The sequence below is a fragment of the Nycticebus coucang genome, chromosome 10, assembly GCF_027406575.1.
Source record: "Nycticebus coucang isolate mNycCou1 chromosome 10, mNycCou1.pri, whole genome shotgun sequence".
Lineage (NCBI taxonomy): Eukaryota > Metazoa > Chordata > Mammalia > Primates > Lorisidae > Nycticebus > Nycticebus coucang.
This window is the reverse complement of record NC_069789.1, coordinates 122,016,979-122,149,950: the sequence shown is the minus strand read 5'-3', so window position 1 is coordinate 122,149,950 and position 132,972 is coordinate 122,016,979. Positions and strand designations below refer to the sequence as shown.

General features: G+C 51.4%; 8 protein-coding genes and 1 non-coding gene across 19 annotated transcripts; 6 read left to right on the top strand and 3 right to left on the bottom strand.

Moving 5' to 3' along the window:
* Positions 1 to 3,953: 3,953 nt before the first annotated feature.
* Positions 3,954 to 4,062, bottom strand: LOC128597868 (U6 spliceosomal RNA). Its single transcript, XR_008383423.1, has one exon. It is a non-coding gene; the product is annotated as a U6 spliceosomal RNA (small nuclear RNA).
* Positions 4,063 to 26,338: 22,276 nt separating this feature from the next.
* On the top strand, positions 26,339 to 33,300 carry LOC128596590 (carcinoembryonic antigen-related cell adhesion molecule 3-like). The gene is made up of 9 exons (XM_053606162.1): positions 26,339 to 26,500; positions 27,376 to 27,721; positions 28,280 to 28,290; positions 30,742 to 30,859; positions 31,702 to 31,827; positions 32,104 to 32,135; positions 32,224 to 32,378; positions 32,642 to 32,686; positions 33,235 to 33,300. The coding sequence occupies exons 1-9, from the start codon at positions 26,437 to 26,439 to the stop codon at positions 33,298 to 33,300; spliced, it is 963 nt and encodes a 320-aa protein (XP_053462137.1). The 5' UTR covers positions 26,339 to 26,436.
* Positions 33,301 to 38,900: 5,600 nt separating this feature from the next.
* On the top strand, positions 38,901 to 44,840 carry LOC128596589 (carcinoembryonic antigen-related cell adhesion molecule 3-like). The gene is made up of 3 exons (XM_053606161.1): positions 38,901 to 38,964; positions 40,147 to 40,503; positions 44,473 to 44,840. The coding sequence occupies exons 1-3, from the start codon at positions 38,901 to 38,903 to the stop codon at positions 44,838 to 44,840; spliced, it is 789 nt and encodes a 262-aa protein (XP_053462136.1).
* Positions 44,841 to 53,241: 8,401 nt separating this feature from the next.
* LYPD4 (LY6/PLAUR domain containing 4) lies at positions 53,242 to 55,335 on the bottom strand. The gene is made up of 4 exons (XM_053604883.1): positions 55,169 to 55,335; positions 54,832 to 54,975; positions 53,774 to 54,100; positions 53,242 to 53,510 (listed from the first exon to the last, which is right to left on the bottom strand). The coding sequence occupies exons 1-4, from the start codon at positions 55,233 to 55,235 to the stop codon at positions 53,308 to 53,310; spliced, it is 741 nt and encodes a 246-aa protein (XP_053460858.1). The 5' UTR covers positions 55,236 to 55,335; the 3' UTR covers positions 53,242 to 53,307.
* A 7,832-nt stretch (positions 55,336 to 63,167) lies between these two features.
* On the top strand, positions 63,168 to 68,208 carry DMRTC2 (DMRT like family C2). Its single transcript, XM_053604881.1, has 8 exons — positions 63,168 to 63,391; positions 63,471 to 63,628; positions 63,881 to 63,957; positions 64,229 to 64,409; positions 64,565 to 64,691; positions 66,279 to 66,339; positions 66,492 to 66,666; positions 68,069 to 68,208. Exons 1-8 carry the CDS (start codon positions 63,168 to 63,170, stop codon positions 68,179 to 68,181), a joined length of 1,116 nt encoding a protein of 371 aa, XP_053460856.1. The 3' UTR covers positions 68,182 to 68,208.
* A 4,895-nt stretch (positions 68,209 to 73,103) lies between these two features.
* RPS19 (ribosomal protein S19) lies at positions 73,104 to 81,556 on the top strand. Of its 6 annotated transcripts, none has more exons than XR_008382995.1 (7): positions 73,104 to 73,240; positions 73,708 to 73,778; positions 74,020 to 74,120; positions 79,827 to 80,010; positions 80,553 to 80,607; positions 80,767 to 80,948; positions 81,491 to 81,556. XR_008382995.1 is itself a non-coding variant. In XM_053604885.1 (7 exons), the coding sequence occupies exons 2-7, from the start codon at positions 73,708 to 73,710 to the stop codon at positions 81,515 to 81,517; spliced, it is 510 nt and encodes a 169-aa protein (XP_053460860.1). In that variant the 5' UTR covers positions 73,104 to 73,240; the 3' UTR covers positions 81,518 to 81,556. The 6 variants fall into 6 exon arrangements, 5 of the variants coding, with proteins under 5 accessions (XP_053460860.1, XP_053460863.1, XP_053460864.1 ...); XM_053604885.1 differs by lacking the exon at positions 80,767 to 80,948 and adding an exon at positions 81,330 to 81,401; XM_053604886.1 differs by lacking the exons at positions 73,104 to 73,240; positions 80,767 to 80,948 and adding exons at positions 73,262 to 73,393; positions 81,330 to 81,401.
* A 3,224-nt stretch (positions 81,557 to 84,780) lies between these two features.
* CD79A (CD79a molecule) lies at positions 84,781 to 89,132 on the top strand. Its single transcript, XM_053604882.1, has 5 exons — positions 84,781 to 85,009; positions 87,042 to 87,344; positions 87,570 to 87,688; positions 88,226 to 88,294; positions 88,416 to 89,132. Exons 1-5 carry the CDS (start codon positions 84,787 to 84,789, stop codon positions 88,527 to 88,529), a joined length of 828 nt encoding a protein of 275 aa, XP_053460857.1. The 5' UTR covers positions 84,781 to 84,786; the 3' UTR covers positions 88,530 to 89,132.
* A 939-nt stretch (positions 89,133 to 90,071) lies between these two features.
* On the top strand, positions 90,072 to 110,436 carry ARHGEF1 (Rho guanine nucleotide exchange factor 1). 6 transcript variants are annotated; one of them, XM_053604870.1, is made up of 31 exons: positions 90,072 to 90,268; positions 90,865 to 91,265; positions 94,544 to 94,586; positions 94,664 to 94,747; positions 95,261 to 95,374; positions 97,812 to 97,910; positions 98,071 to 98,113; positions 98,374 to 98,620; positions 99,001 to 99,030; positions 99,710 to 99,809; positions 99,962 to 100,058; positions 100,142 to 100,177; positions 100,421 to 100,558; positions 101,658 to 101,763; positions 103,114 to 103,281; positions 103,573 to 103,718; positions 105,499 to 105,645; positions 105,945 to 106,027; positions 106,217 to 106,342; positions 106,450 to 106,564; positions 106,683 to 106,783; positions 107,023 to 107,100; positions 107,278 to 107,353; positions 107,476 to 107,643; positions 108,213 to 108,300; positions 108,435 to 108,521; positions 108,847 to 108,914; positions 109,026 to 109,112; positions 109,531 to 109,694; positions 109,767 to 109,867; positions 110,092 to 110,436. In XM_053604870.1, exons 3-30 carry the CDS (start codon positions 94,563 to 94,565, stop codon positions 109,848 to 109,850), a joined length of 2,904 nt encoding a protein of 967 aa, XP_053460845.1. In that variant the 5' UTR covers positions 90,072 to 90,268; positions 90,865 to 91,265; positions 94,544 to 94,562; the 3' UTR covers positions 109,851 to 109,867; positions 110,092 to 110,436. The 6 variants fall into 6 exon arrangements, with proteins under 6 accessions (XP_053460845.1, XP_053460848.1, XP_053460843.1 ...); XM_053604873.1 differs by lacking the exon at positions 90,865 to 91,265 and having other exon boundaries at positions 106,686 to 106,783; XM_053604868.1 differs by lacking the exon at positions 90,865 to 91,265.
* A 128-nt stretch (positions 110,437 to 110,564) lies between these two features.
* On the bottom strand, positions 110,565 to 129,342 carry ERFL (ETS repressor factor like). Its single transcript, XM_053604879.1, has 6 exons — positions 128,958 to 129,342; positions 116,091 to 116,170; positions 113,099 to 113,333; positions 112,492 to 112,687; positions 112,269 to 112,386; positions 110,565 to 111,620 (listed from the first exon to the last, which is right to left on the bottom strand). Exons 2-6 carry the CDS (start codon positions 116,155 to 116,157, stop codon positions 111,172 to 111,174), a joined length of 1,065 nt encoding a protein of 354 aa, XP_053460854.1. The 5' UTR covers positions 116,158 to 116,170; positions 128,958 to 129,342; the 3' UTR covers positions 110,565 to 111,171.
* Between the last annotated feature and the right edge of the window lie 3,630 nt (positions 129,343 to 132,972).

The following is a 132,972-nucleotide window of genomic DNA, read 5'->3' as shown; positions in this document are numbered from 1 at the left end:
TACAGGCATCCGCTACAACGCCCAGCTATTTTTTGTTGCAGTCTGGCCGGGGCCGGGTTCTAACCCACCACCCTCAGTTTATAGAGCCGGCACCCTACCCACTGAGCCACAGGCGACACCCATTTTGGCATATTTCTTCCAGTCTCTTTCAGTGTAGCAGACTATAAACTCCTGGAATGCAAAGACTACATACATGTTTTTGCCCAGTCCTTATAGTTCTGAAAACCAGAAGTCCAAAATGGGTCTCCAGAATAAAATCAAGACACTGATTTCTTCTAGGGCTTTCAGGACAAGCCCCCTTCTCTGCCCTCTCCAGCCTCTAGAGGCCACCCGCATTCCTTGGACCATGGCCCTTTTCATCTTCAAAGCCAGTGGTGGCCAGTGGAGTCCTCACTCCACATGATTCTAAGCCCAGCTCTTCTTCCTCCCCCTTTCACTTATGAGGACCCTTCTGGGCCCACCCAGAAAATCCAGAATCATCTCTCCATCCCAAGATCCTAATTTCACCACATCTGTAAAGGCTTTTTTAGGGGGTGGGGGGTTGTTTATTTTGTTTCGTTGCCACATAAAGTAACATTAAAAGGCTCTAGGGATCAGGGACATTTTGGGAGGCCATTATCATGCCCAACACAGGTCCCTTTTATAAACTTCACCCACAACAAAAGTTTGCTTTGTCTTCCTTCTGTATCTCTCGCTTTCCTGTCCAACAACAAGCAAGAGCACGAACTTGGAGGTGAAACACACCAGCTCTGCCATGAACTGGCTGGATGGCCCTGGCCAGTCACTTCGTCTCTCTCAGCCCCATTTCTCACCTGCAGCATAAGGATGACTCTTACTCCATCAGAAACCAATGTAGTTCCTAGAAGAGTAAATTAAGACGTGCAAGGCACTGGATGCAGGGCCTGGAACCTGGTGAGCCCTCAGGGGATGTCCCTCTCGTCCCTTCCCTCCACCATCCATGTCCTGTCACCTCACCCATCTCCTCCTCTGTCACTGTTCTCTCCAGGGACTTCCTCAGTCTAACCTGCCATTGAGCACAGAAGCCACACTACCCACCCATTCTCTTGTGACTCTGCTGGAATGTTCTTGAGCATTCAAGGCAGTCCACGACATTTATAGAGAGACATCTGCTTAAAAAAAAGAAGGCCTTCTTATTTTGGACATATTTTTATTTTTATTTTTTATTTGTTTTTTTGGACATATTTTTATTGACAAGTTTTATAAGAGCATTTAGAATTGAGGGCCAATTCTTAAGTCTTACTCAGTTGCTTCAGTCATTTGTATTAAGTACACTGTTCCTTAATGTCTTAACTGTGTTGAGAAACAAGTCAAACCTGTGAAGATCCCCGTTAACATTCAATGTGTCATTATTATATATTTCTGTTTTATGGCGCAAACATTTTTCAACACTTAATTGGTACATCAACTATCTAATTTTGTCATAAGCAGCATGTTATTTTAAAATTCACAGAGGTTACCTAACTGATTAACACAGTTCATTTCAAAGACAATGTAGTTCAAGAGTGGTCCGTATGTTGCTTATGGACCACCTGGAATCCTGATTTGCCAAAATTTAAAACCCAACAGCTGATTCCAAAACGTGGACACGCGTCCTCTTCACTCACACCACGCCCGATCCCGCCCTGTTATTTCACACATGCGTTTCCTTCTTCAGTCTTTCTCTTTACACCTTAGAAAGAAGGACAGTAGAGAGGCACAAATAATGAGCCGGGCCACAAGGGGGGATTCCTCGCACAAGATGGAAGCTTTCCTTAAACAAGACGAGTGCTTTCCTTTGGCGAGACAAAACCTGTTTGCGAGGCCACCAGAGGCCTGTTCCTAGGAGGGGCTTTCAGCTAAACCATTTGACTCAAGGACACAGTCCTAGACCCCCAGGAGACAGCAACTGTGACAGGAGCCGCACCCCCTCTGGGTATCACTGCTGACCAGGAAAGGTGTTTTCACAGAACGTTGTGCGTGAGTTGCCGCTCCCAATCCTCCCACTCCTGGAAGTTAAGCCTCCCCCCTAACCATATCCACCTCCAGCTGGCCTGCCAGGGCTGGAGGACACCTCCCCGGCCTAGATGGTCAGGGCGCCCCTTCTCCCATTACTACAATAGTTCACCCTGACTCTGCACTCACGGTGTGCCAGGCACTGTCCTGTAGATTTTACTTGCAGCTCCAGTCCTCACAAAAATTCCTGTGAGCATTATCATCCCCATTTTTACAGATTAAAAAAAAAAAAACAGGGTAGAGAAATTAAGTAATGTCCCTAACATGGCCCAAGTCCATTATTTAACCTCATCCTCCACCCTATGTGGGCAGAGGAGGCCCTAAGACTTCTGAGGTCTCCTGAATGACGTCCACCTTCCACAATGATTTCTGCAGCCTTCACTTGCAGGATTGGACAAACAGCATTGTGTTTTCTGACTCAATGTTCACTGTGCACCTGTTCCCTAAGGCTCACAAGTGCTCAGCCCCTCATTAACTTTTGCCAGGTTCCCAGTCCCATAAAAAGTCACCTTTATTGAATTGCCAGCTATTTGCACAGCCATTCTCTGGCCATAAAAAGGGTGCACCAGGGAAAGAAAGTATAATGACCAGGAAGTAGGAGGGTGAGTCCCTGGAACAGTCACAAAGAACAGAAGATTTGTTAATGCAGACACAGTCATAAAACACACCCAGATGGTGTGGCCTTTCAGCAATGGCAGCCCCACCTGTCTCCTTCCATGCCTGCTGCCATCTCACTTCCTTCTCGCCTCTCCTGGCCTTGCCTGCTCAGACCAATACTACAGGCCTGGGAGCTGGGGCCAGACCAGAGCACCCAAAACTGAGCAGTGGGGGTGGAGGAGGCAGGAAAGGGAGAGGACTGTTCCCCACACCGAGGGCCTGACTCACCTGGTGCACTTCCCCTGGGTAGGGAATGGATCAGGGACGGGGCACACAGGATTTACAGCTTAATGAGTTGTACTAAGGAGTTGTAATTCCTTGACTAGGAGCAAAGGGGCAGGTGTGAAAGGCATCAGTTTTTCCCCATTTAGAAACCCACTGTCCCTCCCTTTTCCATCTTTTGGGATACATTCATCGGTCCATAGATCACTTTACTGAGTTGTGTTCCAGAAAAAAAAAATAAAAATCAGTTGAATTCCTTAAAGTCCCAAGCATTGAGTTCAGTTCAAGAATGTCTACCAGGCTGGGTGTGGGCGCTCATACCAGCAGTCCTCAAGGCTGGAGGACTGCTCAAGGGAAGGAGTTTAAGACCAGCCTGGGCAACAAAGCAAGGTCCTGTCTCTACAAAAAATATTTTAAATTAGCTGGGCACAGTAGCACACCCCTGTAGTCCCTGCTACTTGAGAGGCTGAAGCAGGAGGATCACTTTGAGCCCAGGAATTGGAGGCTGCAATGAGCTGTGATCACCTCAATGCACTACAGTCTGGGAAACAGAGTGAGACCCTGTCTCAAAAGAAAAAGAGGAGTATGTGTTATCTTAGTCATAACCAGGCACACCTATTTTTTTCATTCTTTCCTTCTTTTTCTTTTTTTTTTTTTTTTGAAGAAGTTCAGAATGGGTCAGGCACAAAAAATTTTAAAAGGCTCTGCAAGAAATAAGAGCCTTTGCACTCACAATACCTTTGTGGGGTTTTTTTTAATTTCAGATGAATATGAGGGTATAAACGATGAAGTTACAATGTTGGCATTTGTTAGGTAAAGTCCCTGTTGTAATTGTGTTCTGTACCCAGGAGGTGTGCCCTATACCCTTAGGTCGTGTCCATTAGATGGGAGCATAACCACTTCCCTCCTTCCTCCCGGCTCCCTCTCCCCATCCCCCACTTCCTCCTCCACAGCCTCCACACTCTTCCCACCTCCCTGAACTTGAATTGAGTTGTTTTTCTCTTGCATGGGCCTGTATTAATTAGTCTACTAGCTTCATATTAGTATTGAGTTCATTGGATAAAAATATGGAATGCTTCACAAATTTTCGTGTTGTCCTTGTCCAGGGGCCATGCTAATCTTCTCTGTACCTTTCTAATTTTAGTATATGTGCTGTGGAAGCGAGTGCACACCCACAACGCCTTTGTGAAGAGGAGGGAAACTGCTGCGTGCTGGGGACCTTTATGTTAGCACCTCCCCACAGCGACTGTCCTTCTATTCTTTTTTTTTTTATTATTAAATCATAACTGTATACATTGATATGATCATGGGGCATCATACACTCGCTTCATAAACCATTTGACACATTTTTATCACAGTGGTTAACATAGCCTTTCCGGCGTTATCCCAGTTACTGTGCCAAAACATTTACATTCTACATTTACCAAGTTTCACAAATACCCCTGTAAGATGCACCACAGGTGTGATCCCACCGATCCCCCTCCCTCTACCCACCTCCCCCTTCCCACTTCCCCCTATTGTTAAGTTGTAGCTGGGTTATAGCTTTCATGTGAGAGTCCCAAATTAGTTTCATAGTAGGGCTGTGTACATTGGGTACTTTTTCTTCCATTCTTGGGATACTTTACTAAGAAGAATATGTTCCAGCTCCATCCATGTAAACATGAAAGAGGTAAAGTCTCCATCTTTCTTTAAGGCTGCATAGTATTCCATGGTGTACATATACCACAATTTATTAATCCATTCGTGCATCGATGGGCACTTGGGCTTTTTCCATGACTTAGCAATTATGAATTGGGCTGTAATAAACATTCTGGTACAAATATCTTTGTTATGTTGTGATTTTTGGTCTTCTGGGTATATGCCCAGCAGCGGAATTACAGGATTGAATGGCAGATCTATTTTTAGATCTCTGAGTGTTCTCCATATATCTTTCCAAAAGGAATGTATTAATTTGCATTCCCACCAGCAGTGCAGAAGTGTTCCCTTTTCTCTGCATCCACGCCAACATCTCTGGTCTTGAGATTTTGTGATATAGGCCAGTCTCATTGGAGTTAGATGATATCTCAAAGTAGTTTTGATTTGCATTTCTCTGATGATTAAAGATGATGAGCATTTTTTCATATGTCTGAAGGCCGTGCGCCTGTCTTCTTCAGAGAAGTTTCTCTTCAAATCCCTTGCCCAGCCTGCGATGGGATCCCTTGTTTTTTTCTTGCTGATGCATTTGAGTTCTCTGTGGACTGTCCTTCTATTCTAAGACATCGGGTAACTTGGCCCTCATCTCAGAACTAGTAAAAGATCCTGAACCAGGATTCAGACCCCCCTATTCTGTATCTAAAGCTCCTGTTTCATTCCACACCATTCATTGCACCTTCCAGAATGCAGAGAAAGGAAACGTTTCTGATTCTAACAGAAATAGTTATACGAGGCTTCAAGGAAGACGCGGGATCTGAAATGGGCCTCAGGAGGAAGAACAATTCAGCAGGCTGAGTGGGAAGGCGAGAAGGGTGTTATTGGAAGAAGGAAAAGAATGAGAGTAAGTTCAGACGTGAGAAAGTGAAATGTGTGTCATCAGGTCCTTCTAGGTAGATGGAGGGAACAGTCTGGGGCCTCACTATGGGGGCCTTGAAGGGCAGCCTAAAGAACGTGAACTTTATCCCATACATGATAGGAGCCACTGGAAAGCTTTTGAGAAGGTCAGATACATGACAGAAAGCATTTCCAGGAAGATTACTCTAACAATATTAGGCAAGATAACTTAGGGAAGTGGTCTGCAACTGTGGCAACTCACTAGAAATACTTGGAAGATTTCTTTCCTTTTTTTTTTTTTGAAATTTTATTTTGTAATAATAATTTCAGACTTTTAAAACTGTACTAAAAATACTCACAGTCATCATATACTTTTCACTCCGTTCCCCCAAATACTAACATTTTAGATAATCCAGTACAATTGTGAAAACCAAGAACTTATCGTTGGCATCGCTCAATGGATTACTTTATAGACCTTATTCAAATTCCAAGCGTCTTCCCACTAAGGTCCTGTCTCTGCACCAGGAGCCGATGGAGGATCACACGTCTGATGCATTTAATTGTTCATCTCTTTTGTATCCTTTAATCTGGGACAGTTCCTCAGAATTTTTTTTTTATGACCTTAACAGTTTTGAAGCATATTACACAGTTATTTTGTAGAATGACCCTGAGTCTGGACTTAACTAATACTTTCCTCATGATTAAACTCAGGTTACACAGTTTCGGCAAGAATCCCGCAGAGGTGACGCTGCACCTGCTCGGTGCATCACGTGAGGAGGCCCAGGATGTCGAGGTCTCTGAATACTGGGGATGGTGACTCTGAGCACTAAGCCCCACTGTGCATCCTTAACCTACCAATGCCTGGGCCACACCATAGACCAATCACACCAGACGCTTAGGGTAAGGCACAGGCGTTGACCGGTTTTAAGGACCCTCAGTAGCAGAGAGGCGAGTAGTGGCTTGTGCCTGTAATCCCAGCACTTTTGGAAGCTAAGGCAGGAGGATCACCTGAGCCCACAAATTCAAGATCAGCAAGACCCCTGTCTCTACAAAAAATAGAAAAAAACTTAGCTGGTGCATGCCCATAATCCCAGCTAATGGAGAGGCTGAAGCAGGAGGATCACTTGAGCCCAGGACTCCGAGGCAGCAGTGAGCTAGCTGTGATCATGCCACTGCCCTGTAGGTGGCAGCATGAAAACCCATCTCAAAAAACAAAAAATGTCCTATGGGCAATTCTAATCAGCACCTAGGATTTGACAATAAAGGTAAGAATTCCAGGAATCAACTGAAGCTATCCAGTTCCAGACACAGGTAAATACATCTGGACTTTGTCATGGACTCATGGCAGGAGAATGGAGAGGACAAAAATCCCCTGATTGAGAAAGTGAAGGGTGAGTAGACTGCTGTCCAATAATAAGAGAGGCAGGACACTAAAGAGACTGTCCAGCCCTCCTGGCCTACGTTCTCTCCAGACCTTAGAGAAACCTTTGCTGCAGTGAAAGTACATTTAATCTTACCACCGTAAGCCAGACATGAGCTCCTAATTGCCCCTGGCCGAGAGGGAATTATGAACCATGTGATATGAACAGACGACCACATATGCAAACATGCACACTTCCGGGGACGCTGAATGAACAATTCACAGAATCCAGGTCAAAGGTACACGACCTCCCTTAAACTGCTCTGTCCTCCCCACCTGGGCTTTTGTCCTTAATCTCTTCTGAAGAAAGCAAAGATCCTGGGGAAAATTTTGTGAAACAGGAACGTGTACACATCTCCTGCTACCACACTGCTGAAGCAACAACACCCTGTGCTCAGCTTCCTTACAGTTATTTTCCTGGGGTTTCCATAGGCAATTTCATCAATCCCTCCCTTAGAAGGGCTGTCTGATAACAGGTGAGAGGAAACACCAATTTCACCAAAATCCAGAGGCAGGAAGGACCCTGACAAGATCAATCCCCGTGGTGTTCACAAGACCACTGGGGTCCAGGCGGCTGGTGCAGGAGGAACTGCTGCTGGGCACTAGCTGAGAAAAAGAGAAGGGCTCTCCAGCACTCGGGGAGCACGGAGAGAAGAATTCACTCAGTCACCCCTGGATTATCACACAGCCAGTATCCTCCACGCCTCTCCAGGGTCTCACTTTGAGGCCTGGCACACAGCTAAACGCTAACGGCTGGGTGAGATAATTTATGGAAGGGTGGGATCAGAGTTTCCAGGAAAGAGGCAGAATTCAGGGCAGGCCATGTGTGGTTAAGCCTAAGGGAGGCAGAGACAAGGAGAAATATGAGCCCAGGGAGCAAGTGTCAGGCACCACTGCAGATCCTGGGTTTTTATTTTTGAGACAGAGTCTCACTTTTTCCCCCACCCCCCGCTTGGACTCAAGTGATTTTCTTGCCTCAGCCTGCTGAGTAGCTGGTACTACAGATGCCCATCACAACACCGGGCTAGTTTTTTAGAAACAGGATCTCGCTCTATCTCAGGTTGATCTTGAACTTATGAACTCAGGTGATCCTCCCGCCTCAGCCTCCCAGAGTGCCGGCATTACAGGTATGAGCCACCTAGATGCTGGTTTTGAAGAGGTGCTCAGGAAGGCGGGTGGATTTGCATATGTCTTTTTTTTTTTTTTTTTTTTTGAGACATAGTCTCAAGCTGTCACCCTGGGTAGAGTGCTATGGCATTACAGCTCACAGTAACCTCAAACTCTTGGGCTTAAGCGATTCTCTTGCCTCAGCCTCCCAAGTACCTGGGACTATAGGCACCTGCTACAAGGCCTGGCTATTTTTTTGTTGCAGTTGTCATTGTTGTTTAGCCGGCCGGGGCTGGGTTCGAACCCACCAGCCTCAGTGTATGTGGCTGACACCCTACCCACTGAGCTAAGGGCACCACCTGCATATGACATTTTATTCATTCCTCCCGACCACCACATGGGGTTATTTCAGAGGGGATGCTGATCCTCAGAAAGGTAAAGGAAAATGCCAAGGCTGATGGTGGGTCTGGGATTGGTAACTGAGTCTGTCTAGCCCCAGAGCCCACGTCATCACCACCACCACCAAGAGAGAACTGAACACAGCTCCTTTGGGGGATAGGAAGGAGGCGGGAGAGAAAGATACAGTAGAAAGAGATGATTAAAAAACAGGAAAGTGAGGTAAGCTTCTAAAGGGGGCCGTATGCTGTTGAGCCATGAACACTGGACAGCAACATTAGAACTTGATCTTATGATTACAGAAGGTTTGAGTAAGGAAATAACCAAAGTGACACCTTGAGCAATACCAGGGGGTGGTGAAAATGGGGTTCTGCGTTCCTGAGCTAAGAGATGCCGCTCAAACAGTACAGGCGGCCACGGTATGTAGTGAAGCAAGAACTGGAGGAAGAGGCCAAAGCTCTGGCTTTAAATGCAAAAGAAGGTCACTGCTCTGTTAGGCAAGTTATATTCTCTCCCTGGTCTTCGGTCTTGCTTCATCCATGAACAGCTGCAGGCAGAATTAACCCAAATGACCCTGAAGTCTTGCGACCCAAAGTGTGGTCTCCAGGCAGCAGCAAAGGGCATTGAGCAAATGCTCATTTAGAAACGCGGAATCTCAGGCCCGCCAGAAGAATCAGAATCTGCATTTAAGCAAGATTTGAGTGATCCATGAGCACCTTCAACTTTGTGAAGCGCTTTTCTAAAGTGTCTTCCAGTTCTTCTATTTCACACTCAAAATAAAGGTTTACTGTGCGCCTCCTTTGCCCTTTTTTCCACCCCTATCAGGCGCGCTCAGACTCGCCCACACCCAGGTGGCGTTTTAGGAAACAACAGTGGGGCGCTGCTGCCACCGTGTGACCATGATCGGTAAATGCACGTAACACTCGCTCTCCCCAGGGAAATCCCAAGAGGGGCTGGGGTCAAAGACGCGCCAGTCTCAGCTAGACAAGGGAGTCTCACCGCCCACCGTGTTGGAAGAAGTTGGAAGAAGCTGTCAGTGAGAGCTCACCTGCACCATGCAGCAGTGTCACGTTTCAAAGGACAGTTTTTATAAGGCTTCATATGTGGGGTCAGAGCCAAGCTCTGCCTTTGCAACCTTAAACATCACTCTGACGGTTATTTTCAGACGTCCAGCCCCTGCCTGAACTCTGCCCTAAACCTGTAATTTTCTAAGAACACTTTACTGTGACAGTTCTTTCATCCTGAGCCCATGTGTGTCCAACACATGCTCACCAATCCTGGTCCTGCCCTCAGTAGGCTGAACTGAGTCCAGTCAGTACCCTCTCATACAAGCAATCTTCAAATCTTATTATTTAAACCAATATATCCAAAATATCAGCCTCTCAACCAGTAATCAATATTTAAAAATTGTAATTAGATATTTCACATTCCTGTTTCTGACAAAGTCTTCAAAATCTTGGTAAACAACCACCACCTACTGCCAGCCCCGTCTTTCCTCAGCGCCCCCCACATGGCGTCCTCTGAATCCCCCACATTCTCAGGTCACTTTCTCATGGGCAAGTGAAATGCAGCAACCACAGCGACACTCCGAATTCTAGAGGTGTCCCACTGGAGCAGCAGAGCCACAGGACCTCCCCCCAGCATCTGGCACCACACCTCTATTTAGAAAGCCAAACCCCACACCCTGGCCTGGGACACTGGCTTTTCCTGCTTGCGCATCTGCTCAGCCATCCCACACCCACCCAGGTGTAGACATTTTATTCAGTTTTATTTTCTAAGAAATGTTTCTCGGAGCCTGCTGCATACTGTGTGCTAGAGAGACAGGGATGACCTGTCCCTGCTCTCCCAGAGCTCCAGGCCACGGAGGGACCCCTAGAGCCAGACCAAAACTGCTCAGCGAGAAACACCACAAGACAAACACAGGCTCTTTTGGCCCATCTCACCAGTGCCCTGTGAGGAATCTTCCACTCTTGGTTTCTGGACTCAATGCTCCTCCTTTCTAGTTCAAAGTGCGAGAAGGAGAATGCAAATGTCCCCCACGGCCCTTTGCACAGTCACAGTTGGACCAGGGGTTTCCTTCAGGCTAATCCAGGGTATTCAGGGCTCCGAGCTCATTCTGAATGTTCTCTCTTGGATCGAAGCTGTCCACACCTGCACAGGCAGCAGCCAGGTCGCTGCACACTAAGAGAAAATCCAGCAAGTCAGGAACTTGTCCTACCCCTGTGGCTGTCAGGCACCTGACTGTATGATGTTGAATTGATCCCGAGACTTCCCTGCACTTTCATTGTCACTTCTGTAAACTCGGGCAGGTGGATCAGGTCCCCATGGGTCTGTGTGTATAGCGAGGGCTCCTCAGAGACAGCAGCACCACCACCACCCCTGTCTTCTCAGTGTCCACCATTGAGCAGATACAGGCACACATTAGGCGCTCAAATGTTCACTGAACATGTGTGAATAAATGACTATGATTAGAGCAACATAAATCATGGAATCAATGAACAAATCTTTTCAAATGTCCACCAAACTGTAGAATGGGGAGGCCAAACATAAGCACTGAGGCAGAATGGCGTTTTCTCCCTACCTCGCCCTCACCTCCTTCCTGGGGGAGGCCTTCACCTCAGAGAGACTCTGTTGACATAAGTTCCTTCCTCCCATCTCCTCCCCTTGTTTTTCGGATCTCCATTGGCTCCCCTAGGGCAGAGTCTGGAATGTGGGGAGAGCATTCTCCTAGCCCAAGAATGCATCATATATGCAAGGGGCTTTGAAGAGAGGGAAGGAAGAAGTATCCTCAAGGTCAAGTTGCTGCTTTTCGTCATTGAATTGCAGTTCTTTATATATTCTGTGTATAAATCTCTTATCAGATATATAGTATTTGCAAATGTTTTTTTTCTTTTTTTTGGTTTTTGGCCAGGGCTAGGTTTGAACCCGCCACCTCCGGCATATGGGACCAGCACCCTACTCCTTGAGCCACAGGCGCCGCCCAGTATTTGCAAATGTTTTGGTGGGTTGCCTTTTTAGTCATCTTGATCAGTCCTTTGGGACACAGAAATTATCATATTTTGTTTTTCTTTTTTTAATTGTTTTATTTTATTTCAAATGACTAAGGGGGTACAAATGTTTTTGTTTCATGCATACCTTATATTAAGCTTAAGTTGGGGTTTTTAGTGGGCCATCACCAGAACAGTATTCAGACATATAGTACCTGATAGGTAAGTTTTGATGCCTCGCCTCTTCCCACCCTCCCCCCTTCTTGAACTCCAATGACCTTTACATGTCCTTGTGCCATATGTGCCCATCGTTTAGCTCCCAATTACTAGAGAGTACATGTAGTGTCAGAATTTCCATCCCTGGGATCCTATTTTAGGATAATGGTCTCCAGTTCCATCCAAGTTGCTGTGAAGGATGTTCTCCGTGCAGCATCATTCCCACCTTTTTTATCCACTCGAGTTGATGAGCATTTAGCTTGAACCATGTCCTTGCAATTGTAAATTGTAAATTGTGTCAATTGTGTCACTCAGGTGACAGTGTCCTTTTTATAAAATGACTTCTCTTCACTTGGGTAGATCCCCAGTAGTGGGATTGATGGACAAATGCTAAGTCTGCATTTATTTCTTTGATTTCATCTTCTTTCATTTATTTATTTATTTTATTTCCATGCTGTTTTCCACAGAGATTGCACTAACCTATAGTCCCACCTTCCTCCCTGCGTCCACACCAGCATCTATTTTTTTTTTTTTTTTTACTTTTTAATAATAGCCATTTATCTCATTGTGGGTTTGTTTCTAGCTATCTGACTCTCTGGTGATACAAGGGCTGTTTTTCTCAATAATTCCCTTGAATAGATTTTCCATGCCCTTTACTATTTCTTTTCTTTTTTTTTTTTTTCCAGGTTTCACTGATTGTATTTGTTAGGTAAAGACCCTCTTACAATCAAGTCTTGGCCCCAAAAGGTGTGGCACACACCAAGACCCCATCCCCTCCCTCCTTCACACTCTATGCTTTTCCTTTCCCCACCCCTCCCTCCTTCTCTCTCTGCTCTCCCCTTCCCCCACCCCCACCATGTCCTTAATTATCATAAATTGTCCTCATATCAAAATTGAGTACATAGGATTCATGCTTCTCCATTCTTGTGATGCTTTACTAAGAATAATGTCTTCCACTTCCATCCAGGTTAATACAAAGTATGTAAAGTCTCCATTTTTTTAATGGCTGAATAGTATTCCATGGTGTACATATACCACAGCTTGTTAATCCATTCCTGGGTTGTGGGGCACTTAGGCTGTTTCCACATTTTAGCGATTGTAAATTAAGCTGCAATAAATAGTCTAATGCAAGTCTCCTTATGATAAAAGGATTTTTTTCCTTCTGGCTACATAGATGCCCAGTAATGGGATTGCAGGATCAAATGGGAGGTCTAGCCTGAGTTCTTTGAGGGTTCTCCATACTGCCTTCCCAAAAGGTTGTACTAGTTTGCAGTTCCACCAGCAGTGTAAAAGTGTTCCCTTCTCTCCACATCTGCAGTTTTGAGATTTTGTGATGTGGGCCATTCTCGCTGGGGTTAGATGGTATCTCAGGGTGGTTTTGATTTGCATTTCTCTAATAATTAGGGATGATGACAATTCTTTCATACATTTGTTAGCCATTCATCGGTCTTCTTTAGAGAAGGCTCTATTCATGTCTCTTGCCCATTGATATATGGGATTGTTGGTTTTTTCATGTGGATTAATTTGAGTTCTCTATAGATCCTAGTTATCAAGCTTTTGTATGATTCAAAATATGCAAATATCCTTTCCCATTGTGTAGGTTGTCTACTTGCTTTGGTTGTTGTCTCCTTAGCTGTACAGAAGCTTTTCAGTTTAATTAAATCCCATTTTTTAATTTTTGTTGTTGTTGCAATTGCCATGGCAGTCTTCTTCATGAAGTCTTTCCCCAGGCCGATATCTTCCAGTGTTTTTCCTATGCTTTCCTTGAGGATTTTTATTGTTTCATGCCTTAAATTTAAGGCTTTATCCATCTTGAATCAATTTTTGTGAGTGGGGAAAGGTGTGGGTCCAGTTTCAGTCTTTTACATGTGAATATCCAGTTCTCCCAACACCATTTATTGAATGGGGAGCTTTCCCCTAAGGTATGTTCTTATTTGGTTTATTGAAGATTAGGTGGTTGTAAGATGTTAGTTTCATTTCCTGGTTTTCTATTCGATTCCAAATGTCTGTCTCTATTTTTGTGCCAATATCATGCTGTCTTGACCACATGACTTTGTAGTACAACCTAAAATCCAGTATGGTGATGCCCCCAGCTTTATTTTTATTACTAAGAACTGCCTTAGCTATACGGGTTTTTTTCTGGTTCCATACAAAATGCAGAATCATTTTTTCCAAATCTTGAAAGTACGATGTTGGTGTCTTAATAGGGATGGCATTGAATAGGTAGATTGCTTTGGGAAGTATAGACATTTTAACAATGTTGATTCTTCCCAGCCATGAGCATGGTATGTTTTTCCATTTGTTAATATCCTCTGCTATTTCCTTTCTGAGGATTTCATAGTTTTCTCTATAGAGGTCCTTCACCTCCTTCGTTAGGTATACTCCTAGGTATTTCATTTTCTTTGAAGCTATGGTGAAGGGAGTTGTGTCCTTAATTAGCTTCTCATCTTGACTGTTATTGGCATATACAAAGGCTACTGACTTGTGGACATTGATTTTATATTCTGATACATTACTGTATTTTTTTATGACTTCAGGAGTCTTGCGGTTGAGTCTTTGGATTTTTCTAAGTATGAGATCATATCGTCAGCAAAGAGGGAGAGTTTGACTTCCTCTGCTCCCATTTGGATTCCCTTTATTTCCTTATTTGCCTAATTGTATTGGCTAGAACTTCCAGTGCTATGTTGAATAGTAATGGTGACAGAGGACAACCTTGTCTGGTTCCAGTTCTAAGAGGAAAAGCTTTCAGTTTTACTCCATTCAGCAAAATACTAGCTGTGGGTTTATCATAGATAGCTTCGATCAGTTTCAGAAATGTGCCACCTATGCCTATACTCTTCAGTGTTTTAATTAGAAAAGGATGCTGGATTTTATTGAATGCTTTTTCTGCATCTATTGAGAGGATCATATGGTCTTTGTTTTTGCTTATATTAATACAGTGGATAACGTTTATGGATTTGTGTGTGTTTTAAACCAGCCTTGCATCCCTGGGATGAAACCTACTTGATCATGATGTATGACTTTTTTCATGATAAGCTATAATCTATTGGCTAGGATTTTGTTGAGAATTTTTGCATCTATATTCATTAGTGAAATTGGTCTAAAATTCTCCTTTTTGGTTGGGTCTTTTCCTGGTTTTGGTATCAGGGTGGTGTTTGCTTCGGGAAAGATTCCTTCCTCCTCAATTTTTTGGAATAATTTCTGCAGTATGGGAATAAGCTCTTCCTTAAAGGTTTGATAGAATTCTGGTGTGAAGCCATCTGGACCAGGGCATTTTTTTGTTGGAAGATTTTTTATTGTTTCTTTAATCTCAGTGCTTGAAATTGGTCTGTTCAGGAGCTCTATTTCTACCTGGCTAAGTCGAGGGAGAGGATGTGATTCCAAATATTGATCCATTTCCTTCACATTGTCAAATTTCTGGGCATAGAGTTTCTGGTAGTATTCAGAGATGATCTCTTGTGTCTCTGTAGCATCAGTTGTAATTTCCCCTTTATCATTTCTGATTGAGGTTACTAGAGATTTTACTTTTCTGTTTCTAGTTAGTCTGGCCAAAGATTTATCTATTTTATTTGTTTTTGCAAAAAACCCAACTCCTTGTTTCATTAATTTTCTTTTCTTTTTTTTTTTTTGAGACAGAGCGTCAAGCTGTCGCCCTGGGTAGAGTGCCATGGCATTACAGCTCACAGCAACCTCCAACTCCTGGGTTCAAGCGATTCTTCTGCCTCTGCCTCCCAAGTAGCTGGGACTACATGCACCCACCACAATGCCCAGCTATTTTTTTTTTTTGGTTGCAGCCATCATTGTTGTTTGGCAGGCCCAGGCTGGATTTGAACCCGCCAGCTCTGGTGTATGTGGCTGGTGCCTTAGGTGCTTGAGCCACAGGAACCAAGCCTCATTAATTTTCTGAATGATTCTTTTGTTTTTAATTTCATTGATCTCTGATTTGATTTTGGATAATTCTTTTCTTCTGCTAGGTTTAGGCTTAGATAGTTCTTCTTTTTCCAATTCCATAAGATGGCTTGTGAGTTTGTTGATGCACTCTCTTTCTGTTTTTTGAATGTAGTCATCTAAAGCATTAAATTTTCCTCTCAAAACTGCTCTTGCAGTATCCCACAGGTTTTGGTAGCTTGTATCTTCATTGTTGTTATGCTCAAGGAAGTTAACAATTTCCTGTTTTATTTCTTCCTGCACCCAATTGTCATTCAACAAAAGGTTGTTTAATTTCCATGCCTTTGTGTGGGGTTGAATGTTTTTCTTGGAGTTGAGTTCCACCTTTAGTGCCTTATGGTCTGAGAAGATACAAGGTAAAATTTCAAATCTTTTGATTCTTTTGAGGTTTGTTTTGTGGCCTAGGATATGATCAATTTTGGAGAATGTTCCATGGGGTGATGAGAAGAATGTATATTCTTTATCTTTGGGATGGAGTGCTCTATATGCGTCTATCAAGCATAGTTGTTCTAGGGTCTCATTTAAGTCCTTTATACCTTTGTTTAATTTCTGTTTAGAGGATCTGTCCAGCTCTGTAAGAGGAGTGTTAAAGTCCCCTGTTATTATGGTGTTATAGGAGATCATATTGCTCAGACTGAGTAAGGTCTGTTTCAAGAATCTGGGAGCATTTAAATTGGGTGCATAAATATTTAGAATTGAACCATCTTCTTGTTGTATTTTTCCCTTGACCAATATAAAGTGACCATCTTTGTCTTTTTTGACTTTAGTTGCTTTAAATCCACATGTATCTAAAAATAAGAGGGTGGCTCCTCTTTTCTTCTGAATTCTGTTTGCCTGAAAAATTGTCTTCTAACCCTTACCTTGGAGTTTTAATTTGTCTTTTGAAGCTAGGTGTGTTTCCTGCAGACAACAAATGGATGGCTTGTGTTTTTTAATCCAGTCAGCCAATCTATGCCTCTTCAGTTGGGAATTCAAGCCATTAACATTTATCAAGATAATTGATAAGTGTGGTAGTGTTCTATTCATCTTACTTTGTGAGAGTCCATTGCTTAGTTTTAGCATCAGTGTGGAAGTTACGTTCTGTCCTTTAATTTCTGAGTTCTTACTTTGCTGTTGATCCATTGTGATGGTCAGTGTGTAGAGGAGGTTGAAGTATTTCTTGCAGAACTGGTCTTATTGAGGCAAATTTCCTCAGTGTTTGTATATCAGTAAATGATTTGATCTCTCCATCAATTTTAAAGCTTAGCTTAGCAGGATATAGAATTCTGGGCTGGAAATCGTTCTGTTTAAGTAGATTAAAGGTAGATGACCATTGTCTTCTTGCTTGGAAAGCTTCATTAGAGAAGTCTGCAGTCACCCTGATAGATTTTCCTCTATAGGTCAACTTGCATTTACTCCTGGCAGCTTGAAGAATCTTTTCTTTTGTCTTGACTTTGGACAGGTTAATCACCATGTGTCTTGGAGAAGTTTGGTTAGAGTTGAGGTGACCTGGGGTCCAATATCCCTCTGAAAGGAGTGTGTCAGAATCTTTGGTGATATTTGGGAAATTTTCATTTATAATATTCTCTAGTATGGCTTCCATTCCTCTGGGGCATTCTTCTTCCCCTTCTGGGTTACCTATAACTCGTATGTTTGAATGCTTCATGAAGTCCCATAATTCTGTCAGTGAACGTTCTGCTTTCTCTCTCTTCTTTTCTGCCTCTTTAACTACCTGAATTATCTCAAGAGCTTTGTCCTCTACCTCTGAAATTCTTTCTTATGCATGGTCTAATCTGTTGTTGATACTTTCTATTGCATCTTTAAGTTTCCTAAATGACTGCTTCAGTTCCTTCAACTCTGCTATATTCTTTCTATATTCTTCATATCATTCATCTCTTGATTCTGTTTTTGGATTTCCTTTTGGTTATTTTCCACTTCATCAGCAGTTTCCTTCATTGTTTCCATCATTTCCTTCACTGTTTTCATCACCTGTATTCTAAATTCCCTTTCTGACATTTCTAACATTTCTTTATATGTGGAATCTTCTGCAGTAGCAACCTCATGGTTCCTTCAGGAGGGTGCTCTGGACTGGTTTTTCATGTTGCCCGAAGTTTTCTGCTGATTCTTCTTCATGAGCGATTTCTTTTATCTGTTTCCTTGCCCTAATTTTCCTTTCACTTCCTCTTGATCTTTAAGTTGCTGTGCCTCTGGACTAGAGTTTTGATGAGTCCTTTTGGTATAAGACCAGAAGGATGAGAAGATTGAAGAGCAAGAAGGGAAAAAAGAAAGAAAAAAGAAGGAGAGGGGGTGGGTAAAAGGGAATATTGACAAAAAGAACAGAGGCACAGAAAGAGGGAGACAGGAGCAATATAGGTGTAGAGTAGGGTACTTTGACCCAACCTTAAAAACCTCCAACCTCGGGCAGCAGCTGTGGCTCAAGGAGTAGGGCGCCAGTCCCATATGCCGGAGGTGGCAGGTTCAAACCTAGCCCCTGCCAAAAACTACAAAAAAAAAAAAAAAAACCTCCAACCTCTGGTGGTGCCAGGTTGGGTGGTTTCCTGGAGGTCAGCAGCTCTTTGCTAGGCTGTTTGGACACAGTACCCCACCTCCATCAAATAGAAAGGAAAGGCAAAAATGCTATAAATCAAACCAAAACAAGCAAACAGAAAACTTTACAGGATAAAATTGGGGGAAAAAACAAATAATAGGGGTAGAAACACTAGCAAAAGTAAAGTTCTAATTGTTGAAAAAGGCAACAATGGAAAATTGTATTTAAACTAGAAAAATGAAGAAAGAAAAGAAAAATCTATAGGGAAAATGTTGAAATTTAAAAAATGAAAAAACAAAAAAGCCAGAAACAAAACCAAAACAAAGCAGTATATATATCTTGCTGGATATTGTCTGGGCAAAATACTTTCATACTTCTGGGGTATGAAATGTTAATCATGATGCTAGTACAGCTGTACAAGATGGAGACTGGAGGCCTCTGATGATTTCTCAAACCCCACAGGGTAGAGAGCCTAAATCTCTCCTCAGCCTACTTAAAAGTTACTTTAAACTGCTAACCTTGGCTAAGCAGAAGCTCTCCCAGGAAAGCACTTGTCATTGGAATCACTCCTGAAGTGGCTATCCACCTACCGAGTGTGCCAAAACTAGTCTCACTCTATGCCCCTGAGGGCTAAGGCTGTAAGGTGGTTCAGTCCCCACCTTTAGGCTGCTCAGTCACTAGATTACTTGCTCCAGCCGGATCCTTGCTCTGCGACCCTGAGGGCAGAGCTTGCCGGGGCACTTCTCCCACAACAGCTCTGCACAACCCACAGCCGAACACTATTAGCTCCAACTGGCTCAGCGACTCAGCCTGGGGCCCTAAACAATACTTAAAGTCCTCTGCACTCTTGCTCAAACTTTCCCAAGGTAGTTCAACTGAGTGCCAAGTCCAAAAAAAACAAAACAGCTCGCAGGTAAGGCCTTTCCAGTTTGCATTCTCAATGCTGCTATACTTACAACTGCCAGCGGGATTAAACCAAATGAACACACACAAACACTTGCCAGTTCTCCACTGCTTTTGTCCTCTTTGTGGGGTCCAGAAGTCTCATGCTGACTCCCTGTGTCCCCAAGGGGATGTTTCTGGGCAGATCCCACCAGCCAGAGATGCCTAGAGTCTTCTCTCCCCAGACTCACCGTGCCCAGTTGCAGGGAAGCTGTTACTCGGCCACTATCTTGCTCCTCCCCCTACTATTTCTTTTTCTCCCTCTGAGATACCTAGAATTTGTACATTGGCCTTCTTTGAATAGTTCTGTACTTTCTGAGTCATTGTTCATTCTTCTTTATTCTTCTTTTCTGCATCTTTGACTGAGTAGGTTAGTTCAAAAGCTTTGTCTTCTTCGGCTTGGTGCCTATAGCTCAGTGGTTAGGGCACCGGCCACATACACCAAGGCTAGAGGATTTGAGCCCAGCCTGAGCCTGCTAAACAATGACATCTGCAACCAAAAAATAGCAAGGCGTTGTGGCAGGCACCTGTAATCCCAGCTACTTGGGAGGCTGAGGCAAGAGAATCACTTAAGCCCAAAAGTTTGAGGTTGCTGTGAGCTGTGACACCACGGCACTCTACCGAGGGTGACATAGTGAGACTCTTTCTCAAAAAAAAAAAAGCTTTGTCTTCAAGCCCTGAAATTCTCTCTCCTCCTTGCTCTAGCCTGGTATTCAGGCTTTCTGCTATATTTTGAAATTCCCTAAATGACTCTTTTGTTTCCTAAACTTCATTTATGTCTTTTCTCATGTTGTTTGTCTCTTTAGTGAGCTCTTCATTTTTCTTTTCTTTTTTTCACATGCTGAAACATTTTGGGGGCTTCTTTGTGTTGGTTTTCAACTTTCTCTTTCTCTTTCTCTTTAATGCCTTCATATGTTTACCATCCATAGTCTGAATCCCACCTCTGACATTTGGACAACTACCTGTAGGTGGGGGGTCCATTGCTTAAGATCTACCAGGATCCTTTGGGGGTATCAAAACAACTTGTTTTTTCATGTTGCCTGAGGTCTGATTCTGGATGCTTCTCACATGAAATCACTTCTCTCAGCTCAAGACAGGTATGTGTGCAGGGCACCTGTTCCCCCTTCTGGGAGCTCTCCTCCTTAGTGCAAAGAAGAAGAGGAAGAACAAGTGATCCCATCTCAGGGTGGGCAAGGGACTTGAAGAGAAACTTCTCTGAAGAAGACAGGCACACAGCCTACAGACGCATGAAAAAATGCTCATCATCCTTAATCATCAGAGAAATGCCTATCAAAACCACTTTGAGATATCATCTAACCCCAGTAAGATTAGCCCACATCACAAAATCCCAAAACCAGAGATGTTGGTGTGGATCTGGAGAAAAGGGAACACTTCTGCACTGCTGGTGAGAATGCAAATTAATACGTTCCTTTTGGAAAGATGTTTGGAGACCACTTAGGGATCTAAAAGTAAACCTGCCATTCGATCCTTCAATTCCTCTACTAGTTATATATCCAGAAGACCAAAAATCACTTTATAACAAAGATATTTACACCAGAATGTTTATTGCAGCCCAATTCATAATTGCTAAGTCATGGAAGAAGCCCAAGTGCCCACTGACCCATGAATGGCTCAATAAATTGTGGTATATACACCATGGAATATTATGCAGCCTTGAAAAAGATGGAGACTTTACCTCTTTCATGTTTACATGGATGGAGCTGGAACATATTCTTCTTAGCAAAGTATCTCAAGAGTGGAAGAAGAGGTATCCAATGTACTCAGCCCTACTATGAAACCAAGTTATAGCTTTCATATGACAGTTATCACCAACTATAGCCCAAGAAGAAGAGGAAAGAGGAGGGGGGGAGAGAAGGGGGGAGGATGGGTGGAGGGAGGGCAATTGGTGAGACCATACCTATGGTGCATATTACAAGGATACATGTGAAATTTGCTAAGTGTAGAGTATAAATGTCTGAACATAATAACTAAGAAAACGAGGTGAAGGTTATGTTAACCAGTTTGATGAAAATATTTCAAATGGTATGTAAAAGCAGCGCATTGTACCCCATGATTGCATTAATGTACACTGCTGTGATTTAATAAAAAACAAAAAGAAGAAGAAGAAGAGGAGGAGGCCCCGGGATGGCGCACTTGTGTCACACTCTGGAGGACCGGCCTGGCCCAAGATGGGTGGATGTAATGTGAAGGTTTAAGGCTATTGCTCTCCTGCATCTCCTGACTCACCATTCCCCTGTGGTTGTCACTGGCAGTCCCCACATTGCAGAATGAGTGAATGTCCCACCTAGTTCTGTTAGCAGTGGCGGTTGACAGGCTGAGCCAGCCTGAGGGCTGCCTGCTCAGATCCACATACAGCCGTATTTGTTGGCCAGGTGCTGGCTTGAGCCCAGCCCCGCCCCCATCGACAGGTGGCGGTCATTATCAGACCACCCAGGTTCCCCAGCCGCAGTGAGGGTACCTGGCACCTGCTCACAGGACTCACAAGAGCCCTGGCATCCCTGCTCCCATTCCTTTCTCAGATTGGCAGGGGCAAAGGGAGGCAGCAGCAACGACTCAGACACGTGGGAGGAGGCAGTGCTCTGGGTCTAGGGTTTTAATATGGCACAGCCACAGTGTCTGGGTTTGCAAGCCAGTGAATCACTGCTATGCCCTCTCTCCAGAGCAATGCCTCTGCACAGTTTCCAGATGGCTCCCTGTGTCAGTCCTGTGACCCTGTGCAGTGCAGGGCTCCTCCCACAGGTTGGACAGCAGTGATCACAGGGGAGCGGGAAGCCTTGATATTCCCCCCATGTCTTCCCCATGTGTGCGCTCATCTTTACCGTGTGCATCCGAAGCATAGCACAGGTGGCCTTTCTTCCCCCTGCTTCACTGAGGGTACCTCCTGGCCCCTGTCTTTTGATTCACAGCGTGATCCGAAGGTGGATATGTGCTCACCTCTCCATGAGAGCCTCCCCGCGAGAGCCACATGTGCAGGCTGCTTCTAGTCTGCCATATTGACCCCAAGCCCAGAGATTTTTTATTTCGATGCAGTCCAGTTTTCTATTTATCTGCACTCTTAGCATCACAGCCAAGAAATTGTTGCCATATCCAATGTCATGAAGTTTTTGCCCTGTTTCTTTGAGAGTTTCACAGTAAGACCTAATCTTACTTATAGGCCTATGGGCCATTTTGAGTTCATTCTTCTGTGAGGTAAGGGCTCAACTTCATCCATGTGCATGTGGATATCAAGTTTTCTTAGCACCATTTGTTCAATAGACTGTCCTTTGGCCAATGAATGATCTTGGCAACCTTATCACAAATCATTTGAACAGGCGTGGCGGCTCACACCGGTAATCCCAGGGCTCTGGGAGGCTGAGGGAAGTAGATTGCTTGAGCTCAGGATTTCCAGACCAATCTGAGCAAAAGCAAGACCCCATCTCTACCAAAAATGGAAAAACTAACTGGGCGTAGTGGCAGGTGCCTGTCATCTCAGCTACTTGGGAGATTGAGGCAGGAGGATCGCTGGAGCCCAGCGGTTTGAGGTTGCTGTGGGCTACAAAGATGCCATGGTACTCCACCCAGGGTGACAGTGAGACTCCATCTTAAAAAAGAAAGAAAATAACTTGAACATATGCACAAGTGTTTATTTCTGGGCTCTCTATTCTATTCCATTGGTCTATGTCTGTCTTTATGCCTGTAGTATTTACTAGGTTTTGAAATCTGGAATTGAGTCTCCCAACTGCTCTTTTTCAAGATTATTTTGGTTATTTGAGGTCTGTTAAAATTCCATCTGAATTTTTTCATTATTCTCTTTCTACAGAAATGTATCATCAGAATTCTGACAGGTATTGCGCTGAATTTGGAGATCTCTTTGAGTAGCCCTGTCATCTTAAACAATAGTAGCTCTTCCAACCCATGAATATGAAATGTCTTTCCATTAAACGTTTCTTCTTACATTTCAGCAACATTTTACATACTTCAAGGTACAAGCCTTTAGCTTATCTGCTAAAGTTTATTTCTAAACATTGTCTTTTTTTCAGAAGTAAATTACTTCTTTATTAAAAACACTTTATGATAAAACTGTTTAAGCTGGGCGGCGCCTGTGGCTCAAGGAGTAGGGCGCCGGTCCCATATGCCAGAGGTGGCAGGTTCAAACCCAGCCCCGGCCAAAAACAAAACAAAACAAAAAAAACTGTTTAAGCTTAACCATTGGTGAAATACCTATTTTAAAATTAAAAAATTAAAGAATACTGTAATCCAGCACTCTGGGAGGCTGAGGAGGGGGGATTGTTTGAGCTCAGGAGTTCAAGACCAGCCTGAGCAAGAGCAAGACCCATCTCTAACAAATAGCCGGGCGTTGTGGCGGGCGCCTGTAGTCCCAGAGTGGGGAGGCTGAGACAAGAGAATTGCCTAAGCCCAGGAGTTGGAGGTTGCTGTGAGCCGTGTGACACCACAGCACTCTACAGAGGGCGATAAAGTGAGACACTGTCTCTTCAAAAAAAAAAAAAGTAGGGCAGCGCCTGTGGCTCAGTGAGTAGGGTGCTGGCCCCAAAATACTGAGGATGGCGGGTTCAAACCCAGCCCCGGCCAAACTGCAACAAAAAAATAGCCAGGTGTTGTGGCGGGTGCCTGTAGTCCCATCTGCTCAGGAGGCTGAGGGAAGAGAATCGCGTAAGCCCAGGAGTTGGAGGTTGCTGTGAGCCGTGTGACGTCATGGCACCCTATCTGAGGGCGGTACAGTGAGATTCTGTACAAAAAAAAAAAAAAAAGTAAAAAGTTGAATGTGAATTAAAAAAAAAATTAAAGGATAAAGTTTCAGAGAGGCTTATCTATTACCACTATTTTTTTTCATTGTCTTCTTTTTGGTGCCATTGCAAAGAGAATTGTTTTCTTAATTTCCTTTTTGGATAGTTCATTGTTAGTACATAGAAATGTAATTGCTTTTTGCGCGTTGATTTTGTATTCTGCAAATTTGCTATATTCATTAATGAGTTCTAACAATTTTTTGATAAAATCTTTAAGGTTTTCTACATCTAAGTTCACATGATTTGCAAACAGAGATAATTTTACTTGTCATCTAGTTTGGACACGTTCCGTTTCTTTTTCTTGCCTAGTTTCTCTGCGTAGGACTTCCAGTACGACATTGAACAGATGTGTCAAAAGCCAACATCAGTGTCCACTTCCTGACCTTGGAGAAAAAGCTTTCAGTCTTCACCACCGATCTGTTCAATTAAATAAGCAGGAGGCCCTTGGCCTGAGGCTGGCTCTGTACTTTGAGTTCCTACATAACAAACTGCAACTTAACTTTAGACACATAATAATAAAACTTAGCTTAGGAGCATATTTTTTGTAACAGATAGCCAGTTTCAGCCAATCACAAGCCAAATCCTTTAAGGAATTCTATTCAAAATAACTTAGATAAATGAGCATAGGGATGAGGTTTTTACCCTTACAGCATCAGGGGTGAGGACAAGAAGCTGTTGACAGTAAGGGGCAGACCAAATACTAACATTCTTTCTCCATCTCAAACTTGCGAACAATGTCACATCTACAAAGAGGGCCTGGACCAGCAACCTATGTCCTACTTCTCACAAGAACACCTGAACTGGCACAAACTCTGAATATTCAATCCCAGGGAGATTTTCCACCAGAAGAAGACAGAGTCCCACTTGACCACAAGGAAGTGAGGAGGTGACTCCCCAGTCTCCAGGATCCCTGCTGTGTGGGGACGCCTGGTTCTGGGTTCCTTGCAGACATCTCCCCAGCACAGGAGTCCTAGGGAAGAAGGGGACTGTCCCATGCAAGACAGGACAGGAGAACCCAGGATCTGCCTTTGCCCCACCTCAGAGAGGCTGAGGGTGTACAAGGCCTCTCCTCTCCTAACACAGGAGCCCGGGGCTCTCCTGACCCAAGTGCAGCTGCCTGACTCTGTGGGGAGCTTGCAGCAGATGACAGGCAGAGCAACAGATGACTTTGAGGCCCCATCCCCAGTGCTGGGATGGGGGAAAACAAAGTACATTCTGGGGACCGCCTCCCAGCCCAGCGTCCTCTCCAGGGGCCTCAAGAGGCATCTCCTGAGACCCCACCTGTGAAGCCCCACGGACAGGCTCCTTCTGAGACCACCCTTGTCCCTGGTGGACAGTTCTCCTGACACTGGACCAGCAGTGCCCTGGACAACTCCCGTCCATCCCCTGGAGTCCCCCATGCACTGGCTGGAGTCAGGTGGCCTAGGGACCCGCAGTGAATAGGACTCCAGGGGATCTGACCCTACATCCTGACACAGGGGTCAGCATCCATCTCCACCCAGGGGTCAAGGCCAGCTCTGTCCTGTGGAGATCAGTCAGCCTCCCTAGGGCAGCCTCTGACACTGGCCTCAGGTCTCCTTGTTCCCTCCAGGGGGCGATATCAGGACAGAGAAAATACTAAGGAAATGAAAATTTTCAAATCTGAACCCGGCTTTGGCTGAGGAGGTGGAGATGCAGCCTGATTTCCATATATTGCCCCAAGAGACCTTTCTGGACCCTCCCACAGGCCTGCTGTGTCCTACCAGATCCTTGCAGGGGACTCCGAGGGCCCTGCTCTCCCAGGGGGCTGCCCTGTGCAGCTCCCCACTCCCTCCTGGAACCATCCATGGGGAAGATGGGGTGACCACAGGAGGGTCAGCGAGGTGGAGGGCAGCGGCCAGCCCAACTGGTGAGAAAGAACAGGGACGGGCCTTGAGCCACAGCTCAGCTACCAGACGCAAAGAGGGAGGGTCCCCCTGAAGACTTCCCTGAGGACAATGGAGCCCAGAGCCCCCCTGACCTCCCTGTCTCCCTCCACCACAGTCCTCTCTTCCCAGGACAGAGGACAATACTCCCTCCACACACAGGAGCTGCAGCTCCTCCTTTGACCCTTGGGTCAAAAATCAGGCTGGTGACTCCAAGATACAGGGTGGGTCCCAGAGCCATCACTCCCAGCCATCACAAAGCTGCCCATTTCAGGACCTCAGAGACATTCCTGCCACCTGCCTGCCAGGTGTCTGCCTTCTCCCCAGAGCTATGGACAACTTAGGAAGACCTAGGACCCAGCTCAGTCACAAAGGGAAGGATTCCCCAGTTTGGGAGCCCCCAGGCCTCACTGTGCGGTGCTGACAGACCCAACAGGGTCAGCGATGGAGGGTCAGGTCATCCTTTCAGGGCACAGGGGCCCCAGCAACCCTGCTTCTCACAGTGAAGCTTAGAAACTGAAGTGCAGACAGACGGAAAGGGGAAGGAAGGACAAGGAGGCAGGACTGAAAGGGGAGGGGACAAGGTGTCCTGGGCACAGCCCCCCACCCCGTCACACGTGACCAGACAAAGCTCTGGGCCCCAAGGAGGAGGCCCAGCACAGCGGGAGGAAGGACAGAGCTGACCCGTCAGAGCAGCTGTGCCTGCGAACGTTCCTGGAGCCGAAGCTCTTCTGCACAGAGGAGGACAGAGTAGGCAGCAGGGACCATGGAGCCCCCCTCAGGCCGTCCCTGCAGCAGGCGCGTCCCCTGGCAGGGGCTCCTGCTCATAGGTGAGAGCAAGATGCCCTGGGGATGGGTGGGAGGAGGGAGCACACCCCACGGCGGGGGCCTCCTGGGGAGGATGGGGCTCTGAGAGGGACAGGCTGGAGCCTGAAGAGGGTGGAGCGGGGCTCAGCAACAAAAGTCCTCACCCAGCTAGAATTGCTGAGGGGCAGGAAGAGCTCAGTTTTCTGTTCTCCAAGTTAATCATTGCTGGTTACTATGTATTTAAAATGATAATAATAATCAAATCAGGTGACACTCCAAAGAAAAGCAAAACTGGGGGCAGTAAACATTGCTCTTACCCACCATATCACAGATTATCCTTTCGCCAAATAAACACCAGGACGTGGAGGGCCCTGGGAACACTCACTAATGCACCCACAGGTGTCTGCAGCCTGTCCCAGGCTCTGGGGGACAACACAGGCCAGACTACTCCCTGTCCTCACAGAGCTCACGCTCTAGTGGGAGGAGGACAGAGGAGCAGAGAGATCTCCAATGTGAGGTCGGGTGTGGACAAGAGCCAGGGAGGGAGCAGGCAGGGAAAGGTCACAAGGGGAAGGCCCAGGGTCTCAGGAGGCGGTGGCCAGGGAAGGGGCAAGGACGTCCCTGAATGTGAGCAGGGGTCTGAGGGCAGTGGGGGGTGAGCCATGCAGACACCTGGGAAGAAGATTCCAAACAGGGACCCGACCAGTCCAGGGGTGCTGAAGTGATGGGGTCATGCTGCTGACCTTGACCCAGAGGACACATGCACACTCTCACACAGTCACACTCACACTCACCTCCCAAGGCTGAGAGTGGAGAGACCTGCTCAGGACACAGGGCCCCCTTTTCCATCCCAACACAAAGTTCCTAATGAGGATCGATTCTCTCTCCTCCCTCCTAGCCTCACTTCTCACCTCCTGGAACCCGCCCACCACGGCCCAGCTCACTGTTGAATCCGTGCCATCCAGTGCTGCAGAGGGGACAGATGTCCTTCTACTCGTCCACAGTCTGACAGAGAGTCCTTTGAGCTACTACTGGCACAAGGGGGACAGGGTGGCCAGCACCAATCGAATTCTATTGTATGTAGTAGCCACTGGAGCAATTACCCCAGGGCCTGCACACAGCGGTCGAGAGACAATATACCCCAATGGGTCCCTGCTGCTTCAGAATGTCACCCAGAATGACACAGGATACTACACCATACAAGTCTTATCGCAAACTCTTCAGAGTGAAGAAGCAACTGGACAGTCACGCGTGTACCGTGAGTGATTCGGTGACGTCTGGGTGCTGGGGGGTTGGTTCACTTCACACACACGGGTTGTCAGGCCTGGGCGGCTCCTGCCTCCCCCTCTGCGTCCCGTCCCATGTTGGGGTTTGGGCATCAAGTGCAGGACACACACTGTGGGACAGACTTCAGAGATCAGAATCCTTTCCTGCATCCAGACCCTGCAGACATTCCCTGGAGAAGGACCAGTCTGAGGGGGCAACTCAGCAAGGGGCATCAGTCTCAGACCAGCACCCCAGGCCCTCCCCATGGACATGACCCTGAGAAGGAGCCTGTGGGACTCGGTCAGGGCCTGGTCTGAGGGGCCCCCTGGATCCTCCCAGAGAAGTTCAGGCCTGGGGCTCCTGAGTCCAGGCAACCCTGGGGAGCCCGTGGCCAGGGCTGGGCTTTGGCCTCCTGGGCAGGGCTCCTGCCTATGACAATTTACCAGATGTCTGAGGGCCGAGGCTTCTGGGGTTGGTCACCAGCCAGGGCCAGACCCCAAGCCTGGGTAATTACAATGCCCAGTTAGTGACCTGAGGTTCCATGTGGGTGGCCCAGACCAACAGTCTCCTCAGGCCATCAGCGCACTGCCCTGGGGACCTAAGAGACTTCAGGGAAGGAACAGAGGAGAGAGGAAGCTCCTGGAGGTGGCTGTCCACAGGGATCAGGCCCAGCAGCTCCTTCATGGGCTCCCGCAATAATCGATGCTGTTTATTTGGGTGGCTCCTCTACACGAAGCTCTAGGGCAGGCAACTGGGAATATCTAGGGTTAACTCACAGTCATGATAAGCCAGAGACCCCCTGATCATTTATCATATTTTACTGAGGAGAAACGGAGGCACAGGGCCGTACAGTCCTTGGATTAGGGTCACACAGAGCATGACTGGAAGACCAGAGCCCGGGAGGCCTGTCTGCAGCCACAGCCTCCACCTCTCCTCAGCGCCAGGCCTTTACTAGGCATCCGGGGGCCCAGGGCCAGTCCGTGGTTCAGCTGCTTTCTGCTCAGGCGTCTGTAGCTCAGAGGGGGAAATTGCAGTCTGGGAGTAAGATCAGACGGAGAATCAGTCAGTTGACGCCAGACCTAGACCTCCTGCCTCAGCAAGCAGAGTCAGTGCCAGGAATACCCAGGCCTCCCCCTCGGCGCCCCCTTCCCACTGGGCTTGAATCCATGTTCTTCCTGGTGTGTCCGAGTCACTCCCGCTGAGGACACAGGGCAGGACTTGGCTTTCCCTCTCCCCACTCACACCCTGCACCAGCAGAGGCCCCCGCGTGTGACACTCTCGGTAGTTCTCTGACGAAGGAGGGAGGGAATGAATGAGTGAGGGAATGAATGAGTGAGGGAATGAATGATCTACACCCTCTTCAGAGACTGGATGCCAGGTGCAGAATCCCAGGAGGTTCTGACCAGGCCTGTTCCCTCCCCTCAAGGCCTGAGACCCACACTCCATCCCTCTGACCCCTGCCCTGACAGCCACCACGAATCTCCTCTCATGTGACCCGGGGGCTTCCGGGCTGTGGGTGGGTTTGGGGGCTCCCTGGTCTGGTTCTGGGGTCTCCGAAGCCCCTGGAAGCCCTGTGCTGGCTGCTGTGGTGTGTCTGGCTCTCCTTGCTCCTCCGTGTCCCTCATCTTCCTGCTCCCTCTGTTCCAGCAGGGACTACTCCTGCCCTGCATGGCTTCCTCTACCTTTAAACCTTCCCCAGATACTCTTGCTAACAATGGCTGCCTGTCTCGGTCCCTTAACGCTGTGGCCGGACTCCCCTCCCAGGCAATAGTAAAAGCACGGAAATAAGTCAGAGTAGCTGCCCCTGCCAGGCTCTGTCATGACCCACGGTCCCCAGATCACCTGGAGAATGAGCTCCCACAGTGTCAGAAATATTAAGAGGTTAAAAAATTCAGTTTGTGGAGACAGAGAGGGCAACACGAGTCTCAGACAAGGTAGGGATGTTGGAATTATCAGAGCCCAAATTTAAAACAAATCTGATTAATATGCTGAGGCTTATAATGGGGAAAAGTAGACGGTGTGGAAGAGCCTGGCTGAGGTGAGCAGAGAGATGGACATTCCATGTGAGAACCAAAGGAAATGCGCGAGTCAAATCCACCATGACACCAGGAGTCGGGGTTGTCCTGAGAATGTTTATTAGGAAATGAATGTGCTCAAAGGGGTAGGGCGCCGGCCCCATGTGCCGCAGGTGGCGGGTTCAAACCCAGTCCTGGCCAAAAACCTCAAAAAAGAAAAAAAAGGGAAATGAATGAAGGGCAGCACCTGTGGCTCAAAGGAGTAGGGCACCAGCCCCATATACGGGAGGTGGTGGGTTCAAACCCGCCCGAGCCAAAAAAAAAAAAAAAGGAAATGAATGAGATTAAAGCCCTTAGCACAGAGTGGTACCCAGAGCAAGGGCTCAGTCAATTAGTATTACTATTTTGATGAACACCGCTATGAGCGTAAAAATCAAGCAAGATTCAGTTAAAATTTCATTGTGTCACCAATTCTGTGACCTTCCTTGATTTACTGAAGCAATTTAGGGCTCAGATTCTGAATTAGCAGAAAGGGGATGACACTTCCTCTCCCTCAAGTGGATGAGAGGATCAGACAAGGTGTGGGTAAGTTTCTTCCCCTGTGCCTGGCACACGGAAGGCATCTGGAAACAGCCAACGACCATCATTACCTCAAATAGCACTGACCTGACTGCTCAGGGCCCTCCTAACACCCACACATGAGGGAGAAGAGGAGAAGGGAGGCAGCAGCAGTGGGAGGGAAGGGGCGCTCACGGGCACCTGGGCAGGACAAGGTGCAGGCTCCGTGTAGAGAAGGTGAGAGTCAGGGCAAGTCCAAGGTTTCAGAATGAGGCAATCTGGGAGAGCAGGGAGTCTGTTCTGATGACAACACAACAAACAGCACAGGACGGTGGCATTTGCTTTCTCCCTAACCACATCCCTTCCTGCAAGGCCCTTGTGGTTTCCCCTGGAGCAGACTTGGGCTCTCCTATTTCTTCTTTCAGCAAAAGACAACAGCCCAGGCCTCCCCGTGGGGGCCATTGCTGGCATAGTGACTGGGGTCCTGGCCGGGGTGACTCTGGCCACTGTGGTGTGTGTCGTATTCCTCACAGGGATTGGAAGGTACCAGAGGTTCCCCCCCATCCTCATCCTGTCCCCAACTAATGCAGGCCAGGACCAAGGAGACCCATCCTGTGTTCTGGGCCTGACTCTCCTCGGCCACCCTACTCCCCACAATCCTTCCCTCTCACTCCATCCAGCCCCTCCTGACCAGCTGCTAGCCTTGGGCTTTTTCCCCAGCAGTGTCCTCCTCTTGGATTAGACACAACTAAGGACAGGACCTGAGTGTGTCCTGGTTCCCTCACAGCAAACCCACAGCTCTGCCTCTATAAATGGCACCTCTGGATGTTCATTTCAATCCACCCACCCGGGTGGGGGGGCAACTTGCAGCCTCAGGGGCTGAGGGGGTCCTGGCCACAGTCACACAGTAGAGACTGGGACAGCCTGGACAGGCCGGTGGCCCCTGATGGAGCACCTGGGCCCCACCAAGATGTCACATTCTGCAGCGTCCTTTATGTCTCTTGCCCAGGCCTGTGGAGAGAGAGGACAAGCCATGGACACATTTCAGTGACCTGAGCCAAAGTTCTGGCCACAGCAGGGAGGACCCAGGAGTCCCACATCTCCCCCAGTGTCCTGCCCATGCGACTGGCAGGACTTTCTCTGTGGGTCCTAGACCCTCCTGCTTAGTCCAGCCCTGGTCTGGGCCCACATCTTCCCCCTGGGCCAGGACACATGTGGATCTCAGGCCTTTCCTCAGCTCCACCTCCTGCCCCCAGCACAAGACTGATGGAGGAAGGTGATCATGCCCCTGCTTGGAAATGGGGCCCCCTCTTAATCCCCTGCTCTAACTCCAAAACTGTGATTTTTAACCTTGTGCCCTCAAAATTAAGCCTGACCTTTCCTAGGGCCAGTGGCCGGTGTGACCTCAGGGAACAGCGACCCGGAAAGTCTGTGGTGAGTGCCCCTTCTGTCTGGGTGTGGCTGGACCCAGAGGCCTGCCCCTACAATGTCCGCTCCTGCCAGACACCCCCGTGGGGGCTCTGACTCTTCCCTGGGGGTCCAAGGAGGAGTCTCATGAACATCAACATAGGGGACCCTCACTAGCCACATCAACCCCAATCTGAGGGCTCTAGGTCACAGGTCACCTCCTCAGCTTCACTTGCTCACATGGCCCCTACAGTGGTGGGAGGTTCTCCACAGAAGATTTCCCCTCCCCCCATTCTCTGGGAGCTGAGGGCCCCCCATGCCCTCCTGGAGGAGAGGCCCAGCTCTCCATGCCTGGTGCTAACTACAGTCTGTGCCCCCAGGTCCTGCCCCCTCCGCCAGCTCCACCTCTTCGGTAAGGCCAGCCCCTTCCCAAGTGGGTCTCAGCTGTGCAGGCTCAGGGCAGGGGGACTGTCCACCACCAGCACAGACCCCCTCCCCAGGACAAGATCAACCCCACCCTGGCCAGGAGCTGGGGCTCTCCTCAGGACCAGGACCCCCACACCCAGTCCTGACCCACTGTAAGGAGACCCCAGGAATCCAACAGATGCAGGGTGGGTTCTCAGAGCACCAATCAGGGTCCCGGGTTAACCAGGATGTGCGGCAAGGACAGGATGGGTACTGGGGTGCTGTGGCCAGGCCCAGAGGCTGATCTCTGGAGGTAGAGCTGGTCACTCCTGAGGGAAAATGACCCAAGGTAGACCCAGGAACGCAAGTCCTGGCTGTCTGATCAGAGAAAAGAACCCTCCAGACTCAGCCTTGGCCTCCGTGATGTTCCCTCCCTGTCCTATGATCCCCTCTCCATCCCCTGACTCTTGGCTTCCATGACCCTCTTTCCTGTCCCCTCTCTCTTCCCCTTAGCCCTCCCCCCCACCTGATCCCAGGGCCACTAACCCTGTATATGAGGTGAGTGTGGGCCCTCGGTGATCTGGTCCCATGGGCCCCAGCATCTGTCCCCAGCCCCCCACCTGGCTGAGCTTTGAGACTCATAAAATGGCAGGGAAGGGCGGCGCCTGTGGCTCAGTCAGTAGGGCGCTGGCCCCATATACCGAGGGTGGCGGGTTCAAACCCGGCCCCGGCCAAACTGCAACCAAAAAATACCTGGACGTTGTGGCGGGCGCCTGTAGTCCCAGCTACTCGGGAGGCTGAGGCAAGAGAATCGCTTAAGCCCAGGAGTTGGAGGTTGCTGTGAGCTGTGTGATGCCACGGCACTCTACCGAGGGCCATAAAGTGAGACTCTGTCTCTACAAGAAAAAAAAAAAAAAATGGCAGTGAAAATGGGAATGGGGGTGGCAAGCAGAGGAGGGAGGGACCCTGGAGCAGGGACCCCCTGAGCACAGCCAGGCTTAGCACAGAGCAACCCCAGTGGGCTCAGAGCCTAGGAAACTCTGCTGAGAGTACCCCCTCTGCTGAGAAGCCTGCAGGGGTCAGAGGGCTCTTCCTTCTTCTTACAGGAATTGCTACACCCTGACGCGAACATGTACTGCAGGATCAACCACAGACCAGATGTGGCCCCTTAGTTTCCTCTAGGAACCGCTTCTCTGGCTGATGGAGGGTCCCCTAAGATGCCAGCCCTGGGGAAGGGGCAGGACATGAGGCCTGAGGCAGAGAGTCAGTTGAGTCCTTTTAGACTCTGGGTCCTGGGTCCCTCCTGGATGTCTGGAGACTGGGACAGGTTTCCCGGGCTCTGGGAGGGCCAGGAGAAGGCCTTCTGTCACCACAGGAAGTGGTGTCCCTGCTCCCAGGGACAGTGAATGGGCCTATGGCCCACAAAGGATCCCCTAGAGAAGACTGTATAAAGAGGACCTTCCCCCCCGTTGGCTCTCTTTCTGCTTGTGAGAACTTAGCAGAAGTTCCCCCACTACCTGAGACAGGGAGCTGGGGGCTTTCCATGCACCTAGGACCTTCCAGCCTCTCCTTGGTGATATTTGAGAGCAGAAGTTACCAAAAAATCACATCTCACCAGCCCTGCAATAGTGCATGGTCATCTCCAGGAACCATCACCTCCTCCCTTTGGTCATCAGCACCTCAGACGGTGACTGGGGGACACCCCCTCCCTTCACAGGCAGGGAGGGACTGTAGGCCAGGCTGCCCTTTCTCTTCTACATGAGAAAGACACCACAAACAAGACAGCTATTGCAGAGATAATCTGATTCTTCACTAATTCATAAATCATGAAAGCTTTACATGTGCCTGGACATGAGTGTTATTGGCACATCCATTGCAACTCCTGTGGGACTGATTGTTGCAACCAGAGTGTGTGCTCTTGGGGAGCCTGCATGCCCACAGTGGCCTCAGTGTGAGTCTCCCTGGCCCTGAGACTCAGGACATTGTCTCTGCCTACAACATGGTGGGAACCTTCCGTGATTAATTTCTCACACACACACACACCCTAGTGGCTGACCTTGGAACCACACCCATCACCCAGCCCAGAGCACCCACTAGTGTGCACCCTGTCCTCATCTCCAGGTGAGGCCTGGACAGATGGGCTGAGTTGATCCCCTGAGGTTCTCTGCCAGCTCCTCCAGGCTGCCAGATGTCAGAGACCTTTGCCATCTGTCTTGCCACAGAGCAAAAGATCCTTAGGAAGGACAAGTGAAGTCTGTCACCAGGGTGGGGCCCAATGTCCCCAGGGGGTGAAAATAATCAGGCTCACAGTCACACTCATCTTCTTCATTCTCAAAACACCCCACCCAGAGGCAATTCCTTTACAGACACGGCCCTGCCCTTCCAGGGGCACAGGTCCAGCCAGCCCAGTGTCCCTACAGGTCACACCCTCACACCACCCAGGATGCCCAGTGTAAGGGTCACCAAGATATCCCAGGGGCTTCCATGCCTTGTATGGGAACAGACTCCTCCTTACATCCTGCATCTAAGCAAGCGCCAGGGTCCTCTCGGCCCTGTCCTCGCCCACACTCACTGTCTCTGCCCTGGGTCAGTCTCCTCATCTCTCCTGGACACAGCCATATCTGTGACAGGGGGATTCAGGCTCTCTCTCTTAGGACTCCTCCCCACTCTGACCACTTGAACTTGCCCAGCCCCATCTGCCTCTCTGTGTCCCTGGACACCTGTGTGCACATCATGCAAACTTCAGAACAATGACAACCACCCAGTCCTGACACTCCCACCCAAGGCAAGTGTCTGGTGAGAGTCACCAGGTGAGACACCTGTGGCTCCACACACCTGAGGCTCCCTGCAGGGGTCACCTGGGCTCAGGAGTGTCACCTGTTGGAACCAGAATTCCCAGAGAGACCAGCAGAGGGAGCTGCTCAGGGCACCTCTGGTTCTAGGTCGCAGTGAGCTATGATGAGGCACTTGCACATGGTTGACAGAACAAGACCCTGTCTCTACAGAAACAAAGTTTTTTAAAAGAAAGACTGTGAAAGAAAAGATACGGAATGTGACATAGTATTGCAATTTTGTTTAGACACATGAAAAATGCTGAAAGAATGATTTTTTTTTTGTAGTTTTTTTTTTTTTTTTTTTTGGCCAGAGCTGGGTTTGAACCCACCACCTCTGGCATATGGGGCAGGCACCCTACTCCTTTTAGACACAGGTGCCACCCTACTGAAAGAATGATTTTTTAAAATAAAAACTGCTTGTCATCCTTTTCCTTCTACATTTTTCTCACCATACACCTCAGAGTAGCAAAGTCACCCCCAGCCTAGAGCCTCCTGGGGCCTGACTTCCCTTAGCACCACCCACAGCAACCAGCTTAACTCTCATTATCTTTATTTTGTGTCTCTGCCATTGAACGATCAGTCTCATGTCCCTAAATCCTTAGATATTTCTATAGAAAATGTCGAGGGATCTCCAAGTGAGTTTAACCAGGACCATCTGACCAGGGTGGGTGTGTTTTATATGGTGGATTTTTTATATCAAGACTTTTTAAATTGTGGTAAAATATATCAAACATAAAACATACCCTTTTAACCAAATTAAATGAAATTAACTATAATCACAATGTTATGTAACCATCGCCACTATTTTTTCCAAAAAATTTTCATCGCCCCAAACAGAAACTCTGTATCCATTAAACAATAATTCCCCATCCCTCCTGCCCCCAGACCCTGATAACCTCTAATCTATGTTCCGTCTTTATGAAGTTACCTGTTTTTGATATTTCATGTAAATAGAATCATACAGCATAAGTCACCATGTGTCTGGCTTATGTCACTTAGCATATTGTCTCCAAGGTCCCCCCAGCTCACAGCATCTGTCAGGGCTTCCCTCCTTTTCATGGCAGATTAACCTTCTGTGGCTGTATGTACCGTGTTGATGGGCACTTGGGTTGTTTCCACATCTTACTTACTGTGGAGAACAATGCAGAGAATATTCCCATGCAAGTATCTCTTTTCATCCCTGTTTTCAATTCTTTGGGTATATATCTAGCAGTGAAATTGCTGTTTGTTTGTTTGTTTTAAACAAAGTCTCACTGTTGCTCCAGGCTAGAGTTCCATGGTGTCAGCCTAACTCACAGGAAGTTTGAACTGCGGTTCCGGTGATCCTCCTGTCTCGGCCTCCTGAGTAGCTGGGGCTACAGGTGCCCACCACAACATCTGGTTAATTTTCTCTCTGTTTAGTAGAGATGGGGTCTTGCTCTTGCTCAGGCTGGTCTCAAACTCCTGAGCTCAGGGGATCCTCCTGTCTCAGTCTCCCGAAGTGCTAGCATTACAGGAGTGAGCCACAGCGCCTAGCCAGAATTGCTAATTCTATGTTTAGCTTTTGCAAGAACAGCCAAAGTGTTCCCCATTTTGGATGCTCCATTTTATATTGCCATCAGCAATGTATGAAGATTTGAAATTCTCAACATAATGCCAACATTTGTCACGTGACATTTTAAGAGAAGGAGAGCCATTATTGTAGGTGTGATGTGGCATCTCGCTGTGATTTTGTTTGCATTTCTCTAATGATTAATGACGTTGAGTGTCTTTTCATGTGCCTCTTGACTATTTGCTTATCTTCTTTGGAGAAATGTCTATTTCAGTCCTTTGCCCATTGTTTAAGTGGGTTGATTGTCTTTTTGTTGTTGAGTTGCAGCAGTTCTCTGTATAGTCTAAACATGAAAGCTTTATGATGTCTCTGAGTTGCGAATTTTTTCTCCCATTCTGTGATTGTTCTTCTCTTTCTTGATAATGTCCTTTGATGTTTAAAGGGCTTTCGTCCTGATAAAGTCCAATTTACCTGTTTTTCCTTTTGTTGTTCGTGCTTCTGTGTCATAGCTAAGAATCCATTGCCACATCTGAGGTCATGAAGATTGACCCTTGTGTTTTTTCTCTGAGAGTTTTTATGGCTTCAGCTCATATTTAACTCACTGAAATGTTTTGAGTTAATATGGTGAGACGTAGAGTTCCAAAACTTCATTCTTTTGCAAGTGGTTGTCCAGATGTTGCAGGACCATTTACTTGAAAAGACTATTCTCCCTTCTTTAAATTAGCGCCTGTTTAGCGTTCTCCAGAGAGACAGAAACAATAAGATAAAAATATAATTACACATATAGAAATAGGTATATATGCGAGAGGGGATTTATTAGGGGAATCTGCTTACATAAATATGGAGGGAAGAAGACCCAGGAGAAGCTGGCTGCAGGCTGAAGAACTGGGGAGAAGCCTGGCTCAGTCCAAGTCCCAAAGACTCAGAGGCAGTGAAGGTGGTGGTGTGACTCTTGGTCTGAGGCCGAAAGCCTGAGAACCTGGAGTTCTAATATCCAAGGGTGGAAGAAAAGTGTCCCAGCTCCCGGATATACAGACAGAGAGAGAGAATTCATTTTCCTTCTGCCTTTTACTCTATCCAGGCCCTCAGCTAAGTGGACGTTGCCTCCCACAACCCTGCACACTGGATGGAGTCTGGCTGCCTGGAGACCCGCAGTGAACAGGACCCAGGCTGACCTGACCCTGCACTCTGACCCAGGGCTCAGCACCTGCCTCTGCCCAGAGGTCAGAGCAAACTCACACCCCCTGGAGCCTGGTCAGCCTCCCTGGGGCCGCCCTGACCTTGGCCGCAGGTCTCCTTGTTCCCTCCAGGGGGAGACCTTGGGACATAGACAACTCTAAGGAAATTACATCCCCCAGATGTGAACCTGGCTGTAGCTGAAGAGGTGGAGATGCAGCCTGATTTCCATCCCTTGTTCCGACAGACCCTTCTGGACCCTCCCACAAGCCTGCTGTGTCCTGCCTGATCCTTCCGCAGGCCTCTGAGGGCCCTGCTCTGCCAAGGATCCTCATGCAGTTCCCCACTCCTTACGGGCGCCCCACCTGGGGAAAGCAGGGTGACCACAGGGGGGTAAGCCAGTCAGAGGGCAGAGCCACCAGGACAGTCAGGAAGAACATGGATGGGCCCTGAGCTACACCTCAGCCACAAGATATGGAGAGGAAGAATCTCCCTGAAACCTTCCCCTGAGGATAGCAGAGTTCAGAGCCCCTGACCTCTCTGCACCACAGTCCTCTCTTCCCAAGGCATAGGACACTGCTCTTCCACACCCAGGAGCTGCAGCTCCTCCTGAGACCTCAGGGCCTGGGGCCTGGGTCTCTGTCCCTGGGTCAGAGGCCAGGCTGGTGACTCTGGAGAGACAGGGCAGGTCCCCTCAGTCATTACTCAACTACCCCTTTCAGGACTCCGGAACAGTCCCTACCACCTGCCTGCTGGGTATCACTCTCCTCCCCAGGACACTGGAGAACAGAGGAAATTCCAGGGCTCAGCTGAGCTTCTGTGCAATAAACAGAAATAAACACCAGGGACTCTCTGTGTAGTGGTGAAAGACCCAAGTCCAGGACACAGCAGAGGTCAGCACTGGGGAGGGCAGGTCATCTGTTATGGGAAAGAGGATCCCATCACCCTTGCTTCCTAAAGTATGGTCTGGAAAGACAAAACGCAGACAGAAAAGAAAGGGATGGAGGGACCAGGAGGCAGGACTGAGAGGGGAGGAGCAGGGAGGCATCCTGGGCACAGACCCCGCCCCTTGTACACATGACCAGATATGTACAAAGCTCTGGGCCCAGGGAGGAGGCTCAGCACAGCGGGAAGAAGGACAGAGCTGACCTGTCAGAGCAGCTGTGCCAAGGACCATTGCTGGAGCTGAAGCTCTTTTGCACAGAGGAGGACAGAGCAAGTAGCAGGGACCATGGGGCCTTCCTCAGTCCCTCCCTGCAGAGGGTGCACCTCCTGGCAGGGGCTCCTGCTCACAGGTGAGAGGGATGATGCCCTGGGCGTGGACAGGAGAAGGGAGCACAGACATTGGCTGGGGTCTCTTGGGGAGGACGAGGCTCTGAGAGGGACAGGGAGCTTCTGCTGTAGCCTGAAGAGGGTGGAGGGGGGCTCAGCAAAAAAAGTCCTCACCGAACAAGAGTTGTTAAGGGGCAGGAAGATCTCAGGTGTTCTGTTCTCCAAGTTAATCATCACTGCTCACTACGTATTTAGAAATGATAAGAATAATAACCAGGCTGGGCACAGTGGCTCACACCTGTCATCCTAGCACTCTGGGAGACCAAAGTAGTAGGATTCCCTGAGCAAGGGAGAAACCTTCTATAAAAAATTTAAAAATTAGCCGGGCATGGTGGCTTGTGCCTATACTCAGCCCCAGCTACTCCAGAGGCTGAGGCAGGAGGATCACTGGAGCGCAGGAGTTTAGTTGCTATGAGGTACAATGACACCTCTGCACTCTAGCTGGGGCAACAGAGTGAGACTCTGTCTCCAAAAAAGAAAGGAAAAAATGAATAATAACCAAATCAGGGTGATTCTCCAAAAGAAAGCATAACCAGGGGCACTAAACATCATCCTTACCCACCAACATCACAAATTACCTTTATGTTTTTGGCAAATAAACACCAGGACATGCAGGGCCCTGGGAACACTCACTAATGCACCCACAGGTGTCTGCAGCCTGTCCCAGGCTCTAGGGGACAACACAGGCCAGACAAGTCCCTGTCCTCACAGAGCTCATGTTCTAGTGGGAGGAGGACAGACGAGCAGAGAGATCTCCAATGTGAGGTCAGGTGTGGACAAGAGTCAGGAAGGGAGCAGGCAGGGAAAGGTCACAAGGGGAAGGCCCAGGGTCTCAGGAGGAGGTGGCCAGGGAAGGGGCAAGGACATCCCTGAATGTGAGCAGGGGTCTGAGTGCCGTGGGGGGTGAGCCGTGCAGACACCTGGGAAGAAGATTCCAAACAGGGACCCGACCAGTCCAGGGGTGCTGAAGTGAGGGGTCATGCTGCTGACCTTGACCCAGAGGACACAGACACACTCTCACACAGTCACACTCACGCTCACCCCCCAAGGTTGAGGGTGACGACACCTGCTCAGGACCCAGGGCCCCCTTTTCCATCCCAATACAAAGTTCCTAATGAGGATCGATTCTCTCTCCTCCCTCCTAGCCTCACTTCTCACCTGGAACCTGCCCACCACAGCCCACATCACTGTTGAATCCGTGCCGCCCAGTGCTCCAGAGGGGGCAGATATCCTTCTACTCGTCCACAATATGCCACTGGATTGTTATGGCTACATCTGGTACAGAGGGGACGTGGTGGCCCATTACCATCTAATTCTATCATATGTAGTAGCCACTCAAGCAGTCACCCCAGGGCCTGAATACAATGGTCGTGAGATAATATACCCCAATGCATCCCTGCTGTTGCAGAACGTCAACCAGGACGACTCAGGATACTACACTGTACAAGTCTTCTCGCAAAATCTTCAGAGTCAAGAAGCAACCGGAGTGTTATACGTGTACCGTGAGTGATTCGGTGACGTCTGGGTGCTGGGGGGTTGGTTCTATTTCACACACACGGGTTGTCAGGCCTGGGCGGCTCCTGCCTCCCCCTCTGTGTCCCGTCCCATGTTGGGGTTTGGGCATCAAATGCAGGACACACACTGTGGGACAGACTTCAGAGATCAGAATCCTTTCCTGCATCCAGACCCTGCAGACATTCCCTGGAGAAGGACCAGTCTGACGGGGCAACTCAGCAGGGGGACATCAGTCTCAGACCAGCACCCCAGGCCCTCCCCATGGACATGACCCTGAGAAGGAGCCTGTGGGACTCAGTCAGGGCCTGGTCTGAGGGGCCCCCTGGATCCTCCCAGAGAAGTTCAGGCCTGGGGCTCCTGAGTCCAGGCAACCCTGGGGAGCACATGGCCAGGGCTGGGCTTTGGCCTCCTGGGCAGGGCTCCTGCCTATGACAATTTACCAGCTAACTGAGGACCAAAGCTCCTGGGGTTGGTCACCAGCCAGGGCCAGACCCCAAGCCTGGGTAATTACAATGCTCAGTTAGTGACCTGAGGCTCTGTGTGGGTGGCCCAGACTGACAGTCTCCTCAGGCCATCAGCGCATTGTCTTGGGGACCTAAGAGACTTCAGGGAAGGAACAGAGGAGAGAGGAAGCTCCTGGAGGCGGCTGTCCACAGGGATCAGGCCCAGCAGCTCCTTTATGGGCTCCCGCAATAATCCATGCTGTTTATTCAGGCGGCTTCTCTACACAAAGCTCTAGGGCAGGCAACTGGGAATATCTAGGGTTAACTCACAGTCATGATAAGCCAGAGACCCCTGATCATTTATCCTATTTTACTGAGGAGAAACGGAGGCACAGGGCCATACAGTCCTTGGATTAGGGTCACACAGAGCATGACTGGAAGACCAGAGCCCAGGAGGCCCGTCTGCAGCCACAGCCTCCACCTCTCCTCAGCGCCGGGCCCTTACTAGGCATCCAGGGGCCCAGGGCCAGTCCGTGGTTCAGCTGCTTTCTGCTCAGGGGTCTGCAGCTCAGAGCGGGAAATTGCAGTCTGGGAGTAAGATCAGACGGAGAATCAGTCAGTTGACTCCAAACCTAGACCTCCTGCCTCAGCAAGCAGAGTCAGTGCCAGGAATACCCAGGCCTCCCCCTCGGCGCCCCCTTCCCACTGGGCTTGAATCCATGTTCTTCCTGGTGTGTCCGAGTCACTCCCGCTGAGGACACAGGGCAGGACTTGGCTTTCCCTCTCCCCACTCACACCCTGCACCAGCAGAGGCCCCCGCGTGTGACACTCTCGGTAGTTCTCTGACAAAGAAGGGCGGGAATGAATGAGTGAGGGAATGAATGAGTGAGGGAATGAATGATCCACGACCTCTTCAGAGACGGATCCCGGGTGCAGAATCCCAGGAGGTTCTGACCAGGCCTGTTGCCTTCCCTCAGGGCCTGAGACGCTCAGGCCTTTACTCTCTTCTAGAATAATATTCCTCCCAGAAATCAGTATCAGACACTGGGTATTGATAATTTTCTCGGAAAGTTTAGCTGTTGCTCAAATTCCTATCCCCACCTGCCCAATGGACAAGGTCCATGAGGGCCAGATTTCCAGCATGGTCATGCTCTCCTCCTTCCACAAGTCAGTTTTGCATTTGTGAATGTCTACATGTGTTTCTGGAAAGATCCACATGGTCCTCACCTGTCCCTGCAGGGGGAGAAAGGACATTAAGGGCCAAGGACAGAAACATGGTTCTGCTCCAAAGCCACCTGCTCCTCCCTGACCCCTCACTCTTTCCAGATCATTCCTGGGAGCTCCTCACATTTATTAGGTTACTCACCAAGTCAGTCACTGTGCCTTGAGCAGAACTGCCCACCTCCAGCCCCTGGAGACCTGAGAACTCTGGTGACCCCCATACCTGCTCCCAAACACCCAGGACCCACCATCACCTCAGAGAAAATGCCCCACAGCTGGGCATGTAGGACTGTGCAGCTGGAAGGAACTCAGCACCCACATGTCCTGAGGACACTCAGGCAGTCAGAGCTCAGGAAAGGGACACAAGAGCACCAGGGAATCTCTGACTCCTGGTCCTGTGTCTGTCCACAACCCAAGCCTGGGGCTTAATTCACACTTGAGAAAGTCTGTGCATCTCCCAGACAGAGCAGGCAGCCTCACTTTCTCGGACCCTCAGACTGTCATATGTCATGTCATATGTCTGTCTTGTGACATACACACCTGTCTTGGTCTTTAAGGACTGAGCTTGGCTATAGGTGACAGATAGGAATCATAGGCACCACAGAGGGCAACCTTCTATCTGTTATCTCCACAGCAGTTACCCAGACCCTCTGTCACAAGGAACCATTCCAACCTCTGGATTCAGTAACCTGTGAACCAGAGACTCAGGACACGACCTACCTGGGCTAGATAGGCGGTCAGAGCCTGCTAGTCAGTCCCAGCCTGAGGCTGTGTGATGTCAACAGGACTCTCACTTTACTGAGTGTCACAGGGACCCTGGACCCTGTGAGTGTGGAACTGAGAACCCAGTGTGTGCCCATCACAGTGACCTTGTCACCGTGAATGTGCTCTGTGAGGTTTTCTGTTCCTTTGTGGCCCATAGTATTTCATTTTGTTGCCCAGGCTGCCAGCCCAAATCAAAAGAGCCAGAGGCCACTCAGTCCTTCTCAGGTCCAAGTACACAGATCCTCACCTCTGCATACTCAGTCTAGTCATGACCACCTCTCCCAGGAAAACCCAGGCAGGCCCAGTCTTGATGAAGAATAGGAGGGAGGGGCTGATCCTGTCCTGGGAGGCTCAGTGTCAACAACCTGTAATGGGAGAAACAGGTGAATGCCTCAGTGACCACAGGGGATATTGCTATGACCTTTCTATACAAGACATGGTGTTTCGTTTTGTTGCCCAGGATGGTTTAACTCCTGCCCTCAAGTGATTCTCTTGCTTCAGTCTCAGGGGCAAAGATCTCAGGTGTTCTGTTCTCCAAGTTAAACATCACTGCTCACTACGTATTTAGGAATGATAAGAATAATAACCAGGCTGGGCACAGTGGCGCACACCTGTCATCCTAGCACTCTGGGAGACCAAAGTAGTAGGATTCCCTGAGCAAGGGAGAGACCCTCCATAAAAAATTTAAAAATTAGCCGGGCATGGTGGCTTGTGCCTATACTCAGCCCCAGCTACTCCAGAGGCTGATGCAGAAGGATTACTGGAGCACAGGAGTTTAGTTGCTATGAGGTACAATGACACCTCTGCATTCTAGCTGGGGCAACAGAGTGAGACTCTGTCTCCAAAAAAGAAAGGAAAAAAATGAAACCAAATCAGGGTGACACTCCAAAAGAAAGCATAACCAGGGGCACTAAACATCGTCCTTACCCACGAACATCACGAATTACCTTTATGTTTTTGGCAAATAAACACCAGGACGTTCAGGGCCCTGGGAATACTCACTAATGCACCCACAGGTGTCTGCAACCTGTCCCAGGCTCTAGGGGACAACACAGGCCAGACAAGTCCCTGTCCTCAGAGCTCACATTCTAGTGGGAGGAGGACAGACGAGCAGAGAGATCTCGAATGTGAGGTCAGGTGTGGACAAGAGCCAGGGAGGGAGCAGGCAGGGAAAGGTCACAAGGGGAAGGCCCAGGGTCTCAGGAGGAGGTGGCCAGGGAAGGGGCAAGGACGTCCCTGAATGCGAGCAGGGGTCTGAGAGCACTGGAGGGTGAGCCGTGAAGACACCTGGGAAGAAGATTCCAAACAGGGACCTGATCAGTCCAGGGGTGCTGAAGTGATGGGGTCATGCTGCTGACCTTGACCCAGAGGATACAGACACACTCTCACACAGTCACACTAACACACACTCACACTCACCCCCCCTCCAAGGTTGAGGGTGATGACACCTGCTCAGGACCCAGGGTCCCCTTTTCCATCCCAATACAAAGTTCCTAATGAGGATCGATTCTCTCTCCTCCCTCCTAGCCTCACTTCTCACCTCCTGGAACCCGCCCACCACAGCCCAGCTCACTGTTGAATCCGTGCCGCCCGGTGCTGCAGAGGGGACAGATGTCCTTCTACTCGCCCACAATACGCCACTGGATTGTTATGGCTACACCTGGTACAAAGGGAACAAGGCGGCCCATAGCCATCTACTTCTATCATATGTAGTAGCCACTCAAGCAAGTACCCCAGGGCCTGAATACAGTGGTCGAGAAACAATATACCCCGATGGGTCCCTGCTGTTGCAGAACGTCAACCAGGACGACTCAGGATACTACACTGTACACGTCTTCTCGCAAACTCTTCAGAGTGAAGAAGCAACTGGACAGTTACGCGTGTACCGTGAGTGATTCGGTGACGTCTGGGTGCTGGGGGGTTGGTTCACTTCACACACACGGGTTGTCAGGCCTGGGCGGCTCCTGCCTCCCCCTCTGCGTCCCGTCCCATGTTGGGGGTTGGGCATCAAGTGCAGGACACACACTGTGGGACAGACTTCAGAGATCAGAATCCTTTCCTGCATCCAGACCCTGCAGACATTCCCTGGAGAAGGACCAATCTGAGGGGGCAACTCAGCAGGGGACATCAGTCTCAGACCAGCACCCCAGGCCCTCCCCATGGACATGACCCTGAGAAGGAGGCTGTGGGACTCGGTCAGGGCCTGGTCTGAGGGGCCCCCTGGGATCCTCCCAGAGAAGTTCAGGCCTGGGGCTCCTGAGGCCAGGTGACCCTGGGGAGCCCATGGCCAGGGCTGGGCTTTGGCCTCCTGGGCAGGGCTCCTGGCTATGACAGTTTACCAGCTGACTGAGGCCCGAGGCTCCTGGGGCTGGTCACCAGCCAGGGCCAGACCCCAAGCCTGGGTAATTACAATGCCCAGTTAGTGACCTGAGGCTCCGTGTGGGTGGCACAGACTGACAGTCTTCTCAGGCCATCAGCACACTGCCCTGGGAACCTAAGAGACTTCAGGGAAGGAACAGAGGAGAGAGGAAGTTCCTGGAGGCGGCTGTCCACAGGGATCAGGCCCAGCAGCTCCTTCATGGGCTCCCGCAATAATCGATGCTGTTTATTCGGGTGGCTTCTCTACACAAAGCTCTAGGGCAGGCAACTGGGAATATCTAGGGTTAACTCACAGTCATGATAAGCCAGAGACCCCTGATCATTTATCCTATTTTACTGAGGAGAAACGGAGGCACAGGGCCATACAGTCCTTGGATTAGGGTCACACAGAGCATGACTGGAAGACCAGAGCCCGGGAGGCCCGTCTGCAGCCACAGCCTCCACCTCTCCTCAGCGCCGGGCCCTTACTAGGCATCCGGGGGCCCAGGGCCAGTCCGTGGTTCAGCTGCTTTCCGCTCAGGCGTCTGTAGCTCAGAGGGGGAAATTGCAGTCTGGGAGTAAGATCAGACGGAGAATCAGTCAGTTGACTCCAGACCTAGACCTCCTGCCTCAGCAAGCAGAGTCAGTGCCAGGAATACCCAGGCCTCCCCCTCGGCTCCCGCTTCCCACTGGCCTTGAATCCATGTTCTTCCTGGTGTGTCCGTGTCACTCCTGCAGAGCCTCTTGTCACCGTGCCTGAGACATTTTAAAACAAGCCAGGCAGTGCTGTGGCTCAGTGAGTAGGGCGCCAGCCTCATATACCGAGGTTGGCAAGTTCGAACACAGCCCCAGCCAAACTGCAACAAAAAATAGCCGGGCGTTGTGGCAGGTGCCTGTAGTCCCAGCTACTCGGGAGGCTGAGGCAAGAGAATCGCCTAAGCCCAAGAGCTGGAGGTTGCTGTGAGCTGTGACGCCCCGGCACTCTACCAAGGGCAACAAAGTGAGACTCTGTCTCTTAAAAAAATAAAATAGGGCAGCGCCTGTGGCTCAGTTGGTAAGGCGCCGGCCCCATATACCGAGGGTGGCAGGTTCAAACCCAGCCCGGGCCAAAATGCAACCAAAAAATAGCCAGGCATTGTGGCGGGCGCCTGTAGTCCCAGCTGCTCGGGAGACTGAGGCAAGAGAATCACTTAAGCCCAGGAGTTGGAGGTTGCTGTGAGCTGTGTGATGCCATGGCACTCTACCGAGGGCCATAAAGTGAGACTCTGTCTCTACAAAAAAAAAAATAGCCAGGCATTGTTTCTGGCGCCTGTAGTCCCAGCTACTTGGGAGGCTGAGGCAAGGGAAGCTCCTAAGCCCAGGAGTTGGACATTGCTGTGAGCTGTGTGAGGCCACGGCACTCTACAGAGGGTCATAAAGTGAGACTCTGTCTCCACAAAAAAAAAATAAATAAATAAAATAAAATAAACAATAAATAGAAATGAAAGAAGACAGGGCTGGACGTGGTGGCTCACACATATAATCCTAGAACTCTGGGAGGCCAAGGCTGAACTGTAGAAATACCCTATATATTCTGGTTATTAACCCTTATAAAATGTATGATTCACAAACATTTTTCCCATTCTGTAAGTTGCCTCTGTTGATTTTGTCCTTTGCTAAATAGAATGTTTTAATTTGGGAGCAATCCAGTTCATCTGTGTTTACATTTGTTGCCTGTGCTTTTGGTGTCATATTCAGAAGTCATTGCCAAACCCAGCATCTTAAGCTTTCCTCCCAGCCTGAGCAAGAGCAAGAACCCATCTCTACTAAAAATAAAAAACTAGCTGGGCTTTGTGGCGGGCACCTGTAGTCCCAGCTTCTCAGGAGGCTGAAGCAACAGGATCAATTAAGCCCAAGAGTTTGAGGTTGCTGTGAGCTATGATTCCATGGCACTCAACCCAGGTGACAAAGAGACTGTCTCCAAAAAAAAAAAAAGCTTTCCTCATACATTTTTTGTTCTCAGTTTTCTAATTTTAGATATAATGTTGAGGCCGTTGGTCCTTTCTGAGTTAGTGTTCGTATACAGCGTAAAGCAAGAGACTACAGTTTTTTAACATGTGGATATCCAGAGTTCCCAGCACCATTCATTGAAAAGACTGTCCTTTCCCATTGGATGATCTTGACAATTTCGTCAAAAATCCTTTCACAATCTAGTGAGCCTTTTTCTCTGCACTCTCTAATCTATTCCATTGGTCTATATGACTTTTTATGCCAGAACTTATTATTAATTTATTAATTACACCAGGAGCTCTGTAGTAAGTATGAAATCTGAAAGTGTGAGAACTCTAGTTTTGTTTGTTTTTAAGATGTTTTTTGGCATCCAAGTCCCTTGGCATTCCATAGGAATTTTAAGATGGATTTTCAATTTCTGCAAAAACTGTCATTGAGACATTTATAGGAATTCTATTGAATCTGTATATAGCTGTGGAGAGTTTTGGCATCTTAAAAATATTAACTTGCCTTTTGGCTCTCTGAGCAATACCATGGCAGTTAGCAAGAACAAGAGCCTCACAAACGATGGCAAAAAGGGAGCCAGGAAGAAAGTGGTTGATCCATTTTCCAAGAAAGGTATGATATAAAGGCACCTGCTATGTTCAATATAAGAAATATTGAAAAAACACTAGTCACCAGGGCTCAAGGAACCAAAATTGCATCCAATGGACTCAAGGGTCATGTGTTTGAAATGAGTCTTGCTGGTCTACCAAATGATGAAGTTGCATTTAGAAAATTCTAGCTCGTTATTGAAGATGTTCAGGACGAAGACTAGCTAACTTCTGCAGCCTGGATCTTACCCATGACAAAATGTGTCCCATGATTAAAAAATAGCAGACCAGGTTTGGTGCCCATAGCACAGTGGTTACAGCGTCAGCCACATACACTGAGGCTGGTGGGTTTGAAACTGGCCAGGGCCAGCTAAAACAACAATGTCAAGTGCAACAAAAAATAGCCAGGCATTGTGGCAAGCACCTATAGTCCTAGCCACTGGGAGGATGAGGCAAGAGAATCACAAGAGTTAGAGGTTTCTGTGAGCTGTGACACCACGGTACTCTACTAAGGGTGACATAATGAGACTGTCTCAAAAAAAAAAAAAAATGGCAGACTGTGGTTGAATGTCATGTTGATGCCAAAACTACTGACAGTTATTTGCTTCATCTGTTCTGGGTTGATTTTACTAAAAAAAACAACAATCAGATATGGAAGACCTCTTGTGCCCAGTACCAACAGGTTCGCCAAATTCAGAAGAAGATGATAGAAATCATGACCAAAGAGGCACAGACAAATGACTTGAAAGTAGTCAGAGTATTGATTCCAGAAAGCCCTGGAAAAGACACAGGAAAGCATTGGAAGAGACATTGGCAATCTATTTATCCTCTCTAGGATAGCTTCACTAGAAAAGTAAAAATGCTGAAGAGGCCCAAGTTTGAATTGGGAAAACTCATGGAGCTTCATGGGGAAGGTCACAGTGCTGGAAAAGCTACTGGGAACAAGACAGGTGATAAAGGTGAACGAGCTGATGGGTATGAACCATAATCCAAACATCTATTTAAAATTCAGACTTTTTTTTTTTGAGACAGAGTCTCACTATGTTGCTCTCAATAGAGTGCCATAGTGTCACAGCTCATAGCAACCTCAAATTCTTGGGCTTAAGTGACTCTCTTGCCTCAGCCTCCCAAGTAGCTGGAACTATAGGTGCCTGCCACAATGCCCGGCTATTTTTTTTTTTTTGCAGTTGTCATTGTTGTTTAGCAGGCCTGGGCTGGGCTGGTACCTGCCAGTCTCAGTGTATGTGGCTGGCGCCCTATTCACTGAGCTATGGGCACTGAGCCTAAAATTCAGACTTTTAATAATGACAAATAAAAAATCCTATTTGTGAAAAATAAATAAGTAAAAATATTAACTCTTCCAATTCATGAACACAGGATGTCTTCATATTTATCTGCTTCTTCTTTAATTGGTTTCTGCAGCATTTATAGTTTTCAGCATAAAGCCTTTCATCTGCTTGATTAATTTTATTAACTTTATGTTTGTTTTTCTTTCTGATGCTATCATAATTGTTTTATTCATTTCCTTTTTTCTCACTGTTCGTAGTTAGTATATGAAACACAACTGCTTTGTTCCTATTAATTTTATATCTTGCAACTTTGTAAATTTTATTAGTTCTAGCAGTTTTGTGGCGTGTGTGGACTGTTAGGGTTGGCTACATAATTTTTCTTCTTCCTCATAAATTTGGATGCCTTCCCCTCTTTTTCAGGCCTATTGGTTACAGGCAGGACTTCAAGTACTATGCTGTGACATACTTGGCTGGCCCAAGTGCAGTGGTTTTTATACCCAATTGATCATAACCAGTTAGATTTCTTTGTTCTTATCCCAGTCCACTGCTTCACTGGACTAGTCAAACAAAAAAATCAAACATAAAAACACTATCCTTGTCTTTTTCCTCATTTTAAAGGAAGAGTTTTCACGTTTCTCCTCAGGTTGGATGTTAACTGCAGACCTTTCCTGTATGGTTCTTATTATGTTGAGGTACATTCCTTCTATTCCTAGGAGTGCCAGTCTTTTCTCAAAACCACTAACACAGGGCAGTGCCTGTGGTTAAGTGGGTAGGGCGCCAACCCCATATACCAAGGGTGGCGGGTTCAAACCCAGCACCAGCCAAACTGCAACAAAAAATAGCCGGGCGTTGTGGCGGGCACCTGTAGTCCCAGCTGCTCGGGAGGCTGAGGCAAGAGAATCACTTGAGCCCAGGACCTGGAGGTTGCTGTGAGCTGTGTGATGCCACAGCACTCTACTGAGGGTGATAAAGTGAGACTCTGTCTCCACAAAAAAAAACAACAACCTGTGAACACTTATCTCTAAAGATGTCCTTCACAGTGATATTCAATATGCAGACCAGGAAGTAAAAATTCTCTTAGATTGAGAAATCCTTTAGGCTGGAACCTCTCCGGATCCTAAGATCATAAAGATTGGGTTGGGGTGTCTTTGTTCCGTAATAAACCATCCCACGAAATGTAAACAACCTCCTTATTTCCTGTAAAGCTGTCCCGGTCAGAAGATGAATACAGCTGGCAAGAACACCTTCCCCAACATACCCAGAAGTTCGAAGGAGGAGTGAGGTCTGTTCCCTATGCAGTCAGAGGCAGTGCTAGGAAAGGGTCATGCCCAACTCAAGGGAGAAACATTCCAGCTGGTGGTAAGGAGGGTGGACACACAGGCCCCAAAGAGCGTTCTACTGCAAACACAATGGCGATGTCCAGGGAAGCAACTGGGGGCCAGTCTGGAGTGATCTAGGGTCAGAGGGTCAGAGGGGAGGTGCTGCCCTCTCCTTAAACATCATCTCCTGAATAAAGACACCCAACCTTTTGCAGAGGGCCAGGGCCTTTGCTCTCTGTGCCAAGCTGATCTGAGCTCTGAAAAAGGAGCATGTTCCCAGGCCCCAGGCCCCAGGCCATGCTCAGCTGGTCACCTCCTTTGTTTGTCTACAGGGTCAGCAGCTCAGCCCTCTGAGCCAGCAGCACCACAGTCACAGAAGAGAGAAACCTCTGCTACTGACCTGCCTGAGGAAGGACACCAGATCCTCCTTCCTGTGGACTTTCAATAGCCAGGCTCCGTGGATCACACGGAGGATGGAGCTGTCCTGGGCCTACACTGTGCTCAGCAAGGACCCCATCAGGAGGCAGGGTGCCGGGGGGGTATCAGTGTAAGGTCTCCACCCCTGTCAGTCACAGCAAAGTGACCCTCTCGGCTGACTGTGAAATGTGATCATCTGCGCTCCTTACTATCAGTTAGTAAACTCTAAGTTGATGTTGTTCCTGTCAAAGGATCATTATGATATGCACTTAATTTATAGCGCTGTAGTGAATAATCAATGGGATGAGGGTGGAAAGTTCTCGAAAGATTTGCGTTCAGTCAATAAATGCTCAGCACTGAGAGCTGCCGTTGTCATTACTGTTGGCTTAAGGTCCCCTTCAACACCAGAGCACGCCACTTGTCCCATCTCAGTTGTGTCATCTCCACAGTGAGGGTTACACCATGTTTGCCCTGGGCAAAGACCCAACAAGACACAGACACAGGCAACAATGTCCTCTCTCCCCCATGAGTTTTCACCATCACCCAGAAAAGATGCTCCTGAGCACCCCATGTCTCATGGGAGACACAAGCCCAGGCTGACTCTCACTAGAGGTGACCCCCAAAACTCTGGACACCTCTGGCCTCCATGCTCATGCCAGCACTGCAGGACTCATCCTCCTGGACCTGCCCCCTCAGTTCTCAGGCTAAAGAAAGTGGCCTTCACCCCCAAAGTCCCAAGAAATTCTTGGAAACACTAACATCCTTGTAGAGAGAACCCACAGGGTGTCCACAAGGGGTCTGGCCTTGGTCCTCCCCTCAAGGTCCCCAAAGCTCAGTGGCTCTCCCTCCAAGATCTCCTTCTCCCCACAGGATGTGAGGACTGTGCACCCCTGAGCTACATCTTTGCTCTCCCTAACCCCACAGCTGGACACTGTGGGTATGGAGCACTGTGGGTACCGAGATGCACAACTCCAAAGGGCACCCTTCCTAGAGTACCAAACCTGGTGCTGTAGGGGTGTCCCTTGTGGTCCTGGCCAGTAGTGCTGGCCTTCTTTCTACTGCACAGACCATGGCTCCTTTGACCACTCAGCCTTCCTGGGGCACTCCATCTCCCCCACACACACATACACACACAGCTCTCCCCTGGGAGCTCTCAGTGTCCCCGACCTGACCACAGGGGCCAGGGCGATGGCCCACAGAACCAGCCTGCCAGGGCCCACCCAGGGAAGGGACAGGACTGGAAACCCAGAAGAGAAGCCCCCTCCCACAGCCCCTGGGTAGGTGACTGGCCAATGACAGTATCATGTCTCAAAAAAAAAATATTCATAGCAGCAACTGTAATTGCATCTAAAAACTGGAGAAGAAATCCAAACATAACTGAACAGAATAGATAGATCCATGTAACAGCACGCTAGGATGTCTGTTACACGTCAGTAAAAATGAAAGAACTGGAACATGGGTGAATATTTGAAACACAATGATGCGTTTTTTGTTTTGTTTTGTTTTTGAGACAGTCTCATTATGTCGCCCTCGGTGGAGTGCTATGGCATCACAGCTCACAGCAACCTCAAACTCTTGGGCTCAAGAGATTCTCTTGCCTCAGCCTTCCAAGTAGCTGGAACTACAGGTGCCTGCCACAATGCCTGGCTATTTTTTTGTTGCTGCAGTTGGCATTGTTTAGCAGGCCGGGGCCGGGTTTGAACCCACCTGCCTTGGGGTATGTGGCCAGCACCCTAATCACTGAGCTATAGGTGCCAAGCCTAATGATGCATTTTTTAAAAGCACTTTCCAGGCTCGGCACCTATAGCTCAGTGTTTAGGGTGCCAGCCACATACACAGGGGCTGGCAGGTTCAAACGCAGCCCAGGCCACATAAACAACAATAACAACTACAACAAAATAGCCAGGTGTTGGGGTGGGCACCTGTAGTCTCGGCTACTTGGGAGGCTGAGGCAAGAGAATCACTTAAGCCCAAGAATTTGAGGTTGCTGTGAGCTGTGATGCCACATCACTCTATCCAGGTTGACATACTGAGACTCTGTCTCAAAAAATAATAAAAGCACTTTCCAGAAAACTACACGGAATATGGTACCATTTAAAAAGAAAAGAACAGAAATTTAGCCAGGATCTCATAAGTCTAGAATGAACCCAGGCTAGACTCAGGCCCCCAAAGGAAGGAAAAGGAGAAAATGAATACTTGATTTCCCCCCGTTGCTGGGCCTGGCACTGTCACTTTGCTGGCTCCCCTTTCTCTGAGCTCTCCCCCCACCTCTTTGGACATGCCCGGCCTTCCTCACACCTTCCACACTCTCATGGACCACAGGACAAAGCAGAAAGGTAACTCTGTGACTTTATTTGGTTATACAAAGAGATCTGAGTGTTGGGTCCAGCTAGATGGTCAGTCTCTGAAGGCAAGTAGGAGGCCTAAGAGGATGCCCCAAGCAGGGCACTGCCTGGAGGACGCTGCACTAATAATCTGGGACTTCTCCAAGATGTTGAGGACCTCAGTCACTCTGATGCTCCCAATATGCTGAAAATCTGCTAAAAGCTGGTGATGTTCACGAGCACAGCCCATGAGGAGGAAGGTGGTATTGAGAAGCCCTTCAAGGAAGAGAGAGAGAAATCAGGAACACTTTCAAAACTCAGAGCCCTGCCTTCTTCCCAGGCCTCTCACAAGCCAGGACACCTGTTCTCCCACCAGAGACTTGGGTACCAGCTGCCTTACCCCTTGCTCTTTGGAATTCATGTACCTGGCCCCCTGCAACCCCAATCCCATCTCCAGATCCCACCAGCCTCTCTCAAAGATGTGAATACATTAGTAACTGGCATAAAGTAGGCATCTGACAAAGTTCCTCTCCTCTCACCTGTCTGAAATTTTAAGGTGGAACTGTAACATACAGGTGCCATGTAGGGGCAAGCATCAGTGGTGACGAAATTTGGGAGGCAAGTCTTAGTGTGCTCGCCCACACAGGTTGGGCATGTACGCGTAGAAGATGCCATAGGCTTAGGACCTTTGGCCTTTAGTTTCACAAACGGCTCCAAACTGGTGAGGTTGTTGCAGAGGAAAGTCCGGCAGACTCGGCTATAGGAGGCAATGGACACTCCAGGTGGGGAAACGAGGTAGGAGACTTGCGGTGGGTAAGACGAGACTGAGGTGCAGCCTTTAAAACCCACAACTCCTCTTCTGGACCCTGAGGAGCAGAGGATTAAAGAACTCTGATCTGGGTCATTGGCCTCACTCAGAGCCCCTTGCCCTTTTTTTTTTTTTTTTTAGACAGCTTCTCACTATGTCGCCCTCAGTAAAGTGCTGTGGTGCCACAGCTCACAGCAACCTCAAACTCTTGGGTTTAAGTGCTTCTCTTGCCTCGGCCTCCCAAGTAGCCAGGACTACAGGTGCCCACCACAACGCCCAGCTATTCTTGTTGTTGTCATCATTGTTGTTTAGCAGGCCCGGGCTGGGTCAAACCCACCAGCCCCCCGGTGCATGCGGCTGGTGCCCTAACCGCTGAGCATGGACACCAAACCCCCTTGCTCTTCTTGTACCCTCCCTGCCCCATCACCAGCTTTGCTTCTGCTCCCATGTCCACTCCCAGCAGCCTCACAGGGCTCAGATTTGGAGTATCCATCTATATCTCCTATTCTTCTTCCCACAGGGGCCCCACTCTTCTCCCCCTGTACCCCATCCTTTTCTCCTCCCCCAGACACCCTCCTCCTGCAGGTATCTGCTTACCTCCATCCTGCCCTCTTATCTGGCCCACACCACAACCAGCTGGATCCTGCCCCTCTCCTACCAGTCCCCTGACATTATTCCAAACATCTAATGAAGTATCAGGAACTCTATTCCAGAGTCCCTGGGTGCTGGGACTGGAGCTGGAGCTTAGAAAAGCAAGAAGAGAAATGTGTCAGACCCACTCCAATTTACCTGCCTCAATGAACACTAGCGTCTCTTCACAGCCTTCTCTCTGCTTACACACCATACTCCTCATCAGAAGCCACTCCCAGTTGTGGAAAGAAACAGCTCTGAAGGCTGAGGCTGTTGCTTCATAGCACAAAAGAGCTCCAGCCCCTAAAAGGAGAATGCACTTCCAGTCATCAGCCCCTCACATCACATTCTCAGCCCTTGAACTGCCAACCGAGAGCTCAACCTCCACAAGGCCTGTCCCAGGAGGGACCTAGACAGCCAGCCCTCCTCCCTCAGTGATGTGAATCCAGCCTCCCACCTTCTAGGTTCTTATAGCATCCAGCCCCATGGGACATACGAGGCAGAGTGGAGATGGCCCCTATGAGGCAGAGCAGCTGCATGGGTCTCAAATGCTGGGGTCCCATGATCTTGGTCTGGGTCTTGGATGCTGACCCAGTTTCAATCTGGGTCCCAAGCTCAGTTCCTGTCAGTCCCTGAATTCTTTGTCCACCTGCCTCTGGGTCACTGTATCTGGAGCAAAAAGTTGATTGGGTCAGTTTCTGGGACATAGGTTCCCTGAGACTTTCAGGGACACAGGTCCTCCTAACTCCATTGTCTGCCCTCCAACCTAAACCATACTCACCATATTAGCTTTTCAAAGCACAACTCTCCCCTCCCACTTAGGTCCTCCCATTGGACTTTGTGCTGAGCAGAGGATGCTGGCTCATCCAGACAATCATTATTATACCTGGCTGTTCTCCAGCCAGAAGCAATGAGACCAATACAACAAATGGGCACCAAAACTCCTGTGTGTGTGTGTGTGTGTGTGTGTGTGTTTTAAGTATCCACATATTATTAAATAGACTTTGGTTCAACACAAAAGTTTAAAAAGTATTTAGAAAGGGAAAAAAATACATATCATACATATATACAGAGACACACACACACCTGCATGTGAAATCTGTTAAAAAACCAAATAAGGTCTGTGGTCTTGTTAAGTGTATTGTACGAATTATCAATTTCATGTGGTTACATTGTGGTTATATAAGGTGTCTCCATGGAGAAACTGGAGGAAGGGACTCTATGCACTATTTTTGCAACTCCCTGGGAGCCAATAACCTTTGCAAATATCAAAAGTTGTTGTTGTTTTTTTAAACTACATGTCACACCAAGTGTGGTGGGTCACGCCTATAATCCTAGCACTTTGGAAGGTCAAGGCAGATGGACTGCTTGAGCTCAGGAGTTCGAAACCAGCCTAAGCAAGAGTGAGACCCTGTCTCTATTAAAAACAGAAAAACTGGGCAGCGCCTGTGGCTCAAAGGAGTCAGGTGCTGGCCCCATATGCCAGAGATGGTGGGTTCAAACCCAGCCCTAGACAAAAACTGCAAAAAAAAAAAAAACAGAAAAACTAGCTGGGCATTGTGGCAGGAACCTGTAGTCCCAGCTACTTGGGAGGCTAAGGCAAGAGGACTGCTTGAACCCAGGAGTTTGAGGTTGCTATGAGCTACAATGTTGCCATAGCACTCTAGCCTGGGCAACAGAGTGAGACCAAGTCTCAAAAAAAAAAGCCTAAAAAATTAATAAAAATTAAAATTAAAAACCTGGGGAAAAACAATGTAGTTTTGTAGTCTCAAAACTACGAATCAAAATTTGGGACATGGCTAAAGCAGTATTTATAAGTAAATTTATACTTTTAAATACAGTTATCAGAAAATAAAGAGATTTAGCTGGGTGCAGTGGCTCATGCCTGTAATCTTAGCACTCTGGGGGGCCGAGGCAGGTGGATTGCTGTGCTCACAGGTTCGAGCTCAGCCTGAGCAAGAGCAAGGCTGAGTTTCTAAAAAATAGCTGGGACTCTGTGCCTATAGCTCAGCAGCTAGGGTGCCAGCCACATATACCAGAGCTGGCGGGTTCGAATCTAGCCCAGGCCTGCCAAACGACAATGACAACAACAATCAAAAATAGCCAGGCATTGTGGCGGGAGCCTATATTCCCAGCTACTTGGGAGGCTGAGGCAAGAGAATCGCTTAAGCCTAAGAGTTTGAGGTCGCTGTGAGTTGTGATGCCATGGCACTCTACCCAGGGCAACAGCTTGAGACTCTGTCTCAAAAAAACAAAAAAATAAAAATAAAAATAGCTGGGCATTGTGGAGGGTGCCTGTAGTCCCGGCTACTCGTGAGGCTGTGACAGAAGAATCACTTGAGACCAAGAGTTTGAGGTTGCTGTGAGCTGTGATACCCCTCTTGTCTACCAAGAGTGACAAGTGAGACTGTCTCAAAAAAAAAAGAAAAAGATTTAAAAATAAATGTATTCATGATTAGCTGAAGTTGTACAAGGGACAACAAGGAAAATCCTTCTCCACAAAAAAAAGAAGGAAAAGAAGGATGATAGCAGAAATCATTTAAATAACAACAAAATTATTACCAAAAAGAATCATTATTTGACTACATTAATGAGGTCTTTGGCAAATCTGATCAAAAGAGAAAATACAAATAAAATGCAGAATGAAAAATGGTAAGTAACAGACAGCAGATATTTCATAAACAATGAAAGTATCATTGGTCAGGCACAGTGGCTCACGCCTGTAATCCCAGCATTTCAGGAAACCATTGTGGAAAGATCACTTGAGGCAAAGAGTTTGAGACCAGCCTAGACAACATAGCAAGACCCTATCTATCTCTACAAAAAATAAAAAACAAATTAGCCAGGTCTGGTGACACACACCTATAGTCCCAACTACTCAAGAGGCTGAAGCAGAAGAATCACTTGAGCCCTGAAGTTTGAAGCTGTCGTGAGCTACAATCACACCACCGCACAGCAGCTGGGTGACAGAGCGAAACCCTGTCTCAAAAAAACATTAATTAATTAATTAATTAAAGTAACATTAACAACTCTACATTTATAAATTTGAAAACCTAGATGGAGATAAATTTCTAAAATAAGATTAAATAGTGCTCCAGTGGCACAATTGGTTAGCACATGGTACTAACAGAGTAAAACAAGATTAAATGCCAAAATTGGCACAAGAATATATGCAATGCCTTAAGCCAACAAGAAAAATCAAGCGAGCAGCGCCTGTGGCTCAAAGGGGTAGGGCGCCGGCCCCATATGCTGGAGGTGGCAGGTTCAAAAACTGCAGAAAAAAAAAAAAAGAACAGTCAAGGATCTCCTGCAAATAGACAAGAAAAAGGGAACAACGCTAATAGGCAAATAGGCCAAGCATATACAAAGAGAAAATCTTCAGGGAAGCACACCAGATAGGCTAACAAACATGTAAAGAGACTCTGGAACCCAACAAAAATCAGGGAAATACAATCTATACAACTGTTCATCTATCAGACTGGTAAAGATCAGTAAGCTGGAAAAAAGGTAAGTGTTGGCAGGAATGTGCAGATACAGGAATCCTTGAGGCTGGGCACAGTGGCTCACACTGTGCTATAATCCTAGCACTCTTGGGAGGCAAGGAGAAAGGATTGCTTGAGGCCAGGAATCCAAGACCAACCTGAGCAAGAGCGAGATTCATTTCTACAAAAAAAAAAAAGAAAAGAAAAGAAAAGAAAAACTAGCCAGACGTCATGGCGGGTGCCTGTAGTACCAGCTACTCAGAAAGTTGAGGCAAGAGAATCACTTGAGCCTATGACTTTGAGGTTGCTGTGAGCTATGAGCCATGGCACTCTACCAAGGGCCTCAAAGAGAGCCTCTGTCTCAAAGAAAGAAAAAAAAAAAGGAATCCTTGGGCACTGCTGCTCATGGGTAGTTTGGGGAGAAAGAGATAGGATCCTCTTCTAGCCCCAGAGGAACAGAGGAGTTCTGATCAGTGTCTCAAGCCCAAAGCTGCAGTACAGGGAGAAGTCTGACAATATTTAGTCAAATTAGGTTTGTAAATACCCACTACTGGGATGCCCCAGGTACCTAAAACCAAAATTTCCCCCTTTATCTACAAAGGAACATGGACAAGGATGAAGCATTTTTGTGGTGATGGTGAGTTGAGGGAACAGGAAAGCTTTCCTCACTGAGACCAAGGGAATACACAACACAGAGGGGCCCCACACCACAGAGCATCAAGCAGCAGACAGAAGTAACAGATTTCACCTACACATGTGTACATGGAGGGTAAAAGCACAGTGCTGATTATTTCAAACAGTAAAGAACATAAACTCATTTGCATAAATTAAAAACTCACCAACATAAGACACTACACATCTTGGGAGAACACACACAAACCAAGAGAACACACACTAACCACCATAGAATTGACTGTCTATGGGAAGGTTCAAGAATGAAAATGGAGGCTCGGCGCCCATAGCTCAGTGAGTAGGGCGCCAGCCACATACACCGAGGCTGAAATCAATTACTTCTATCTGCTGCTTGATGTTCTGTGGTGTGGAGCCCCTCTGTGTTGTGTATTCCCTTGGTCTCACCAAGGAAAGCTTTCCTGTTCCCTCAACTCACCGAGGCTGGCGAGTTCAAACCCAGCCTGGGCCTACTAAACAACGATGGCTGCAACAAAAAAATAGCCGGTGTTGTGGAGGGCGCCTGTAGTCCCAGCTACTTGGAAGGCTGAGGCAAGAGAATCTCTTAAGCCCAAGAGTTTGAGGTTGCTGTGAGCTGTGATGCCACAGCACTCTATCGAGGGCAACATAGTGAGACCTTGTCTCAAAAAAAAAAAAAATGAAAATGGAGACTGGGGATTCGTGAAAATAACTAAAAAAATATATGGAAGAGCTCATAGGTTTATAGGCTTCAGATTCCAAAATAGACCAAGGTTGGAATCTGTATCCCTTACTCACTATTAATAGCTGTGTGATCTTTGCAATGTGTTGAACTGAGTCTGCCTCATTTATGAAATGGACTAATAATCCATCTCATGGGATCACTGTGAAGATTAACAAAGTTCCAGGCTACTGTGGATCTCTCCATAAATGTTTGTTCTCCTGTGTGTCTCTTTCTTGTTCCCTTTGCTTCTCGGTAGGTTTCTGTTTTGTAGGGGTGGCAGGTGGCATCCCCTCTGACTGCCATTATCTACAGGGTCAAATTCAACCTCCTGAGCCAGCATTCAAGCCTGACTCAGTCCAGCCCAGACTGGCCCCAAACAGCCTTTCTAATTTTATCTAGCACCACTTCCCCCACACAGCAGTACAGCTGTGGGGGGGCACTTCTGCCTGGACCGCCACACACAGACACCCTCCGTAATCCCCAAATCTGTGATGAACAAAGTGCTAAGACCCACAGAAAAGACAGAACACGACAAGAAGAAGGGGAAGCTACAGAGGATTCACAGAGGGGTTGGGGCCCATCAGAGAAGATGGCACACACCAGCCTGGGATGCAGAAAGACAGGACCCAACAATCTGAGCACAAGTGGGGACACAATCACAACAGATTGGAATGAAATCCTCCAAAATAAGAATAAATAAAATAAAATAAGGCCAGGAGCAGTGGCTCATACCTGCAATCCTAGCACTCTGGGAGGCTGAGGTGGGTGAATTGCTTGAGCTCAGGAGTTCGAGACCAGCCTGAGCAAGAGTGAGACCCCATCTCTACTAAAATAGAAAAACTAGCCAGGAGTTGGGCAGGGGCCTATAGTCCCAGCTACCCGGGGAGGAAGAGGCAGGAGGATTGCTGAAGCCCAGGAGGTTGAGGTTGCTGTGAGCTATGACGCCACCACAGCACTCTATCCAAGATGACAGAGTGAGACTCTGTCTCAAAAGGGGAGGGGAGGGGCAGTCAGAGGGGATGTCACCTGCCACCCCTACAAAACAGAAACCTACAGAGAAGCAGGTGCAACTGACCTCGGACCCGACAAGGAGGCAGAGGAGGACCAGCAGAGACAAGAGGAGGGGTGGGAAATGAGGCACAGGCACAGAGATGGGACTGGGGGCGGCAGGTCAACCCCAGAAAATGAAAAAAGAGAAAGGGGGCGGCGCCTGTGGCTCAATGGAGTAGGGCGCCAGCCCCAAATGCCGGAGGTGGCGGGTTCAAACCCAGCCCCGGCCAAAAACTGCAAAAAAAAAAAAAAAAGAGAGAGAGAGAGAAAGAGACAGGGAGGGACGCACAGGGAAAAGAGGACAACGGAGAGAATGAGGAGAGAAAGCGTGAATTGCTCTACTAGGAATACACCGAGAAGGCAACGGGGGAGCCCCAAGAAAGGGGGAAATGCAAGACGGGGACGCGCGCTCGGGGCTCAGAGGGACAGAAAAACTAGAGCCGTCTGAGAAAGCCAAGAAAGGGGAAAGGCGACCAGGCTATTAGGGAATGAAGCAGCAGGACTGGCAGGCGGAGAGAGTCCGAGAGAAAGTGAAAATCGAGGTTAGCAAAATCAGAAGCGACAACCTGAGGTCAGAGCCCCAGAAGGCCGCATAAAAGGACAAGGGAGAAGGAAATCTCAGGCACCAGGTGAGGAATGAGAGGAAACACGAGAACCCACGCAGCGAGCACAAGCCACCGGAGCAAACGCAAGCCACAAAAAAATAAAAAAAAAAAAAAAAGGAAAGAAAAGAAAGAAAAAGCTGCGCATGCGCACACCCCACAAGTGGCGCTGGGAGGGCCGTTCCTGGTGGGCGGGACCAGCCTCCATCCCAGAGGCAGTACTCGACGCCCCATTGGCCACCTCCCCCCAGGAGGAGAAGAAAGTCCACGCGGGGGGAGGGGCACGAGGCGCGAGACTCAACTCGAGGCATGATTGGCTGGCCTGATAGTCAGGGGCATGAAAAAGCAGCGGAGAAGGAAGGGGTGGGTCGTCAGGTCAGGATCTTGAAGCACATTGGTCGTCCGCCTCGGGTCGTGGGAGGCAGCACTTGAAGTTCATTGGTCCTCGTGAGAAGGGGCGGGAAAACCAGCGCGAGCTTGGCAGTTCCGCTGTACCCTTTCTGGCCTGATACCTTGCCCTCCTTCTGATTGAGTGTGACACTGCTCGAAGTTGTGGTAACCACAGGGCCGGCTGTGCGAACACGGCTCCTCCCCTCCTTGCCACCTCTTCTCTCTCTTTCTGACGCTGGACTCCCCCTCCGCTTCCCCCTCGCATCCCTTCCTCGCGCACCGCTTCTCCCCTCCCCCACGCCGCGGGCCCCTCGGCGCGTTCCCAGTGCCCCGCCCCCTCCCTGGGACCCTGGAGGCGGGTGGCCGCAGCTTGGCGTTTGAGTGGGAAGGGTGCAGGGCGGGGGGCGGGGGGAGCATGAGATAAATTGTCAAAGCGGGCACAAGAGCGTGAAGCGCTGGGTGCAGTGACTACACGGGTTTGCATGGAAACCTGGACCCTGCGGTACAGGAGACAAGTTCAAGCCTTGGTAGAAGGCCTTTGCCCTAGATCCGGGCGTGGTACATGGCAGGGGCTCAGCAAACATTTGTGAAATGAGTGGGAGTGAATGAAAATTACTACCGAAAGTGGGGCAGGGAATCTCGAGAAGAATGTAATTATTGGGAAGTGGGGGCGCAAGAGGATTCTGATGTCAAAGGGTGCAGGAACAAAATGAGACTAAAGGAAAGGGAGGAAGGAGATGAAGGAGGATAGAATGCGGGGTGTAAAAATATCTGTAGGAATCGGATAAAAAAGCACAAAGGTAGGATAAGGATGGTTGACAATGGTGCCAGGAAAGACCAATGGATGGCACACAATATGGTGGAAAAGTGAGTGTAGGAATCGTTTAAGGAAATGTGAGGGGCTTGAGGATGCCTGAAACTGGGATTGATGTATATGGGAAACATGCCGGTGAGAAAAGAAAATACTGTTTGGGTTGAAAGAACACAGAAGAAAGAGGAGGCCAGTGAGGCGGCTCAAGCCTGTAATACTAGCACTCCGGAGGCCAAGGTGGGTGGATTGGTGGGTGGATTGGTTGAGGTCAGGAGTTTGGGCCCAACCTGACCCAGAGCAAGACCCCATCTCTACTAAAAACAGAAAAACCAGCTGGGCATTGTGGCAGGTGCCTGTGGTCCCAGCACTCTGGGAGGCTGAGGTGGCGGATCTCTTGAGCTCATGAGTTCGAGACCAGCCTCAGCCGGAGCAAGACCTGGTCTCTAAAAATATTTGGGTGTTGTGGCAGGTGCCTGTAGTCCCAGCTACCCAGGAGGCTGAGGCAAGAGGAGCTTGAGCTGAAGAGTTTGAGGTTGCTGTGAACTTTGACACCACAGCACTCTACCCACAGTGGCAGAGTGAGACTGTCTAAAAAAAAAAGAAAGAAAGGAAAAAGGAGAGGGGTTTTTCTTAGGAAGGAGGATACCTATGAAAGGTCTTGGGAAGCAAAGGGGAGAAGCTGAAGTGAAGGCGGAGTCCAGAAGTGGGCAGGGGGAAAGCCTACAGGCCAGGAGGGCTGGGTGGGGGGCCTTCACTGGTCCTGACCCTGTGTTCCTGCTTCTAGATCCATGGAACCCAATGAGATGCCTGCTGACCACCACTGCCCCTCTGACTCAACCCCAGCGGCTGAGACCAGACCCACCCAGGGCATGGAACTTATCCCCAGGAGAGCCATCAGCCGCTCTCCAACCTGCGCTCGCTGCCGCAACCATGGTGTCACTGCTCACCTCAAAGGCCACAAGCGCCTCTGCCTCTTTCAGGCTTGCGAGTGTCACAAATGCGTCCTCATCCTGTGAGCATGAGGTCCAGGAGGGGAGGAGGATGGACCACCTCCTAAGGGCAGCTGATGGGCCAACCCTTCCCTCTTTTAGGGAGCGCCGGAGGGTCATGGCTGCCCAGGTGGCCCTGCGAAGACAGCAGGAGGCCCAGCTAAAGAGGCACTTGGCCCAGGGACTGATGAGGAGAGGGGCGGCCCCTCCCAAAGCTCCCAGCCGTGTCAAGAAGGGAACCAGTCGACCAGGTGTCCCCTGTGAGTGTCTCTGGCCAGGGATGGGGTAGAGATTTGGGCAGAGAAAGCAGAAGTGGGGAAGAGAATCCCAGTCCTGCCACTGAAGTGGTGTATGATTTTAAGCAGTGTGTTTCTACTCTCTTGGGCCTCAGACAGTGCCAGGAAGACACAGTGAGATCTGCTGGTAGAAAGTGACCAGAGGAAGATAAGGATTCAGTTTAGGGTTGGGGTCAGGACAAAGGGCTCACTAGACCTCTTCCTGGTCCTTCACAGCTGGAAAGGAGAACATAGCACCCCAGCCTTTGACCCCTCATGGGACAGTCCCACTGGCGCTGACACCCCCTGGGAAGGTAAGGAGACCCAAGGCCCTAGGCAGTGGTTCCCACCCTGACTTCTCCCCAGAGCTCTTCCTCTTTGCCCTCAATACCTGGCTTCTAGCCCTAGCACTGACTTGCTATGTACTTGTGGACAAATCACTTATTTTCTGTAGGCAAAATGAGAGAGTGGGACCTTAAGGCCCTCCTGGCTCTAAAGTTTTGGAGTTCTACCCCTATGCCAGAACATGTCCACTCCTTTAGCCTTGTACCCAACTCCAACCTTTGCCCTCTACCCCTGCAGGAGAACTCCCGGGGTCCTCTGCTACTCAGCCGCCCCCCAGAAGCCTTGCCTTTGCCTTGGACTCCAGTGCCTCCAGGCCCTTGGGCCCCTGGACACTGGCTGTCCCCAGGCTTTTCTATGCCACCCCCAGTGGTATGCCACTTGCTATGCCAAGAACCTGCTGTCCCTCTGCATCCCTTCCCTGGTAAGATGATAATTCAACATTTATTCAAGAGATATTTGAGTGCTGATTTGCCATGTGTCAGAAAGGGAGGAGGAAGAGGACACTGGTGGGGAGAGGGTGGACAGAAACCATAACCTTTGACCCCTATACACTCTGCATTCTCTTACCCTTCTTAGGCTTTGACCCTGGCACCTCCCTCCGGCTGCCTACTCATGGGCCCCTCACCACTTGCCCTGGATCTCGCCCGGTATTGACAGCTCCTCTTTCTGGAGAGCCTCAGGGGCCCTCTAGCCTACCCCACACGTAAGTACAGAGAGAAGAATGTATGTCATGAGACTAAGCCTGTGCTGATGATAAGAAAAGATCTCAGATTAATAGACAAAGCAGAGCTTTCCTAGTGCCATCATTTCCTAGCTGTGAATCTTTGGACAAATATCTTTACTTCTTTGAGTCTGTTTTGCTAACTCTTGAGTTGTCATATGAATTACCAATAATGTATGGAATACAGCTAGCACAGGCTCTGGCTATTAAATTCTGCTTAAAGAGATTTGGTGGGGTAGGACTGCCTGCTGAAATGTGGGGCAGTGATGGTGAGAGTCTCAGAGGCCTAGGCGAGAAGCTAGAGGCCATTAGGGAAAGTTTCCTAAAGGTGAAGCAGGTTATCCTTCAAGTTCCATGGGGATTAGGAAACTGGGGGGGAGAGGAATCAGACTCTAGTAGGGCACCCTCTAGGTGTTTTTTTTCAGGTTTTTTTTTTTTTTTAATTAAAAACTGATGCCAGACATGGTGGCTCACACATGTAATTCTAGTGCTTTAAGAGGCTGAAGTGGAAGGATCACTTGATGCCAGGAGTTTGAGACCAGCCTGGACAACATAGTAAGACCCCATCTCTAAAAATATATATTTTTTGATACAGAGTCTTACTTTGTCGCTCTTGGTAGAGTGCCATTGCATCACAGCTCACAGCAACCTCAAACTCTTGGGCTCAAATGATTCTCTTGCATCAGCCTCCCAAGTAGCTGGGACTATAGATGCCTGCCACAATGCCTGGCTATTTTTTAAGAGATAAGGTCTTGCTCTGGCTTAAGCTGGTCTCGAACTTGTGAGCTCAGTCAGTCCACCCACGTCGGCCTCCCAGAATGCTAGGATTACAGGCGTTGAGCCACTGTGCCCAGCCCCTAAAAATATTTTTCTTAATTAGCTAGACATGGTGGGGTATACCTGTAGTCCTGACTACTCAGGAAGCTGAAATATGAGGATCACTCTAACCTGGGAGGTGAAGGTTGCAGTGAGCTATGTTTGTGCCACTGCTTTCCAGGCTGGAAGACAAAGCAAAACTCCATCTTATAATTAAAAAAAGAAAATTACTGACACCAATGATTTTCTGTACTCCTTATAGTAGCCCTGGGGGAAAGCTGGTAGAAATTTTCACCTTAGGGAGGTGCCTGTGGCTCAGTGAGTAGGACACCTGCCCTATATACCAAGGGTGGCAGGTTCAAACCTGGCCTCGGCCAAACTGCAACAAAAAAAACAATAGCCAGGCATTGTGGCGGGTGCCTATAGTCCCAGCTACTTGGGAGGCTGAGGCAAGAGAATCACCGAAGCCCAGGAGTTGGAGGTTGCCGTGAGCTGTGACGCCATGGCACTCTACCAAAGGCAGCAAAGTGAGACTCTGTCTCTAAAAAAAAAAAAAAGAAAGACATTTTCACCTTACAGAAGACAAAGCAGGCCAAGACAGGGAGCAGGATTTGTCCAATCTCACAAACCCTAATGACCTAGCAGGCTCTTGGATTCCTGTATCAGCATATAGCAAAATCCTGCCCCTCTTTCCATGTGTTCATATCTGTCCGTGTGTTTAACCATCATGATATTTTCTCTCCTTGATTCTAGGTGCTCAACTCTGATACTCCAGTCATGTGGCACCTCAGACCCTCTTCTGCTACAGCCACAGGTCCTGGAAAGGAAGTGGGATCCAGAACCCTGGGAGGAAGTTGAACCTGGGGAAGGGAAGAGCAGGAAACCATGAAGGAACTAGGCACTGAGGCAACAGAGGATGAACAGAAGTAGGAGTTCCCAGTCTGCTTCTCCCCCTTTCCTTTGCAGGCCCCTGGAGCCTCTCGCCTGACCTGGACATCTGCCCCCTCAGAAAGACAGCTGCAGCAGGAAGCAGCTGAGGCCCTTGTGGGCCTGAAAGATTCATCCCAGGCTCCCCGCCTGACCCCTTCTGTACCCCCCAACCCTGCCTGGATCTCCCTGCTTCACCCCTGTGGCCCACCAGGTAACCATAGCCTGTTCCCTATCTGAAAGGAGAGGATGGGATAGGGATGATTGGGAAGTGGAGGTCACTGAAGAAAGCAGAGACTAATCAAGGAGATTAGGGATCAACAAGTTCAACATCCTCAGGGCCAGGAGCCTGGGGGCCTGGCCCTGTGATTGTAATGGTTTTATTTGGTGGATCTGTTTTATCAGTTTTGCATTCAACAGCAAATATCCAGTTCCTTGACGTCAAGGAAAGTGAGGTCCTGAGAGAGGCAGGGACTTACTCAAGGGCATATAGTGAGAGAGAAGCAGACCCTGATCTCTTTTTTTTCTTAAGAGTGTCACTCTGTCCCCCTCGGTAAAGTGCTGTAGTGTCACAGCTCACAGCAACCTCCAGCTCTTGAGCTTAGACAATTCTCTTGCCTCAGCCTCCCAAGTATCTGGGACTTCAGGCGTCCACCCCAATGCCCAGCTATTTTTTGTTGTTGTTGCAGTTTGGCTGGGGTTGGGTTCCTGCCACCCTTGGTATATGGGACTGGTGCCCTACTCACTGAGCCACAGGTGCCACCTGAGACCCTGGTCTCTTGACTCCAGCCCAAAGCTCTCTCTAGACCACTGGTTCTCAACCTTTGTAATGCCATGACCCTTTAATACAGTTCTTCATGTTATAGCGATCCCCAACCATAAAATTATTTTCATTGCTACTTCATAATTGTAATTTTGCTACTGTTATGAATTGTAATGAAAATATCTGATACGAAGGATGTATTTTCATTGTTACAAACTCCCCACGAAGGGGTTGCGACCCACAGGTTGAGAGCTGCTGCTCTAGACCCAACTTGTCTGCTGAAGTCCAGAGAGGGGCTGAAGAGGTAACGAGGGTCTGTCGTGGAAGGAAGTCTGATAACTGCCTTCAAGGAGCTTCCATTCTGGTTGAGGAACCAGGATGTCTTTACAAGGCTCAGCCAAAAACCTGGAGGAAGCTTGAAGAGAGAGAAACACCTAGGGTGACAGAGAGGAAAGCTAAGAATTCCCCTGTCCAAATAACGGGTGGGGAAAGCTGGGCTGGTGAAACTGCTGGAACAGAGGGAGATGAGGCTGGAGAGGCTTCCAAACATGGAGATCTGGCATGCCAGGCTTAGGAGGCTCGACCAGCAACTGTATGTGAAGGGAGTTAGGGAATGTTTCTGAGCTAAAGCAGCAACAAATTCAGAGACCCTGGGATTTAGAAAAACAAGTATTGTGGCTTTGATAGGGATTGAAGGAGGCAAGACTGGAGGTGGGAAAATCAGCGAGGAGGTCTGCATAGAGATCAGGTGAACACAGATAGGGTATGAATTGGATGGAGTAAAAAGGCGGGCAGTTGGGAGGGGAGAGGATGTGACCTGGTCCTGCCCCTTTCCTTCCTACCTACATAACAGCTCCTGCTGGAGGAAGAGGATTCCAGCCTGTTGGCCCACCTCTCCGACCCAGCCCAGCCCCTGCCGTTGCTCTGCATATTGGGCGTCTGGGGTCCATCTCTCTCCTGAGCTAGAAGTGGAAGCTGCCTTGCTGGGGCAGGGAGTGGATAGCCTGCATGTTTAGTGGGTGTATCCATGTAATTTAATGCACTACAAGCTTTAGGCTTTTTTTTTTTAAAGCTTTCAGGTGCTTCATTAGCTTTCAGTTCCTTTTGTAGTGTGGGCATTTCCTTGGCAAAAGGTGGGTATTCTCAGACCCCTTCTTCGGTCCTGGGAACTTTTAAAACTTCCCAAAAAGAGAGTTGTGCAGTTTAAGCTGCCCAGTATCTAAATATGTTTTTCTATGAGTTCATGTTCCAGGGCTCCATGATTCTTTACATACATATGCTCTCCTGTCTGTCTCTGTGCATGGAAAACAGGAGAGCATTTCCATTCTGTGCCCAGGTGTGTGTCAGTAAGCAAGAAATAAACCTTTGTTGTTTTAAGCCACTGAGACTCGGGGATTGTTTATTACCACAGCCTAACCTAGTTTATCCTAACAAAGGATTTGTTTAATTCACTTCTCAAAGTGAAAATCAGTTACTCAATAACTACCATATATAAACACAAACTTGGATTTCTTATATTGGCCAGATAAGAAATAGTGGGGGATTCACCGATTCTGTAATTGAGTGCTCTGTGCCAGGTTTAGACAGTTTCTAACTGTCTAGAGCAGTTGTCCCCACCTTTTGTTGTCCCCCACCTTTTTTGGCACTAGCAACTGGTTTCATGGAAGACACTTTTTTAACGGACAGGCACATGGGAGCATTAAATTCTCATAAGTTGGCTTGGTGCCCGTAACTCAGTGAGTAGGGTGCCTGCCACATACACCGAAGATGGTGGGTTCAAGCCCAGCCTGGGCCTCCTAAACAACAATGATAACTGCAACCAAAAAATAGCCAGGCGTGATGGGTGCCTGTAGTCCCAGCTACTCAGGAGGCTGAGGCAAGAGAATTACTTAAGCCCAAGAATTGGAGGTTGCTGTGAGCTGTGATGCCATAGCACTCTACTAAGGGTGACATAGGGAAACTCTGTCTGAAAAAAAAAAAAAAAAATCTCTGTTTATAGGGTTTTGTTTTTTTTGAGACAGTCTCATTTTGTTGCCCTTGGTAGAGTGCTGTGGTATCACAGCTCACAGAAACCTCAAACTTCTGGGCTCAAGTGATCCTCTTGCCTCAGCCTCCTGAGTGGCTAGGACTGTTTACAGGCGCCCACTAGAATGCCCAGTTAGTTTTTTTTTTTTTTTTTTTTACAGACAGGTCTCTCTCTTGCTCGGGCTGGTCTTGAACTCATGAGCTCAAGCAATCCACCCATCTTAGACATTAAGACAGACATTAGCCACCACACCTGGCCTTATTTATAAGTTTATCAAATTGACCAGTCAGTGGCACCTCTGGCTCAGTGGGTAGGGTGCCAGCCCCATATACCAAGGGTGGCGGGTTCAAACCTGGCCCCGGCCAAACTGCAACAAAAAAATAGCCGGGCATTGTGGCAGGCGCCTGTAGTTCCAGCTACTCAGGAGACTGAGGCAAGAGAATCAGCTAAGCCCAGGAGTTGGAGATTGCTGTAATATCACAGCACTCTACCCAGGGCATCAGCTTGAGGCTCTGCCTCAAATAATAATAATTATAATAATAAATTATAGACTGTGACAAGTTTGTTCTTTAAAAGCACAGCAGGGCAGCGTCTGTGGCTCAAAGGAGTAGGGCACCAGCCCCATATGCCAGAAGTGGCGGGTTCAAACCCAGCCCAGGCCAAAAACTGCAAAAATAAATAAATAAATAAAAGCACAGCAATAGTGAGAATCTCACTCTTACCTGGAAGGTCTAAGTCACTTTGACACAGAGAAGCAGTCATGATTTCCAACCAAGGTGATAGCATCAGAGAGGTTTTTGGAGACATTGCACATTTATCTTAACCTTGTAAAGGAAACAGGATTCTGGGCCTGCTCCTAGTCCAGGCATGATCTAACTCCTTTGCCTTGACTCTATCAAGATTCTGCTTATTGTAAATTTTACCTAGGTTTCACCCTCCTAAAATCCTATATTCACGCTGTCTCTTCCTTTGATGAAACATTCCATAGCTCCTTTGGAGAATTCTCTTTTTTAAAAAAAGAAATATTTAGTGAATTGACTCACTCATGAATTAAGTGTAAATGACTCAGAACTAACATTATAAAAAGTGAATATAAATTATCTAAGTATATGGTGGTTTCCAGTTAAGCATGCATAACAAATACATGGTCAAACACATATATATTGGTTCTGAAAAAAAAATAAATGAGATAATAAAATTATTCTCAAGGGTTTTTTTGTTTGTTTTGTTTTTTTGTCTTTTTTTTGAGACAGAGCCTCAAGCTTTCGCCCTGGGTAGAGTGCTGTGGCATCACAGCTCACAGCAACCTCCAACTTCTGGGCTTAAGTGATTCTCTTGCCTCAGCCTCCCAAGTAGCTGGGACTACAGGCACCTGTCACAGCACCCAGCTGTTTTTTGGTTGTAGTTGTCATTGTTGTTTGGCAGGCCCAGGCTGGATTCGAACTCACCAGCTCTGGTATATGTGGCTGGCACCTTAGCTGCTTGAGCTACAGGTGCCCAGCCTATTCTCAAGTTTTAATAAGACTGTGAAATGGATTTTGTTAACTTAAATAATAAGTGGCAGAAAGGCTGGGTGCCGTGGCTCACACCTGTCATCCTAGCACTCTGGGAGGCTGAGGCGTGTGGATCCCTTGACCTCAGACCAGCCTGAGCAAGACAAGACCTGTCTCTACTAAAAACAGAAAAACTAGCTGAGCATTGTGGCAAGTGCCTGTAGTCCCATCTACTCTGGAGGCTGAGACAAGAGGATCATTTGAGCCCAGGAGTTTAAGGTTGCTGTGAGCTATGATGACACAGCAGGCTAGTCTGGGCAACAGAGTGAGACTCTCTCTCATAAATAAATAGTACCAGGCACGATAGGTCACAACTATAATCCCAGCACTCTAGGAGGCCGAGGTAGGCAAATCACCTTAGCTCACGAGTTCAAGACCATCCTGAGGCCAGGGGTGGTGGCTCACACCTGTAATCCCAGCACTTGGGAGGCTGAAGTGGGTGGATTGCATGAGCTCATAGGTTCGAGACCAGCCTGAGCCAGAGTGAGACCCCATCTCTAAAAAATAGCTGGGTGTTGTGGCAGGCGCCTGTAATCCCGCTACTTGGGAGGCAGAGGCAGGAGAATCGCTTGAGCCCAGGAGTTGGAGGTTGCTGTGAGCTGCGATGCCATAGTACTCTACCCAGGGTGACAGCTTGTGGCTCTGTCTCAAAAAAATAAAAGAATTAAATGAGATCATGAATGAACTACTACAGGACTAGTCGCAGGATAAACTTGCCTGGCACAGAGCAGTCACTAAAAAAAACACACATTGCTGGAATACGTGACACACCGTTAGTATGTGAACTACCCTGATTCCCCGAAAATAAGACAGTGTCTTATTTTAAGATGTGCTCCCAAAGATGCGCTAGGTCTTATTTTCAGGGGACATCTTATCTTTCCTGTAGTAGGTCTTCTTTTCGGAGGATGTCTTATTTTCGGGGAAACAGGGTAGTTTATGTGGGTTTTGAGAGAAATCTCTTCAGATAAAGACTGAGGACAGAAAGAAAAGTTTATTTTACTGGGAAAAGGCCAGCACAGAGGAGAAAGAGGGAGTGTGCTGGGCTAGAAAATCAGCTATTCAATCAGTCTTTTTATTTAGGAGGTGAAGAAGATTTATAGCTGTAGCCAAATTAACAGGATAATGTGAACTGCTGCATCTCCCCTTCTCTCAGGGGCAAGCTGATTACAGAAGCAGGCTGCCTTCCCTTTGGAGTCAGACTTATCACTGATGGTTGCCTTCTTGTCACTGATTCTGCCTCGGGAGCAGGAACCGAGGTCTGTAGCTCGCTCCCTGCCCCCTGCTGTTTGTTCTTGTCCGCCCAAGAACTCCTCAAGACTGTAAAACCACATTTCTAAGAGGCAGGTTTTACTCAGTAAGTTTAGCGACTGTAAAAATATTCATGTTTTCTTTTCTGTCTTCTCTGCTCTCTTTAGATATTGTGAAAACAGAACTAAGGGAGGTATCTGTCGGCAAAAGAGCTGATCTTAGCCCTTATTGAGAAACTATGTGTAAATATTCTTTCTGTTGTTCCGCTAGCAAGCAAGGCTGTCCTTTCAGAACCATATACAGGAGCAGTCACATAAAATGGGAAATGATAAGGATCTCAGTATCTTTTTTTTTTTTAATAGTGAGCCTGAGCCCTGAAAGAGAAAACAGAGTGCCTAATGCTACACAGGTTAGCGGGGCAAACAAATCCAAATAGTCTGAGCTCACACATACAGACACCAGAACGCAAACCTTAACTTCTCCAAAGATCCCGCCTTTGCCTTTCGGTCCCTGCCCTCATCTCCTCCCCACCTTCAGCGCCTCAGTCCTATTCCGGCCGAGCCGTCCTGAAGCAACTTCCGCCCTAAAAGGGGTGGGGCTTCCGTCTTCAGCTCTCGCGACTACTCAGAAGATGGTGGCCACATTTCTTTCTTGCCCTTTCCTTCTGTTCCCCATGAGAGTTCCGCCCTTACTACTCCCACTTCCGCCCAGGCAAAATCCATTTCCACACTTCTGGAGGCGCTGTCTGTGGCCTGGCCTCTTTCTATCAGATTCCTCTGTACTTCCGCCATCATGGTTCTTTGCAGCCACCAACGACGCAAAACGAAGCTAAGCTACCTCGGTTCAGAACAGAGGTGCTCGTGACTGTGTCCACGAGCACCTCTTTATTACGCTGTGGAAAAAGGGCAGAGAAGAAACAGACCTTTTCCATTGCCTCTCCATCCTTCATCTTTATTACGCTGTGGAAAAAAGAAGGGTAGAGAAGAAACAGACCTTTTCCTTTGCCTCTCCATCCTTCACTACACACCCTCCCCTCGGGCGGAAACGAAGCCACATTTGCCCTGAGAAAGGAGGAGCCGCCTGACACTAATCCCGCTCTCGCGAGCACTGAAACTATCGCGAGATCTGACGCCCGACTTGTGCGCCCGGGAAACCCCGTCGTTCCCTTTCCCCTGGCTGGCAGCGCGGAGGCCGCACGGTAAGTGAGTGCTGCCGATTGAACTGGGCGCGAGGCTTCTAGGCCGGACCCTCAGACCCGGCAGTGCGTCCCTGAGGGCCCCGAGGCACAGCCGAGGCCGTCCCGCCCCCTGGAAACGCGGCCACGTGCGAGCGGCAGGCCCGGACATGCCCGGTCAGCGCGATTCAGGAACCGAGGGTGGGCCTGGTGGGCAGCAGCGGGATGCGTGGGTAGCTCAGAGTCTGGGGCCTGAGGGGTGGGTAGCGTAAGATCTTAACAAACGGAGACCCGATTGTGTTCGTGCGACCCATAGAGATCCTGGGTGGGTGAACGCTGTCTCAGCCTCCGGAGCTGGGGCCCGAAGTTGAAAGGCCTTGGGAAGTAACGGGGTGCCGCGGTTAAGGATTTGTTCGGGCGAAAATAGTGGGTGGGTCTTGTCAGTGGTCTCCACGAAGCCTTGCGTTCACATGCTTGACCTTACCCCGTAGATGCCTGGAGTTACTGTAAAAGACGTTAACCAGCAGGAGTTCGTCAGAGCTCTGGCAGCCTTCCTCAAAAAGTGAGTTTGGGGGCTGAGTTTCCTAGTGGATGGCGGCTGTCGCTTTTACATGTTCCTGAACTCCAGTGTTTCTCTGCTCTTTCTGCGTAAGGCGTGGATTGTGTCTTGGTTTTCAGCCTTTTTATTTGTATCCTAGGACACATCAGGTTCTTGTGAATCTACAGTCGTTTTGGGGGTAGGAGGGTGTTAGGGTAGTTGTAGAGGTTCCGGAATTGTGCCTATCTCCTTGTCTTGGTCCCAGGTCCGGGAAGCTGAAAGTACCCGAATGGGTGGACACAGTCAAGCTGGCTAAGCATAAGGAGCTTGCTCCCTACGATGAGAACTGGTTCTACACACGAGCTGGTAAGGAACTTGGCCCTTTAGCTAGAGAGTGGAAGCTGAACCAGCCCTCCCCTAGTAGTACAGACTTGTCCCCTGTGGGAACTCTTTCCTTGCTCCCAAGGTTGCAGTAGGAGGAGAACCCTTTTGTGTCACCGGGCTTTGAGTGATTTAATGTTCAGTAACCTCTTGTTCCAAACTGTTCTTCCATTCTAATAGCCTTATAAGAGGACCTGGTTTTGAGTGAGCCTCAAGGGAAGCCCAGGGACGAACATGTTCATATTCTGCTTAGGTGTTACTCATTTCACAGAGGCAACATCATTTCTGTATCTGCAGAGTCAGGCTTCCTGAGTTAAAATCCGTCTCCACCACTTAACTAGCTGTGTGATCTTAGGGTAGTTAACTTGCCTGTGCCTCTGTTTCTTCATCCCTAAAGTGGGGCTGATGACCCTACCCATACAGGATTATTGTGAGGAATTAATTAAGTTCAAAGTGCTTAGAAATATGACTATCCTATACTAAGCCATTTCAAGTCACTTGTCTTGTTGCTCAGACTATCATGCTAGCCTCTTCCTAACAAAGTGTTTTTCTCACTAAGTGGTTGGTAATATGGCCAGGTCATTTTTTTGTTCTATAAATCTTGGCATGATTCCCAAGTGCTCAAAATAAAGCTTGCTGACTTTATGGTGACTTTACGACCCTGTGACCTCATGCCCACTCCCTCTCTTATCCTTTCAATTTTCTGGTAATGGTTTAGTTTCTGACTACACAGTGCTGGCTCTTAACCTGTCTTGACATTTCATGGTTCAGTAACCTGTCACACTCATGGAGTGACAGAGTGAGAATGTCAGTGCAAGTGGCTTTGCTTTCTTCAATCTTAAAACTTTCCCTGTGAAGTAGAGGCTCCATCTAGGAAATAGGTGGAAAGAGTTTGGGAATTGGCAAAACTCCAGAAGAGCTGACCTTGGTACAAGATGCTCAGAACTTCAGAACATGAAGCGCTTTGTAGATTGTTGGTGCATTCAGGCATCAAATGGCCTTGAGACCCTCTGTTTAGCCCTTGAACTGGGCAACATGATTCAGCCATAGCCTCTGACCCAAGTGTTAGGGGCAGTGCCTGTGGGTCAGAGGAGTAGGGCCCTGGCCCCATATGCTGGAGGTGGTGGGTTCAAGCCCACCCCCAGCCAAAAACTGCAAAAAAAAAAGAAAGAATTTAATGGCCTTTTTCATTTGGTGGGATGCATGCACGTTCTGCATTATCTGCACATAATCAAAAACCTCCAAAATAGGACTGGTTGTGTCTGTTCCACAGTATCGGTATTCACAGATATCAGTCAGAAAGGTAGAGAAACAGGACCAGTGTTGTCAGCTAGTGATGCCATAATCCACCCACACTTGACAGCACTTGGAGAGGACTTCAGCTTGTCTTTGCTTGGCAGGATTTTTCAGACTTTTTAAGGTGGGGACAGATTTAAGAAAGGGGATCAAATCTGAGATAAGAAACCTAGGCACTTATGTCGGTCATTTTTACAGTTGCTGTGACTCCTTCCTGTCATCTCACTTGGGATATGCCCCTCCACCTGACTGCTAGTCTCCCTTACTTGAGGTTCCCAAAGGTCCCTTTTTGACCTCACTTCTCATCTGCCGCAGAGGCACCAAGTGTTTGGGTTCTAGTCCAGAGGCTTGTTACTCATGTGTGCATGTGCACAAGGGCAGAGTTGTGGCAGAGCCTGTCACCTGTAGACCCTAGAATACTTAAAAACTATCTGAATCTTTACAGGAGAAGTTCAGTGGCATTTTTTTTTTTTTTTCCCCAGAATTTAACGCTCACGCCTAGTTTGGCAGTTAGTGTACAAGTTGTAGTCATAGTAGCAGTCCGTTTTACTGAAGAGAAAGCTGAAATACAGAGGGGGGCTTCCCAGGCTGACTGTGTAAAACTAGGTAATCTTCTGTGTTGCCTTTTTCTTCTGAGAATCATGGGGGCACGTAGAAACCAGTGTAAAGTTGATGGGTCTTGATCTTAGGGTGTGAGGATAAAGGGGGGCCCACAGCAGAAGACCAAGCCCTCCTGAGCATGGTCTGAATGGGGCAGAGCCATAGGAGTAAGAAGTCCCAAGGCAGTGGTGTAAGGGTTAGAGCTAGGGCTAAGGTAGAGATAGAAAGAAGATGTGTCAGGAAAGTGGAGGCTCAGTTGTTGCTCAAGGAAGGTGGGGAAGTATGGTGCAGTGGAGCACTGAATGAGTCTGTTGACCTCGATTCTCAGTATCTTCTGAAGAGAGTCCAGTGTGGTGTCTTTTTTTTTTTTTTTTTTTTTGTAGAGACAGAGTCTCACTTTATGGCCCTCGGTAGAGTGCCGTGGCCTCACACAGCTCACAGCAACCTCCAACTCCTGGACTTAAGCGATTCTCTTGCCTCAGCCTCCCGAGTAGCTGGGACTACAGGCGCCCGCCACAATACCCGGCTATTTTTTTGTTGTTGCAGTTTGGCCGGGGCTGGGCTTGAACCCGCCACCCTCGGCATATGGGGCCGGCGCCCTACTCACTGAGCCACAGGCGCCGCCCCCAGTGTGGTGTCTTGATGGGCATCTGTCTGACTGGGAGAAACTGAATAGGGGTGTCTTGAAGCATTTTTTGTAGGGTCTTGGCAGGTCCATCTCTGCTGCACAATGCTGGACGCTCACTTGGGAAGTCTGTCGGTAGAAGGCATGAGGGTATCTCAGGAGTGCATTAAGGAATAAATTGGGGTCAGGGTAGTGTTTCTCATATGTCTGTCAGAGTATGTGGGAGGGTTTCTTCCTCTTCTTTTTGACTCAGTAGGTCAGGATGAGGCCACCAATCTGAACTTGGAATAAATTGCTGGAATACTGAGCTACGGTAACTCTTGAGAAGTCTTGCTTGTTCTTCTTACTTGGTCAACTCATGTGCTCAAGTGCAGAGCTGACCTTCTGCCCTGGCCTGGTAGGAACACAGAGCTGTTCCCTTTGACTATGGACTGAACAGGAGAGTAGATGGGGGTGGCCTGCATGGCCCCTGCTTTGCGATTCTGGATGGGGTTTCCTGAAGAGAAGTGGGTTGCCTTCCTGGGGACATGGCAGGAGGAGCTGTTTGTGACAGCACCTGGCTTGCTGTCATACTATCTAAGGTGACCTCAATGACATTAAGAAAAAGTTTAAGCCCCCATTGAAGAAGCGAATAGATTTTATTGGTGCTTATTCTCAGCCAATTCCTGTCCTCAAGGTTAAATAATTCATCTCTTTTGGCACCGCTGCACGATCTGCCTGAAGGATGGCTTGGTTTCATGGTATTGCCGATGAGGGGTGCTAGGATTCAAACCACTATCTGCCTGGAAGCTCAGAGCATGGCTACATCTTCCCAAAGTCCAGGCCAAGACTAGGCTGAGCTCTGAGCACCCAGCCCACCTCAGCATCAGACAGTTGAGCTAGTCTTTAAAGGATAGGTTTCCAGTAATGTCCCTGTCACTCTCCTGGCAGATTGTGGGAGATGGTTTATAACAAGTCAGTATCTTGGTCCTGGCAGGGATGAGGAGACTTAATGCCTGGTCCAGGGGTAGGGCCGTGGGAATGAAAAGTCCCAAGGCAATAGAGGAGGAGGTAAACCCTTGGGTAAAGTGGATATGGAAAGAACTAAGGGGGGTGAGGTGTTTTGGGTTTGGTTTCTTGTTTTTTTTGTTTGTTTTTTGTTTTTTTTGAGGCAGAGTCTCACTCTATTGCCCTCAGTAGAGTGCCATGGTGGTGGCACAGCTCACAGCAACCTCAAATTCTTGGGCTTAAGTGATTCTCTTGCCTTACCCTCCCAAGTAGCTGGGACTACAGGCACCTGCCACAACACCCGGTTATTTTTGTGTTATAGCTGTCATTGTTGTTTAGCTGGCGCAGTCTGGGTTCGAACCTACCAGCCTAGGTGTGACCAGCGCCATAACCACTTTGCTACAGGCACCAAGCCAGGGGGGTGGTTTTTAAGTTAGCAGAGGGCAGAGGCAGTAAAACCGTGATAGGGCTGCACTTCCCACCCCTAGCAGAGCATGGTTGTATTGTCCTTCAGTATCAGTGGGGAGACTGATTCCAGGGTGACCCTTGGTACTGAAATCCTCAGAATGTTTATTCTTATATCAAAATTGTGTGGTATTTGCATGAAACCTATGCACATCCTCTTGGGTACTCTTCTAGGTTACTTTTAATAACTAATATAATGTAAATGCTATGTGGTTTTGGTTGTTTTCCCCTGGATATATTTGAGCTAGGATTGGTGGAATATGCCCTACAGAGGGCTGACTGTATCTGGAGATGATCTCAGGGCAGGAGGGGGCTAGGAACAAGTGTGCAGGGACAGCTCAACTCACATGGTCAGTCCCATCCTAGCACATACTCATGGCACTGTCTGGCACCTGGCTGTTTGTGGTTTCTGGGCAAGTAGATCCCTAGTTCCCTGACTGGATCTTCAAGAACTGGAGGAGAGAGGTCACTTGAGCAGAGACAGGCCACTTGCTGGTCTTTGGTCCACAGGGATAAACCAGAATCCCTGCCCTGTGCTCCCCAGTCAGGCAGGACCATGTGATGGCTGAAATGTGGGTATTTCCCATATCGTGGTGCCTTCAAACACGGTGCCAGAGCCAGGGTGTCCCTCCAGAGCTGAGTGATGGGTAGCTAGCAAGTATCCTCTGGAGCTTCAGATTTTCTTTGTAAAGGAGAGTAGCACATGACACATACCTATTCAGTCCTCAAAGTAACTGAGGGACAAAGGACTGTTACTCCTAGTCCTCAAGTGAGGTTAGGTGGCTTGTCTAAGGCCACACAATCACTAGCTCCTGAGGCCACCTCATTACATAAGGAGAATATGTGGGAAGCATTTGGCATAGGGCCCAGCAGACATGAGTGTTACTGAGGGGCTAGCATCTTCAGCTGGGTCTTACTGGAACCTGCCTTACAGGCAGGGAAGCTGCCCAGTGTACACCAGGGACTCACTCAAGCCAGTCGAGGGACAGTAACCCCATTTCCATGGGGAGTGACATATACTCCAAGGTGGGAGCTCATACTGCAGAGGATTTCTGTCCTGCCTCTGGTGTTACCCTGAGCCCTCCAGCAAGCAGAGACCCATAGAGCTACACTCTGGCAATAGATCCCTTCTGAAGGAGTAAACCAGAGTCCCTTCCTGAACATAGGCTTCACCTCATGTTCAACCTCACAGCAGCCCTGCTAAGGCTATAACACCATTGACCAGTCTTGGAGGAGGGGTGCCCGTCCAGAGCATAGGGCCATGGGAGAGCCAGCTAGGAATTGGCAGGAAGAGGGACCTATCAGGTACTGGGTCTTGTGTGTTTTCTGATTCTCTCCTTTTAAGATGGTGAGAATTGCCTCTATGCCTATAGCTCAGCGGCTAGGGTGCCAGCCATATACACCAGAACTGGTGGGTTCAAACCCAGCCCAAGCCTGCCAAACAACGACAACTACAACAACAAAAATAGCCAGGCATTGTGGTGGGCACCTGTAGTCCCAGCTACTTGGGAGGCTGAGGCAAGTGAATTGCTTAAGCCCAAGAGTTGGAGGTTGCTGTGAACTGTGATGCCACATCACTCTACTGAGGGTAAGATGGTGAGAATTAACTGTTTATACACACATGTGGAATTATGTGTGACCTTGAACAAGCCCTCAGCTATGGAAAGCAGACTTCTCTGCCTGGAAAGCAGCCTCAAGTCTCCCTTTCATTTCCCCAGCTTCCACAGCACGGCACCTGTACCTCCGGGGCGGTGCTGGGGTTGGCTCCATGACCAAGATCTATGGGGGGCGTCAGAGAAATGGCGTCATGCCCAGCCACTTCAGCCGCGGCTCCAAGAGTGTGGCCCGCCGGGTCCTCCAAGCCCTGGAGGGGCTGAAAATGGTAGAAAAGGACCAAGATGGGTAAGCAGGGTAGGAAGGCCTGGATTGATGGAGGGGCCTTGGGGCCAGATTGTTGGTACCCATGGGTTACCTGTAACAGTTACTGGGTACCAACCACCCCTGTCCTCCATGAGTAGAGGTGCTGGTGCAGTCTGTCCTGCATAGTCAGCTCCTGCCCATCAGACCTCTCAGGCAGGGGATTCTGCAGAAAAGCGAACAGCGGAGGGCCTCACCCGGACCTCTGGCTGACTACTCTAGGCTCCAGGAAGGTAATTTAGTGACTGTCCACTTTGATTAGCCTGCTCGTTAACTTTTCCCAATTGATTTTTCGGGGCTTTGATCTAATGCTTGCACAAACAACACCCCCATCAGCTCTCAGGGGGACTCCCACTCCTGCCCCAAGCTCCTTAGAATGCAGTCAGCTCGGGCCCTCAGTGGGGACTTGGCTGACATCGTGTAGTTCCATAGCTAGGTGCCTTCTTGGGAAGCCTGGCTTATGACCAGGGGATAAGGAGCTGAAAACCTGAGTTCACAGGGGATTACATGATCCTTCCCTCCTGCAGGGGCCGCAAATTGACACCTCAGGGACAGAGAGATCTGGACAGAATTGCCGGACAGGTAAGGGCTATGTGTGGGCCAGGGCTGGCTCCCTTAGTCACTGTGCCTTTCCAAACCCTGTGCTTTGTCTTGGAGGCACAGCCCAGGAGGGTAGGGTTCAGAGGACGGCTTCCTGGGGGGCAGGAGAAAGAACATTTCTGACTGGCTTTCCTGTTGAAGCTGCTTGAACATCTGGGTGCTGCACTAGAAGGAACCCAGGCCCAGGGCACCACCTGGCATCTGCATTGTACATAGCTGCACCCGCACACGTGACTGCCTCTTCCCTGATCAGGCTACTTACAGATTCTGGCTGCAGTGCTCCTTCTGGCTTATGCTTCATGCTTACTGAGCATCAGACAGAGGCAGGTTGGGAGAGATGGAGATAGGGGAGGCAGCCTAGTTTAGGCCCCAGAATCCACATCTCCATCCGGATTCTGGCTATCTGACACCTTGAGGAAAAGTGGCTTTGCCTCTGCAGCCATGGGATCCCTGTCTGTAGAGACCCACTCTGCCCAGTTCAGGTGGTAGTTGAGAAGTCAGCTGCAGTACAGCGGGAGCTCCCAGGGCCTGGCATGAGCTTGACACTGGTTTTGTTTCTGTGTCATTTGACATAGGCCTCTTAGGAGGCATGGATGATGTCAGCCTGTGGGAGTTGGGGATGACCTGGAAGGAGAAAGATCGTCCAGGCACACTGAGGCCTGGCACAGACATCAGTCCTAATGGTTGGCCTTCCCCTCACAGAGGGCTGTGGGCAGGAATTGGACTTGACTCATCACTCTTCTCTGGAGTCCCAGTTTACTAGTCAGGATGCTCAGGTCCTGCTGGGTGGGTAGTGGGTAGCTGTTAACACATGTCTCCCCAGAGACCTCATAGCTGTTCTTAATTCTTGTATATTTTCCCACAGGTGGCAGCTGCCAACAAGAAGCATTAGAACAAATGATGCTGGGTTAATAAATTGCCTCATTCGTAATCCTGGTCTGGGTCTCTTGATTGGCTGCTCTTTGGAGGTGTGAGGAAGAAGCACTTCCTCCATTTCCATTCCCTTGGGGGTACAGGGATCCCTGGATGGCTGTGTGCACAGCAGCTGCTAGCGCCTTCCCAGTTGCTCCCCAGATGGGCAAGATAGGAGGACTCCAGGGCCCTTGTGCCTCTTGAACATCTGTCTTTGCAATTCTCAGAAAGTAAGAAAAAAGGAGTGGCTTAAGAGTGGTCACTGCCAGGGTGGATTGTCCTGGAATAAAAAAAGAGGTGCAGAGAGGCAGACAGCTCACCTCTGGTAGTCTCTTATGGTCACCTTGTTTCTTTGACGTACATGAGCAGCGTGGGCCTGCTTGAGCCTTCACCTTTTGAGACCAGAATGGCCTTAAGCCCACCCAAGAGTGGTGGAGGGAGAAGGCTCTTGCACAGTTAGCTCTTGGTGCAGGTGGGGCAAGACCTTGGCCTGTCATTGGGCCTCTTGCAGCAGGGGATCGAAATGCTTTAAGTCCCCTTTTCCCTCCGCACAAGTTATTACTGAGATCTGACCTACTTCCAAACTTGGGTTCAGATTCTAGCTCTGCCCCTAGTCCTGTGAGATCCTGTATACTTTACTCCGCCTCTGACCCTCATGTACAAGATACCATGGTAAACTTTGGCTCAGAGTGGCACTCCCAGTAGACAACCAGTTGCCATAAACAAGGATTAAAACCAAAATGTTAGTAAAATGGAAAGTATCAAGACCAGCAGGCCCTACACCCACTGGGGAATGAAGCCACCCCTCTCAGCTTGGAAGTTGTGAGGGCTGACAGATTTGTAGCAAAAAGCCAGGCTCCTTACAAGTGCCATTTTACACCCTGCAATCGTGAAGGTGCCCCAGGGCACCCACATATTAGAGACAGGGAAAATAAGTCAGGATGGATGATAACCTTGTCCCATGGCTATTGGGTGGCAGGGCCATCATTTGGAACTAAGCAAGTGTGTGATAGCCCTGATCCTAAACGCTACAGATCTCTGCCTCAAGTGTGGGAAACGCCCAAAGGGTTATTCCCCACACATACACACTGTAGTGGGCCAGTTTGCCCCTTTGACCACTGAAGATGAAAATAATTGCCAAAGTTGACAGAACTTAAGACCAAGCGTCTAGTTTGTGTGGGGCCAGGCTCAGTGAAGATGCCTGGGTGGACATCTGTCGGGCCTGCAATCTGGCAGCCACTGGGGGGCAGCCGAGGGCCTAGAAACAGACTCAGTTGCTGCACGATGCCAAAGAAGGTGAAGTCTTGGGGCTTCCAGGTCTGGAGCCAGGCTTATTCCTGGAGGGAATCAGGAGGAACTGAAGCACAGAGTTTGAGGACCTGTCACCCAGCCCAATGGGTGGGACAATGGTCTCCAGGACCAGAGAAGGGAAACTGTTTCTGAGGTCCCACAATAGGCCACTTCAGAATATCCTCACCTCATCTCTAAGTGGGGGAATTATACCCATGTTACAGGAGAAGAAACAGGCTCAGACAACCTGTCAGCCGGGCAGAGCTGAGATGTAAACCCAGGAACCTAGAACCCTTGAAGCCCATGCTCTTCTGTGTGGATGACAGTTGCACTTTTTTAAAATAATGAAATATTTCAGGCATGCAAAACAGTACTCACAATAGTATAAGAAAAACCTATGAACCCACCACCCAGTTTAAAAAGCAACAGGAAATAAAACCAAAATACACAAAAGCCCTCTGTGCCCTTTACCAGCCCCAGTCCTTGTCACTCCCCAATGTGTCCCTAAGCAGCACATGGTGCTGTTTTGTCTTGAAAATAAGGCAGCCATCTCATGCTATAGTATTTTTTCCTTCATGTTTATATTGTTTCTGAGATGCAACCAGATGGACACTTTCCCTACACGATAGTATTCTGTTGGCTGCCTCTGCCACAATTTATGCATGTGTTCTGTAAATGAGAGTTTTTGCTACCAAAATATCCACTGCAGTGAACTTTTTTTTTTTTTTTTTTTTTGAAACAGAGTCTCACTATGTCGCCCTTGGTAGAGTGTCACGGCATCACAGCTCACAGCAACCTCAAACTCTAGGGCTTAAGCGATTCTCTTGCCTCAGCCTCCCAGGTAGCTGGGACTACAGGTGCCCGCCACAACACCTGGCTATTTTTTGTTACAGTTGTCATTGCTGTTTAGTTGGCCCAGGCTGGGTTTGAACCTGCCAGCCTCGGTGTTTTATGTGGCTGGCGCCGTAACCACTATGCTACAGGCGCCAAGCCTGCAATGAACTTTTGTTCACGTGTCTTGTGTGCATGTGTGTGAAGGTCCCCCAACTGCTCACAAATATCTCCACAACCCCACCCTCCCCACTTCCCTCCTACCTGGCCTCAAATGACAGGCTCAAAGGAACCTGGGAGTCACACAAAGGTGACTGGATCCCTGCTTGGCACTGGGCAAGTGACAGCCTTCCCTCTCTGGGCCTCAGTTTCTTGCTTTGTTAAATGCTGTAAAAAAAAACCAATATTTATAATCCTAGCACTCTGGAAGGCTGAGGCAGGTGGATCGCCTGGCTCGGGAGTTCCAGACCAGCCTTCCAGAGCAAGAGTGAGACCCATCTCTACTAAAAATAGAAAAACTAGCCAGATGTCCTGGCAGGCGTCTGTAGACCCAGCTACTCTGGAGGCTGAGGCAAGATTACTTAAACCCAGGAATTTGAGGTTGCTGTGAGCTATGATGACGCCATGGCACTCTAGCTTGGGCAACAGAGTGAGACTCTGTCTCTAAATTAATTAATTAAAAAATAAATAAAAATAACAATACCAAGACTGGGAGGAGGGAAATGACCACCTGGTAGCCTGCTTATAGTATATTCCTTGTGATCATAGACAGTGACAAACATTTACCGAGCACCCGCTGAGGGCCTTGCCCTGTGGTCAGTGCTGTGCATGCAACAACTCCTTTGCATCTTTGTTTCCAACCCCAAGAATCAAGGAAACCAGAGGGTCAGAGAGGGGACAAGTTTTGCCCAAGCCAGAGGTGGGTAGAGGTCAAACGCAGAACCACCACCCTGCCTGCAGCAGACACCTAAAACTCTGGCTCCCTCAGGGTTCCTTCCGGAAACTCATCAGTGACAGAGCCAGGCCTTGACCCAGCCTCTCCCCCACCCCCACACAGCCACCTCTCAGGGGAATTGTGGCCACTGCAGGTGCAGGGAACAGTTCTTCAGTGCTCACAGGCTGAAGCATATGGCAGGTGCTGCCCCCAGGCCTGACAGCCAAAAGGCCAGTGGAGCCCATCTCCGGCAGGGCTGGGCAGGAAGTGGGGCGGGGTCTAGGGTGGGATCTTTACCCCAGGACTGCTGCAACCCAGACAAACCAACCCACCGGGAGAAGATGGCTGGGGATCCGGGCGTCCTCCAAGGTCTGCAGGCCACCATCTTCCTCTTCTTGCTGTCTGCTGCCTGCCTGGGTATGTGGCCAAAGGGCAAATGCTTGAGGGACGTGGCTGGAAACTGGAGAGGCTGGAGAGAGGGCACAGATAGAGGAAGGGTGCCACTCAAGTGGGGGAGGCAAGGCAGAAAGAGGGGGTACTTGTGTAAGGCCCCTGTAGAAATCCCATCTGTCCCAAGCTGGACCAAGATGCTCCTGAAAGGAGCTAGGGATGGTGAGGTGTCCCCAGCTCTAGGGTGGAAGGCAGGACTGAAAGATGCCTCCCCCACTTCTCATCCTCACAGGTCAAAAAAGGAACTAAAGGTTCCTCTTGACTGAACACAAGAGCTGGGGGCAGAAAGAGGACTTGGGGGTGGCTTTCTCTTTCTCTGCTGGGTTCTTTTTTTTTTTTTTTTTTTTTGAGACAGAGTCTCACTTTGTGGCCCTTGGTAGAGTGCTATGACGTCATAGCTCACAGCAACCTCGAACTCTTGGGCTTAAGTGATTCTCTTGCCTCAGCCTACCAAATAGCTAGGACTACAGGCATCTGCCACAACACCCAGATATTTTTTGGTTGTAGTTGACATTGTTGTTTGAGAGGCCTGGGCTGGATTCAAGCCCTCCAGCTCTGGTGTATGTGTCTGGTGCCCTAGCTGATGAGCTACGGGCGCTTGTTTTTTGAGACAAAGTCTCACTTTGTCGTCCTCTGTAGAGCGCTCTGGTGTCAAAGCTAACAGCAACCTCAAACTCTTGGGCTCAAGTAGTTCCCTTGCCTCAGTCTCCTGAGTAGCTGGGACGATGGGTGCTTACCACAACACCCAGCTATTTTTAGAGACAGGGTCTCGCTGTAGCTCAGGCTGGTCTCCAACTCCTGAATCGAACAATCCACCCACTTAGGTCTCCCAGAGTGCTAGGATTACAGGCCTAAGCCACGGAGAAGTCCCTCCCTCTCTGCCTTAAATCTCAGTCACTCCCTATCCCTTCTCAGCATGGGAGAGGGGATGCTTCCTGTGTGCTCCCCCTCACCCGCCCAAGGCAGGGGATGACCACACTGAGTTCAAAGAAGCCTGTTTGGCTACATGCGGTACACTAGGAGCAGGGGTTGGAGCTCTAGACTGGCTGGCTGAATCTTAAGCCCATGACCATGATGTTGCTCATCCACTTTCCCTACCTTTACCTCCTTCTCTCTTCCTCCTCCCACCTCCAGAAGAGGGGGAGCCAGCCACATGGGCTGGCCTGCAGAGGCTGAGAGCTGGGACTTCCCAGAGGAACCAACCTGTGCCACTTTTCCCTTTCTCAGACATCCCTGTCCCCACCCTGCTGGGCCTCTCCCCAGCCCCTAGCCCAACCCAAGAGCTGAACTCACCCCTGACCCTAGGTTGATACATACAAGCTGCAGAGAATAAGGGACAGGCCCACGGTCACAGGCTTAAAGATTTGCTCCTGAGTACCAAGCAGAAAGAAGCCCAGGGAGCCAGGAGTGTAAACCTAGTACTCCTCCTGAGTGCCCGGTGACACTGGGCAACCCACCTTCCTGGGCCTCAGCCATTCCCCCTGTAAAACCTGGTAGGGTTTTGTGATAACACAAGATAAAGTGCCAGGTGCAGGGCCTAGCTGAGGCTGGGGTGGGAAAATGAAGCAAGAAGGCCTTCAGGAGGAGGGGCTGCCTGAACTGATTCTATACAGAGCTATCTGGTAAGGGCACTTCCAATGCCAGGGAACCAAACACCAAAAGCCAGAGAGTTCAAAGGGACCACAACACAAAGTGGGTCTGCAGAAGGATGGCAAGTGATGGCACGGGAGTGGTGAGAAGGGTCCCTGGGGTGTCTCTCTGTCCCAGGGAATCTTACTCTCCTCCCCCAGGAGTATCCTCTCCCCTTCCCTGGGGGCCTCTTCACTCTCTATCTCCCCAAGGTGTGTCAGCCCCTGCCAGGGGTGTCTCCTCCCCCACCAGGAGTGTCCTCACCCTCCTCCTTCCCTCCAGACCCAGCAGTACTGGAGCCCCAGGGTCTGGGGCTGGGGGCCTGTGCATTAGTCCTGTCCTTAGTCTGGACTATTCCCGCCCTCTGCAGGTCCTGGGTGCCAGGCCCTGTGGGTGGACAGGGGCCCACCATCGGTGACGGTGAGCGTAGGGGATAAGGTCCACCTCCCTTGCCAGTACACTGACAACAAAACCAAAGTCAATGTCACATGGTGGCGCATCATCCAAGGCAACCATATGTGGCCCCCTGAGTACATAGGTTCTGCCAACGACTCCAATAGTGAGCTGACCATCGAGAATGTGAACAAGAGTCATGGGGGCATGTACAGGTGCCAGGTCCAGGAACAAGGCAAACCACACCGGTACTCCTGTGGCACCTACCTCCGCGTCCGTGGTGAGTAACCAGGGCCTCTAGCTCCCACTCTCCAGGCAGGGACACTCGATTTACTCATCTGTGAAGTGGGAATAGCACCAGTACCTTCATCTTGGGCTCAGAACCAGCTGGGACACAGTGACTTATGTTCTCATCTGTAGAGTTGGGGCTTCAGGGGTCTCAGGCCTTGCTTGGGGCAGGGGGGACTAAGAGGCCAGAGCTCTGAGCAACACCCCTTTCCCACAGAGCCGCCCCCTAGACCTTTCCTGGACATGGGGGAGGGCACCAAGAACCGCATCATCACAGCGGAGGGCATCATCCTTCTGTTCTGCGCAGTGGTGCCTGGGACATTGCTTCTGTTCAGGGTGAGCCACAGAGGGACCCCCGAGTCAGCTGGGTGAAGGCCTGGGCTGCATGACTCCCAGTGCCCAGCTGGCCTTCTTGAGTCTGAGGTTCCCCATCCAAAAACTTGGGAGAATGAGAGCACCCCCCTGACAGCAGCTATGGAAATAAAATAAGAGGTGGTCCTCACTCAGCTTCCCCTTCAGGATTTTCCTCACCATCCACACCCTGCAAGGTGTCTTATTCTTCCTCCAGGGGTGTCCTCACTGCCCCTCTCTAGGGGTGTCTCACTGTCCTTCTGTCCCCACCTAAGAGTGTGGTTATCCCATAGATGTAGCCCAGACCTGCATCAGCCTTTCCCCAGGCCACAGGGCAACTATTACTATTTACTATTACTGAGATCCCTGGGGCAGTGGAGACAGCCCAAAGGACTCTAGCTCTGGACTAAGAGAAAGCTGTCACATATCTGATGTATGGCCTTGGGCATACCTCGTACCCCTTCTGGAAAAAGATATTCACCTCCCGCACTCATTGAGGCACCCACCCTGCCCACCCCACAGAAACGATGGCAGAACGAGAAGTTCGGGGTAGATGCCCAGGATGATTATGAAGATGAAAATCTCTATGAGGTGAGGATGGGGTAGGGGCAAGTGTGCTGGGGGCCTGTGCTGGTTCCTCCCTCTCGCTGGGGTAACCCCTGGAGGCGCCGTGTGTACCAACACTCACACCCACTGCTACTGTCCACCCTAGGGCCTGAACTTGGACGACTGCTCCATGTATGAGGACATCTCCAGGGGCCTCCAAGGCACCTACCAGGATGTGGGCAGCCTCCACGTTGGAGATGTCCAGCTGGAGAAGCCGTGACACCCCCACTCCCACCAGACTGCCCCTGCCTGCTGCACACCAAATCCAGGTCTCTCCTCACTGTGCAGTCTTCTTTCATTTTCCACCCTGGGGTATCCTCTCTCTCTTTTTTTTTTTTTTTGGAGACAGAGTCTCAAGCTGTTGCCCTGGGTAGAGTGCGGTGGTGTCATAGCTCACAGCAACCTACAACTCTTGGGCTTAAGCAATCCTCTTGCCTCAGTTTTTCTATTCTTAGTAGAGACAGGGTCCTGCTTTTGCTCAGGCTGGTCTCGAATTTGTAAGCTCAAGCAATCCACCCGCCTCGGCCTCCCAGAGTGTTGGGATTCCAGGCCTGAAGCCCACCCAGGTACCCTCTCTGTTCTCCCCTCCAAACCTCCTCGGACTCCTCTGAGGTGTCCTACTCTTCTCCCTCTAGACTGTCCCATCCTCCCCACCCCCAAATGCAGTTCTCCCCCTGCTGCCTTTCCCAGGCTCCCTCCCCTGCGGGTAATGAGCCTTAATAGCTGCCTCTGGGGGAGCTGATTATAACAGCCTCGTTAGTGTCACCCCCTCCTCCCTGATCTGTCATGGCCACTTAGTGATAATAAATCCTTCCCAACTGCAGACCTTGGCAGGAGTCATGGATCTCATGGAGGCCGCACCCCATTTCCTGCGACCCAGGAGTGGGGGCCCATCATCTTCCTCCCTGGGACCCAGGATTCTGGGCCCAAACATCTACTCACTCCCCACACCTGGGCCGCCCCTGAGAGAAACAGGAAATCCTTGGGGAGGACTCCACCCCAATTTAAGGACCGGTTTGGCCTCCGTCTAGGGCCTCAGCCCAGAGCAAGGAGTGGGGTGTGTCAACTGAATTATTTATGCATATATAAGCCCTGGAAACACAGGGGACTATCTCAGGGAGGTTAGTATGGAAATCAGACTGCAGCCACATCTCCTCCGCGGCTAGACTTGCAGAGGGGCATTTGGAGAGTCTGTGGCCCTAGGTTGGGGATGCTGAGTCCACCAGGGGCAATGGCACAGAGTTACTGAGACACGGGGAATCTGAGAGAGACAGAGCTCTAGACACAGACACGGGGCAAAGGAGGGATTAGACAGACGGCATGGAAGAGACAGAGGAGAGAGGGGCGCTGAACGGAAACACGGAGAGGCTGGGGAAAGCAACCGCAGGAGAAACGACAGGAGCTCTGGGAGAGATGCAGAGGAGAGGCAAAGGCTTCGAGGGAGAAAGTGAGCGAGAAGAGACAGCGGGAGGAGAAACTAACGAGGGAGTTTAGAGACCGGGAGTGAGACAGAAAGAGAAAGAGGGGACACAGACGGAAACACACCCGAGAAGTGAAGACCGAAGGAAGATGAAGGGAAACGCAGAGCGGGGAAGCTCAGGCTGGGGCGGACGGGGCGCGGGACTCGCCCCCGGTCCTGCCAGCGAGGTGACGGCCACGCCCGGCCGGGAGAAGAGACCCGGCAACCGGCGCGGCGGAGCGGCCGCGGGTGGGGCGGGGCCGGGCGGAGCGCGGAAGGGAGGGCGCGGGAGGGCGGCAGAAGGGGAAGGAAGCCGAGGTGCCGGGCGGGCGCGGGGCGCCGGCAGGAAGCGGGGAGGGGTGGCGGGGCGGGGGCCTCCGGAAAAACGCCCCAACTTCCTGCCCCGCCAGAGCCAGGAAGCGGGAGCCGGGACTCTGGGCCCGGGATCACCGAGCCCGACCTCGGGCGCCCCGCCGGTCACCTCCCCGCGCGGACACCAGGTACGCCGGCCCTGGCCCCGCCCGGCCTCCCTCCCCTCGGCTGCTAGGGGAAGTGGGAGGAGAAGGAGGGAGCGGTTGGGGCGCTGCCCTCAGCTGAGGGGCCTCCTGGGGCCTCAGTTTTCCCATCTGTCAAAAGGGTCAAAGAGGGGACAGCTAACACTTGCTGAGTGCCCCGTACGGGGGGACGAGCGGTGCGAGGCTGGGGTCAAGGCTCCTAAACTGCTCAGTGGAGGACGGGTGATTACTCCCGTTGTACGGGTGGGAAAACGGAGACCCAGGGAGCGGAACAGACTTGTCCCAGGGAGCACACTTCGTGAGACCATTACGGATTTGAACTGCCAGGTGTTGAGCGCGCTCCTCCAACTCCGCATACTTAAGCCCACCCTAAAAAGAAAAAACCCGACAATAACAACGCCAGTGGGCCACTGTAAAAGTGCAAGTTGCAGAGAGCATGTTTGAACACGTTTTCGGAAAGCTCATTTCTGGGTCATTTATTATTCCCTGGGAGATGAGTGTAAGGGAGAGAGCTGGAGACCTTCCCCCATTGTACAGATGGGAAGACTGAGGCCTGAGGAGACGTCATTACTTCTTTGCAGGTTACGCTGCTTGTCAGAGGGGAAAGTAGGCTCATATCCAAGAGTTTTGCATTCCAGTTCCAGTGGAAGGGAGAGTGGGGGCGCGGAAGGAATTGATGTACAAGCATTGGAAATTCAGCTGGTCTTCCATCTGGGAAGGAAAATAGGGCGGGGGGAGCCCCAGTCCGAGGTGCGGGTGCTCAGCGCCCTAGCGGCTCGGATCTCCAATTGAGCTACGGCGAGGGGTCGAGACTACCTGCACCCCTGGGCGGGGGGCGGAGTGCAGGAGAGTGACGGGGGCAGTAGAGATACGGAAACGCCGGCCCTCCAAGGCAGGCCAGAGCGACCTTATCTGGCCAGCGTGGCGCAGTGGAGAGCTAGAGCGGCCGGCGAGAGGAGTAGAGTCGCCGAGGCAGAAGCTGGTAGGTGCCGGGCTAGAGCGGCTGGCGGGAGGAGTGGAGCTTGTAGCAAAGGGGGCCTCTGGGGCGGCTAGAGTGACTCGACGGCGGGGGTGGAGGGAGTCTGGAGCCGGCGCGCGGAGGCTTCGGTTCCGGCGACTGCAGTGGCTTCTCTTCCTACCTGGAGCAGGTGAGGGACGCGGACCCTGACGGGCGTCAGATCCTAACTCTGCGCGTCCTCCCCGACATCCCCTGCTGTGCACATTGCCACGTCCCCTGTAGGATTTAGGGCCATGTAGACCCACCATGTCCACATAAGATTTGGGACTCATGTAGACAACCTCCCCCCCCCCCCGCGTTTCTTAGAGATTACAAGGTGTTACAGACCCTCCAGGCTCCTGCTAGCCACCCCCCTCCCCGCATTGGAGACCTAACTTCTTACAGACGTGGGGTCTTCATAGATCAATAAGAGCATCCCCTAGAGTCTGGGGCCCTGTAGACCTTGGCTCTCAGGACCCACTGCACACCCCCTATAGAATTCTCCACCTCTGTTAAGGATCTCCAGGTCCTGTGACTGGCTTCTTTCCCCATGGAATCATGATCCCGTATGACCCCCAGATCCTTTAGACCCACTATGTGTCAAATAGAATCTGAGGCCTTGCACGTTCCAAGGCCTTCTTTAAGGTTCCCAGAGGTTCTTGGAGACCCTGGATCATCAGCTCAATTATCTTGTAGTCCCTGAGCTCTGGGTAGAACCCAGGTGCCCATGTAGTCCCCCACGTATGCTAGCTTACAACTCACAGCTCTGTGGACTTTCCAAACTTTCCCTAACCCCTTAGATCCCCATCCACATAATGCTCCCTTTGTTAGACCCCAGGCCTTGTTAGTTGCCTGTAGATCCATCTACCCACTTAGAGCTTCACCTGTAATTCTTCAGGTGGGACCCCTTCACCTCCTCATCTCCTAAATAGCCAACACTCCCTGCCCTAAGCTCTCTGAACCCCAGGTTTTGTGGAGCATCTGAGTCCAACTTGCATTCCAGTGATTACATGCCGCTGACTTTTCCTGGCACCATAACTCCATAAAGAGACTTGATGTGTCTTAGAGCTTTGGTTTAGATTTTAATTTCCAAAGGGTAGGATGGGGGTCCCCACACTCTGAAGCAATGCATTTAAGCTAGACTGCCTAGGTATGAATCTTGGCTCTGTCTTTTATAATGTGTGCCTCATTCTCCTCTATAAAATGGGGGTAAAAGGGCAGTGCCTGTGGCTCAAAGGAGTAGGGTGCTGGCCCCATATGCCGGAGGTGGCGGTTCAAGCCCACCCTGGCCAAAAACTGCAAAAAAAAAAATAGGGATAAGAATAACAGTGACATCTTGGGATCATTGAAAGGATTGAATGAGTTAATACCTATAAAACAGGAATGCTGGGCCTGGCACAGCACTAAGTGCACTTAGGGTTAGCTGCTATTTCACATTATCATGATGAGGAATAAGGAGGTACTTGTCAAGGGCACAATGTGGGGCCTGACGCCAAGCATCTGCTCAGATAATATGTTTACCCCCTCTCCTTTGTGCTTTTGGAATCTCCTTGACTGAGTTGAACCTTTCCTTACTTGAGTGAGATGAGTATGGACCTTTCATGTTCAGGGTCATGTTTTCCAGCCCAGAAGTTGTAGCTGGTGGTGTGAGTCCCATCTCTCATGGGAATAAGAACAGTATGGGCTGCTCATGGTTGGGGAGGCTTTTCATGTATCTCTTGATACATGAGAAATACTTAAAGCAGTGCCTAGGACCCTGTATGTGCTATGTGAGTTTAGCTCTCATAATAAATTATTACTATTACTTTTCTGCCTTGGTTTGCACGTTTATTAATGTAAATTTTTAACAATGCTCAAATATGGAATTGCCCAGGCTTGGGTATTAGACAAATGTACTTTATGGAAAATAATAAAAATTATGCCTGCTTGGGTGGACCCATAAGATGGCATTTGGACTCTCTAGAAAGCATCATTGTTTAATAGTCATGATCAAATCATAACTAATGTTTACTGGGGAGCTAGGAAGGAGGCCCATGAAAGAGGGAGAGGGTGGGTCTCAGGCAGCTATGGTTATAAATAGCTTAGGGCTGTGGGGACTCCCCCATGGTCCACCACACCCCTCTTTCCACAGCTCCTTCCCGCATGACACTGGCTCCATGGCATTAGTCAGACTAATTAAGGACACAGAAGATGCCAGTGGAAAGACTCAGGGAGAAGTGGAGATTCAAGGAGAGGCAGCAAGAGATGGGGAGAGAAGCGGGTGGAGAGAGATGAGAGACAGCACATGAGACCGGGACCCAGAGGTGTGAGGATGGCGGCTGCCCAAACCAGATGTGGGAAGGCACAGAGATGGGGGAGAGAAGGAGAAGGGGGCATAGCCTCTGAGATGGGAGAGGAGGGGAGGAGGCAGAGTCCATGGGAAAAATGAGACAGATCTGGGGGAAGGGAAGGAGATAAATGAGGAAACAGGGAGAAGAGAGGCTGAGACATGAGGCAGCTTTGAGGAGAGCCAGCCCAGGAGAGCAGGCTGGGGAAAGGAGGGGTGGTAAGAGGGACAGAGGGTGGAGGAAGACAGACACACCTGGGGATGGGATAGCTGAGGACCCTACCTCATTTTCTGGGACTAGAAGCCAGGAAAGATATGAAGCTCCTGAGGGAGGGAAGACCTTCTGGGTTTGAGGACTCCTGCCCTAAGGAAGGAGGGTTCAGGGTTTTATTTTCTTACATAGAGAGAGTTGAGGGTTGGGGGTTTGCCATTGTGACTTCCTGTCACAGGAAGTGGGGCTGGTGGGTTCAGAGGCAGCATCCTGCCCCAGGCCTGTCACAGACCAGAGGAGAGCCCCCAACACCCCAGATCTTTCCTTCCACCTTCCCTGTAGCCTTCCCAACTCTGCTTGCCTCTAGGCCCTGCCCTGTCAGGAGCCGGCCCCCGCCCCCAAGTCCCCCTCTAACCCAAGAGTCTGGCTCCCAGCCTCCTCCTCCATCAGGGACCCAAAATTACAGACTTTCAGACACAGCCCTCTCTGGGACCAGGCCTCCTGAGCCTCCAGCCCCCCCCCCCGCCCCCCAGGCTTGGTCCTGGGCTCCCGCCCCTGCTGGCCTCTGAAGAGCTCTTTGTGGCCACACAGAGGCCCCATTGAGCTGCGGAGGCCCAGATGGGGGGAGGCTGTTTACTCACCTTCACACCTGGGCCAGGAATCTGTGAGTAACCATCTCGGCCTCCTCCATCCACCCCCTAACCACCACCCCTCCTCTTCCCCCAGCCCTGTGGAGTCCAGGGAGATGGAAGACATCGCCGGAGGGGTGGTGAGTGGGGAGAGCCAGGGGTGAGAGCACTGGGGCTGTGAGGGGGGCCCTGTGGACTGAAGCCCCCCCCTTCACAGCCTCCAGGGCCCCCCAGGCCTGGCCTGGTGCCCATCAGCATCATCGGGGCTGAGGACGAGGATTTTGAGAATGAGCTGGAGACGGTGAGCAGGAGATGGGGTGGAAAAGCTTCCGTCCCAGGCTCAGCATCCTATGCCGTGTCCCCTCCCACCACAGTCCTCAGTCCTCAGATCCTGTCCCTGGCCCCCTGCCACAGCCTGTCTCTCGTTCTCTCATCTTCTTGGCACCTCCTTCCTCATCTCACCCTTCCCATCCTCAGAGACCCCATTACAGCATAGACTCCCACGCTTCTTATCCCTCAATCCCAGTTCTGATCACTGTTCCCTCCTTCTCCACCTTAGCATGGGTCCCCATTCCTTCTTGCCTAACTTCTGTCCTCATTGGCCAGCAATACAGCCTTAAATTTCATTCGTCCTCCCTGCCTACCTGCCCACTTGCCTCTGCTGTCACCCTTATAGCAGAGACACCATTACCATCCTTGAGTTCCCAGGACCTTCCCAGCTTGGATCCATCCTGAAGAGCCAGAGACTGGGTAGAATCAAGCCCAAGGCCCCTTCTCTCTTCCCCATTGTATTCAACCCCATCCCCATCCCCAGAACTCAGAGGAGCAAAACAGCCAGTTCCAGAGCCTGGAGCAGGTGAAGCGGCGCCCGGCCCACCTCATGGCCCTCCTGCAGCATGTGGCCCTGCAATTCGAGCCAGGACCCCTGGTGAGGGCAAGGCTGGGAAGGCACAGGGGAGGGTGAGGCTGGGATAAGCCAGTCTTCAGTGAGCTAGGCCAGTGATGATGAGCCAGGAGGGCCTGGGAACCTGATTCAGAAATAGATAGCACAGTAGATGAGAGCCAGAGAGGCTACCATGGGATGTAGACAAGATTGAAGGAGTCACCTGTGAGGTCCCTGTGCAGGCTAAGAGAGTTCACACAGAAGGGTCACACAGAGAGCACCAGAGAATCCAGCAGCCAGGCAGAAACCACATCCCCTTCCTACCCCCATTTCATGCCTGTAGCAATGCCACCCTTCAGTGACAGTGCCCTTCCACGGATGCTTCTCTGCAAGGTCTTCTCAGAAGGTGGCATCAGTCAGTCATTCAGGCTGGTGCTTGGGAGAAAGCTGTCAGACAGCCAGGCCTAGGTGTCCCTACAGCCCCTCTTCCAGAACAAGAAAACCACCACAAGCAGCCCATGAGGCAGACACAGAGCATAATTATTGATCTAGAAACTTCCTGGATGAGCCAGAAGATATCTGGGAGAGGTAGATGCATAACCTTACTGAGTCCAGAAAACCCACCAGATGATATAGGAGGTAGAAGCCACAGCACAGACACTGGGTCTGTGGGCCTGTGCACAAGGGTTTCATCCCAAAAAGACCCAGTGCAGCCCAGCACCAGGCAGGAGTACAGGACAGCCCCAAGCATTGCGCTCTTTATGGAAATGCACAGCATATCCCTCCAGAAAACTAGGAGAATACCTGGGGGTACAGAAAGAAGGGCACGTCATCTGTGAGACAGAAGGCTATGTGTACTGACACCAAAGCTTTTAACTTGGTAGAAAATGAAATTGACTAGGCACAGTGACTTAGGCATGTAATCCTAGTACCTCGGGAGGCTGAGTTGTGACAATCCCTTGAGCCCAGGAATTTGAAGTATGAGCTATGATGACCATACTGCACTACAGCCTGGGCAGCAGAATGGGACCTTGTCTCAAAGAAAAAAAAAAAAAAGAGGCCAGGCGCAGTGCCTCACGCCTGTAATTCTAGCACTCTGGGAGGCCAAGGCAGGAGGATCACTTGAGCTCAGGTGTTTGAGACCAGTCTGAGCAAGACTGGGACCCATCTCTACTAAAAATAGAAAAACCAGCCAGGCATTGTGGCAGGTATTTGTAGTCCCTCCTGGGAGGCTGAGACAGGAGGATTGCTTGAACCCAAGGATTTGAGATTGCTGTAAACTAGGCTAATGCCACAGCACTCCAGCCTGGGCAAAAGAATGAGACTCTGTCTCCAAAAAGAGAGAGAAAATGAGGAAATTGTCATTATCTCCCCTGTCCGTATTCTTTCCGGGGCTTGGAGGCCCTGGTCCTCTGGGCAAAGGGTCCCCACTTGAGCCCTGTGGTTTCTAGAACAGAACTCCAGATCCTTGACCTTTGCTTAGGGACTGCTGAGTGGTGTGATCTTTTACAGATGTGTAAATTGAGGATTAGGGACCCTCAGGCCTTGCCAGAGGTGATCAGACAGCCCCCAGCATTTTGAGATTTATTTTCATGCTGCTCCCTTACCTCCTCAGCTTAGGGGAGTGGTCAGGAGGAGAGTGGCTCCCTGGGCTGCTCCCTGTTGGGCACTCTATCTTGTGGGTTGGGAGAACAGATTTGCTATACCCGCTTGAAGTGGAGAGAGTCCCTCCCTCATTGTAGTGAGTCCCAGCACACTAAGACTATGTCATTTACCAGGGGAGAGTCCCCAGGAGCCAGCACAAGTTGCAGTCCCCACTGTGTTGGCAGCATCGCCCAGCCCAGGGCTGGCGCTTAGGCAGCCTATGGAAATGCTTGATGAAGGGACATGAGAGCCCCACTTGCGCTCCTGTCTGTTTACTAAACCCTCAGTGTGCTCTGGGTCATGTCTGGACACAGATGAATCAACCTACCCTCCCCCCAAAGAAAAGCCCTCACAGTGCTCGCTGCATTTCTAGGTAATGGGATATAGTGGAGACAGGCTGCCCGGATTTGAATCCCAGTGTTGCCACTTACTAGCTGAGTGACCTTTAGCAAGTTTCTTGAACTTAGTCTTCTCATGAGTAAAAGGGAGGTAAGGATGGTGGCTGTGATTGCACAGGTTCATGCAGGTACAGTCTAGGACAGCATCTGGTACACGGTAAGCCCTCGTTATAGCCAGTAGTCATAGTTGTCCTCACTATAGGGAGGAGACAGAGAACTGTATCACAGGATAGAAGTCAGAAAAAGCTCATGGTGGCCCCAGGGAGGCAGGGGAGGTGAGGGCCTTGGGGTGGGCATGGAGATCAGGGAGTGCTTATCAAATGAGCATTTGAGTCCCACAGCCCTGGCCTGGCCAGGAGGCTGGGACACCCCATAGGCTTCAAAAAGAGAGTATGGCTTGGGAGGGAATGCAGAAGAGACTTTCCCTGTGTTGCCCCCAGCTCTGCTGCCTGCATGCAGATGTTCTGAGCTCCCTGGGCCCCAAGGAGGTCAAGAAGGCGTTCCTTGACTTCTGCCACAGCTTTCTGGATAAGACCGCGGTGAGAGACTTCACAAGTCCCCAGTAACCCACACTCTGCCCGGCCCTGAGAGCCACTGTGTGCCCCAGCGTCCGCCCAGTCCAGGCCTTCCCCATCAGGCCTCCTGGGATGCAGTCCACCTTTCCTTGTCCTCCCTCACTTTAGTCTCTCTCCTGGGCAGGTTCTGCGAGTGTCTGTCCCTCCTAGCGTGGCCTTTGAACTTGGTAAGACGCTGAAGAGGGAACTAGGGTTGGGGAGAGGTCTTTCCCAGAAGGCACACAGTGGGGTGGGGGGAGCAGAGGAGGCCACACTCCCCTGCTCTGCGAGGGTAGCTGAGACTCATTCATTTCTTCTGCCCAGACTCATTCATTCCCTTTTGGCAGTAGCAGGCAAAGCAAGAGTGACCTTTGGAATCCAAGGGTGGGTGGGGACCTTGGTCTAGGTGACTGAGGAGCTGGTCCTCAGGCTGTGCATGTCCCTGCAGACCGCACACGACCTGACCTCTTATCCGAGGATGTCCAGCGGCGGTTTGTGGTGGAGGTGGTGCAGAGCCAGCAGGCAGTCGTGGGCCGGCAGCTGGAGGACTTCCGCTCCAAGCGGCTCATGGGCATGACACCCTGGGAGCAGGAGCTGGCCCAGCTGGAGGTCTGGGTTGGGCGGGACCGAGCCAGCTTCGAGGCCCGGGAGCGGCATGTGGCTGAGCGGCTGCTGACCCACCTGGAGGAGATGCAGTGAGTGGGCCAGCCCCTCCCCAGCCACTGGGGCACCCCCGCTGCCTCTGGCACATTTCATCTCTGGTGTGTGGGCTCACTCTTCAGCTCAGGGTTCCTTTTTTAGCATTTAGGGTGACTCTTCTCTCAGGCCTGGCATCAAAGTCCCCCCCCTACTGTTTCCAGATCTTATCTGTGGTCTGGCGCTTGATCCCATCCTCCTAGACCAGATATCCTCCTCATGCTCATAATGGTCCTTTCCAGTCGCTTCTGGCTTCTGCCATCTCCCCCTCTCTACCTCTTCTCTCCCTGCCCATCCCTGGGGAAGGCAACCTCCAGACTAGGTGGCAAGGACCCCAGGCTTAGCGAGATTGTCACCAACATCTTTCTTCTCCCTACAGACATACCATCTCTACTGATGAAGAAAAGAGGTGATGGAGAAGGGAGGATGGTGGGGAGAGGCATGTGAATGCCTGTGTCTAAGGAAGCTGGGGGCCTGGACCCCTGTGTCTGAGGGAGGAGGGGGCTGGGGACTGGACCCCTGAGTCTGAGGGAGAGGGAGGCTGGGGACTGGACTCCTGCTTCTGAGGGAGGAGGAACTGGGGATTGGACCCCTGTGTCTCAGGAGGGAGGAGCTGGGGACCCTGGACCTCTGGGGCTTAGGCATTGAGCAACATCCTGAACCCTGTCTTTAATTTTTTTTTTTTTAATGGAGACAGAGTCTCACTCAATCGTCCTGGGGTTGAGTGTCCTGGAGTCATAACTCACAGCAACCTCAACCTCTTGGGCTCAAGTGATTCTCTTGCTTCAGCCTCCCAAGTAGCTGGGACTATAGGCGTCTGCCATAATGCCCGGCTATTTTCTTTTTTAGAGACAGGGTCTCGCTCTTGCTCAGGCTGATCTCAAACCTGTGAGCTCAAGCAATCCACTTGCCTTGGCCTCCCAGAGTGCTGGGATTACAGGCATGAGCCCCTGACCCTGTCTTTTTAAACTTTTCCTCAGGGACTCACTCATGTGGGGTTAGCAAGGGAAGGCCGGGTCTCTGCCTCCAGGGACAGTGTATGTGCGCATTTGTGTGTCTGATGGGCCCTCACTGACCCCTCCCCACAGTGCTGCTGTGGTCAATGCCATTGGCCTGTACATGCGTCACCTTGGGGTGCGGACCAAGACTGGGGACAAGAAGTCGGGGAGGAACTTCTTCCGGAAAAAGGTGCTTCCCTCAGTGCCTCAGTTCCCTCTGCAGAGGACCCGCTCCTCATCCCCGCCAAGAGGGCCTCATAACTCTAGACACGTGGGGTCAAGTTCCACTTTATTGGTGTCTCAGAAATGTTCAGGTCCCTCTTGCCCCTCATCCTCCCATAGGTGATGGGGAACCGGCGGTCAGACGAACCTCCCAAGACCAAAAAAGGACTGAGCAGCATCCTGGACGCTGCCCGCTGGAACCGGGGAGAGCCCCAGGGTAAGCTGGTCCTGGCCGCTGCTCTGCCCTGTCCTGTTGTCCCAAGACCACAAGCCCCTCACTGTCCCACTCTCTTGTTTCAGCTCCAGATTTTCGACACCTGAAAGGCGAGGTTGATGGTAAAAGACTTGTAGCCAGAGTATCCTACCTGGGGGCCTAAAGGAGGGGGGGCTGGGGTCTTAGACTCCTGGGTCTAAGGGAGCAAGGGCTGGGGGCCTGGACCCCTGGGTCTGAGGGAAAAGGAGGGGTCTGTTGGTGATGGGGAAGAGGGGTTGGGTACACAGCATCTTGGACTTCCCAGGTGCCAGGGGTCAGACCTGCTGTTTTCTCATTTCCTTCTTTCTCCCATGCTATCTCCCCAGCTGAGAAGCCAGGCTTTACGGACCGGAAGGGAGTCCTGGGTATGCCGTCTCGGGACCGGAATCTTGGGGCTCCTGGGCAGGACAGCCCTGGAGTCTCTCTGCACCCTCTGTCTGGGGATAGCCCAGACCGGGAACCAGGTGAGAGTATGGGCGGGGGCTCACAGGGCATGGCAGGAGTGGGCCAGGCCGCTGTGGCACCCCCAAGAAAGAAACCTTTCCCTGCCTGACATTTCCTTGCTTCTGGGCACCTACTCTTGGTCACTAACATTACTAATAACCTTCCCCTTCCCTTGGGGTGCCCTTCTTGTGCTTCCCTCCCAGACCCTGCCCTCTCCTGGTGCCATGTCTCCCCTCAGCCCCCTTGGCCTCAGGTCTCAGAACCCTGTCTGAGCACAAGGCCAGTTGCCCTCTGAGCTGCATTTCCATGTCCCCTTAGATGGTGAGCCTGCTGGCACCATCAGCCTCACCTCTCACAACCCTCAGGGCTATGTGGCTCTCAGCCCCTTGGAGCTCTGACAGCTGCTTGGGTTCAGATCCTGGCTCTTGTGTTTCCTTGTATCATATCTTAGAAATTGCTCCCTTTTCTGAATCTAAATTTCCTTATCGCTAAATAGGTTGTATCTAAAAGGCCTCGCTGAGGGTCAAGGATGTGGAGGCACCCAGGCCTCCAGTCTGGTCCCTGGCCTCAGGATGGCTATTGTCTAGTTGGGTGGGTGGGCTCAGGGGTCACACCAGTGCTATTGCCTCTTCACCTACCTGGCTCCCAGCTACCCACACCCATGTGCTCAGAGGAGTTTTATTTTGTTTTTGTTTTTGAGTCTCATTTTGTCACCCTTGGTATAGTTCCATGGCGTTATAGCTCACAACAACCTCTAACTCTTGGGCTTAAGTGATTCTCTTGCCACAGCCTTCCGATTAGCTGGGACTACAGGCACCTGCCCCAATGCCTAGCTGTTTTAGGGATGGGGTCTCGCCGTAGTTCAGACTGGTCTCAAACTTGGAGCTGGGGTGATCTGCCCTCCCTGGCCTCCCAGAGTGCTAGGATTACAGCCACCATGCCTGGCCCAGAAGTCTTAACATCTGTCCCCCATGGAAGTACAGAGTAGCCGCTTGGTGTCTGCCAGGAACAGGGCAGCTACGACCACCCTCCATTCCACAGTAGAGGAAACTCAAGCCCTGGGTCTCGTCACTGCAGGTGCCTGCCAGCCAGCCTCGCTCACCCCCTCCACCCTCATAGGTGCTGACACCCCCCTGGAGCTGGGGGACCCACCCCTGCAGGGCCCAAGCAGCCTGGAGCCCCCAGCACCCCCGGAAAGCATCGAGGAGGGAGCAGAGACAGAGAGGTACCCAGGCCAGCGGAGGCTTACAGCCATGCAGGGCAGGGATGGGGTCTGCTCCCACGCTCCTCCTCCTCCTGCTCTTCCTCATCTTCCCACTCCTCTCCTTTCTTTTTCCTTCTCCCCCTTTTCTTTTCTCACCTTCCTTCTTCCTCCCTTTTATCTCTTCTCCCTTCTCCCCTTCCTCTCCCTCCATCCTCCTTTCCTTCCCCTCCTCCTCTCCTGCTGGTTTTCTTCTCTCTGCTTCTGCCTGCCCTCCGCTTCCTTTCCCCTTCTCTTGCCAGCTGAGCTGCCGCCTTGCTCCTGCCTCTCAGTGCCCTCCCTCAGTGCCCCACCCTCTGTGCTCCGCACGTGCACCCGGGGGCCCTGTCCCCCTTAGAATTGGGGGACAGGCTATGCCCCCTGCCTGTCCATGTGCTGCTGCTTTGGGGACCCTGTGGTGGGTGTGGGGAAGTGGGTCAGTCCAGCTGGGTCTACTTCTGACCCTGTGCCCCTCTCTCCCCAGAAGGTGGAAGAGGTGGGTGCCTGGGCCCTGGGCGGGGGGGAGGGCTAGACCCTCCCCCATTTCTCCAGCCCCTTCCCTCCCCCATGGCCAGCCCCTCCCCTTCACCCCCACTGAGGGCTGGGTGGGGACATCACCCTCCCAGATGAAGAGCTAAGTATGGCAATCCTTCCCTCTGTCTCCATCCCCCTGCCACAGGGGAGGGAGGGGGTTGGTCTTGTGTTCCACACTGGGTTCCCTTTCCCTTCCCCACCAAGCCTCAGTGTCCCTCCTGGCCACCCCCAGCACCCCTAAAATCCTACTACTCCTCTGACTCCACTTTGTTCTGTTGCATGTGATCCCTGTCCTGGACTTTGCCCATCTCTGTCCCTCCTGACCTATCCTGGTCTCTCCCCATCTCTGTCCTTTTTTTTTTTTTTTTTTTTTAATTTGGCCAGGGCTGGGTTTGAACCCGCCACCTCCGGCATGTGGGACCGGCGCCCTACCCGCTGAGCCACAGGCGCCGCCCCCCATCTCTGTCCTTATCCTGGTCTCCCCTGTCTCTGTCCTTGTCCTGGTCTCTCCCTGTCTTGGTCTCCCCTGTCTTTGTCCCTGTCCTGGTCTCTCCCCTGTCTCTGTCCCTGTCCTGGTCTCTCCCTGACTCTGTCCCTGTCCTGGTCTCTCCCTGTCTCTGTCCCTGTCCTGGTCTCTCCCTGTCTCTGTCCCTGTCCTGGTCTCTCCCTGTCTCTGTCCCTGTCCTGGTCTCCCCTGTCTCTATCTCTGTCCTGTTCTCTCCTCATCTCTGTCCTTGTCTTGGTCTCTCCTTATCTCGGTTCCGGCCACTGCCTGACTCTGTCCTTGGCCTCTGGGTCCAGGCTATCAGGGCGTCTGGGGCGCTCAGAGAGCCTGCGGGTGAGTGACCGCCGCCGGCCTTCCCGGGGCAGCCTCGGGGCTAAGGGCCGGGGTGGGGGCCGCTCCAGAAGCGACGTGGACATGGACCCCAGCTCTGCCACGGCTGTGCTTGGCCCTGCCCGAAGAGCCACGTAGGTCACTCCCCCCTCCACCACCATCCACTGAGGAAGCCTAGAGAATCAGGGAGGGGGGTTGTTGCCAGAGTCACAGAGAAATGGGCATCAGACATGGAGGTCACTGAGAGCCACCTGTGGTCACTGGCCTTGGAGAAGGAGTGGGTGGAACACTTCTAGAGATTTGGGGACTGGTCTGCAGCACAGGCCACCCTGGGGGCATCAAATGCTGAGACCACGCAGAGGGGCTGAACACTAAGAAATCAAAGGTTCCCTGAGGTGGGGCCTTAACAAGGCCTCTGTCCACAGCCCTGAGCCTGGAGATGAGGCCGAGCCAGGGCGGGCAGGACTAGAGCTGGAACCAGAAGAGCCTCCGGGCTGGCGGGAGCTCGTCCCCCCAGACACCCTGCACAGTCTGCCCAAGAGCCAGGTGAAGCGGCAGGAGGTCATCAGCGGTGAGTGCCACCCTACCTGCCCTGCTGTTGCCAAGGACACAATTCAGCTCTAGCAAAGGCAGAGGCCGATACAGAAAGATGTTTGCCTTGGTGTTATTTACCATGAGAAAGACTTGAAGGCAGTTCCAACCTATTCCAAGTTCAAATTGTTTCAGCAGAGAACAGTTTGTTACATAAATTACAGGATGGCCGCTAGATGGGACATGAATGCGGCTGTCAAGGGGACATTTCCAAGAACTTTTAGCAGTTCAGGACAATGCTGGTGTGAAGATCCAAAACAGTACATAAAATTGTATTTCTGGTGTAAGCCTTTGTTTCCTTATTTGTGAAACGTGAGCACTATTAGTTCCCACCTCCAGAGATTGTCATGAAGATGACATGATTTGAGTGTATTGTTCTCAGTATGACCTTAATTGATTAGGGGGGAAAGATTCCCACCAGGAAAAGATTGGGGAAATGATCAGACTATTAGCAATGTTTGCTTCTGTGTGGAGAGGTGGTAGGTGTATCATTCTGGTCTTGATTTTTTTTTTTTCTATGCTTTCTAATTGTATGTGAGGGGAGAGCAGTGGCAGAATTAGAATACTTTCAGAAGCTTGTTTGAACATTTATTCACAGCTTACTTAATAGAACATAACTCATTTAGATTTACTTTTAGAAAGGTACTCATTGAGAATTTTTAGGGCAGTAGGTGAACTCTTTTTGGGGTCACAAATCCCTCTGAGGATATGATAAAAATATGAGTAGTGCTATTCTATAGAACTTTCTGGAATGATGGAAATGTGCTTTATCTGCATGGTAACCACAAGCCACACATGGCTGGTGAGCACTTGACATGCAGTGAATACAACTGAGGACTGAATTTTAAAATTTCATTTTATTTTAATTAATTAAAATGTAAAGAGCTGTATGTGGCTGGTGGCTACCACATTGGACAGCATAGCAATTTTTCCCTCCAGAAAAATATGCATAACACAAAATCGTGCATTTAGTCTCAGGGGATTTCTGGGCCTCTGGAACTCATGCGTGCACCTTCTCTGGATCCGAGGCTGTCAGCCTGTGCAGAGAGAGAATCACTGCACCAGATCAGAGGCTGAGAACATGGCTGGACAGTTAGTTAGACATCGAACACAGCTGCAAGCTTGCTGGCGGGATGTAGGGGGGTTGCCCCACCAACTCATCTTGGTTTGCCCAGGACTTCCCCAGTTTTTTTTGTTTGTTTGTTTGTTTGTTTTTTCTTGAGACAGAGTCTTACTCTGTCACCCTGGGTAGAGTGCCGTGGTGTCATAGCTCACAACAACCTCAAACTCTTGGGTTCATGCAATCCTCTTGCTAAAGCCTCCTGAGTAGCTGGGACTATTGGAGCCGTCCACAATGCCCAGCTAATTTTTCTGTTTTTAGAACTGAGACAGGGTCTCACTCTTGCTTAGGCTGATCTCTAACTCCTGAGCTCCAGCAATCCACCCACTTGGCTTCCCAGAGTGCTAGGATTACAGGCATGAGCCACCCCGCCTGGCTGACTTTCCCAGTTTTATCACTAAAAGTCCTATGATAGATAAACTGGGACCATGAGTCTCCTGGCTGGCTGCCATGGCAAAAAGAGAAAGGCAGTGGGTCAAGGAGCCCTCAGTGGTTGCTTAAGGGAGCAAATGACTCTACCTAGAGAGAGCCCCCCCGACCCCCACCAACATCTAGGATGCATTCCCTCTTGCTCTTCCCCCAAACTGTCCCCATAGTCTGCACTGTCCCTCATGTGTTTTCTGCTTTGGTGGCCCTGCAGAGCTGCTGGTGACTGAGGCGGCCCACGTGCGCATGCTGAGGGTGCTCCATGACCTCTTCTACCAGCCCATGGCGGATGGGGGCTTCTTCTCCCAGGAGGAGCTACAGAACATCTTCCCCAGCCTGGATGAGCTCATCGAGGTGCATTGTGAGTACAGGGCCGAGGCCCCTCTGCGCACCCCACCGCTGTCTCCCTCCTTTGCGGCCTCTGCGGTAACCCTGTAGCAACATGCCCTCCCTGAGCACCTGCATGGGCAGCCTCTGTTCCCACACGGGGGACAACCCGCCACGACCCCCAGCGCTCACACTTGGCAGAGACAGACATGCCATCTAAGCACATGGGGGTCAGGGACAGGCTCACCTGGCCCCTATCACTCTCCACCACATCTCAATACACCACCTTCCGGGCCCTAACCGAGCACCCCCTTTCCTCACTGCCCCTCACAGCCTTATTCCTTGATCGCCTGATGAAGCGGAGACAGGACAGTGGCTACCTCATTGAAGAGATCGGAGATGTGCTACTGGCCCGGGTGAGGGTGCCCAGCTGTCCCCTCCTCCTTGCCAGGGGCCCCCAGGAACAAGGTCCTAAGTTCTCCCTGTTCGAGTTCCAGGGCCTGAACCCCAAGCCTGTCCTTTTGCGCTAGGCTTCCATCCCCATGTGGGGCTCTGTTCTTGCCCATCCCTCCTGAGACACCTCCCTGGCATGAATCTCTCTGTAGTTTGATGGTGCTGAGGGCTCCTGGTTCCAGAAAATCTCCTCTCGCTTCTGCAGCCGCCAGTCATTTGCCTTAGAGCAGCTCAAAGCCAAACAGCGCAAGGAGCCTCGATTCTGTGCCTTTGTGCAGGTGAGGTGGGGGTCGTGCATCTTGGGAAGGAGGGACCTGGCGACCTAGACTCCTAAGAGAGGGCTGAGCCTGAGGCCTGGGCCATCTCAGCACTGTTTTCCCCTCAGGAGGCTGAGAGCCGACCACGGTGTCGCCGCCTGCAGCTAAAGGACATGATCCCCACGGAAATGCAACGCCTGACCAAGTACCCCCTGCTCCTGCAGAGCATCGGGCACAACACAGGTACTGCCTGCCCAGCTAGCCCCTCTGGGCCTCAGCTCTCCTCTCACTCACCTTGGGCGCCACCCCAGGAGCCTCCAAGGTGAGGGCTCACGGGAGCGGGTCTCTCCTTGGCCTCCAGAAGAGCCCGCAGAACGAGAAAAAGTGGAGCGAGCTGCTGAGTGCTGCCGTGAAATCCTGCACCACGTCAACCAAGCTGTGCGTGACATGGAGGACCTGCTGGTGAGCCTTGGCAGTGTGTGGCCACATAGCCCTACCTTTACTTGTCCAGAGGTCAGGCCTGACTCATGGCTTGTCCCCTCAGAGTCTCTGTGTGTCCAGGGCTTGGCCTGGCCCTCAGCAACTTCCTCTCAGGGTCATTGGAGGTCAGGCCTGGCTCTGGGCTTATCCCTCCAATGGTCATTGTGGGTCAGTCCCAACACTGAGGGCCTGTCCCTATAACACTGGTCTCTCTGCCCCAGCGTCTCAAGGATTATCAGCGGCGTCTGGATTTGTCCCACCTTCGGCAAAGCAGTGACCCCATGCTGAGCGAGTTCAAGGTGCACCCTGACTGCCTTTCCCTCCCTCCCTTCCACCTACCTTGGCCCTGCTCCTCTGGGGAAAGAGCCTCCAGCCCATGCTGCCCTCCATCATGACCCCTATGATCCCTCCCCCATGATCATCCCTGCCCTCCCCACCTCTGGCCTGTGTGGGCCATCACTGTCTCCTGTCCCCAGAACCTGGACATCACCAAGAAGAAGTTGGTCCACGAGGGCCCACTGACATGGCGGGTGACAAAAGACAAGGCTGTGGGTGAGTGCCAGGCTGGTAGCAGCAGGCAGAGAGTGGGGGGGTGGCAGGGAGCCAAGCCACATGGAGGGCAGTGGGTGAGCCCCTGCCTCAGCTCCCACCCACCCCCACCCCCACCCCTGCAGAGGTCCACGTGCTGCTGCTGGACGACCTGCTGCTGCTGCTCCAACGCCAGGACGAGCGGCTGCTGCTCAAGTCACATAGCCGGACGCTCACACCCACGCCCGATGGCAAGACCATGCTGCGGCCTGTGCTGCGGCTCACCTCCGCCATGACCCGCGAGGTGGCCACCGGTGAGCACAGCAGTTAGGCTTGTCTAAGCAGAGCTGCCCCATGAGCAGGAAGCAGAACCCTCTAGAGAGCAGGGAGCAGGTATTCTGAGGAAGGGGATGCTGTGAACGGGGTAGGCTTATGGCTGAGGTAGTATGGGCAGAGCCGAGTTGAGCAGGTTTCCTACATGAGGAGAAGCTGTCCCAGGGGTTTCCACAGAGGCTGCTGCTCTGATCCTGCTTGGGAATAGTAGGGAGCCCAGAGAGGAGGGATTGAGATTTGCCAACATGCTGCCTACAATGGACCTGTGTAGGAGGTCCACCAGGGCCACAGATGCTGGGAGTGGCTTTATGGTGGGAGTGGCTAGAGGCTTTGTCGCCTGATTCTATAAGGGGTGTGAGAGGGAGGGCTCAGGAGGTGGACCTGGATGCTTATTAGCAGGACATTGAGGGGTGAATTGAGTCATGGGAACCCTGAAGGTGCCACCTTTAGGGTTGGGGGGCTTCTCCAACCTCCAGCCTGTGTTCTGGGAGGGGCCCACACTGGCAGGGCCCTGGCTCTGAGCCCCATCTCCTCTCCCCACCTCCCGCAGATCACAAGGCCTTCTACGTCATTTTTACCTGGGACCAGGAGGCCCAGATTTATGAGCTGGTGGCACAGACTGTGTCGGAGCGGAAGAAGTGAGGGGGGTTTGGGTTCTGAGCATGGGTGGGGAGGCCCAGGCCTTTGGGCTCCCAGAGACAGTGAAGGGCTGTGGGGGCCCTGGTGCAGGACCTAGGGTACTAACTGCCCGGGGCTTGGCCTATCTCCCCAGCTGGTGTGCCCTCATCACTGAGACCGCTGGATCCCTAAAGGTTCCTGCCCCTGCCTCCCGCCCTAAGCCCCGGCACAGCCCTAGCAGGTGAGGGGGGCCAGGGAGGGAGCTGGAGTTTCAGGAGGTTAGGAGGCAGAGCTGGCTGTCCTGTGCATCCCTGGAACCCAAGTCCCAACTCTCTGTGTGTGTATGTATATGTATGTGTGTACATCTGTGCTAACCTCACCATGGCCCTTTCTGTCTCCTACCTCTGGGCCTCTGTCCTTCCTTATCTCGGCCTCTCTGTCTGTCTCCTGGCCTTGAGCTCTGTCCTCAGACCTCCCCAAGTCCCCACCTCCAGCTCTCTGTCTCCCTGTCCCTGTTGCTCCCTGGGGCCAGGTGTATAGGGTCACCTAGCACTTCCTCTTCTCAGCACCCGAGAACCCCTCCTCAGCAGCTCTGAGAACGGCAATGGTGGCCGAGAGATGCCTCCAGCTGATGGTGAGGCCAGTGGGCAGTGGGGGAGGGGCTGGATGGGGGTGTCCTGGGTAATGAGAGGTGTCTGTCAGAAGCCCAGCAGGCTCTGAGCACCCTCCCTGTTCCCCCACACAGCCCGGACAGAGAGAATCCTCAATGACCTCCTGCCCTTCTGCAGACCAGGCCCTGAGGGCCAGCTTGCTGCCACAGCCCTTAGGAAAGGTAGCCAACAGCTCTGCCCCCTCCTGGACAGCCACCAGCCCAAACTGCCTCTGTTCCAACTGGAGCAAGCCTCCGTCTTTCAAATTTCCATATGCTCAGCTGTCAGAAAACAAGTGCACCTTGCCTGCCCAGCCTGTACCACCGTCTCAGGTGGTCTCATGTCTCTCTTCCTTGACCGTAAAGTCATCCTCTTCTTGGACACATCTCCATCCTTACGGCCTTCCTGCCCCTGTACTAACCCTAACCCCATCTCTGCACCCCTTTTTAATCCCCCAACCCCATTTGCTCAGCTTTGCCTGGTACCCACCCCAACTCCAGCCCTTGGGCTTCGCCCACCTGGCCTATCCCCTTTGGAATCGTTCTTCTGAACCTTGGCCCAAACCCTGCCCCCCTGACTCTACCCCTTTGTCTGGGCCAGTGCTGTCCCTGAAGCAGCTCCTGTTGCCTGCGGAGGAAGACAGTGTGGCAGGGCCTCCCCGAGACAGGGATGGGGTCCCAGGGGGCGGCCCCCTGAGCCCAGCGCAGACCCAGGAGATCCAGGAGAACCTGCTCAGCCTGGAGGAGATCATAAAGCAGCTGGAGGTGGGGCAGGGCACGGGGGACCCTGAGTGGGCTGGGGAAGGAGGGGGCCCCCCTCACTAGTAACCCCCCCAGGAGTTGGAGGAGGAATTCTGCCACCTGCGACCCCTCCTGTCTCAGCTTGGGGGGAACCCTGTCTCCAATCCTGGCTGCACCTGAGGCCCCTGTCCAGGCAGGTGAGTGGGGGACCTAGGGGTGGGCGCTGCCCTGAGAAGGGGCCAGAGAGGGCTGCAGGTGTTCCTGTGCCCTCCAGCCCCACTGTCTCTCCCTCCACCTTTGTCTTTTCTAAATCTCCCTGTTCTACCTCCTCTCACCTCTGCCCACCTTCCTCTCTCTCCTTGCTCCCTGTCTGTCTCTCCCTTTCCATTTCTCCCTGTCTCCCTTCTCCTATGTGCTCCAGGCCTTTTGCAAGGAGAGGAATGGGGAGAGGTCCCCCACCCACACAGCTGCCGAAGCATCTCATACCCCGAGGGCCTGAAGAGAGGGAGCCGTTGCTTAGGTCATGCCTAGGAGGGGCCCAGCTGGGGTCACTGTGTCCCCATTGGCCTCGGTCTTCTCTCTCTCCTGCTTCTGCTTGGGGGAGACTCAGGGCTTCATTCCAGGGTGGGCACCACAGCGACCCCCAGGTCCCAGGCTATCTCAGTATTGCTTGTGGGGGCCACCCCTCTACCCCCCACCCCCAAGTGCCTTTGCTCTGTTTTTATACCCTGAATTGGAGGTTTATTTTTTAATATATATTATCTAAAGAGAGGTCTGTGTTTGTGAGGGTAGGGTGGGCTCTGGTATGGTCCTGGAACCCTCCGTGACTGGCGTCGACGTCCCATTCTGCCTGGCACGTTGCCTTTGTGCCTCTTGCTTTTCTCCAGTTTCTCATTCATTCATTCCTTAAACAGTTACTCCCCAGGTACCCCACACCCTCCCTCCCAGCTCCTACCCTCAAAGCCCCATGGTTGACGCTGGGTGCCCCTTGTCTCACTCTGTTCTTTTATTTTTGTAGTAAACTCTGAAGGTGGCTGTGGGGGTCATGGGGAACTGTTGGGGGGGCCCTCCTGGGCAGAGGCCGGGGGCGGGGTTATTGCTCTGAGCTCCCTGTCCCCAGGGGGGCCTGTATGGGAGGGTATCAGGACTAGGGCTGGCACAGAGAGGGTGGCAGACACAGCCGCACAAACACGCAGGTCACAGCACAGGGGTGGGTGGGGGGAGGCTGGGCATCATATTGCACTTAGGGAGTGGGGCCAGGCAGGGACCCCCTCAAACTGCAGCCTGGGGAGGAAGCTGGAGGCCATCATGTTCCCTCCCCTTGCTGTGGAGGAGGACGTGAGACCTCTACTTTAGGGCTGGGGAAGAAGGAGCCTAGGGCAGTGACTTGCGGCCCCTGGAATGGTGCCAAGGGTAGTCATGGGCCTTGGACAGCACATTGAGGGCAGACGGGCAGCTGCCCTGGGCCCCACCTCTGCAGAATCCATCACCCCATGCCTGCTCAACTGCCAGTCCCCGCTTTGCCCACCTTGGCCTTGGGGGGCACAGGGAGACCCTCATCACCTTCGCTGTCAGAGCTGCAGCCGCTGACATCGGTGATCTCCAGCTCTGAGTCGCTGTCCTCCTTCCCACCCAGTGCAGCCTCGGGACCCCCAGCCCCAGGCAGCGCCAAGCGGGGAGCCGCTGCCAGGCCCAAGGGACGCTCAGGGCCCAGGCCTTCCCCTGCTGCAGTCAGCAGGGGTGTAGCTGTGGGGCCTCCCCCTGCCCCTGCTGAGGGCAGGTGGCCCAAGGAGTTGGCCAGAGGGTTGGGATAGAAGTGCGGGGGGTAGAGAGAGGGGGGCAGCTTGGGGAAGGGGCCTGTGAGGTATGGGTTAAAGTTCCAGGGGTACTCAGGGAAGGCGCGGCCATAAGGACCCAGCAGGCCAGGGGGCTTGGTGTAGCTGGTAGCACCTGGTGGGGCACAGGGTTAGGTCAGGCTGGGCCCTTCCAGCAGCTAGTAAGTAGCTGCCTGCTGCCACATGCCACCCCTTCCTCCCCACTATCCCCCCAAAACTGGCATCTTACCACCTTCACATGCCTCCCCCAGCCCCATCTTCCCCACCCCATCTCCCTATTCCTTTAGCATTCCTGAACACCCTTTTCCCAGCTTACCCCACCACCACCATCCTCCCCTGCTTCACATCCTCAGGCTTTTTTTTTTTAAAAACAGACTCTCACTTTGTTGCCCTTGGTAGAGTGCTGTGGCGTCACAGCTCACAGCAACCACCAACTCTTGAGCTTAAGTGATTCTCTTGCCTCAGCCTCCCAAGTAGCTAGTACTAGAGGCGCCCGCAACAACACCCGGCTATTTTTTTGTTGCAGATGTTCAGCTAGCCTGGGCTGGGTTCGAACCCGCCACCCTCGGTGTATGTGGCTGGAGCCATAACCACTGTGCTATGGGCACCAAGCCCATCCTCTGGCTTTAAACAGACATGCAGGCACACCAGCCTCGCCCTGGGGTCCCCTCCATCCTGTCTCTCCTCCAGTCTTCCATCCTCTTCCCTCAGACACAAGCAGCATCCCCCCTGCTCAGCACCCCTGAGCCCCCCAGGCTCTTACCAGAGCCCAGGAATGGGAAAGGGCTGTCCAGACGCAGTTTGTCAGTCTCAGGGGAAAACAGGGGCGTTCGGGCCCCTGGCTCTCCCAGGCGTGGGGCGGAGAACAGGGTCTGCAGGGTCTGGAGAGGGAGGTGGGAAGGCTCAGATTGACTGCCCCCTGCAGGGTTCATGGCTTGGGAGATACTCCAATTATCCCAGTTCCAGAATCCCAGACTCAAACTCACCTCAGGGGTGAGGGTAGGAGCATCTGGCCCAGGGCTCCCTCCAAAAGGACTAGGGGTCAGCAAGAGTGGGGAGCCAGTGGCAGCTGCCGCCACATCCAGTAGGGGGTAATTGACGAGCACAACTTTGCTGAAGTTGAACTTGTAAGTGAACCTCTTCCCTTTGGTCTTGTGAAGAATCCGCTTGTTGTAGTAGTAACTGTGGGGAGAGGGGTGGGTGCTGGGGTCACCTAAGGAGGGGCCTGGAGTAGGGTCTTGGGCATTATAACTCATGCTCTGTGACTGGCACAGTGCCCAGGGCACAGCAATTTGGGGCAACTGAGGTTCACGGAAGTCCCTTAACCAAGGTCACAGGGCAAGGAAAGGGTAAGGCAGGAGCTGGGATCCCCCAGGGTGTGACTCCAAAGCCTGGGGCTCAGGTCCTTCTTGCCTCCCTTCTGCTCACAAGTAATCACTGTATCTATGCATGCAGAGCCCTGCACCTTGGGATCCAACTGGACTGTGTCCCAGGATGTGGAGGGAAAGCCCCAGGGCAGCAGGTACCATGGAGACGGGGACAGTGAGGGACAGAGGAGGCAAAGTGGGAGTCCAGGCCCCCAGCCCTCCTCACCGCAGGGCTCGGCTCAGCTTGTCGTAGTTCATGTGGGGCTTGCACTTGCGGATGCCCCAGAGCCGGGCCACCTCATCAGGGTCCTTGATGACGAATTCCCCGTAGTCCCCCTGCCAGGCGATGACACCCTGGTACTCCTCCTTCTGTAGCAGCTCCAGGATAAAGTGCCACAGCTGGATCTGCCTCGAGCCAGGGGACGACTCCGGCTTGTAGGCCCAGTCAGGGAAGGCAAACCCTGGGGGCAGGAGGCAGGGAGTGGCCCCAGGTCAGGATGACAAGTGCTGGGCGCTGGGTGCTCCTTGACTTAGGAACCAGGAGGCCTCCCTGACTCCGGGTCTGAGGAGTAACCACACAGCCTTGGGCATCTTTAGGGATCTGGTGTCCAGTCTCCAAACCTCCCCTGGTGTCTAGTCCCCAAATTGCCCAAATGGTAGGAGAGAACGCAGTCCTGCAGGGACCCTGGGTTGGCACTTCGAGCCTGATCCCCTCCCTTGGTTCAGCTCTCCCAAGCACAGCATTGGGGGTGGCAGCTGAGGGGGACGAGTTTCCTCTCCCAGGTCCTCCCTTCACTTTCCTAGGTGTTCCCCTGCACCCTTGTGGTAGGGAGGAGCCATGAGGGGAGGGTACCCACCTGCAGCATTGGCCCTTCTCCCCCTCCACAGCCCCATCCTGCCCCAGAGCCTGTATCTGTTTTGAACCTAGAACCACCACCCTCCAGCTCTTGACTCCATTCCCAAAGGCCACCACAGACCTCACCCTGGCACATCCAGGCTGGACCTGTGTGCACATCTGTGTCTGCACCTACCCATGTATTCGTGCCTTTCATGACCCTCTCTGTATCCATGTTTATGTCCATGTGAGAGCCATCCAGACAGGGTGTGTGTGTGCACACTCTCACGGATGCCACAGAAGACATTGTGTCACACAGACATCTACTCACCTGCCAGAGACACTCAGCCACATCACGGAGCACAGACACGGCAGAGTGCCACACACCAGACACAGGCTGCCCAAGACATGTGGTCATATTACCTCAACATGCATTGCACATCCGTCACAACACACGCAATTACACATCTTCTTGGGCCCCTCAGAACCAGGACCCTCCATCTGACAAGAAACATGTGCAGGACGCCAAAGGCCCAGGTCACACAGCATGCTGGAGACAGCAAATGCATCACCAACACATTCCTATCCTCAGATACACAGCCTGACAACCACACACAGGGCGTCACCATGATAGCTGAGCATCTGCCCAACCCACATGCAGGCACATGTATGACACTCTGCAGCACACTTCACGCTCAGGGCACCCTGTGTCCCGCTGTCCACAAACACACAGGAGCTGGGTGCCAGGGGGCATCTTGCCCAGCCTTTAATCTCACCTCCCATCCAGAAGGCCTCAGCCCTGAGTCCAGCTTCTGTGCTCACTCCCATGCCGCATCCTCTGTCCCCTACCCCTCCTCAGAGCCCCCAGACTGAGGCATGAAAACAGAAGGCAGAATTAGTCTCTAAAAAGCCGTGAGCAGTGCAAGAAAGGAGAGGCTGCAGGTTGGGACAGGGGACCATACCGGGCTGGGAGAGGGGTCCCTGTATCCACTCGCCGTGTGGTCACAGGGCAGGTCCTCACCCTCACTGGCTTAGAATTTCAGAGGCAGAGAAGCAAAGAGGAACAGCAGCACCTTGCCTTGTGCCTGAGTGCGCATAAAAGTGGGAACCTCCCTGCCTGCATGCTGGGCAATGCCAGGCAGTTTCCTCCCCGAGGGAGAATTTTTATCTCATTTCTTTTGGGGGGGGGTCTTCCTTAGATGCCAAGGCTCAAGGAAGACCAAGCTGTGGTCCACCCTACAGCTGAACGCTTCCTACTGGGGAAGCGACTATCACAGGCACACACAAGCAACCCAAAGAAGACGATGCAAAACCCACTGGGAAACACCACTTGTCCAGGAATACACATCCTTAAATATGTGGCACCTACTGAGACAGACACACAGTGAGCGAGGACCCAGCCTGGCAGGCAGACACACATTGTGACAGCCTGGCACCCAATACTCACACTCACACACTGACCATGGGCTGAAAACCAGAGAGGTTCAGGGATGTATCCCCGGACACAGCTCCAAATACACCCAAGACATTCACTTGGAATGCACCACACCACACAACAGATCTGCAGGGAACAGGCAAAGCCTCTTCACCCCACCCGGGCAGGAGCACACTTGGGGACCTGACAGATCCCCCCAACGGTAAAATATGGACATGCCCAGCCCAGAGACACTCAGGTAGCCTCAGATGTGCATGACCAAGCAGTCACACCAACTCACACAAAGGCACTGCAGACACACACTCCCAGTGTGACCTCTTTGAGAAATGGGGTGACAGGGACATACTGAGAGGACAGCTCAAAGAAGCAGGCACAGAGTCTCAGTCTGTCTACCACACGCACACACAGACACACACGCATGATGCACATGTCCTGAGTTCAAAGCATGTCGGAGCCACCTCACTGTCCACATCCCCAGTTCTGAGCCTCGAGCCTCCACTTCCAAGCAAGAGCAAGCTGAGCAAGCTGCAGTCTCTACTGTGGCTCAATTCAGGCTGCCTGGGTCACGCCTCCTGCCTGGGTCTTACCGTACCCTCTGTCTAGCCAGCCAGCCAGCCGAGCATCCTCACCTAGCCTCGTGCCCCCTCCAGCCCATCCCAGCTCTCCCTGTCCGCAGGTCCCAGTGGGAGCAGGTAGAGACCACGGGAGTCCTCACCCCTCCCTGCCCTCCATGTGCGCCCACCCTCAGAAAGGTCTGCAGGTCCCAGCAGGCAGGTAGCAGGGAGATCTGGCTGTGAAGTTTTGAGCCAAGTTTTTCATGAAGCGGTTTGATTCAGGAGACACGGACTGAGGCCAGAGTCGGGGGAGGTGAGCCACATGGAGATACAGAGAGAAGGGTGGGGGCTCTGGGGGTGGGGAGTAAGGGTCGGGGAGGTCTGGGCCAGTTACCGGGGGTCCAGAGAGCCGGCAAGGCGGGCGGGGCGAAGAGAAGGTCGGAGACACAGCTACAGTCCATGGCGGCACCAGCCCTGCAGAGGCCCGGACAGACACGGGGACAGGGACAGGGCAGGCAGGAAAGACAGACAAAGGTCAGCCAGCAGGGGCGCTCCCAGGGTTTCCCCCTCTCCCAGATGCCCCCCAGCCTGACACCCCTGCCCTCTTCTCCACATCCCTCCTGGCTGCTGGTTTGCTGGTCCCTGTCAGTCCCGCCGGTCGATAGGCGATCCCAGCCTGAGCCACTGTTGCTCCCCTGCTCCCCTCCCAGCCTCTCCTCCCAGCAGCCTCCTCCTTAACTCAGAGCCTCAATCACTAACCACGCCGCCCCCAGCCTCCCTCCTCTCCTGCTACTCGCTCACTCACACTTGCTGGCTCTGGAGCCCGCCTGCGCGCCCGCCCGCCCCGCACCACACCATCTCTGCTGCTGTCTCTTCCCTGACCTCTGGTCGGAAGCTGTCCCTGAGTCTGTCTCTGGCTGCCAAGATTTGTCTCCCCCTGAAACTCACCCCCATACCCACCCCACCCGGCTGACCCCCAGGCTGCCTCTTCCAGCACCACGCAGCCCCACTCTCTTCTGAGGGCTCAGACCGACCAGCAGCCCAGTGCAGGCTTGGGGACAGTCCCTACCCTGGCCCCTGCCCCACCTACCCTGAAGGGCAGCCCCAGCACCTGAGTGAACGCTCCCACAGATCCCCCCCAACCTGCTGATGAAGACCTCTGCCACATGGATATGCCTGTCAGACACTCCTTCCCCTTGGACATGTCTCTTCCCTCTGACAGTCTCCCCCCAGACACCCCTTCCTCCCTCAGACAGGCAGAGCCCGCAATCCTAAAATACATGGGCCCCAGCACCTCCTGCTGTACCCCTCCCCCTCCCCACTCAGCCTCACTGCCCACCCTCACAGATACCCCTTCCCCTTAGATATGTCTCCCCCTCAGATCCTCCCTCAGACCCCCATCTTCTGCATACCCTAAGGTGCTCCTCTCCTCCTCCCCCTCCCCCCTCTGATACCCACCCCCACCCAGGGCAGGCTTGGGACCCGCTGTCACCCTTAGATACTACCCTTAGATACTTAGCCCCTCACGGGCCACCCTCTCAGATCCCACCGCTCTAGCACTTTCCTCAGACTCCCTCTTTCAGACTCCCCTGCAGGTCACCCCCCACCCCCCCAGCCCTTATACCTTTCCTCTCAGACCAACTCCCTACAGGTGCCACACAGCCTCAGAGCCCCATCCTAGGAGCAACCATTCCTGGGACACTGGACAACACTTGTCAGGTACCCACGTCTCCGCAGACACCCAGGCATCCTTCCCCATGCCCCACCCCTGTGTCTCTCCTACAAGCCCCCCCCCAGCTTCATCTCTACCCCCTGGGGTCCCCCTTTCTCCAGGCTCCCTCTCTGCCCACCGCGGTCTCCTCCCAGGCTCTGCGTGTCCTTGGTCTCTCCTCCCTTCCCTGTTGCCTCACCATCCCTCTTCTCTCCTTCACCTGGGGGGGTCTCCTCCTTTGGGGCTCCTTCCACCTCTCCCCTGCTTCCCCTCTCTCTCCCTCTGTCACTCCAGTCCCTTCCCAGTCTTGGTCTCCCACCCCCACCTCTTTTCCCAGGGTCTCTCCCTAGCCCCTCTCCTGTTTCTCCCTCCCCGTCTCCCGACTCTGCTGTTTCTCCCTCTCTCCCACCTCTGCCCCACGTCCCGTCTCGTTTCTCCCAACCGCTCCCCACCTCCTGCTCTCCTCTCCGGGCCCCTCCTTCCTCCCCCGCCCCCACCCCCCGTTGGCCCCTCTCATTTCCGTGTTGGTTTTGATTTCTCTTCCCGACGCTTTCAACTCCCCGCCGCCTCCTCCGGACACGTTATAACGAGGAGCCGTGGGATCGGCGCTCCGGGCCCTGCTCCCACGCTCCCCCCGCTGTCTCTCACACGCGTCTCTGCCATCTCCATGTCTCTGCTGCCACTTCATCCATCTCTGTGCCCAGCCCTGTCCTGTGTCAGGCCCCTTGGAGACTGGGCCCCCAACCTTCCCAGCTCTGTCCCCCCTGCCCTGCCCCACTCGTCCTCACCCACCAGCTTCTGCCCTCTCTCCATCCTATGCATCTCTGGGTCTCCATGTCTCTCTGTCTCTGTGTCCCCATGTCTCTGGGTCTCCATGTGGCTCTGATTTTATGTCTAGGGTCCCACATCCCCTCCTCCCCACATCCCTGTCCCCAGGTCCGTCTCTGTCTCCACACGCATCCCTGTGTCTCTGTCTCTGCGTCTCTGTTTCCGTGTCAGTGTTGGTCTCTTGGGACCCCTTTGATCTTGCCCTGCCCCTGGCACCCCCCTGGCCCCATTGATCGCTGATCGACCCAGCAGCAGAGGAAGTGGGGCCTTCAGGCCTGGGGCTGCAGGGTCCGGCAGGGGCCTGGTAGGCTGGCAGGACAGATGGACAGACGGACTGATGGCCCGGACCCCAGTGGCTGCAGAGAGGGAGCAGCGCAGCCCCTACCCCTCCCCGCCGCTGGCCTGCGCACGGTGCAGATGGGGACTCCGGGCAAGCTTTAATTTTTAATTTTATTTTGCTTCCTCCACCCCCCCTCCGCCCCCCATCTCCACCACCCGCAGCAATGGCACTGAGTGTGTGTGCGCATGTGAGTGAAGCAGGGTGGAGGGCGCTGGGCAGCGAGAGGCCGCCTCCTGCTCTCCCTGCCAAGCACAACCACACAGACCGCACCAGCCCTGGCACACACACCACCACGTACCACCCAGTGCACACCTCACAGACACACACATCAGTACTATCACACACACCACCCCTGTCACACACATGCATCTCAGAGATGCCTGCGTCAAAGTCACACACACCAACGCTGTCCCACAACACACATCTTACAGATACCTGTGTCAAAGTCACACACACCAGCACTGTCTATCACACATGTAGTCGCATTCACTCAGAAACGCATACAGTTTTACAGATACACACACAAGACACACACCCCCTCACAGAAACAAAGACACACAACCACCCGTCTTAGACACACACACTATGTAAACACACAGTCACACACCAAGGCTCACAAATACAGAAACCGAGATCTATAGCTCACACACACACACGCGTGCTAAGACAACATCACACAGAGACATACCTGGACACACAGCAGCACAGCCAAGCTAGTGACACCAAAACACAGTCACACAAGCACCTGGGACCCTCGAGTGAGCGCACCTGTGCTTAGGTGTGGAGCGGGAGAGGTGCCCACAGCAGCACCCACCTGGATGGTACACAGCAAGCATCCATGGCCACTCTGTCTTACACACACACACACACACACACACACACAGTTCCCAATGTATGACCAACACAGCACAGAGCCTGCACAGCAGCTCCCAGAGACACACTCAGACAAGACATACTCCAGGCTTAGTTGGGGTGGGGCGGGCACTCAGAGCTAACCCTATTCTAGGGTTCCTGCTATTCCCGCTGCCAGCTGCCTGCTGTCCCTCCATCCTTCTGTGGACTTCTGCGTGTGTGTGTGTGTGTGCGTGCATGTGTGAAATGTGCACTTGTCTGAGACCCACTAACATGACTGTCTCTCCCCAGACAGGTCTGCCGTGCCTCCCAGCGCCCCTCTCTCTCCCTCTCTATCTCTCCCACTGAGGGTCTTTGTTGCTCATCTCTCTGTCTTCCTCCATCTCTAAATACCTGCATCTCTGAGTGTCTCTGTCTCCTCCTATCTCTGTCTCTGACCCTCTGTCTCTGGGCCTCTCTGTCTCTCTTTGCCTCCTCACCCCCCACCACCCCGGCCCCCCGGCTGGGGTTTAACCAGTTGTTTTGATTTCTCTAAGCTGCACAGCAGCCTCAGGAGCCGCCTCGGGCCTCGCACCCCCCCAGCCCCTTCATCCCTCACCCGGCCCCCCCATTCCCACCTCCCCTTAACACAATCTGCACAAGTGGAATGAAAATTGATTTTTTTTTTAAATTTCATATCTTCTCCGGGGCTCTGTCTAAAGAGGAGAGAGAGGCGGCCCAAGACCCTTCTCCCACCACCACCCCCGCATGCACACACCATGCCCTGACTGTACCTGCCACGGCCACACATCCAGACACAGTCTGGGGACACACCCCTCCCTATGCCACTCGCTATGTAGGACACATCTGTGCACACAGCAGAGACCCACAGCAACACCCACCAGCGGGCATGAATGCACCAGGCACACCCTGGGCACAGGCCTGCTGCCACCCACTTGCCTCCACCTGGACCAGGAGGAGCCTCCGCCCCGTAGAGCCACACATTCTACATGTGTGTGTTCACACACCTGTCCATCCGTGGCCGAGGCCACATGCACACAGAGCCAGGCTCAGGGGCTGTCCCACCATAGGCACCAAGGATACCCTGAGGAGGACAGGGCCAGGAGGTGACAACGGCTTTCCTATATGGACACCCTCTCCTCACCCCCAGCACTATCCCCCATTCCTGCCCTGCCCACATCAACCAAAGGCCCAGGCCTGACCCTGGGTGGAGGTGTTTCTGTACCTCAGACATACACACACACCATACCACAAACACACCACACCACAAACTCCACACAAACTCCACACACATCACACCACACCGTACACACACACCACACACACTATACACATCACACACACACACATACCACGCACACATCACACACCACACACACACTGCACACATACCATATACATTGCTCACACACCACACCACACACACATACCGCCCACATCACACTGCACACATTACACCACACACATCACACACGTATCACACCACACTCATCACACCGCACACCACATCACACCACATACCCATCACACCACACCACCATAACACATCATACCAAACACATACCATACCACACATGTCACATACATCATACCACATACATGCCGCACACCACATACATCACATGACACGCACATCACACACCACACCATATCACACTATACACATCATAGCACCACACACATCACATATACATACCCCGCATACCACACACATCTCATGCATACCCCACATATACACCCCACACACACCACATATACCACTTATACACATGCCACGCCACACACACAGCATATACACACACTACACCACACCCATCACACACACCACACACGTTACAGATCTCACACAGAGACACCACACACACATGCCACATGTGCGCCACACACACACAGATGCACCTTACTACTTTTCTCAGTGTCACATAGTATCTTCCCTACATGGGCACACAAAACAAAGGGACAAAAACACCCAGTCACCCATAACACACCGACGAGGCAAGCACACAGCACACACAGCAAGCAGCACGCAGAATGGCACTAGACGCGCACCACTGTTCACACACCACCGCAGAAACTGCCTCACACCAGACGTGGGCACAAATTCAGATAAGCTGCACCCACAGGCACCATCCAACCATTACACACAAACACACAACCACACAAGGTGTGCGCACACAGCTGTCAATACTCTTTAGGGCTAGACTCACTCCGTTGCTAGGAACTGACGCTCTACCTGGCTTGCTCCACTCAGCGCCATCAAACGGACCCCTCTGTGACACACACACAGAGGACACTGGCCACAGCTGAAGCCAGACTCAGGCACAAGCCCCCAGGCTCTGACACAAGCCCACAGGCTCAGAAACAACAGCAACTTCTTAACACAAACGCGCAAACTCACACAGCCAGTCTCTGACACACAGATTGGGGGGTCTCTTCCGTGGCTGTGTCCCTCATACCCACACTCATCAGCCCAGCTGCCAGGTCCTCTCACTCGGTCCTTCCACCCTGTTTCTCTGAGACTAAGCCTCCTCATCTTGTCGTGGTCACTCAGGCCCACCCTGTGTGACCACATGAGTTGGGCCCACCAAGCACAGCGCAACACTTTGGATGGTCCCATAAGCCACAGCTAAATGCCACACACAAGTCACACAGACACGCTCACAAATATGTTACCTGTGTCCAGGAACACACATATACACCTGTCACGTTTGCATCCACTGTGACACAAGTCACACAGTCATGCCCATGCACGCACACACGGACCTCTGCCAAGCTGGCAAGCAGACAGACACCAGCTTCCTGGCCTGTGGCAGGTGTGTTTGTGACCTCATGTTGAGTGCTTGGGAGGTGCCAGGCCACTGAGAGAAAGGCCTGTCGGCCAGGGTGGAGACCCACTCCCAACCCCTCTCTGTCTCTCCCTCTCAGGGAAAGGGCATCTCTGTCTGGGGGCGTGTATATCTCTGAGTCTCTGTCTCTTTCCCCAAGTCCCAGTCTCTGCATGAATGTCCCTGGGGCTGTGGCCAGCACTCAGAACAGTGTCAGTGGGGGGGCTGCGAGGAGGGAGAGTCCCTGGGGAGGTGGGAGCCGCAGTGCCACGCACCCCGCCTACCAAACAGCTCTGGGGGAGGAGAGAGGGAGGGTGGGAGGCGCTGCTGTAGCTCTAGCTGCTCCCCCACTGCCCGCAGAGGCCCCCTCCCCTCAGAGACCACGAGAGATGGAGAAAGCTGGGGGCTAGGGGGCACAGAGAGACAGGGACTAAGAGTCATGCAGAGAGGGAGAGAGACAGATGGAAAGAGAAAGATGGAGAACAGAGGGGCCAAGAGAGGAAGGGGAGATGGGGAAGACAGACCGGTGGACTTAGAGAGGGAGGAGGAGGGGCAGAGAGACTAGAGAGAGGACAAGTTCCACGAAAACAGCAAGAGGCCGCAGAGGACAGAGATACTGACAGAAAGAGACAGGGCAAGATGGTGAGAGACAAAGAGAGGGAAGGGGGAGATCAGAGTTGGGGAAACACGGAAGAGGGAGTGGATGGAGAGTGGCTGAGACAAAGTGAATTACAGAGCTGAGGTCGCAGGAGAGCACAGGCCATGCCAGAGACCCAGGTTGGGAGGAAGGAGGAGGGGGCAGAGATGCGGAAAATTAAGGGATTAGGGCGGCAGAGAGTGGATGAGGGAGGGCTGAGGCCAGTCGGAGAAGGCTCTGAGACAACCCCATCTCACCTTTCTCCAGTCCTGAGGGCAGCATCCTCAGGGCCTGACCCACCCCAACTCCAGAGCTGCCCTATCCCTCCTCCTCCTCACCTCCCCTGCTCCAACCTCAACCCCATCCTCCTCATCATCCCCTTCAACCCCAAATCCTTCCTTAATCCTGGCCCCATCCTACACCCACACTCCAGGCCCTGCTTGCTTCCTAGCCTAGACCTTCAGTCTCACCTCCTACATCAGGGAAATGACTGGCATCTGGTCACTCTGCAGGGGTGGAGGCAGAGGGTTGAAGGGGAGAGTGTCCTGGGACCAGAACCAGCGGGCCCAGACAGCCCAAAGAACCAGCACACCCCCTAGACCATAACCACCAAGGGCCAGGGGCTCAGTGTCCTGTTCATGGGCCCAGCACCAAGGCTGTGCTAAGGAAATGGTGTCTGAGTGGAATCCAGATTAAACTGAGCCAGGAACAGGAATCCGAGGGACAGTGGCATGGGGAACTAGGGATGGAGCAGAGAGCTACAGGAGCAGGAAGGCACTGGGAGTTGGACTGACAAGGAAATGGGGACAAAATGGGGAGCGTGGGTGACTGAGGACTAGAGAAAAGGAGGAACAGAGAAATGGGCTAAAAACCCAGGAGGGCACGCACGAGGGGCAGAGAGTGGGGAACAGGGCAGGGCTGGACTCCAAAGGACAAGGAAGCAGGAGGCAAAGGCAGTGGACAAGGCCCCAGGGCTCTGGAGAGGTGCGGGTGCTGTGGGCTGGAGCTGGGTGCTGGGATCCCACGAGGGGCAGGGTCCGGCCGGGACTGGGGGAGGCTCAGGGCTCCAGGGGCATCAGGCGCGGTGCTAATTCAGCGCCATCGATCAGATGGGATGAGAGCAATAAATTATTGTGACAAGATGCAATCCTGGCCTGCGCACTGCCGCCGAGGCGGATCGATCCCTGTCCCCAGCCCCACACCGGGTCCCATGCCCAGGCCTGGGCCGGCTGGGATGCCTCTGCCCACCTCTCCCTCCATTCCCCACTCCACACACTCAATCCCACTGCCAACCAGCAGGGAGGCAGCCCTAGGTAAAAGGCAAGACCAGAGGGGGACCTCCAGAGGGAAGTTCAGACCCTCTCTGACCCAGCCTTTTCCTTCCCATCCTCACCACCACCTGGGAAGTAGGAACTGCCATGATGCCCATTTCACAGATGTGGAAACAGAGACTCAGACAGGGGAGGTGACTTGGCCAAAGTCCTTCAGGGTTGAGTGGTGGAGCCTGGACTTGAGCACAGGTCAGTATGACTTCCAGCCAACAGGTGTACTGTCAGAGGAGAGAGCAAGGGCCAGGGACAGAAAAGGAGGGCAGAGACAGAAAGAGAAAGAAGCAGCACAGGAAACAGAGAAATAGAGTCAGAGAGGTGTACAGAGATATGGAAAGAAACAGAGACAGGGAGACAGACAAACAGAAAAATACAGAGAACCAAGAGAGACAGGTAGGAAGAGATCGAGAGAGAAAAAAGGACTGAGAATGAGACGGAGGGATGGAGAGACCAAGAGACCAAGAAAGACAAAGATACAAAGACAGGGCGGTGCCCCTGGAGGAGTAGGGCGCCGGCCCCATAGGCCAGAGATGGCGGGTTCAAACCCAGCCCGGGCCAAAAACTGCAAAAAAAAAAAAAAAAAAAAGATACAAAGACAAGGAGACACCCAGAAACAGGCAGAGATGGGCAGATGAGGTGGAGGTGGCGATGGAGAAAGGAAATAAAGGCAAGGGAGGGAGGAGGCTGCCGGGCTCCATAGGGCTTGTGGGCTGGTGGGGTCAAGAACACAAATGACAACCTTGGCCCCAGGAGTGAACAGTCAGGGGATCCAGGTGAGTCAGCAGGGGTGGAAGGGAGGACGCAAGGCTGAGTGTAGGGGAGCCCAGGGAATGACGGACAAGCTAGTGTTGTCAAAGGCACTAGGTGGGGACAGATGTGTCTGCAGAGGAAGGAGATCACCTGATGGGCAGATGTGGAAGGCAGGGACACCTGGATGACAGGAGGGTAGTGTCCGAAATCAGATGACCTGGGTTAAAGCCAAATCTCCAATATTTGCCAGTTTCTGGGATCTCCAAGGAACTCTCTGGGCTCAGTTTCCTTCTCTGTAAAACGGAGTTCAAATGGGGGTTATGAAGAGTTAAATACCCCATGAGGGCTGAGGACAAATGAGACAATAGTGTGAAGAACTTAGAACAGTGTTGGTCATAGGGACAGAGGGGCTTAGTAATTGGGAGCTGTCGGTCATGCTGGGTCATCCTCCTCCTCATCTCCATTTATATACATGGGGGAGGGCATGTGTTCTGTGGAAAAGCAGGTGGGGAACACATCATGAGCAGGAGCTACTCCAACAGTGGTCCAGCTGCTGGGCCAGCAGCTGGCAGGGGTGGGGGCTGGGGGAGGCAGCGAAGGCAGCTTGTCTGGAATGCAGATTCTCCCAGGAGCCTGTGCTATACCAAGCCCACCAGGTGTTTCTGATGCACATGCTGAAGTAGGAGATCCTTGGGCTTGAGGGATTCTTTATGGTGGGAGAGCAGGTGTCATGTGTGTAACGCATGCTACAAGTGTTACTTATGTACCAGAAAAGGCATTCCCAAGGAGATAGCTGGTCAGAAATGTGTGCTATGAAAAAGGACAGGTGTTTCTGGAGAGAAGCAGGCTGGAGGCCGGTGTGTGAGGGATCCGAAGGTTTGGTCCTAAAGGGGTGGGTGTGACAGGTATCATACAGGGACAGTTAGTGAAGATGAAAATAAAGAATGAGGCGGGTGGGGGTGTTCAGTGGGGTCACAATGCTCACAAAAGGGGTGAAGGCACAGGGGCGCATGGATGTTTGTGGGGAGTTAAAGAAGAAAGAGATAGGGCCATGTGGAGAGCCAGGTTTGTGTCTGTGGGGCACAGCTGTGTCCTGGAGGTCATGTTCCCTTTGGAAACAGGCTGGGAAAGCCAGGAGTGTAGCAGAGACCTGGCTGAAGAAATGTAAAAAGAGATTAAGGGGGCTGTGGGGGGTAGGTGTGGAGGTCTTAGTACCTGTTTGCAGAAGAAGTGAATGAATGTGGTAGCTGGGCATGGAAAGCCAGAGGTAAGCAGGTGAGGAATGTGGCAGGTGCGTGGAGGTACTGGTATGACCTTGGGCAGAAAGGAAAGAGGAACTGAGAAACGTGGGATAGGAGAAAAGAAGAGACAGGGATAGATAGTACCCAAGGGACAGGGGCAGGGAAACAGGTATACAGGTGAGGCAGATACCTGTGGCCAAGGACAGATTCCCTGTCCAAGCATGTGTACGTGTGTGTACAGTGGTGTTGTGTGTTGTGAGAGACAGTGAAAATCCAAGAGAGGCAGAGACAGTGCGAGGAAGAGTCAAACCCAGGTAAGCAGCTAGTGTGCAGGTGGGACAGGTGGGACTCAGAGGACAGGGCTTGTGGAAAGGCATTAAGGCATCAGGAGGAAGGATGCAGGGAAGGGGGATTTGTACCCAGGAACCAGAGCATGTGTTAGGAAATAGGTGAGGACAGCGCCTCTGTTGTCTGGGACAAGTTACCTGCAAGCCAGGTGGGAAGGGCAGATATGGGGGAATGTGCTGGAAGTTGGCAGTATTTCTGTGGACTGATGGGAGATGAGGGAGTTAGATGAAGGCAGAGAGAGTGCAGGTGTGTCCTTAGGTGACCTGTGTGCCAGAAGCACTTCTGGAAGGATGGCTGTGAGGGTGAAGGAGGAGTTGCAGCACCGTAAGAGAGAAGGGTGGGTAGGAGCTAGGAGGGTGAGCAGGGCAGGTCTTACCAGAGGGGACAGGTTAAAAGGTTGCCTGTGTGAGGGTAGAAGGGGGCATGAGTGTGAGTGTGAGTGTGAGTGTGTGTGGTGGACAGGTATTGCGGGCTTGAAGGGAAGGAGGAGCAAAGAAATTAATGTGTAAGAAATAGGTGTGTTCAGAGCGTTAGAGAACAGACGGGCTGGTTCAGGTACAGGTAGGGGGAGGACAATGTGGCATGGAATGGGACAGATGCAGGGATTCAGGTGGGAAGGGGCAGATTTGTTACCTGGGGGAGCAGCTAAGAGGGGACAGGTGTAACCTGATAAATCACAGACATCTTTAGGTTAGGTTTGAGGGGGACAAGTATGGGCGAGTGTTTCCTGAGAGAAAATAGGAGTTACTTTTGGGGCAGATAAAGGTGTGGAGAACAGGTGTTACCTGCAGGGGACAGGTGAAAGACAAAGTTGCCCTGGAGGTCCAGATGTGGGAGCTGGAGGGGGTAACATGGATGGGACAGGTATGTTGACAGACAGGTGTAAGTGAAAGGTGTTACCTGGGGCCACAGGTGTGTGCAGCGTATCTCTGCCAGGTGGTTTGCTGCCTTAGTTTCTCTTCATCCCCTCTCCTCCCCTCCCCAGGGACCAGTTCCTGCTCTTAAGACCCTCCCAGGGCTCCTGTGTTCCGCAGGACACGCAGTTAGTTCTGGGTTGGGGAGGCCCAGCCTGTCCTGCAGCCAAGGCTCCTGAGGCTGCTTGGCGATGCGAAGCGCGTCTGGGCCTCGGTGGCCGGCTGGGCGGGGGGAGTGGGGGGGCCGTTTAGCCGTGATAGATCCGCGCGCCGCTTGTCTCTTAATCTCCGGAGCGACCGATCGATTCGCTATTTCCCTTTGTTGCCAGAAAATTCGATCCTGGGCCTGGAATTAGGTCCCGGGCTTAATCTGAGCGGAAACCAGTGAGGGGGAGACAGAGACAGAGATACTGGGAGGCACAGAGACGGAGAGATAGAGACAGAGGCAGAGACTGGGAGACAGAGAGACGCTAAGAGAGAAAGAGACACAGGAGAGAAAGGCACAGAGACTGGGGGGAGACAGTCTAAGAATTGAACCCAAAGAGGGAGAGTGAGGTGGGGAGACACAGAGATAAAGAGAGAATCCTGGGAGGGTTAGAGGTGGACACAGAGACAATCAGAGACAGAGAGACACTGAGGAGACACTCAGGGGAGAGATGACACAGGTGGCCTAGTAGGGCCCTGTGACTGGTGGAATGACAGGCAGAAAGAGTGTCCCAGGGGGACATACCCCTCCAAGGTCAGGGCCAGACCTATGCCCTGCCCCAAAGTGTGCAGACCCTAGAATTGGCCCAGATGTTCTTCCCACAGACCCGTGACCCCTCATGCCAAATATCCAGACTCCAGATATCTAGATTCAAATTTGCAGACCCTCAGCCTTGAACTCCAACTCCAAATCCAGACTTCCCAGCCCCCCAAATCCAAACTCACATTCTTACCCCCAACCCCAAATATCCACACCCCCAGGCCTGACCCCCAGCCCAACTCACTCCCAACCTCAAATATCTAGATCTTTGGCCCCAAATATCCAGTCGTTTGGCTCTGAGCCCCAGGTCCCAAATGGTGGAGCCCTCAGCCCTGACCTCTAAACCCCACGCAGACTCCAGTCCCGAATATCCAGATTCCTCAGTCCCTAACATCCAGACACACCCTCAGGTCTGCCCGCCAGCCCCCATTCCCAAATATCCACAGTCCAGTGTCCCACCCCCATCCTGGTCCTGTCACACTCTGCCCCTCTCGGGCTCCTTTCCCGTATCTTGCGCCCCTGCCCCGCCCCCACCTCCCCAGAGTTGGGCGCAGTCCCACCCCGCCCTCACAGCTGCAGCTGGTGACCCGGTCCGCCTGCAGGTCTCGGGCTCCGGGAGCTCAGCACCTAGCTCTGCCGAGACCACCTCCCGCGCCCCGTCCCCAGCCTGGGGCAGGAATCCCCGCCCCCCATCCCCGCCCCGGGACTCACTCACTTTCTGGGGACCGCGGAACTCACTCACTTTCTGGGGTTTGCGCGACCGCTCCGGTCGGGGAAGAAGTGTTTAAAGTTCGGATCCCGACGCCATGGCCCCCCGCAGCGTCCTGGGGAGGAGGCACCAGGGCGGGGGGAGATGCCGGGAGCCCCGGGGAGATAGAGACTGAGAGGACGAGAAGAGGGAGTCTCCGAAGACACCGCGCCAGGGAGCGACGCAGAGAGACAGTCAGGGAGCCAGAGTCAGGGGGATCAGCAGAGACGGGGAGATGCAGAGAGAGAGAGAGAGAGACCCCGGAGCAGAGACGCGCAAAGAGAGATGGAGACCAGGGGAGCTGGGAACCGAGCCCCGGGCGGGAGCGCAGTGAGCGCGGCGCGTCGGGCGCCGAGGGCAACGGGGCCAGTGCGGGGCGGTGGCGGGGGGGTGTTCGGGGCGGCCCTGCCCCTAAGCCTCCTCTTCTTCCTCCTCCTCCTCCAAGCGCCACGCGCCTCCCGCCCTCCCGGCCGCGGGGCCCCGCTCCGCGCGCAGATATATGGAGGCGGCGGCGGCGGCGGCGGGCGGTGCGGGGGAGGGGACGGGAGCGCGATCGATGGAATATAATTTTCCTCAAACTCGGAAAATAAAGTTCAGAGCTGATCAAATTTGAAAACAGATGTCGAATCGCGACTCTAAATAAGGTTCGATCCCGGGACTGAGGGAGTGGGGGTGGGCGGAGAGGTGGAGAGACCCCCTCCTCTCCCATTGCCTGCCCCCCTCCCTGCCTCTCCGGAGGACGACGCTCGGACAAATGGACAGGTGCGAGGCGGAGGCATCAACTAAAGTGGTCAGGACCCCTGCTGGACATGCAAAACTGGACCCAGCTTGGAAAATGCCTACCCGGACAGGCTGAGCCACACACAGCCTATATGGAAGACGCAGAGACAGAGGGACACATGGATACAGTAACCACAGTGCAAACACTCACAGGTCACACAGCTGGGCACAGAGACAGACACACACGCATACACAGGCCCAGCATCTGTACACACAGCACACACACGGATGTCATGATACAGAAAGTGGAAGCATACGACCTATACACTGAGAGTTACACAGAGAAAAACACAGACACAAACAGATGGAAACACAGCCTGCACACCAAACCTACCCCAACCCACAACCACTCCCTAATCCACTGATCCACACAGACCCAGATCCACCGCAACATTCAGGTACATTCCACTCCTTGACACACCGCCTGGACACACAAAGCCTCACTGACACACAGGCAACTACAGACAGAACCCAGTGCAGGCACACAGACGTGCCCAGGAAGTCACAGGCAGCACAGGGAAGAGCCCAGCCCAGCCCAGCCGGGTCTGCTCCCACTGAAATAACAAGTCCGTGTCTACAGGCCTCAGGTCCCATGGAGCAGCAGCCCCTGGACCCACAGTTCAGCTCCTCCCAGGACCTGCTGGCCCAGCCTGACCCTCACCCTCTCTGCCCCCTTTCTGCTCCCTCCCCCATTTTTCTTTCCCATTCCCAGGTCAGTCTCTAACCCCTTTCAACCCCCAAGTTCCAATGCTATGTTCTCCAGGGAAAGGCAGCTCTCTGTCCAGGACAACCCCAGGAGCCACCTGTCACAGGAAGGGAAAGTATATCTCAGAGCAGGATGACAGACCCAAAGTAGGCCAGCCCTTCCCCAGACAGCTCTGTGGGATCTCACCAGGACTACCAACCCCCAGGTGCTCAGATGAAGGTGCTGAGGAAAGTGGAAGTGCAGAATAGATAGGGCTCAGCTGCACTGCTGCTCACCGCTCATGGGAGAAGTTGCTAAACATCCCTGAGCCTCAGTGATTTCATCTGCAAAATGGGACAGTAATGACTACCTCCTAAGGTGGTCAGGAGGGTTAAACAACAGGTTATGTGGAGGGCACTTGTTACTGTGTCAAGTGCCAAATAAACACGCATTTGCTATGAGTGCTATTACTTTACAATAATCATATTAAAAATACCATACCTTCTTTAGAAAACAAGAATTTCCTTACCTGTTCTTACCTTGTCTTGTTAGACTTATGGAACATTCTTTGAAGGAGTTACCCTGCATTGGATGTCTATACCACTTCATTAGGCTACATTTAAGCCCTTCCCCCACCCAGGAGTCCAATCCTCTGGGTGTCTATAACAGCCCTGGGATTGTAGCGTCCTTGAAGACTCATAACACTCACTAGACTGTGGAGAACAGTCTCCTAGTACCTTCCCCGTGTTTGTCTCTGAATGCCACAGAGAAGATTCTGGAACACTCTCTATGAGGCAAGATTCCCTCATCTGCACTGGATATGGTTTGAAGGAAAGACAACACCTTCTGGGTAGATACAGACTCTTTGACCTGTAGGTTATAGCCTTCAAAGAGTTAGAACACCATGGGGCATCAAGAACACCAGCTGGAATGTATTTCATGACCATTAAACACCTGTGAAGAGAGAAAGAACACCTTCTGAGCAGAAAGAGCTCAATTGACTGTAGATTACACCCTTCAGTAAGACGGAACACCCTCTGGGAAGATACAGTTTATTACGCTGTACACAACACCCTTCTGGAAAATAGAACATCTTTGGAATGTTAGTGACACTCATGAGATAGCAGAGAACACCAGTCAAGAGGGCTTTGCCACCCTGTAGCTCTAAAACTGCATCTCCAGGAGAACATCCCAGGGTGTCAGAAACACCCATCGGAGGGGCTTATAATGTGCAAGTTAGAGGCTATGGAGGACCCCTCACCTCTGGTGCCCTTGGGGGCTGGGACACAATGGATTGTAAGTCACTCCCATGGGGATGTGAACTGTACCCATCTGACTGTATAGAACACCCTCAGCCTTCACTCCACCAGGGGACACCCTCCTGATTTCTGTAACACCTTTTGTGCTGTGCACTTTAGGCCAATTTACATGCTCTCTGAGCTCCAGGGTTCTGAAGGAGTCGTGAGCAGTCCTGAGCAGACGTCAGAGTGTGTGCAGCGCCACGTCACGCACATAGCTGGTGCTCAGTAAAAGTGAGAGCATTCCAGAGGCTGTGATTCACTCCTTAGCAGGATCACCAACATCAGCGAGACTGAGGGAAGCGTCCCACAGGAGGGGGATCATTATGCGGTAGTTAACATCCCCAGGGAGGCTGCAGTAGCTGAAGACTGTAGTTAATTCCCCACTGAGAGAGGACACCCCCAGGGTGTTTAATGTCCCTGGAGGAGGAAGGAGAGAAAGTGGGAGAGAGAGGGAGGGAGGAGGGGGAGAGAAAGAGAGGGAGAGAGAAAGATCACCATCACCAGCCTGGAACACCCAATGGACTGAATTTATTACCCATGAAGGAGACAGAATACCTCTGGGGTCTGTAATATCCACTAGATACTTTAAACCCCACTGTGAGGGTTAACGCTTCCCTTAAGAGTGCTTTTAACCCCTGGAAAGACGCCTCCAGGTGCAGCTAACCGAACTAAAGGTGACAGAGAGTGAAACCCCGGTGAGTGATAAGATGATCCCCTCACCCCTAGATTCCATCTCCCTAACTCACCCCTCCCAGAACCATGGAGCAGAGCGCGCTGCCAGGTGGGGTGGGACTGGTGGTGGTGGTGGTGAATGGGGCCCAGTCCAAGCACAATTACAGTGGTGACAATTAGCACTGTCATGGTATTTGGCTGGTGCCAGCACTGTCCTAAACTCTATGCACAGAAGAGCTCATTCGGTTCTCACAACAGCCCTGCTAGACAGGTGCTATTATAAGCATCATCCCCATTTTACCAATGAAGAGACTGAGGCAGAAAATAGTTAGTGTTGAAGTGGGTCTCAAGCCCAGGCAGCCTGGCCATGGGTCTGTGTTCTTAGTCCCCAGGCTGTCCCACTTGCTGCACACATCCCCCACCCCACCCAGAGACTCAACTGGGAGCTCCCTGGGGACCCAGCCTGGCTCAGCTCTGCATTGCCCTGGAACAGAGCCCACCCCAGCTCTGTGTCCTCTGGCACAATCTGACTACCCAAAAGATTCTTCAGAGCTCAAAGCTCCCTGAGGGC

What these genes read in the sequence shown, in the direction of transcription:
- ARHGEF1 (XM_053604868.1), top strand. Translation starts at nt 94,563, where the DNA reads ATGGAAGACATCGCCGGAGGGGTG. An exon ending in ACCCACCTGGAGGAGATGCA is followed by an intron (nt 98,621 to 99,000) that starts GTGAGTGGGCCA and finishes TTCTCCCTACAG; the next exon opens with ACATACCATCTCTACTGATG. An exon ending in GAGATGTGCTACTGGCCCGG is followed by an intron (nt 106,028 to 106,216) that starts GTGAGGGTGCCC and finishes ATCTCTCTGTAG; the next exon opens with TTTGATGGTGCTGAGGGCTC.
- LYPD4 (XM_053604883.1), bottom strand. Translation starts at nt 55,235, where the DNA reads ATGGGACCCCAGCATTTGAGACCCATGCAGCTGCTCTGCCTCATAGGG. An exon ending in GGCCATCTCCACTCTGCCTC is followed by an intron (nt 54,976 to 55,168) that starts GTATGTCCCATG and finishes TTCTCCTTTTAG; the next exon opens with GGGCTGGAGCTCTTTTGTGC. An exon ending in CACCTTAAAATTTCAGACAG is followed by an intron (nt 53,511 to 53,773) that starts GTGAGAGGAGAG and finishes TCTTCCTTGAAG; the next exon opens with GGCTTCTCAATACCACCTTC.
- DMRTC2 (XM_053604881.1), top strand. Translation starts at nt 63,168, where the DNA reads ATGGAACCCAATGAGATGCCTGCTGACCACCACTGCCCCTCTGACTCA. An exon ending in CGCTGACACCCCCTGGGAAG is followed by an intron (nt 63,958 to 64,228) that starts GTAAGGAGACCC and finishes CCCCTGCAGGAG; the next exon opens with AACTCCCGGGGTCCTCTGCT. An exon ending in CCCTCTGCATCCCTTCCCTG is followed by an intron (nt 64,410 to 64,564) that starts GTAAGATGATAA and finishes TACCCTTCTTAG; the next exon opens with GCTTTGACCCTGGCACCTCC.
- ERFL (XM_053604879.1), bottom strand. Translation starts at nt 116,157, where the DNA reads ATGGACTGTAGCTGTGTCTCCGACCTTCTCTTCGCCCCGCCCGCCTTG. An exon ending in GCCGGCTCTCTGGACCCCCG is followed by an intron (nt 113,334 to 116,090) that starts GTAACTGGCCCA and finishes TCCTGCCCCCAG; the next exon opens with GGTTTGCCTTCCCTGACTGG. An exon ending in AAGCTGAGCCGAGCCCTGCG is followed by an intron (nt 112,688 to 113,098) that starts GTGAGGAGGGCT and finishes CTCTCCCCACAG; the next exon opens with TTACTACTACAACAAGCGGA.
- CD79A (XM_053604882.1), top strand. Translation starts at nt 84,787, where the DNA reads ATGGCAGGTGCTGCCCCCAGGCCTGACAGCCAAAAGGCCAGTGGAGCC. An exon ending in GCTGTCTGCTGCCTGCCTGG is followed by an intron (nt 85,010 to 87,041) that starts GTATGTGGCCAA and finishes CGCCCTCTGCAG; the next exon opens with GTCCTGGGTGCCAGGCCCTG. An exon ending in GGACATTGCTTCTGTTCAGG is followed by an intron (nt 87,689 to 88,225) that starts GTGAGCCACAGA and finishes CCCACCCCACAG; the next exon opens with AAACGATGGCAGAACGAGAA.
- RPS19 (XM_053604885.1), top strand. Translation starts at nt 73,708, where the DNA reads ATGCCTGGAGTTACTGTAAAAGACGTTAACCAGCAGGAGTTCGTCAGA. An exon ending in CTGGCAGCCTTCCTCAAAAA is followed by an intron (nt 73,779 to 74,019) that starts GTGAGTTTGGGG and finishes TCTTGGTCCCAG; the next exon opens with GTCCGGGAAGCTGAAAGTAC. An exon ending in TGGACAGAATTGCCGGACAG is followed by an intron (nt 80,608 to 81,329) that starts GTAAGGGCTATG and finishes CCCCTCACAGAG; the next exon opens with GGCTGTGGGCAGGAATTGGA.
- LOC128596590 (XM_053606162.1), top strand. Translation starts at nt 26,437, where the DNA reads ATGGAGCCCCCCTCAGGCCGTCCCTGCAGCAGGCGCGTCCCCTGGCAG. An exon ending in CGCTCCTGCCAGACACCCCC is followed by an intron (nt 31,828 to 32,103) that starts GTGGGGGCTCTG and finishes CTGTGCCCCCAG; the next exon opens with GTCCTGCCCCCTCCGCCAGC. An exon ending in GGTCCCGGGTTAACCAGGAT is followed by an intron (nt 32,379 to 32,641) that starts GTGCGGCAAGGA and finishes TCTTCCCCTTAG; the next exon opens with CCCTCCCCCCCACCTGATCC.
- LOC128596589 (XM_053606161.1), top strand. Translation starts at nt 38,901, where the DNA reads ATGGGGCCTTCCTCAGTCCCTCCCTGCAGAGGGTGCACCTCCTGGCAG. An exon ending in GCAGGGGCTCCTGCTCACAG is followed by an intron (nt 38,965 to 40,146) that starts GTGAGAGGGATG and finishes CCTCCCTCCTAG; the next exon opens with CCTCACTTCTCACCTGGAAC. An exon ending in CGGAGTGTTATACGTGTACC is followed by an intron (nt 40,504 to 44,472) that starts GTGAGTGATTCG and finishes CCTCCCTCCTAG; the next exon opens with CCTCACTTCTCACCTCCTGG.